This window comes from Crinia signifera, chromosome 4 (genome assembly GCF_055691185.1).
Source record: "Crinia signifera chromosome 4, ASM5569118v1, whole genome shotgun sequence".
Classification (NCBI taxonomy): domain Eukaryota; kingdom Metazoa; phylum Chordata; class Amphibia; order Anura; family Myobatrachidae; genus Crinia; species Crinia signifera.
Window position 1 is genome coordinate 284946998 of NC_139220.1, and position 121896 is coordinate 285068893.

Sequence of the window (121896 nt, forward strand, 5' to 3'; positions counted from 1 at the left end):
CTCCCACCTGCATCCTCCTCCTGTACTCCTCAGATGGATGAAGTGGGTGGGGCAATTTGCACTATATTTGTGCTTAGTTGTATCATCGTAGCCATGCCCCCCCCCACACACACACACACACACACTGTACATTACTGGTAATTCAGGGCCTTGTAGTGCAGGGGGTGGGGCTATGACGATGCAATCATGTCCCCACACCCCCAGACCACCTCCTTCACACCCCCTACTTAAGATAGCAGCCTTTAAATTGGCAAGTATGATATTGTATGATCTCTCCATAAAGGTGCGTACACACAGGGGACCATATTGCCCGCAATGGGAGTGTGCACCGGCGATATATCGCCGGGTGCACGCTCCCGTTTTTGCCCCTGTGGTGATCGCTGGTCGCAGGAACATGCTCCTGCGACCAGCTGATTACCACTGCCGGGCTCCACCCGGCAGTTTCTTTTTCATCAGCGACAATCTCTGGTCGCTTATGTAAAGTAGAAACTGAGCAATATATCTCCCCCGTGTGTACACAGCATTAGAGTTTATCCGTTTGTTTTATATTACCACCAGTGAATGCAATCTGATTTACACCATAAGAGTATTCTTGCACATCCCATGACCTAGCACACTTACCATTATGTGGACTCTGCACTTACCTATTTGCAGTCCTGTATAAATATCCATAGCTATGCACCTGCTTACATTCCCATACACTAACACACACATACACATATTCTTTCTTATACATACCAGACACAAATGTTAATTATTTGAGCTCTCTTCTTGTGAGGTTTGCTTCTGTTCCTATGGCAACTTGAATCTATTTACCTCACTTTTGCTGTGCGAGGCCAACCAATCATAAACCTGGATTCTGCGTCTGGTTCCTCATCCATGTAAACCATTTACCAAGCACAGACAATCTGTGAAAGTATGTGTTTGGTTATGTATTTTAAATTATTAGGTATTTATTTATTCGTATAGATAAACACCTCCGCATATGAAACTACAGCGGTCAGAAATCACGAGCATTGATTACAATCCTATTATGATCAATAATCACATTTGTGTGTAATGTCACAAATGAAGAAACTGAAGGTTAATTAACTAGTTGGCTTCCTGGGCAGTTTGGGGCTACTTTAGGGTCAGGCATTACTAGCCGCACTTGTGTGTGTCATTAGGTTGGACAGTGTCCAGGTCGACCTCTATGTCAACACATGAAAAAATATTACATGCATCACACTTTTACCTCTTTCACACCGGACAAATAACCCGGGTCTGACCCAGGCTTTGGCCAGGTCGACTCGGGATTCTGTGAAAGCACCATTTTGGAAAACCCGTGTCCAGCAACCTGGCATTCCAACGCTGGTTAAAAGAAGAGGTTTTAACCAGGTCGGAGCCGGGTTGCTGGGTATCCTGAACGGGTAACAAGGGGCACGTTTACAGCTATGGAGGAGGCAGCAGTGTCACTTCACCATGGACACTGAAACGTAGCACCGCGTCCCCTCGCATGGCGCACTGCATTCGCCATGCTTCAGGCACGGTGCCACGCTACAATTGGCACACTATTTTATTCTCCCACCACGCCCTAGTGGATGTTAGGGCAGGAAATACCGCCTGTTGGCACATGTCGGCTCAAAAAAAAACCCAGTGAAAAACCCCCATGTCGACCTTTTGACTGTTGACCTTGCCCATGTCGACCTAATGCTTGTGTCCACCTAATGAGCTGTCGACCTAGACCCATGTCGACCTAGCTGCATGACGACCTAATGGTGTTGACCCAATGCTTGTCGACCTAATGACCGTATCCCCATCAGGGGAAGCGCTATCCCCTGCCATAACACATAGGATAGCACATATTCCCCTGATCGCCAGTTAATAAATCTACCTCAAAGTACCTAGTACTTTATCACCGGCCAACCAGCAACGAGCATGAAACCCCTGGCTTTGACCATGAAACCCATAGCAATGAGCATGTCACCCCTGCCAACGGGCATGTAATACCTGGCATTAAGTTTATATTTATGCCACTGTGGTTTGGCTTCCACACCTCAAAGGTGGGCTGTCTTCCTTCAAAGTTTGCTAATACAAAATTGCTAGGCTCAGCAATGACACATTTTGTCCCCTTATTAATTAATTTATTTAGTTTTTTATATATAGCGCAGCATATTCCGTTGCACTTTACCTTACAGTGATAGCCACTGTTACCCCACCCCACTTTCTTTCCTGTATTCCACTGCAGGTCCCCCTGCCTACACATACCCAACATGCATTATTTTAGCATTGGCTGGTACTGTGCACCGGAGTACGATTCCGGTTGTGTACATGAAAGCACTTCCCATCTGTTTCGTACATTCTCCCGGCCAGTGCATTCACATGTTCTGTTAATGCCACAGACCTGCCGACTGTATGATGACATAAGCTAAGAAATGCTCAGCGGTGATTTTCTTGGGTAGCAAGTTGTGAAATCATCTGGCACATATTCACCCCTGATGCGTCTGTGAATAATCTCTGACATTTGGTTTGGTATTCAGTATTTACAATTTCCTGTCTTTTATTCTAACAGTAAAAGTGAGTAGTACAGTACGTCTGAGCATATTTAAAGAGCTCTGTTCACCCTGGATTAAAGGGCCTGCTATCTCCTATCTGTAATTACAGATTAGTTCTTGGAAAAGGCACACTACAAATGTCCCCAATTTTCAGTTTTATCCATCCTTATACTATAGTAGTTCATGTTATTGAAAATAAAACGTTAAAATTCAAATAGTGCACTATTATCACAGTATGTAGTAAACATGGCATGATGGGGATTGTAGTTCTCCAGGGTCACCTAATGAGGGGCAGGGTGGACATAAAGCTTGGGGGATATTTGGTTTATATACCATTCTCACGTGAATTGGAATTACCTGTATTGCAAAGTGGGGCTAATATATGTTTGTATGTAATGCAGATGTTCATGCACTGAGCAATTACTGTATATACAGACCGCAGATGTGCTCTAGTAACATAGGAGTGAGCCAGAGGAGAAGTGGCCCATGGCAACCATTCAGCTGCTCTGTATAATCTTATATTATGCAAATGATAGATGTTAGTTCAGTGCTGATTGGTTGCCATGAGCCACTTCTCTGCTGACTCACTTCTCCCGTATCACTGCTTCATACATCTACCCCATTGTAACATAGTAGTTTAGGTTGAAAGAAGACTTAACTCCATCAAATTCAACATTTTACAGGACCAGTTAAGAGGGTGTTATCTACTTCAATTCCACTTTGGGCTAAATTATGTTTATCGGTTGGACCCCTGGATGTTTTTATCCAATAAATGCTTGTCCAACCTTAATTTCAATGTATTATTGTGTCTGCCGACATCACTTCTTGAGTACTTTTACTGCCCTGACCGTAAAAAAAGCCTTTCCTTCAGAGGGTATGAAATCTTCTCTTCTCCATCCTGAGTGCAGGCCCGGGCGTTCTAGTCTCCTAACTCAAAGTAAATATTGTCCCCTGATATAGTTGTACATGTTAAGCATGTCTCCCTTTAAACGTCTCTTTTCCAGCATAAATATTCCTAATTCAGCTAATCTGTCCTCATAGTTTAATGACTCCAACCCTTTTATTAGCTTGCTTGTCCTTCTCTGGACTTTTTCCAGTTCAATGATGTCCTTTTTGTAGTGTAGTCGCACAGAACACGCATCTGATACCCTTGAGGTGCCGCTCGCAGTGAGAAACCTATGGGGGATGTGGGCCGGCTGCTGCAGGATGGAGGGATCACAGCAGGTATTAGAGTTGTTTGTGCAGTCCCTCCTACATAGATTTAGGTGACAGTAAATATTTGAAGTTACCCCTGGAAACGGTGTATTCAGGGAAGAAAGCACAAATATTTTTTTTTTTTATCAAGCGGTTTAATGCTAGGTACAATATGGGGTTTATGGGAGTGAGACATAAGACATATGGAAGAAGGAGTGGAGCATTTTCGTCACTTTGGGCCTGTGGCATGCAAAGCGGGCGTATCAGTGTTTTTTGTACTGCGCATGCGTCAGAGTGTCCCTGAGGAACTGGCAAGTATAATGGGCAGGGCCTGATTAAAGCAGGGGTAAAATGGGTCAGTACCCCTGAGCCCCCCTCTAGCTAGGGGCCCCCTGTATTTGGCATGTATTTTTTTTTTAGCTAAAGGTTTTGTGCATGCAGTGGGGTATTGCTGCAGCTTCACCTATCTACCAATGTGACAATGATTAATGGTGCTGAGCATGGGGTGCCAAGGCACACTGACTGCACAAGTGTGCAGTGCATTACTGGGAGTTGACTAAGTCCCATGACACTTTGCACAAGAGGGCAGAGGCTGAGAGGTTTGTGCTGAGCTCTCATTGGTGGAGCTCATTACATGCTTCTCTAGCCCATGGAGGACAGCAGCAGCCTAGTCATGGGAGGGTTTTTAGTCAGATGCAGCACTGGGACTGTGAGGTCTCCTGCAGTCCTACAGAGTAAGGTGCAGAGGGACAAATAAAGGCTTTTCATGTGGTATGTATGTGTGTGTGTGTGTATATATATATATATATATATATATCCCCTGCAGTTACCCATTGACCAAGTTTATACTGCCTTTACTCTGTGTTTTGACAGTGTAATATTCTCCCATGCATTTTGCGACCAGTAATGACAAGTGCAAGGGGGCCCCCTTGTCTAAAGTGCCCCGGGCCCCCCGAAGGCTTAATATGGCACTAAAAATGGGTGCAGTGTGCGCAGTGCACATGGGTGCCTGAGTCAAACCCTTTTCTTGAACACCGCACCGACAGCAGTATTGCTGTAGATATAATCAAGGAAATGGCGCTGCTGCCATTATGCCTGTGTCTTGTGCATGTGTAGTAGTAAAAGCTCATGGAAAATGTCCACCACACCATTTCCTTTTAGATCTGCAAATGTGCATTAAAGTCTGACCGTCAGCCTTAGGGGACCCGGACGGAGGAGGCTGCTCCTGGGCATCCTCCTCTACTAAAACGCCCCTGCTCTGAGGTTTAGGTCCACATCTCTGCTGCTCTTACAGATAAATGCTGTGAACTGGGCAGCAATGGGGTGAGGATGAGTGTGCCGTAAGCACGTAGACAGAGCTATGGGTTGTTTCGAGGTGAGTGTATGCAGAGAGTCATTATATACAGATGTTTTACACCAGAGATAGGGTGGGGTAAATGTGTGCTTATACTATTAGTGATGTCTGCTGCTGTCACCTGTTTGGAGGAGAGGGGCAGCTTTTGTGGCACCTGTGCTCTTGGAGCAGATACAGTGAGTGACGGGTGGGGCTTCAGCGTGCATGCATGATAATGAGATCCATAACTGTCATGTGACGTATGCTCTTTCCTCAGTGCCCACAGTGCACTGTGGTGCATGGAGGCTTGGAGGACATGCTTCCAATGCTTTATTAAAGGATACAAAATGTCAAACCGGTCCTCAAGATCTACCATGTTTTCCAAATCACCTAGCTGGTGCACAGCTGCAGTCATTACTAACTGTCACATGACCCAGATCACCTAGCTGGTGCACAGCTGTAGTCATTACTAACTGTCACATTTACAAACATGCTGCATTCATTCCTACTATATATCCACAGGTGGCCTGACAGACATGCACTGTTGGTCGTGGCCACCACTGATCTAGGTGTCATGTTTCATTGTCCCTGTATTCTCCTTTGACTTTTTAATCATGATATTAATAAACACACATAAATCTGTTAAAATCGAATCCTTCTGAAGGAAACATATCCATTTATTTCTATCGGATTACTGATCGTTTGGCCATCTACATGTTATTGTATTGGAGTTACTGTCACACACACGCCCGTTCGTTTAGAGTTTGAGTAAAACCCACCTGATTGAATAGTACAGTGTGTGTGTTTCACTTTAGATTATTTGTCTGATGGGAGTATTATGTTGTTTAGACTGTGGACCTTATTCTAGCAAGGCTGCAAATTCACAGCCTTTGCGAGTCCCGCAGACGCCACCCGTCGGTCCACCTGCCCCCCTCGCATGCCAGGCTCGGCCATACAGCTGCGAATGGATGTTTTGGCAAAACATCCATTCGCAGCCTATGGGGCAACACCTATATCATTCAATGGTCGCCGACCATCGAATGATGTGGAAGGTGCACGCATATGTAAGTGACTCTCAGGCAGCGGTGGCTCGTACCTTATTGGGGGAGGGGGGCTGCCTCTGGTCACAGCGGGGGTGCCGCGATTCAGGCACCCCCCTCCCCCTGTCGCCGCCGCTGCTGCTGCCTCCTCTTCTGACCCGGTCCCGGCGCCTTTGCTGCGATGAGTGACAGGCGCCGGGACTGGCGCATGCGCAATACACATGTGTACCGCGCATGCAGCCAACTTCTATGGGCTGCTTGGGCAACAGTCCATAGAAGCAATCTTGGTCCCGGCGCCTGTACAATCTGCCGTTTTTGCACGGCAGCCCACACAAAGGCGTCCCGGAGGGAGGTAACACCTCCCAATGGGACTGCCTTTGTGACTGGCAGGTCAGACTTCCAGTTGGAAGTCACTGCCAGTCACAGTGAAGCCAGAGCAGTCTCACAGACTGCATCTGGCTTCACAACAGTGGCGGATTTTACCTGTGGGGGCTGCAGCCCTGGGAACGCCCATGAAACGCTGGGTGTTCCCATGGGCGAATCCCCCGGCCCCACGCCCCCCTCCCACAATCTTGGGTGCGTGCGCCCAGTGAATACTCTTATCCTCTGTGTTTGCCTGGACTGTCCAGTGCTTTGCCCCTATGACACGCTGTCCTCATGCACACAACAGGCGCTGTCACCACTCACAGGCAATAAATGAGACGCACACACAGATGGAAATTTTACCAGTCCTGGATTGAAATGCTTTTATATATCAGCCTGATACGTCCACGTTACAGAGGGAGAGACAACGTGAGATCTGACAGACGTATCCACAGCACAGTATCTCTCTCTCTCTCAGGCAAAGGGTGCGCAGTGCAGCGCCCACTACCAGAGATTCGGCCAAGCCACGTGTTCCTGGAAATATAGATATATTTTCACCTTATTATAAGGTACATAGAAATCTCTCTGGGAATATAAACAGCCACAAAATATATATATATATATATATATAGGACATCTGCTTTCACTTTTATACAACTTTGTACAAAAAAATAAGCGTGTATTAAAACAACCGCCATTTTGGAAAAAATGTTCCCACAAAAGCAGCAGTTCCCCCTCCCATGGTCATCGACACTTAGTAAGCACATAAAGCAGTGCCAAGTATGACCTGCTGTACCTGGTAGTCCAATAGAAAGAATAGAGATACTCAGCGTTATTATACAGTGCAGCATGTTCATTATCATTGTATAGAGATACTTGACACAACTATAAAGTGCAACACATTGATTACCAGCCATATAAAGCGCCAGCATCATTACGATGCGCAGTGTCATGGAATATTAGGGCAGGAATGGGAGCGCGGAAACGCCCTCTACGGTACCATAATGGTTTGACCCTTCTGTGTAGATCGATACATGCGTACGTAGAAAAAGGACACTGTACATTAACCCGTTATCTGCCAGAACAGACATCCGCACAAGTGTTCTCCTGACTGTACAGCTGCAGTGTGTATGTAAGCAATATGTGTACATGGGCACACAGCCTGTAGCGTGCAGACACGTGGTGCTTAGATATTGAAGTGCCCACTAAGACGCAGAGTGCGAGCAGCGGGGGGGAACGTGCCTATGGAAAATGACTATCTGGATAATGGTCAAGATTATCCAGATAATTAGGATCATTAGGAATTTTGAAGGATATATGGGAGGGGGTGTTACAAAAAGCTCAGACCCGGGTAATTAGTATCCCCATCTGCACCTTGATTACATTCTATAAACTGTTAGGAAGAGCCTGATTAGTTGCTATGGGCAACGCCTTCACTTGTGCTCTTAAAAAGGGTTTGATACAACATCATCAAAAAGATAAAAGTTCTAGTTGTGACACAGGGAATGCGCACAGCCACAGTGTTCCGTTACATGTCCGGCTTGCTGCTGTCGTTTGGTGCAAATTTTGCACATAATGTCAGAGATTGTGGTAAGAGCCAGGTCCATTAACTAGCAGGGATTGTAGTGCTTTCTGCGTGCCAATATACACACAGTGTGCTTTAATACACGGGCAATGCAACTATGCATCTGGTTATCTCTGTTCTGTCAGTAAAGGGGTGTTTTCTTCTTTACAATAGTATATTATAACATACAGTAGCAGCAAATAGAGTCATTAGCAAAAAAAAAAAAGATTCCATTTTTTTTAAAGACCTGACTGTCATGCAGAGACATGCAAGAGAGAGGTGGGGTGGCTCACCCCCAAACCTGCCCCCACCAACTCGTCTCAAAGTGACAAACACATGTCACTGTATAGAAAAGAGGGCTGCAGCACAAGCAGGGATTTCAGAGGAGGAGGAGAATGACAGCCAGAGGAGAGAGTGGAAGTGACAAGGAAAATATATGGAGAGAAACCAGGAGAATGAATTGGAGACAAATAATAGAAGGAAAGTAAAAGTCACCAGGGAAGAGAATGCATAGAACTAGCACATACACCAGTCATTTGAAAGCTTCATAAGGAACACAGGATCTGGAGTACGCATTCAGCCAGAGAACCCATGGCCGTTCCATATGATCTGTTCTTGCCCTGTTTGTCCTGTGTTTTGGATCCATTCCCCCTAACATGTCATCAGTGAGGGGCCATATATAAAACCCAGTGCAAATAAAATGTCACATTGTATATCTAGGGTTGGGATTACATGGTCGACATTCATTAGGTCGGTCACTGAAGGTCGACATGTATTTAGGTCAACAGGGTCATTAGGTTGACACAAAGGTCAACATGGGGAAGGTCTACAGTCAAAAGGCCGACATGGGGTTTACCCACATTTTACCTGGATGTTGACACTGTCAACATGGACACCGTATCGGTGCCCCGCGTCCCCATGCTTCGGGCATGGTGCATCGCTATATTCTCGCCCTAGTTGATGGTAGTACATGAAAACCCGCCTGTCGGCACATGTCGACCAAAAAATAATAATATGAAAAGCCCATGCCGACCTTTTGACTGTCAACCTTCCCCATGTCGACCTAATGCTTGTGTCGGCCTAATGACACTGTCAAACTAAAGCAAGAAAGCCTTTTGAGGGTGTCGACCTTAGGACTGTCGACCTAATGAATGTCGCCCTTCCTGTGGAGGACCCAGTGACCATACACCGTATATCTATCCCCTGCTTGTAAACTTGCTGCAGCTGCTCTGTAAGTATTTGGAGCTTAGAAATTCAGATTAAAGGTACTCAATACACACATTCCTTTACATGAATTTTAAAACAGATGATCTAATTCCCCAATTATGTAATCATTGAACGGTTTGTACACACGGAGATTCATTTACTAAGATTGCTTTTATGTGCAAAATTTTCAGTAAACTGTTGTGGAACCACCCACTTGCTCTCATTGTCTAACGCGCATACGACAGATAAAAGCTAATTGCTATTTAGTTGCTGTGGCTCAGTGTGCATTTTGCACCTAAATATAGTTTTAGCAAATGAGCCCTCCATGACAAATTGTAACATGTGCAGGAAAATAGCTTATTAGTTCCCATTCGCTCTGCCCAAACAGCAAAACAATTGTTCATTGATGTTGGCCAATGACAGTGCACACACACACGGGGGCGGGGGGGGGGGGGTGATAACATGGACAAATGTGATAGCCTCTGTGTTCAGCGTGTGTGTGTGCGGGAGGCCGACCAAACTCAGAGGTTTTTATTTAAGGTATGGTTTTGCCTTGTAAATGATTGCCCCTTTTTTGGCATACCACACAGCTGTTACATTTGTCCAAAAGTACCAACCAATCAGCTAGTAACTGTCATTTTTCAAACACAGCCTGTAAAATGTAAAGCAGAAGCTGATTGGCTGGTAATCTTTCACAATGTTATCACTCGCTGAGCTTTGATATAACACCCTTAGGCTAATCAGATTTATGTATTTATATATTTATTTATTACCAGTTTCTTTTCGGAATGCCAGCACCTTAACGTCTGACCCTCTATGTAGTTATTTGAGTACCGACCTTGCACATCTAAAACGATGTTAAATAAAGACCTTTTTGCCTTGTACTGCTGGCATAAAAACTAATAGAAAATGATTAGATGCTCTTGGTTCCGGGCAGATTGAGGTCACTGCATACAAGGAACTAAGGACTCGGAGGTCATTCTGATTGACCCGCAAAGCTGTGAAACGCCCCCCCCCCCACCCGCACAAACGCATCCCCCACGCATACCGATTTCCCCGCACACATGCGAATGGATGTTTAACATAAACATACATTCACAGCATTGCATGTGGGGGTGAAATCATTCGATGGTCGTGACCATCAAATGATTTTACCAGCGCTCGCTGATCTTAGTCAGCCTCTGTTGACCTTATATCAGCAGCACCCTTGTACGAGAAGAGGGCGGGCTGATGTCAGCTATCCGCACCCGCATCACGGCTGCATTAGCATGGGAACGCCCACGTCGCTACCCCTCGCCGCTGCTCCACGCCCACCCGCACTGCCACGTGGAACGGGCCGGCGAATATTCAATTGCACATGCACATACATGCATTAGATGGACATGGAAAAAAGACGACATGAGTCTTTGTCCAAAAAAAGTGTTTTTCATACTTTACTATCCAAGTGGGCATAGAGTGAGAATATAATAGTGTGTTGACCTTTTCCATGTCGACATAATGCTTGTGTTGTCCTAATGACCATGTCGACCTAATGCATGTCAACCCATTTCATGTGTCGACCCAGTGTCTGTCGAACCTATGACCCATCCCCGAAATTGGGTGTTTTCATGGGAATTAGCCGCAAATATTCAGTAGTAAATGGGTCTGACAATCCGTGCAGCAGTTGGTTTCAGTACACATACCATAAGGAAAGAAGAGATGCGATAAAGTTGGCACAGAAAGCTGTGTTCGGGGAATCCACTGGATCCACAATTACACTTCACACTCAATATGAAGGACACAACCCCCCCCCCCCCATTCCCCCCCCCCATTCCCCCCCCCCCCACACACACACACACCTGGGTTGGAAGACTTATTCCCCTTTTACACCAAAACGCAGGGTCGCACCCGGCTTTTTTAGACCCAGGTTCAATCTGGGTGCGACACGGCGTTTAGTTCAATTTACACCGGGCCGACAGCCCGGCCCGCACCCGCCAACCCGGCGTTCCCATTTACACCGCCCTCTACCCAGGTCAGGACCTGGGTAGAAGTCCCGTGTAAAGGGACACGGCGTTAGGGATTTACACCACCGAAGATCCGGGTCTGACCCGCCGCTGACCCGGATTTTTCGGCGGTGTAAAAGGGGTATAATTTGGGTCTCAGTTTGGTAATAAAAAAAATCCTTATATATTTCCATTTCTCTGCAGCCTGCGCTGTGGACAACGAAACCCGGCCAACTGAATTACTGTATATGATATGTTACCATGCACAGGGCTGCCAAGAGAAATCCTGGGCCCCGGTACAACAGCGTCACGGGGCCCCCCTGGAGTGGCGAGCAACAGAAAAGAGGTGTGGCCATTAAAGGATATAGGGGTGTGTACCACACCATATACCCTTTATGCAACACAATAGTAGACCCCTTATACTTGCCCCTTACACATTATGCTACACAAAATTCAAATCGATTACTTGCCGCCCCGTTCGTCTGCAGCAGTGTGGACAAAAGCGTGGGGTGGTGGATATGGGTTGCGCCCATGGGAGTAAGGGGTCGTGGCCATGGATGGGCAGATAGCGGCAGGGTCCCTACGGAGGATGGGAACTAGGTAATAGCTCCCATCCTCCGCAAGGACCCCACTGCTGTCTGCCCATCCGTCACAGGGACCCTCTGCCCCCCTGCGCTGCCCAGACCCCTATGCCATACAGCAGGGGTGGCCAGCCCACGGCTCCTCTCTCCAAGATCTGTGACTGGCACGATCATCCCCATTTGAAGCGCCGCCTCTGGAGTATAAGGATCCCAAGCTCACACACGCAGCATGGAAAGCGGCAACAGTTCTGGCAAGAAGCAGCAGATGCCACTACTTGCAGTATCGCCAAGCTGAGCTGCCGGTATCTGCTGTGTCCCCCAAAGCTACAGATCCGGCGCCAAGAGCAGCTGCATTGTGATGGCCAGCGGTATGTGCACCTGGAGGGAGAGGGGGGATTGTGTCCATTAAACCTCTTTAATCTCATGTGATCCTGGGCAGCATGGTCCCACCCAGATCGCATTCCATATATGATCCGTCATAAATGGGCCCCATGTAGCCTGTTCCCTTCACACACATTGGAGGTCATTCTGATTGACCACAAAGCTGCAAAATTTGCAGCTTTGCGGGTCATCTAAATACCTCAGATTTCACGCATGCGAACGGATGTTTTACATCATCATCGATTTGCAGCTTGTGTGCAGGGCAGTGCGGTCGCCGACCATCAAATGATTTCTCAAGCGCTCGCAGATCTAAGTCAGTCTCTGCTGTCTTAGATCTGTGGCGCTCCTGTACGAGAAGAGGTGGGCAGCTGACATCCGGTGACATCAGCTGCCCTCCCCCGGCACCCACGTCATGGGAGTTCCCATGGGCGCAAACCATATCCACCACCCCACGCTTCCGTCCACACTGCTGCATGCGATCGGGGCGGCAAATAATCGGTTTGCTCGCTCACACAAAGTGGCTGCACATGCACAACATCGCTCCCCTGTGTGACCGTGCGGGGGAGCGAACCAACCTGAATGAGGGCCATAGCCTGTTACACACACACATAGCCTGTTCCTTCACACATACAGTACATAGCCTGTTACACACACACACACACACACATATACATACATAGCCTGTTACACACACACACACACACACATAGCCTGTTACACACACACACACACACACACACACATATATATACAAAGCCTGTTACACACACACACACATAGCCTGTTACACACACACACATATAGACATACATACATACATAGCCTGTTACACACACACACACACACACACATAGGGCGGGATGTACTAATGCTTGCCGCCGCGGAAGTTGTCTTTTATCTCCGCGTTCCTGCGTTCTCGAATGCACTAAAGTAGCGGTGGTTTTGTTCTGCTCTTCAGTAGCCCGTCGGGGAGTATCGCGGGACACCCGCGACGAGACTTCCTCCTCATAGACGGCTAAGTAGAATTGTCACGGCTCACATGCACTAACAGCTGCACTGTTTGCTAAAAGCGATTAAAGCAGTGGGCATTAACGCCACAATAAGCTGGCGAATTTCCTCATTATTTTCTTGTATTATTTGTCTACAGCATATTTATTTGTATATATTATATATATATATATATATATATATATATATATATATATATATATATATATATATGTAATATTGCCAGCACTGGTACTTGGTGGATGGATAGGAGTATGTAAGGATGTAATTAAGTATTCTTTCATATTGGGTTATACAGAACCCTTTGACATTTTGCAAATACCTTAAGGTACCGTGACCATTAACAAGTGCGCACTGCGCATGACGGCAAGGAAATAAACCTGCGCATGCGCAGTACAAAAAAAAACACACCATGACGGATGCACTGTCCGCAACTCCAGCAGGGAAGTCTGAAGTTTAGAGCATGAGGCGGACGAAGATGCACCAGGCAAACATAACGCAGCATACAACAAACGTTAGGTAGGCGAAAAAATAATAATAAATTGCGAAATTTAGTACATCCCGCCCTACACACACACATATACATACACAGCCTGTTACACACACACACACACATACATACAAAGCCTGTTACACACACACACACACACATAGCCTTTTACACACACACACACATACAGTATATATACATACATACAAAGCCTGTTACACACACACACACACACACACACACATACATATAGACATACATACATACATAGCCTGTTACACACACATATATACATACACATATATACATACATACACAGCCTGTTACACACACACACACACACACACACACACACACATATATACATATATACAAAGCCTGTTACACACACACACACACACACACACACACACAGCCTGTTACACACACACACACACAGCCTGTTACACACACATATATCCATACATACACAGCCTGTTACATACATACATACACACACAGAGGCGTAACTACTACCTTCTGGGCCCCATAGCAAAATTTTGAAATGGCCCCCCACCACAGGAGGAGAGGGTGACAGGTCTGTGTGTGTGTGTGGGGGGGGGGGGAGATAGAGAGAGATTATATGGAAGGGGCCGAGGTGTAAAGAGGAGGTTGTAGCAGAGGAGAGGGAGAAAAAGAGGAGAGTAAATAAGAGGAGATGGATGGAGAGAGAGAGACAGACATATAGAGAGACATACAGAGAGAGAGACATACAGAGAGAAAGACATACAGTACAGAGAGAGAGAGACATACAGAGAGAGAGAGACATACAGAGAGACAGAGACACACAGAGAGAGAGAGAGAGACATACAGAGAGAGAGAGAGAGATACAGAGAGAGAGAGATACAGAGAGAGAGAGACATACAGGTGGAGAGACACAGAGACAGACAGAGACAGACAGACAGAGTGAGAGACATACAGAGTGAGAGAGACAGAGAGACATACAGAGAGAGAGACATACATACAGACAAAGAAACAGACAGACAGAGACATACAGAGAGAGAGAGACATACAGAGAGAGAGACATACAGATAGAGACATATAGAGAGAGAGAGAGACACACACACACACACACACACACACACACACACAGAGAGACATACAGACAGTTAACTCCCCTCCGACCCAGAGTTAACCCTGTCCCCCCCTTACCAGTATAATTCATGCTCTTAGTGCAGCGTCTTCCTGCACTGACAGCTCCGTGTCTCCTGTTACCCAGGGCCAGGCAAGCAGCACAGCGTGTTTCACGCCGGGGCTGGTCACTAGATAGTGACGTCAGTCCCCGGCAGCATCAGAGAAGGGAGAGGGGGGAAGGCTGCAACAGCCGTAGTCGGACCACCACATTGCCCTTCATTATGTAGCGCATCGTCGCTAGCGGGGATGGGGGCAGAGGCACCACCGACACTGCCAAGGGAGCGAGCGGCACTAATAAGGAAAAAGGGTGCAGGGGATGCCTGCTGTGATATGGGGCCCCCCAAGGGCCCGGGCCCCATAGCAGCTGCATCCCCTGCACCCTCCATAGTTACGCCACTGTACACACACACACACACACGCTTTTTGTCTGTTCCCCCTGTCCATAGCCATGCATTGCGGGCGGCATTACCTTTTGGAACAGGAACTTGGAGCAGGAGCAGGACAGCCATCGCTGACCGGACTTAGGCAAATTCGGGGGCGTGGCCTAATCGCGGACCCGTGGCCACGCCCCCTTTTTTAAAAAAACTGATTTTTTTTTTTTTTTGTGTGTCGGGACCCGGGCCCCCCTGGCAGGCCCGGGCCCAGGTAAAATGTACCCGCCCCCCCTGCCTCTCGGCGGCCCTGACCATGCACACACACAGTTGCACACACACTGACTCAAGCTGTAGTTGTTTTTTTCCCTAATAAAACTGTGTGACAGACGTTGAAAAGAAATCAGGGGGGAGCATGTACGGGAGAGAGAGAGACAGAGCGGAGGGGGGATGGAGAGGCAAGAGAATGATAAGAAGAGAAAACCTCTGAAAGAAAAGGAAATGTGAAAACTGTCAGATGTGATACTAGGGATATAATGATTGCAGGGTGAAGATGAACATAAAGGACGAGGGGACATGACGCGGACAGCAGGCACATGAGGGTGTAACATTTGGACATAGCAGCAGAAGATTTTTGCCATAGCAGCAAATTTAGCGGCCCTGCCTCAAACTTTAAGGATTCAGCTTCCCCAAATCCCGTTTACCCTGAGACCCTTGTTCTCATCTTTCCAGCATGTAGAATAGGATTAGGAAAATGGAGTGAGGCTGTACAAATCAGAGTCATTGGGTGAAGCCTGGAGCAGAGATCATCTGCATGGGAGATGGAGAAATGGTCTGCAGGTAGAACTGTTATGGATTGGTGTCAATGTCTTCATCAGGAGTGTGACGGTCAAACGTTCCAAAAATGGAACATGAGAGAGTAGCAATGAAGTCATTTTTGCATTTGAGCTAGAAAGTTGAGTAGTGCTCTGCAGATCACTTCCAGTAATCAATTTAGGAGAGAAATGCTCTGCAGGTCTCTCATGATTGAGTTACAGCTTAATATTAGTCATAATAATCAGTATATAGGGTAATGGTCTGCAGAGCACCGTATCACCTCCATTGCCTCAGGGAAAAGTCAATTTGGGCTAGAACTCAAGCGCATGTGGTAACTGCTGGTGCCCCAGCGACAGAGGGCGAGCAGACTGCCTTATCCCCTCCTTTCTTGTCCTTCTGTTTGAGGTGGATCTTGGTGTGTCGCTTCCTCTCATCACTGCGTGCAAACTTGCGTCCACAGAAGTCACAGGCGAAGGGCTTCTCCCCTGTATGTGTGCGGATGTGAGTAGTCAGGTGGTCGGAACGGCTGAAGCTCCGCATGCAGATACGACATTGGAAAGGCTTATGTCCTGTGTGGATACGAAGATGGCGGGTCAGCTCATCAGAGCGTGAAAAGCGCCTATCACAACCCTCAGCAGGACAAGCATGAGGCCTCTCATGAAGGGGGGTCTTGCTCGGGCGGTTGGGGTACTTCCTTGGGCGAATTGGTTTAAGGGTAAGCGGGGGTTGATGGCTCATGCCCCCAAAGTTTGGCAAGACTTGCTTCTCCTTGAAAGCTTTGATGGTTTCCAGTGGGGTGATGGGTGGTGGATTGACCCGCATGGCCTCCATGTTTTGGAAAGGCTTTTGATCTACTGTGGGTATCTCTGTGTTGTGGTGAAACAGGTTGTAGTCTGGTATCATTGGAAACACATTAGAGTCTAGGCTTTGCTTGGCAGATGGGTACTCCTGGGATGAGTACGGGGGCATACCACCTCCTTGAAAGCCCACCTGATCATGGTACAGGTCCCCACAGCTAGAATAAGGTGGAAGGCTGTGGAACATAGACTCCACTTCACTTTGTGTTTGCCCCATGATGCCTCCGCTACCTCCACCACTTCCTCCCCCACCTGCACTAGGTGCTTGAGATGTTGGTACACCAAGGATGCCTGCGCTCATCAGGCTGATGATGTTTTCCTGGCACCAGTTGGATGGGGAATCAAATGAGAACTTGCCCAGGTATGTGACAGTCTTGTTGCCTGGCTGGAATGTACCTGCATAAGAGAGGTCCTGGGAACTCTTGTCATTGGTCAAACCTAAATCCATGACGTTATCTGAAGGGGGACAGAAAGAGAGAAAGCTTATTAGCACATACAATGCAATCAATGCAGAAACCGATAATTATCATCATCATGTGTGGTGCGTATCAGAAAACATTTATATCTATATTGTAGAAGCAGGGCCTCTGTAGCACTGCTCTATCTTCATATGACATGCCATTTTCTTCCCTATTATTCTGTTCTGAGTTACTCAAATATCACTTTAGGAAATAACACAATCATTGTCGCTTTATTCAATGCTTAACGTCTAATGTGAGATCTACAACAATGCCCCCAGCACCGAGGGAGTTACTAAGCTTTAATGTATCTCCATAGCACCAGATGTCAGAGAGAAGCTGCAGTTACGGGTAATTCAGTGATAGCACAAAGAATCAGCCGTACTACTCAGATAACTAAATTGTTGCAGTATGGTTCACTAATATATCATCTAGCCAACTGTAGATGCACGTGCCGGCATCACACAGGGCTCATATCGGTAGATGCTTGGACGAGGACACCAGCAGAAAGGTGCCTTTACTTACCCCAGGCTGGAAACTGCCCCATTTAATTATCAAGTGGACTGAACAAGAACCACAGGGGCAGATGTATTAAGCCTTAACAAGAGATAAATGCAAGGGTGATAAGCAGAGATAAACATCCAGCCAATCAGCTCCTTACTGACTTCTTTCAAACACAGCCTGTAACATGGCAGTTGGCAGTTGATTGGTTGGATGTTTATCTCTCCTTATCACACTTGCATTTATCTCTTGTTAAGGCTTAATACATCTGCCCCATTGTCACTTAGCTGGTTACACACCTGGCCGACCTACAGTACCTAACATTTGGCAAGCACATACACACTTACCAACATAGGGGCAGAATAGAAACATAGAATTTGAAGGCAGAGAAGAACCACTTGGCCCATCTAGTATGCCCCTGGGAATTTATAGTTGCCGTGGAAACATTTCCCAAAAGTGGCCCCCTTACACACCCACAACGCCACCCATAACCCCCTAACACACCCACACCACCAGCCTGCCACCCACTACATCTTAATACACCCACACCACCAACCTGTCACTCTCTACTCTCTCCCGGGCACAGATGGCCCCCTACTTAAACATCGGTTGAGCTGCAAGTCCAACACAATACTGTGAACAACATCATTCACAGGGCTGAACAACATCATTCACAGGGCCAGATGTATCAAGCTTCAAAAAGTGATCAAATGGAGAGTGATAAACAACCAGCCAATCAGCTCCTATCTGTCATTTTTCAAACCCAGCCTATAACATGACAGAGGCGCTGATTGGCTGGTTATTTATCACTCTCCATTTGATCACTTTTTGAATCTTGATACATCTGTCCCACAGACATATTGGGTGTACATACGTGCCAATGGGCTTAAAATATATTGTCCGTTCGCTCTAATGGCTGGTATATTTTCTGCCAGTGTGTACTGAACCGACATGAACCATTTCACCTACCACACATGGCTTGCAATTGTTTTGTTAATTAGTAAATTACTGTTCATGACCATCAAAGTAATCAAGGTTATTGTAGTAGAAAAAAAGGTGAAAAAGCAGCACAGAGCTTCAATGATTTTCTGAGCCAAGTGTTACAGGTCATGGTGGGGACGCATGTTGTGTACAGAGCACTGTTATGTCCGTATTTGCATGTTGCCTCTTTTTTTGTATTCCTGCGCTATTTTTATGGTTGTTGACTTTTTTTGTTTTGTGTTTTTTTCCTCAAATTTAGGTTAGCAGTAGGGAAGCCAATCCCGAGGCATTTTTTCAATCCCGGAATTCGGGATTGAAAAATGCCCAATCCCGGGATTCTCGGGATTGGCTTCCCTAATATAAAAAACATGCCTCGGCCGCCCCGCATATGTACTTACTGCGTGGTGCGGCCGGGAGCCGGGTGGGTGGGCGAGCAGAGGAGATGGAGCCAGGTAGGAGGACGAGCTGTGTTGATGATGGGGAGCGGGCTGGTCTGCTGCTGGGCGGGTGGGCGCCGGCGGTCTGGTCTGTGGCTGGGCGGGTGTTCGTGCCCGGGGTCAGTCACAGCTCACACACAACATGGAGAAATCCTATGCGGCCTGCGCAGCATGACCTCTGACGTCGGCACGCTGCGCAGAGCCGCGCTGCCCGGGACGGGAGAAGCCGGGCAGCTGCTGAGCACCCGCTCAGACGCTGCCCGTCATTAGACTGCGCATGCGCAATCTAATCCCGAAATCCCGGGATTGGAAACTCCAATCCCGGGATTGAAATCCCGGCGTTTTGGGGGCCAAATCCCGGGATCCCGCCGATCCCGGGATTGGCCACCCTAGTTAGCAGGAATTGCTAAAGATGTGAAATTAAAACAAGAACATGTAGAAAGTATTTCTACTAAGCACACTGGGCCTCATTTAGGACATACAACCAGAGGCAGATTTAGACCTCATTGTGGCCCTAGGCAAGATATCGGTTTTGGGCCCCCCTCCTCCCTTAAACAATACATGGCAATATATCTTTGCTGCGTACCTTGGCGTGTGCTCAGCTACAGGAACATCAGCACTGCGTACAAATCTGAATCAGGCGCTAGTTTTTTTGGAATACTTGTGTCACATTTTAAGTAAATTGACTACCTACATACCTATCAAAGAACATCAAAGGACTTGGAGATTTTGGGCAGGGCCATGTGATGTCATGATGTCATGTGATTGTCGCGTAATGCTCCTCTGGGAATGCTTTGGATGGACAGGATATCTTTATGGGGTCCCTTGGGACCTCCTGGGCCCTAGGCAGGCACATAGGTTGCCTTGTGGAAGATCTTCCTATGCATACACAGGATAAACACTGCGACTCTGATTCTGAGCTGGTCTAAACAGCACTTTTCAAGGGGAACATCTACTCTTGGCTCCAGGAGAGTCATCTGCAAACTACAAGTGTCCCAAGTGGAGGAATCTGAAGAGGTGCACGGTAAAATGGTGTAACTGAAACATGACATTTCTGACTTCTGTAGGCCCATCCAGCTCTCTCATGAAATAAAACATTTACATTTTCCTTCATGCTCGGTTCATCATCCACTATGGCTTCAATGGACTATCTGATTTATTGACATTCATTTCTATAGAAACAGTTTAATGCCCAGGGCTTTACAAGGGTGAGCAAACACAAAAATAAAATAAAATGTGTTCTAACATACAAGCAAAAAGGTAGAAGGTCCTTGCTTACCAGCTTACCAGTTGGTTCTATATATATGAAACAAAAGTGGAAGGCACAAGATGTGTCCATCTAAGAGATTAGGATGGCACTCCACCAGTTCAGACTCCAAAAATGTGCCTCATACTATACTATACTATATACTATACTATACTATTCCAGTAATCTAGCTTCACACAATGAAGGCTAAGGTTGTACTCAGCAAAACTAGGAGCACTCTAGTGCGCATCTTCCTCCACATCTAGCCCCACATCTTCCGCCTCACATCTAGTCCCATGTCTTCCTGCCCACATCTAGCCCCGCATCTCCCCCTGACACCTGGCCCCACATCTTCCACCTCACACCTGGCAACACATCTTCCTCCTCACACCTGGCACCACATCCTCCTCCTCACATCTAGCCTGAAATCTTCCTCCTCACATCTAGCACCACATCTTTCTGTCCACATCTAGCACTACATCGTCCTGCCCACATCTAGCACCACATCTTCCTGCCCACACCTAGCACTACATCTTCCTGCCCACATCTAGCCCCCACACCTTGCTCTTTACATCTAGTCCCACATCTTCCATTGTCCTCCACAAACTGTATAGCACCACATGTTCCTGTCCACACTTAGCTTCACATCCAGCTTTACAACTCCCTCCACATCCTACTCCACATGTTCCTTCATATCTAGCTTAATATCTTCCTCTAAATACAGTTGAACATCTTCCTCCCAACACCTAGCCCCACATTTTTATCCCAACATCTAGCTCCACATCTTCCTCATTTCTAGATCCACATTTTCCTTTTCACATTTAGCTCAACATTTCCTCCACATCTTGATTGTCTTCCTCCCCTCATTTATCTCCACATCTTAAGGTATGTATACACTAGATGATAAACGAAACGATATGCACAATAATTATATTTATTATTTTCATCCATATCTATTGTGTGCGCAGGTTGTTAGGGATGTCCTCTGTCACCTGTACATCATTACTTGCCAATATACTGGATGCCTCCGCCTAGTGGAGTTAGCCAGCTCAGCATGACGGAGGCAGTGGCTGAGGGTTAGCGATGCAGGTTACCTGTGATTACAGGCATTGTGGGACAGGGGATGGGACCATGATGACGTGATTCTCCACAAATCACATCATCTATACTCCCAGGCTGGTGGGCTTTTTTGCGTCAGGTGCGTGACAGGAGGGGAATTGTATTGAAGATGGGATGTTGACGAAGATAATATATATATATATATATAACCTGATTAGTTACTAAGGGCATCCCATCTTCAATAGAATCCCATTTTAATAAATTCACCCCATGGCCTCCAGAACTGCACACATTATTCTAGATGTGTCCGTACTAGTGACCTATACAGTGGCATTATTAGATAGATAGATAGATAGATAGATAGATAGATAGATAGATAGATAGATAGATTTGCATGAAGATGAACTGACCACTTGACTATGGGGGTAAATGTACTAAGATGGGAGTTCTATTAAAAAGGGAATGTTGCCCTTAGCAACCAATCAGATTCTATCTAATATCTTCTAGAACCTTGATGGCTAACCTTGACACTCTAGATGTTGATGAACTACACATCCCAACATGCTCTGCTACAGTTTTGCTATTTGGCCATGTTAAAACTGATGCAGGGCATGCTGGGATGTGAAGTTCAACATCTGGAGTGTCAAGGTTAGCCATCAAGGTTCTAGAAGGTGCTAAATAAATCAGAAGTAGATTGATTGGTTGCTTTATGGCAACATCCCATCTTCAACAAAATGCCCATCTCACTAAAGTTACCCCCACACGTTCTCTAACCCTTTGAGTGCTAACATCTCTGTGAGAGATGTTCAAAATATCTGCTAGAAATGCCAGCGTCTCTCACATTTGTTATGTCAATTCAAATAAAAAATGTGTTAATTTTTTTTATATTTCCTATATAAGGTAATAATTACAGGTCATGATGATAAATAAGATAAATAATAATGTTTGCTTGGCAATTTTTACACCAGTTTTGACAAATTCATTTGGCACTCAACGGGTCAATGTGCTACATAAGAGAATAGCAATAAATACAGATTTCAAATTGATAGTCACATTCAACAAGCAATATTCTTGTCATTGTTACAAATAATTAATGGTGCTCCAGCCAATCAGCTCCTGTCGGGTATCTGAAAAATGACAGTTAGGGGCTGATTGGCAGCAATAACAAGGATATCACTCATTGTTAAATATTCCCATATGTGTATCCACTGTTTATCAGCAATTAAAAATATCCACTATATTACTATAGAAATATAAACGTAAAAATAACCAAGACTGGATGTAATAGGGGACATTTACTAAGATGGAGAGTTCTATTTCACATGGGATGTTGCTATGAGCAATTGCTATTTATTTCTAATTTATTTAGCACCATCTAAACTATAATAGACATTTCCCCCAATAACTTTGTGAGAACAAATTAACTTTATAAGTTTAAAAGTTGGATGAAGACGTACAGGGCCTAATAACATGCTGAGATGGAATATGTAATGTAGGCCATAACATCAAATCATATTCTGTAATTGTTTCTTGAGAAAGTATGGTCCAGGGGCATATTTCCCAGAGGCAACAGAGTCACATGCCTCCAGGCTCCAAGCCCTAAGGGGGCACCTGCTGGTTCACAGTGGGCTGCAAGTGTGACCGCTGCTCTTCCAATGAAGCTTTGTGCTCCACCCCCTGCTTCTGCACAGTTATACCCCTTTCACACCAGAAAATGCAGGGACCCACTCGGGTATATGTCCCAGAGATCACGCCGGGCTATTCCCGGGTTGGCCCCTCTCTCACACCAGAAAAGTCCCTGCATTTTCTTGTGTGTGAAGGGGGCGGGAGGAGGCCGTCAGGAGGCGGGGAGGTACCCAGTGGCGTAACTACCTAAATTTCGCCCCTCCGCCACAGATTTTTCGGCGCCCACCTCCCCTCCCACCCCTCGGCGCCCTCCCTCCCCTCGGTGTACCTGACCGGCCGCATCTGCGGTCACGGTCCGGTCTCTCTCGGCGCCGGCTCCTGCTGCTATAATGAAAACGAACTCTTAGAAAATTGCTGCCCCATACTGCAGACAGAAATCTGTCTGCAGTATGGGGGCAGCCATTTTCTAAGTGTCCATTTTCATTATAGCTGCAGGAGCCGGCGCCGGGAGAGACAGGACCGTGACAGCAGGGCAGTAGCGGGTAAGTGCGGTAACTATAGCCCCACAGACCCCCGACGCCCACATGTTCTCTGCGCCTCCCCGCCACCGCGGGCGCTGCAGAGCTATAGCTACGCCACTGGAGGTACCATTCAGCCTGGGCTGCAGCAAGCAACAGTGAATCCACTTTTGCTGCTGGACTGCGAGATAGGACCCACCAATGAATACTGATTCACGCTGCAGACGACTGAATCTTGTGAGTGTGACCCTGACCCACCGGCCATTGTCACGCCTTTTTTAAAGGCATACCTCCCAACTGTCACGAATACAGCGGGACAGTCACGATTTTCGGTCCTGTCCCACTGTCCCACCCGCGGCAGGCATTGTCCCGCTGCGGGGGGTGGCAGTTGGGAGACCCCCCAATCTAATAGAATAGACGCTGTGCGCATGCGCACAGCGTCTATTCTCGTATGAAAATGAGGTCGCGGCTAATTAGCATAAGCCGCGCCCTAATTTGCATATGCCCCGCCCCCTTTTCAGACACAATATCAATTTATTTAGTTTCCACTGGCCAGAGGCTGCTCATTTTATTTAATATACAGACAACTGTTGTCCTTCATAATAAATAAAATCTTCTGTTATACAATATCACGTTATTGGTGATTTTACCTTTTTCTAGGTAAACGTGAAAAGCTATGACGTTTTGGGCAGGTCCAATTCAATATTCGGTGTGACCACCTTTTGCCTTCAAAGCAGCATCAATTCTTTTAGGTACCCAGTTTTGGAAGGGACTCAGCAGGGAGACTGCTTCAAACATCTTGGAGAACTAACCACAGATCTTCTGCTCAAATAGTAGTAGGCTTGCTCAAATCGTAATCCCAGAAAGACTCAATTATGTGAAGATTGGTGCGCTGGAGTGACATTGGCTGCATGTTTGGGGTTGTTGTCCTGGTGCAGAATAAATTTAGAGCCCTGATGATACTGCATGATGGATAAGTACCTGTCTGTTTTTTCAGCATTGATGACATCAGTAATCCTGACTAATTCCTTAAATCCATTTCCTAAACTGCAGCCCCAGACTTGCAAGGAACCATGCTTCACTGCTGCCTGTAGACCTCATTATTGTACCGATCTCCAACCCTTCATCGAACAAACTGCCTTCTGTTGCAGCTAAATATTTCACATTTTTTACTCATCAGTCCAGAGCACCTGATGCCATTTTGCTGCACCCCAGTTCCTATGTTTTCATCAGGGGTGTATCTCCCAGAGGCAACAGAGTCACCTTCCTAACAAAGCTCTGCAGCGCACCCGCTGCTGCTGTAGAGTTACTTGGCTTCATCTCAGGAGACATGCTAACACATGGAATAGGGAAAAGGACAGCTCCTGTCTGGTACCGGTCAGCCAGGGCTGTGTCAAGCAATGGTGCACCAGTCACTGTTGGTGGACTGGGAGATGGCAAAGGTATGGCTTTTTGCCTGCAATTCTTCCATGAAGACTTCTCTCGACAGAATATGGATGTACCTAGGTCCCAATGGTTTCTACCAGTTCTGAGATGATGGCACTGCTGGATATCTTCCAATTTTGAAGGAAAGTAAGCATGTCTTTCATTTGACGCACTGATTCCTTGGCCGACCACTGCATCTGTGGTCCTAAACATTGCCCTTTTTTTGTGCTTACTCAAATAAGCTTGAACAGCACATCTTGAAAGGACAGTTTGCTTTGATTTTTTTTTGCCCGGGAGAGACCTTGCTGATGCAGTATAACTACCTTGTGTCTTGTTGCTGTGCTCAGTCTTGCCATGGTGTTTGACCTGTGACATGAAATGGTCTTCCACAAACCTCACCTTTGTAGCAGAGTTCCTTGACCAGTTTCAAACCTCCTACACAAAATTGTTTGTTGTTGATGCTGTTTTGAAGGCAGTGGGTGGTCACACCAAATATTGATTTGATTTAGATTTCTCCTCTGTTCATTTACTTTGCATTCTCTTAATTGGTAAAATATAAAACTATTAACGCTTTTATTTCTGAAAGCATTCTCACTTCACAGCATTTTATATATATATATATATATATATATATATATATATATATATATATATATATATATATATATATATATATATATACACAAAAACACACATGCATAATCATGCACTTAGCCCCCAAAAATGCTTTAAATAGTGTTTTTGTGGTGATGCATACTGAAGAGAGGAGTGCCATGAGCCCCTCAGCAAGCTGGACGGAGTGATCACATCCTCCCTCTCCCAGCACAGGCAGAGACAGCTGCTGCTGTTGCTCAGTGGCAGTAGCCTCCTTGGAACCACTGCAGCCCAACCTTCGGCCTGTGTAATCAGTAACCCACCACCACCTTTTGACAGCCCTGGGTTTGCACAGTGGTACATAGCAAATTATCCAAAAGATTGCATTGGGGGTTAGATTTAGCGGGTAGAGGGAGAGGGTTGGGGCACTCACAGAGTCCATGTCAGAATCCTCCATATCGGGATGCCAGTGTTGATCTTTTAACCTTTTGCCATTCAATTTTTCTTTTGCAATTCAAACATTTGGTATAAATGTTTAAATTAGATTTTTGTTTTATTTAATTAAAAAAAAATGGTCCACATTGAATGCTGAACGATGTTAGTGCTTATTTTAAAGTTGCTCACCATTGGATATGCTACTAGCACTAGAGCCTGACTAGATGTTGGACCTGAAGGGGTTAACCACTAGCATTCCGACTGCCGAAATTGAGTATATATCCTGAACAGACAGATACACAGGATTTTCATGGGGCTGCTCCCACCCTATTGGAATGCCCTTCCACACACTATAAGACTCTCCACTAGCCTCCAAACTTTCAAGCGTTCCCTGAAAACTCACCTCTTCAGGCAAGCCTATCATATTCAAGTTCTACATGCGTAACCCTCTGAGGCACTTATGTATTATATAGCTTCCCTTCTGGACTTGCAACTTGGTGGGACTGCTAAGCTATTACTGATGCCTGTCCTTGTGTTTCCCTCCTATACCCCTATAGATTGTAAGCTTGCAGCAGGGCCCTCCTACCTCCAAGTTTGTCTGTTGTTAAGGGCCCCTTTACACTTGTGAGATTTTGTCAGATTTGACCCAATTCAGGTGGATTGAGTCAATTTTTCTGTCAAAATCTTATGTGCCTGATGTGTAGGACCCAATGCACAATCCCGTGCCATTGGGTATAACCAAGAGATTGCAAGAGTCAATCAGGTCCAACTTGTTGAACAATAAGTTGGACAAGTGTAGGGGGCCTTTACCCAATATGTTTTATCATTGTCTACTATTGTAAAGCGCAACAGAATCTGCTGCGCTATATAAGAAACTGTAAATAAATAAATAAATAGATAATAATACACTGTATCACTCTTTGTTGACATTACAATGCACCATATTGCTCCTTATTCAAATTACAATACTCAGTAGTGCCCTTTATACTCATCAAGCAATACAGTAATAGCACCATTTATACACATAATGCCACACATGAATGCATCTTACACATATGCCCAACATTAGTAATGCATTATGCATATGTCACACATACTGTATGTGCCACATTAGTAATGCCCTTATTTATATATATATATATATATATATATATATATATATATAGTATTTTTTTTTTTTTTTGCCAAATAAAATTTACTTTTGCTTGCTGGCTGGCTTGCTGGCAGTCAATGTGCCTGCCCCTGCAGTTCCCTAAATCTGTGACTGTGCTATGTGGGGTGGGGTTGGGAGGCTGGGCAGAGCCTTATGCTGGCCATACATCAGACCGACTTTCCTCCAACCATCCAACTAGTTGCTTGGATGGAATAAAAATATGGTATTGGATAGGAGCAAATGTAATATTTACTTATATTTATTTGATCCCAAAATCTGGAAAAGGACAAAAACTATCGCTCAGACACGGTACTGTAGTTGAACCTGTTTGATTTAAACAATTTGACTGAATGTTTTTGTCCATTTTCCTGGGTTTGTGTCTGTGAGCACATTCCTGATTGTCCTTTGCAGTACTATATTTTTATTCCAACCAAGCAACTAGTTGTATGGTTGGAGGAAAGTTGGTCTCCGCAAAGGCCCATCAAAAGAGGGGCTGCTACTGCTCCCATCCAATCAGCTCCTGCTGCTGCGGGCTCCTGGCTGAGCTGCCTGATCAGAGTTGAGAGCTCTGATAACAACAGGCAACCCAAAGTAGGACATGTGCTGGTCCCAGGAATGCCCCTTGGTACTCCAAATGCCCTATGCATTTACCTAGCTCGCCTATACCTAGGGCCAGCTCCTAAAAAAAATCCATTTTATTTTATATTTTTAATAGGTTTTTTTTGTTTTCTCTTCTCCACAAAATAAAGTGAATAATCCTGACAAAAATATTGTCCTGTCTCCTAGAAGAGGCAAGTCAATGTCATTGGGCGGCTTTCATGACTTGAAGCCCACTATGTATAGGAAATTCATGGTCTCTACCGTGATCACAACTTTATCTTAACTATCCTACATTCTGATAAGCTCCAGACAGATGGAATCTCACATTACCATAAGGTAGTGAATCTGGCTGTCATAGGTGCCCTCAACTACGGCCACTGCTTACCACCCAGCCACATCTGCAGAGAACTGCCATGAAAAGCTACATAGAGATGTTCTAATGCACAGGTTCTCAAAGTCAGTCCTCAAGACCCCACACAGCGCATGTTTTGCAGGTCTCCTCACAGAATCGCAAGTGAAATAATTAGCTCCACCTGTGTCAGTCAGTAATGAGTGCACCTGCCGGGTGACCTGGAAAACGTGAACGGTGAGGGGGTTCCTGAGCACCGAGTTTGAGAACCACTGTTCTAATGTAACATATTTTTTTAGCGTTTAGTGGTCCCTGTGATTTACCATAGGATTTGTCCTTAGACATTTGTACCCACTACTCCTGTCCTGAATGCTTCGATTTCTATTACTGTGTATTATGTATAGCTAAGGATTACCTGAAGGTAGTATTTGTAATGACTTAGGACCTGTTCCTGCCACAGACCATACAATGCACTTATCCTATTACCAGATAAGACAGAAATGTGGGAATGATTCTACACCTTATTGGACTTGTTCTGCTCCTGTAAAATGATGTAAATAAAGACAAGAAAACACCATTCACAGAGTAAAGTGGAGCTTTTTTTTTTTTTTTTTTTTTAATACTGAGCCCTTTTTCTTAGCAAAGTGCTGCCAGCAGGTTACACTGGGTTTGAGGGGTTAAACCTGGAAACCCCCCTCCCCACAGTACACCCACTCGCCCTCCATCCTGTGAGCTGTCACAAGCTGCCCCCACGTGTCACCTTCCAACTCAGTCGCCTGCTTCCCCCACACACCGGGCTGGGAGCTCCCCCACCTCCGCAACCATATTTAAAGACTTTCTGCCCCCACAATGTGACGTTTCTAAAGTCTGAGAAGGGAACCGAGCAGCTGTCATTGCGCTGAGAGGCACCCTGGAGGTGGGTTACCCTATGCTGATGGGACACTTGTAGCTGTCACTGATACAGGTGGTTCTGTTCCTGTTCTCTATGATATGCTGACAGCCAACCAGGCACCACGGCGGTGGGTTACCCTGAACTGCTGGGATACTTGTACAGTCACTGGCTATGGGTTCCTCTTTTGGCACCGTGATGTACTGACTGCGCAACCCAGGTGCTATCACCCTGGAACCGTCAGATTATTGATCATCGGTGCATTACTGTAGTCAGTAAAATCACATAGACTGATAAAGCACATGCAATATAATAACAGAGGATAGCACGGCACAGCTATGGGACATGCAGAACAGCCATGTCTCCGCCAGCATCTCCGCAGCTGCATCCAAGGCAGGGAAACTTCCAAGCGATACAATGTAGCACATCGCTCACATCGCCAGTGCCTGCCATAATACATTGTATACATCGCTCACATCGCCAGTGCCTGCCACAATATAATACACATATATTGTATGCATGTATGTATCTCCAATATTTATTATTACACGGTCACAGTACAGACCCACTAACCGATCTATCGACGAACGATCAATCGTAATATTATTTCATATATGAATATTTAATAATACTATAATACAGCCATAGCACATGTATCCATAATACTTAGTTACACAGGCATGTTATGTGTATCTGTTCCATTATCCTTACAGTCGTAGTACATGTGGCCATTTCTATATGTATACATACAGTATAAATACAAGACCATAATAGTATAGGCTTAGTACGTATATATACAGTATATACAGGACCATAATAGTATTACACAGGCTTAGTACATGTACATACATTATAATACATATACAGTATTATACTTATATACAATACCATAACAGTATTACACAGCCTTAGTGCATGTATATACAGTATAATACATATATAAAATACTATACTATAGTATTACAGTCTTTAGTACATGTATTCTGTATAATGCATATATCCAGGACCATAGTAACATTGCACAGTCCGTAGTACATATGTGTGTAGCTATGTTATTACACAGCATTAGCCCATGCCATTGTATCTATAGTATTGGTCCGAATGAATGTAAGCATCCAGTGGCTATCAGGCTCTCCTGGAACTACTATAGTCGCTGGGTAGCCATAGTTTGCCCTCTCCACCCCCACCCAGCTGTGGCACCCATCCCTTGCCCGTCCCATCACTCACCTGCAGACATGGTGGAGTAGTGCTGCTCGTTACCCCCTCCGGGGTAGATAGACAGATCTTGCCCCTCATCAGCGTAGAGTGTGTCAGGTAGAAGGGATGTCATGTTCACCTGTAGTTTCTCCAGCAGCTTCCCGGTCATAGCACCAGGTGACAGTGTGCCCAGCTGTTACCCCACCTCGCAGCGAAGGCTCTCAGATCCCCAGATCTGCCTCTGATACGTTCTTTGCCTCTCTGGTAAATCTACCCCCAGATGGGAATCAGAGGGGGCACTAACTGAGATCCATGGCGGAGGTGGGCTTCACATTTGCCCCCAGACGATCGATGAATGAGAGAGGGCTGGTGGGTGAGAGGCAGCAAAGTGCAGGTGGAAGAAATGAGAAGGGGGATACAGAACGCTACCCCATAAGATGGAGGGATGTGCAGTCTGGGCGCAGAGGGGTAAATAACGAGTAATAGATGTTGGCATCTACCTGGAGCCTGGAAAAGGTGATGTATAACAACAGGTGTTGGGGGCAGATAGCTGCCAGCTGTAGCCAGGGGGGTATTATTGGGGGCGGCTGGGTGTGGCTATTAGATGTGCCCCCTGGATGGTAATAGAAGTAGAAGGCAGAGTGCGTGATATCTCTCCCCCGGGAGGAGGCATGTATTATCCCTCCCGTCCTCCTTGCATCCAGATGCACTGTCCAGAACTCCGGCTGCTTTTATCTCCGCCCGGGGAAGCTCCAGTGACGTAACAGTCCATATATGGACACACAGTGCCGTGTCGTCACAATGGAACCTCCTCACAATGGAACGTTTTAGATACTGTAGAAAGCAGGAAGCGGCGGCAGCAGCAGACTGGGACCACCCGCCAGGTGTACATACCCTCTCTGTCAGGGGCAGACATATATAATCAGGCACATCATGTATCATAACTGCCTGTGTTTCACAGTCGGCCCCTCTTCCCCCTCCTTCATAACATAAACAGAGGCACAGGCGGCTGTGGCTGCTCACTGACAGATAGACAATGCCCCGAGGCTAGATACTCTGGCGGATATATAAGAGGCTAGGTGCAGCGGGGATTAAACTGTCAGGTAGGCACATTATACACAGGCACAGAGATGATACAGGTATATACAGATAGGTAGGTAGCTATTATATTACATACTCTACCGTCATTAGGTAGGTAGCCATATTACACAGACACTGTACAGATATGTGCCATGCAGCCATGTTACACGGACACTGTACAGATATGTGCCAGGTAGCCATGTCACACAGACGCTGTACAGATATGTGCCTGGTAGCCATGTCACACAGACCCTGTACAGATATGTGCCTGGTAGCCATGTCACACAGACACTGGGTACCTCCCAACAGTCCCGATTTTAGCGGGACAGTCCCGATTTTACTATGTGCAGGCTCTGATTTACTCTGATTTCAAAGCAGGATCTTATTGGCTATCAACTGTCAACAACTGTCATGTGATTTAGGATAGCCAATAAGATCCTGCCTTGAAATCAGAGTAAATCAGAACCTGCACATCTCTAGATTTTAGCGGGACAGTCCCGATTATCAGGGCCTGTCCCGCTGTCCCTCCTGCGGCCGGCAGTGTCCCGCGGTAAGGGGGGGCTGTTGGGAGTCCCCCCTGTCGGCTGCTAAACAGCGGGGAATAAACGCTGGGTCATGCCCCTATAGCGTCAAAATGGGGGCGTGGCCTCACAGGAGAGCCAAGAGTATAGGCCACTCCCCCTAATTAGGCCACACCCCCTAATTAGCCCGCCCCCCCCAATTAGGCCACACGGCCTGCGGCGCGCATCAACAGTGTCCCGCCTCCTCCTCCGGCAAAGTTGGGAGGTATGCTGTACAGATATGTGCCTGGTAGCCATGTTACACAGACACTGTACAGATATGTGCTAGGTTGGTAGCCATGTCACACAGACTCTGTACAGATATGTGCTAGGTTGGTAGCCATGTCACACAGACTCTATACAGATATGTGCTAGGTTGGTAGCCATGTCACACAGACTCTGTACAGATATATGCTAGGTTGGTAGCCATGTTATACAGACACTGTATAGATATGTCCTTCATGCAGAGCTGGATTAAGCCTTCGGGGGGCCCGGGGCACTTTAGAAATGGGGCCCCCTCCTATTTGTCATTACTGGCCGCAAACTGCACGGGAGAATATTACACTGTCAAAACACAGGGTAAAAGCAGTATAAACTTGGTCAATGGTCAACTGTAGGTATATATGTTGGGCGCCCACTACAGTTAGTACGCTCATACCCCCACTATCCATGTTGGCATGGAGTTGATTTTATATAGTGTGGCGAACGCAGCGAGCCACCGAGCCCGAAGCGTGGCGAGCATAGCGAGCCCCGCGAGGGGACGCGGAAAACGAATCAAATAGCTTAGTGGGCGCCCAACTAATATATATATATATATCGTGGTTTGCGGTCTGGCACTCTCCCTAAGTGACAACTGCCTTGGTGCCTTCAGGAATAATAGGTTATCTGGATATAGAAGCAAACAGAGGCACTCACAGGACTTGGTGAAAAATCAATCAGGCATTTATTGTCAAAATGCGGATGTCCAACCTTCGGGGTCCAACAGCGCCCCTTTTTCAAGGTGTAGGTGTACCTACACCTTGAAAAAGGGGCGCTGTTGGACCCCGAAGGACATATACCAATTTGCGCACAGTCTAATAAATAGAGATCTCTGTCCTGGGATATAATGCAGTGCAGCTCAACTTCAAGGAAGGCTTGCTCGAGCCCCAACAGTAGGAAGCATGTAGGAAAGAACAGAAGGAGCACACAAATGAGCGATAGTATTAAACTTTACTAAAAAATGTAATAAGCTCACATACATGGCAATAAAAGAATATCAGCATGGAGGTATTCACCGCATCAACTAGCCAACAATGTCCACGTGTAGCACACGGGCTGGAATGGACCCAGCGGGGTAGGGCAGCAACAGCGTACTCCTCAGAACGCCCCAACCCATTTCGTCACTACGGACTTCGTCAGGAGGAGGTACTTGCCTCCTGACGAAGTCCGTAGTGATGAAAGGCGTATGGGCGAGGTCTTCTGACGTGCTGTACGGCCCACCCGCTGTCCCGTCCTGTGGTCGATCTCGTGGACCGTGCCGTCGCTGCCTTCACACCAGCGGGTGTGTGTTCCTTCTGAGAAGTATGCTGTTGCTGCCCTACCCCACTGGGTCCATTCTAGCCCGTGTGCTACACGTGGACATTGTTGACTAGTTGATGCGGTGAAAGTTTAATGAATAAAAGTGACATATATCACTAGTACATTGTTCGTACCATAAAAGTCCTCAGTAGTGGACTTAAAACCACATGGTGTAACACAGCAATCCACACTGGCATGTACAGGAACCATTTTGCATAAACCGCGGGTCACTCACAGATACCACAGAGCGAGAGAGTCTCCCACTCGCGGCACTTCACAAATTTTCCTCCGGTGGACAGCATAGCGGCTGCTAGCAACTCACGTCTCCTGCTTCTGGAAAAGCGTCAGTCAGGACATGACCCTACGTTTCGTCATGGACTTCGTCCTGCTGATCCGCTCCGTCAGTTGGTTGCCTGTATATTACCGCATTCAATCTAAAATACTTCTACTTACATACAAAGCCATTACTTGCTCCCACACTTGCAGGATTTTTGTCGGGCAGCAACCACCTTATGGAATACCCTTCCACGGACATTAAAGGCCCATACACACTGGGTGACTTTGAGCTGAAAGTCGCTCAAAACAGCAGGTTTGAGCAGCTTTCAGCTCAAAGCCGCCCAGTGTGTATGGCCCGGTTATACCAGCAGATTAGCGGCTTTCAGGACAGCTTTGCATAGCACTCCGCAACGCCGTCCTCCCCCCCTCCGTCGGTGACGGGCAGGGGGAAAGCCGCTCAGTGTGTAATAGCAAAACAGTGTGTAATAGCAAAACGGTGTCAAGGCATGATGGGACTTGTAGTTTCACAACAGCTGGAGGGCCATAGTTTGCACATGCCTGGATTATAACCTTATGAGCAGGGCCCTCCTACCTCTATGTCGGTTTGTTTCTACCCAGTTTGTTTAATCACTGTTGTTTCCAATTGTAAAGTGCAACGGTATATGCTGCGCTATGTAAGAAACTGTAAATAAATAAATAATAAATAAATGTGTCGAACTATGGCCTGTCCACCAATAGTGGTTGACTTATTGATTGTCTCAGAATGGCGGTAACTGCGGGACCCCACATCCAGAATGATCCCATCCTCCCCGAGAGTCTAATTTAATAAAGGATACCTTTGTATGCGAGTAGAAGTGTTTTATATTGAATATGGTAACATACCTCCCAACTTGTGTCCGGATGAAATAGGGACACTCGCGCGGCGAAGCCGCGCGAGCGTCCGAAAAGGGGGCGGGGCGTATGCAAATGAGGGCGCGGCTTATGCTAATTAGCCGCAACCTCATTTTCATACGAGAATAGACGCTGTGCGCATGCGCACAGCGTCTATTCTACTAGATTGGGGGGTCTCCCAACTGCCACCCCCCGCAGCGGGACAATGCCTGCCGCGGGTGGGACGTCGGGACAGGACCCGAAAATCGGGACTGTCCCGACGGAATCGTGACAGTTGGGAGGTATGTGGTAAAATACAGGCAACCAATAGAGGGACTGGCAGAGCGGATCAGCAGACGATGAGCGTCTTGCCTGGAAGATCAGCCTCGCAGCAGCATTTAGAATGGATTGCAGTGGCGAGAGACTGTTCTTGGGAAGAGCAGTTAGGAGACTATTGCAATAGTTAATGTGGGATATAATGGTATACAGAGGTTTCATGAACAGGAAGTTATAATAGATGAACACGTGGTATACGGACACTTGATAGGTAGGTAGCCATATTGGACAGGAGCTTTACCAGCAGATTATTAGTTTGGATTATTAGGTAGACATTGTCTAGGTCGACCACTATTGATCCACAGGCAGAAGGTTGACACATAAAAAAGGTCAACATGGCCAAAAGGTCAACATGAAAAAGGTCAAGTTTTTTAAGTGTGTATGATGACAGAGATGGTATACAGATAGGTATTCAGTCATATTAGACAGGTGGTATACAGACACTTGATAGGTAGGTAGTCATGTTAGACAGGTGGTATACAGAGATTTGATAGGTAGGTAGTCATAATACCAGGTGACATACAGACACATGACAGGTAGGTAGTCTTAAGCGGAATACACATGGGGTGATGTTCACCCCATTTCTAAGTGATCTGACTAGATTGCTTAGAAATGGCGCACTAATCACCCCGTGTGTATGGCCCGGGCGAACGCCCGCAGGTAATTGCATTGCTTGCGCTGTCTTTCCTACTAGATCGCGGGGCTTTTCCTGTAAATAATAGGCAACGCCCCCTCTGCACAGATCGATCAGCACACATCGCGGTGTGCATCGTGGGTGTACCGCGATTTGTGCTGAGCAATCGTGTTTTAGCCTGTGACTCAGCACATGCTCCCCTGCCCCCCCATGTGTACAGGGCTTAACTAGACAGGTGGTATACAGAGATTTGTTATTACATATAACACCATTTCCTGTGCTGGGTGAGGATACAGTCAGATGCTGAGATCTGGCACGTCTTGGGGTGTAGGTGAGCATCGTAACCTTTCCACACACTGGAGAATGGGTACATAGTAGTAAAGGGATGCGGTCATTTGGTCTACAGCATTATGGTCGACAGTCATTTGGTCTACACCATTAGGTCGACATGGTGAAAGGTCGACATGGTGAAAGGTCAACTTGGTTCTAGGTTGAAAGGTCATTGGTTCCACAGGTCATTAGTTCGACATTGTCTAGGTCGACAGTCAAAAGGTCGACATGGGGTTTTTCACTGTTTTTTGAACCGACATGTGCCAACAGGTGGTATTTCATGCCCTACCATCCACTAGGGCATGGTGGGAGAATAAAATAGTGTGCCGAGCGTAGCGAGGTACCGTGCCCGACGCATTGCGAGCGCAGCGAGGGAATGCGGTGCATTTTTAACTGTGTCCATGTCGACTGTGTTGACATTCAGGTAAAAAAACTGTGAAAAAACCCATGTCGACCTTTTGACTGTCGACCTAGACAATGTCGAACTAATGACCTGTCAAACTAACGACCTGTCAAACTAATGACCTTTCGACCTAGAACCATGTCGACCTTTTCCCATGTCGTCCTAGACCCATGTTGACCGTTCCCATGTCAACCTAATGACTGTCGACCATAATGCTGAAGCCCAAATGATCCCATCTGGTTTGGACACCCCCGTCCTACATAATAATATCACAATGTGGTGGACCACTGTCCCTACTTGTTTGGACACCCAGTGCTGCAGTAACTGTAGCCCACATGATGTAAAAGTGGGTGTGACCTTGCGGTTTGGTGGCCTGATCTCACAGGTTGGACCCATGTTTTCATCACTGCAAGGGTCCAGGAGGTGAAGGCTGCGGGTGGTGGGAGGGTTAGGCACTGAAGGACTGTGTTTACGGTTAGGCACTAGGGGGTGGTTGGGCCACAGGAGGGGGGATGGGGTATGGTTGGGCATTACGGGTTAGCAGCTATGGTTGGGCAGCAGGAGGGGAGGCTGGGTAAAGGTATGTTACAGAGGCTGGGGGCAGACTAGCAACTTCCAGAGTGCTGGGCTTAAGGGGCGTGGCCTAATGGGACAGAGAACACATCCCAGGAGTCCAATCATCTCCAAGCCGCTACTGCACCAACCCAAGAATGTCCCGGGAAGGCTCTGCAGTGGAAAATCACAGGTCTGACCCAACGTGGAACTGTGTTTGAATACCCGGGTCAGACCCAGGACTGTAGTGGAAAATGGGTATTAGGTGTCGGGATCCTTAGCATTGGGATGCCACTGTCAGGCTTCTGTTTGCCGGCATCCTAAGTGAAGGGATCCCTTACCCAACCGTTAGGAAGGGTTAAAAGCCTTAGGTATACTACTAGGGGTGCCATGTGTTGGCACATACTATTTTAGATTACCACTGCCCTATTATCACTTGCAACTGCGTGGGTTTAACTGGTGAAAGCAGGGTATTAATGTTGGCTAGGGCATTTTGACAAAATAGCAGGCAATTCGGAGGTGAGCATATGGGGAAAACTCTTTCAGTCGCATCTCCTGCACCAAAATAGGACTAATGTTTAAAAACTATAACTATTACTACTTATTAATAAATGGACACTTATGTGCCATTTTTTCCCCTGGTTTCTCTGTTGATTGCTTTATAATGAATTATTTTTAGTTTTTGTAGTGGGAGGGGACAGCGTTCCAAGCTGTTTAGTCTACAAAAGCAGTTTTCTCAGTATGTGGATTCACTAGTACTGGATTGGTGGGTGCAGTGGTGCAGGCTGATGAGTATGTGGAGTCACTAGTACTGGATTGGTGGGTGCAGTGGTGCAGGCTGATGAGTATGTGGAGTCACTAGTACTGGATTGGTGGGTGCAGTGGTGCAGGCTGATGAGTATGTGGAGTCACTAGTACTGGATTGGTGGGTGCAGTGGTGCAGGGCGATGAGTATGTGGGGTCACTCACTAGTACTGGATTGCTGGGTGCAGTAGTGCAGGCTGAGGAGTATGTGGGGTCTCCAGTACTGGATTGCTGGGTGCAGTAGTGCAGGGTGATGAGTATGTGGGGTCTCTAGTACTGGATTGGTGGCTGCAGTAATGCAGGGTGATGAGTATGTGAGGTCACTAGTACTGGATTGCTGGGTGCAGTAGTGCAGGCTGATGAGTATGTGAGGTCACTAGTACTGGATTGCTGGGTGCAGTAGTGCAGGCTGATGAGTATGTGAGGTCACTAGTACTGGATTGCTGGGTGCAGTAGTGCAGGCTGATGAGTATGTGAGGTCACTAGTACTGGATTGCTGGGTGCAGTAGTGCAGGCTGATGAGTATGTGAGGTCACTAGTACTGGATTGCTGGGTGCAGTAATGCAGGGTGATGAGTATGTGGGGTCACTAGTACTGGTCATCTATCGCCCCCCTGGAGATGGAAAGACATTTCTACAAGAGTTTGCAGATATTGTTGCTGGGCTAGTTCTGGAGCACCAAAGATGGCTCATCCTCGGGGATTTCAATGCATGGGTCGATGATGAGCTCTCACGCCTTGGCCAAGATCTCATGTGCACAATGAATGCTCTCGGGCTCACTCAAGTCATCCCCTCTGCTACACATAAAAGTGGCCACACTCTTGATCTTGTCTTCCAGATTGGACTAGAAGTATCTGACCTAAAGATAAACCCAGTCACATGGTCAGACCACCACTCAATATGGTTCTCAGTCGCAACCCCTCAAAATAGATCTGTGCCCATGGAATTGACCAAATATCGCCCAAGGAGGGCTATGACTCCTCAGGCCATGGCAGCTAACTTGAACCTCTCAGCAGTGATGGGGACCTGTAAAGATCCATGTTCCCTAGTCCATTTTTATAACAGGGCTGTGACAGAGGCACTGGATACTATAGCCCCATTGCGTATTCGACCCTGCAAACCACACCATCAAGCTCCCTGGTTTGACAACAGTATTCGTGATCTCAAGAAAAGGGGTCGTATACTTGAAAGACGATGGAGGAAGACAAACCTGGCAGAGGATAAATTAAATCTAATCAAACACATTGGAATATACCAATCAACAATCACCCGCAAGAAAACAGTGTTCCTTTCAAATGAGATCATGACAGCAAATAATAGGCCCGCTCAGCTTTTCCGTACAGTGGAGATGCTTTGCAAACCAGCATGCCTGCAGCCTGATGTAACCCTCTCGCAGTCAAGATGCAATGAGTTTGCTAAATTCTTTGCAGATAAAGTATCTATCATCCGGGCTGGAATCCCCACAGTGACACCAAAGGAGTTCCAACAGACCAAGCCTACCAGTTTAAGACACTTGCCTTCATGGGACATCTTTGACCAAGTGGATGTACAACACATTGCTGGAATTTCCAGACTGTTGCGTCCCTCCTCCTGTGATCTGGACCCTGCCCCATCCAAGCTTCTTTTAGGGTGTATGGAAATAATCGGCCCTGCATTTGCAAAAATAGTTCAATGCTCTTTGCAGACAGGCGTTTTTCCCGAACCACTAAAGGAAGCAATAGTCAGACCACTTCTTAAAAAATCTAATTTAGACCCTGACTGCATGACCAACTACAGGCCAGTATCAAATCTTCCTTTTCTAGGAAAGGTTATTGAGAAAGTGGTTGCAACTCAACTAGAGACCCACCTGTTAACCCATGACATGTATGATCCATTCCAGTCAGGATTCAGGAGAAGACATAGCACAGAAACAGCTCTGGTATGTGTGCTCAATGATCTTCTAAATGCAAGGGATAGAGGAGACTGTTCAATCCTAATCCTTCTGGACCTCTCTGCAGCATTTGACACCATTGACCATGGGATTCTAATTGAGCGCCTGAAGAATTTCTGTGGCCTGGGTGGCACAGTCCTTAGCTGGTTCAAATCATTTCTCGCTGGCAGGTCACAGAGAGTTGCATCGGGAGTATACTCTTCACCACCAGTGCCGTTGTCTTGTGGTGTCCCACAGGGTTCTATACTATCTCCCATGCTTTTTGCAGTATACATGCTTCCACTTGGTGACATAATCAGACGTCACGGCCTGGTCTACCACTGCTATGCAGATGATACCCAACTGTACCTGTCCTTTGCTCCAGGCACCGATAACACAATAACAACCTTAAATGGCTGCCTAGCTGAGCTCCAGGAGTGGATGAGTGCCAGTTGGCTGAGACTGAACCCAGATAAAACAGAAGTCCTGATGATAAATCACAGGACAAGACGGCAGCATAGCCAACTGACAGGTCTTAAGCTGGGGGGCACAGCACTAAAAAACTCTGATCATGTGCGGAATCTTGGTGTTGTCCTGGATAGTGGCCTGACACTTAAACATCAGGTGTCAGCCACAATCAAATCCTCATTCTTTCATCTGAGAAACATAGCCAGAATCAAGCATTTAATTCCCTCAGAAGACCTTCCTAAAGTCATACATGCATTTATATCATCACGACTAGACTACTGCAATGCTCTCTACCTGGGTCTTCCAGCAAAAGAATTGCACCGCTTGCAGCTGGTACAAAATGCAGCCGCCAGACTATTAACTAACCAGCCCCGCTCCTGCCACATAACTCCCATTCTCTACGCCCTTCACTGGCTACCTGTAAAATGGCGAATCGTTTTCAAGATTGGCTTACTCACTTTCAAGGCCCTACATGACCAGGGCCCAAGGTACCTGCAACAGCTGCTGATCCCGTACTGTCCTACTCGATTACTACGATCCACTGAAGAAGGACTACTAACAGTACCCAGAATCTCCCTGAATTCATCTGGGGGTCGAGCTTTCAACTTTGCTGCTCCAACTCTGTGGAACTCTCTTCCTCGCACAGTGCGAGAAGCGCCCACTATAGAATCCTTTAAAAATAGACTAAAGACATACTTATTTACTCAAGCATTTCACTGACATCTACTGTTAAGCTTGTTTTGTATTTCGAGCTGTAAAGACAATGTGTGAAGCACTTTGAGTCCTATTGGGAGAAAAGTGCTATATAAATATCATTATTATTATTATTATTACTGGATTGCTGGGTGCAGTAATGCAGGGTGATGAGTATGTGGGGTCACTAGTACTGGATTGCTGGGTGCAGTGGTGCAGGGTGATGAGTATGTGGGGTCGCCAGTACTTGATTGCTGGTGGGAGTAGTAGTACAGACTGCAGAGTATGCATGTGTGGTTACTAATTCTTTCTGCATGGCTAGGTGCAGTAGTGTAGGATGATGAGTATGTTGGGTTGCTAGTGCTGGTGCAGTAGTGCATTGCAGGGTGATGAGTATGCAGGGCTATTAGTACTGCACTGCTGGGTGTAGTAGTGCAAGCTGGTGAGTATGTTGTGTCGCAAGTACTGGATTGCTGGGTGTAGTAGTGCCAGCTGGTATGTTGTGTTGCTAGGACTGGATTGCTGGTTGTAGTAGTGCAGGCTGATGAGTATGTCGTGTCATTAGTACTGGATTGCTAGGTACAGTAGTGCAGGGTGATGAGTTATGTTTAGATATTAGTACTGCAATGCTGGGTGTAGTAGTGCATGCTGATGTGAGGTTATTGGAGCACTATGGCCAGTGAAATTTGGGGTCAGTAATGCCTCAGAGTGTGTAAAAAGTACAAACTGATACTCGGTGCAAGTATCGGCGCCTTCTTTGCGTGGGATAGAGGTTTTGTCGGACTCTCCCCAAGGGTAACCCAACCCCGCAGCTTCCTTCCTTCCACCCGGCTTGTGGAGTTGGGTGATGGGCGCGGCATATGGGCTGTGGCGGTGACATCAGGCCTCACCCACTCCATATAAGGCATCGGGGTCCGGGTCATCTGCATAAAACAAGCGTGGCAGGGAGAATTCCCCAGCCCTCTGCACTAGTATACTATAACCGCGACGTCACCGGAACGTGGGAGGAGGGAGAGTTATCGCTGCTGAACCCCGGAGACCGGATCTTCTCGGCTCTGTCCGTTGGTGAGCTCGGGAGAGCTGGCATGGGGGCAACCAGGGACAGAGCCACCTCCGGGTGTTGTGTAGCTGCACCACCGAGTGTGCAGAGCTTGGCAGGTCACTGTATATACACTACACACTATAGTCATTGGACGCTCACTGTGGGGGTGATTCAGACCTGCTCGAATTTGCTCCCCTGGCCAATGTTTGGGGTTTGCACATGCGTAAACAACAGGAGCGAACACTTTTGGCGAGTTTCTTATCCCCTGAAGTGTTTGCTGCCATAGCCACATGCGGCTGGATGTGCAACCGTACGCATCCACTCGCATACTAGGGGGGGGGGGGGGTTTCACCTGCTCGCTAGGAAGCGTATATCCACTGCCTAGCGAGCAGGTCTGAATCAGGCCCTATATACACACTAGTGATTGGCAGCTCACTATATTCACACACTATAGTGATTGGCGGCTCACTATATATACACACACACTATAGTGATTGGCAGCAATAGGCCTAAAGTTTGTTATTGAAAAAGTCAGAAAAAAAATATTGTTACGTAAATTGTGTTAATCTCATCCTTAAGGTGCCCATACACTAGTCTAGGGGTTCTCAAACCCGGTCCTCAGGACCCCACACAGTTCACATTTTCCAGGTCACCCGGCAGGTGCATTACTGAAGCCATGTACACACGGCAGCGATTGGGGCTGATATCGCTGGGATTATGGTCGCTGGCAGACAGGGACGTGCAGTCAGGGGAGGCAGGGGAGGCAGTGCCTCCCCTGTCATTAATGATTAATATAATACTACAATTCAAAGAAAATACTTATGACACATATTATGTGTCATAAGTATATGCTTTGTATTATTATAATCATTTTTACAATTTTTTTTATTAGTTTGAGGCATCAAGAGCGGTGCCTCCCGCTGTCTATATTACAGCAAGAGACACAGGGGCGGGCAGTGGGCAGGTCTGAGCACCGGGCTGTAAAAGTTTAGTTAGAAAAGTTGTATAGGCGGCACCTATAGCAGTGCCTCTCTGACAGGGACGTGCTTTCTGCCTATATGACAGCACACCCCTGTCACTGAGACAGATGTGATTGGGCACAGTGGCGCTGTCTCAGTGACAGGGGCATGCTTTCATACAGGCAGAAAGCACGTCCCTGACCGTCACGTGGCTCTTCTATAGGCTGGGTGCCCGCCGTTTATACCACAGTGCCATTTTTATAAGTGAGCGGCTCGTCCGCTGACTTGTATTGCCGGGGGGAGCGGGCGGAGCTGGGCCGGGCTCCCAGCTCCTGCTGTTATGTGGGCACCGGTGCACGCTGCGCTCCCCTTCCCTTTCCAGTGTCGCTCTTGTTCCTCCCGCCGGCGCTCTCGTTTTGTCTCCGGGTGCCTGTCCCGGGACGCTCTGGATCTCTGCTGGAGGTCTGTCTGGCCTAGACCAAATGGTAATGTGTGTCCGGGGGCTGTGTTTTTTTAATGGCACAGGTGTTTGTGTGTGCTTGTGACAGATGTGGAGGTGTGTACTGTTTCTGTGTGTTTGTGTAAAATAAGTGTTTTTAAATGAAGTATACAGTATTTGCCTAATATACTAGCCTCAGAGGTTCTTTTAAAGAGTATTGGGCCAATATACTTCATTTAAAATCACACTTATTTTACACAATCACACAGAAACAGTACACACCTCTGTCATTTTACACAAATAACCAGATACACAACACTGTCACAGCACATACACAAACAAGTCTGCCCCTTAAGAGGCTATTACATTTGGCCGCATTTTTTTTTTTTATTGAAAAATGTATGTGGGCAGACGCCATGACGGCTTGGTGGAGCCAGCGATGGTGAGCGCTGGATCCAGGTTGCTTCTTTCAGTGCTGACAGGTAGGAGCTGTTCTTTCTGGTTACTGCTGCTTATGCAGGGGGCAGCTACCGCACCTGCCTGTCAGCGCATGAGCAACCTGGACCCAACACTCCCCACAGAGCCTGTCGGCGCTGGCTCCACCAAGCCAGTGCCTCACCAACCACAAACCTCACCGCACGTCCCTGCTGGCAGATGTAAAACGTTTAGAGAGATTTAGATTTGGGTGAGTTATTTTGTTTCTGTGCAGGGAAAATACTGACTGCTTTATTTTTACACTGCAATATAGATCTCACTTTGAAGTAAAACCCTACCCAAATCTAACTCTCTCTGCACAAGTTACGTCTGCCCCACCTGCAGTGCACATGGTTTTATCCATCTAAGAAGGAATTTGTCAGAAAGAGTGAACCAGAATAACCCCCTCTTTGAGGAGAGTTGCAAAACATGTCCTGAGGACCCAGTTTGAGAACCTGTGCACTAGTCCGATATAGGTGATTTCACCCAAACCCAACCTATCCTCCGATTGTTTTATCACTGTCTACAATTGTATGACAGACTAAAGCAAGGATTTTTAAGAGATGGTATCCAGCAATATTTAGACCTTCATAGTTTACTCAGTAATAACCAGCATGGGTTCGTGAAAAATCGTTCATGCCAAGCTAATCTACTTGGTTTCTATGAAGAGGTTAGCAAAAGCCTTGATAATGGAAACGCTGTAGATGTGATTTTCCTAGATTTTGCTAAAGCCTTCGACACCATACCACACAAGAGGTTGATAAATAAAATGGAGGACCTGGGATTAGGGGCAAATATCTGTAGATGGGTAGGGATCTGGCTGTGTAATAGAGAACAAAGAGTGGTCGTGAACCGTGCCATTTCAAATATGATACCAGTTCTAAGTGGAGTGCCACAGGGTTCCGTTCTGAGTAACCCCATCCCAATATTAACGATATTGGGATGGGGTTACTCAGCAATGTATCCATCTTTGCGGACGATACAAAACTGAGCAGAGTTATTAAATCGTCAGAAGATGTCACCACGCTTCAAAATGATCTTGACAATCTAGATGAGTGGGCAAAAAAGTGGAAGATGAGGTTCAATGTGGACAAATGCAAGGTCATGCACCTTGGGAGACATAACCACTGTGCTAGTTATAACCTAAGTGGGGATGAATTGGGTAATTCAGTACTCGAAAAGGATCTAGGAGTCCAAATAGACAACAAACTGGGGTGTAGTGCTCAATGTAATATAGCAACAAAAAAGGCCAACAGAATTCTAGCATGTATTAAAAGGGGCATGGAAACTAGGGACAAAGTAATTATGCCTCTGTACAAATCATTGGTTAGACCGCACCTCGAATACGGAGTACAATTCTGGGCCCCACACTATAAAAAGGACATCATAGAATTAGAAAAAATCCAAAGAAGAGCAACAAAGCTTATTAGGGGGATGGAGAATTTAAGCTACGAGGAAAGATTAAGCAATCTGGGACTATTTACACTAGAGTAGAGACGTTTAAGGGGTGGACATGCTCAATATGTATAAATACATTAGGGGCCAATATAAGGAACTGTCAAACACCCTTTTTTCTGCTAGAAAGGAATCTAGGACGCGAGGGCACGAGTTTAGATTAGAAGAAAAAAAGATTTTGTTCATCTAGAACAGCGGTGGCCAACCCGCGGCTCGCAGGAGCGCTCCTGAAGACACGAGAAGCCGCCGGAGGATGGTGCAGAAGACGGCGGCGGGGAGAAGAGTTCCGGCGCCGCTGAAGAGGCCAGAAGACGCCGGGATCAAGACAGAAGATCTCCGGCGCCTTCTGCAAGAAAAAAGAAGATGGCTCCCGGAGAGGCCAGCGGGGGTGGGAAGCAAAAGAGCTGACGAAGCTCCCCCCAGCGGCCTCTCCCAACACCAGGTAGGGGCCTTTGGCCTCCTACCCTCCATCCACCCTAGACCACCGGGTGTCGGGCACTAGGCCCGTGGGCAAATTCAGGCCCTTCTGGCCTGTGTGCGCATTAGTCGGGCCCTCTTGGCCTCTAGGTGGGCCCTTTAGTTAGGAAGCTGGGCCCTCCAGCATAGGTGTTGCACTGTGGGCAACACCTGTGCTGGAGGGCCCAGCTTCCTAACTGTGGGGGCATATGATGTTTGGCACTGTGGGGGGCATATGTTTGGCACTTTGAGGGGCATGTGATGTTTGGCACTGTGGGGGGCATATGATGTTTGGCACTGTGGGGGGCATATGATGTTTGGCACTGTGGGGGGCATATGATGTTTGGCACTGTGGGTGGCATATGATGTTTGGCACTGTGGGGGGCATATGATGTTTGGCACTGTGGGGGGCATATGATGTTTGGCACTGTGGGGGCATATGATGTTTGGCACTGTGGGGGGCATATGATGTTTGGCACTGTGGGGGGCATGTGATGTTTGGCACTGTGGGGGGCATGTGATGTTTGGCACTGTGGGGGGCATGTGATGTTTGGCACTGTGGGGGGCATATGATGTTTGGCACTGTGGGGGGCATATGATGTTTGGCACTGTGGTGGGCATATCTGGCACTGGGGGCATAAAGTTTTGTCATGTGGCCACTCTCCTTGTGTCATATGACCACGCCCCTGACCACTCCCCCGATCACGCCCCTTTTTGGCGCGCGCGCCTTCGGCGCGCGCATGATGTTGGCTCTTTGGCTTGACGACTGATATTTTTCGGCTCTTTACCTCTGACCGGTTGGCCACCCCTGATCTAGAAGAAAAAAATTCTTTACAGTCAGAACAGTTAAACTGTGGAACTCTCTTCCTGAAGAAGTGGTGTCGGCAGACACTATAAATACGTTTAAAATAAGGTTGGATAAACATTTATTGGTTAAAAACATCCACGGGTACGAATAAGTAACATAATGGGCGAGATTTATTGTGTTGACCGTTTTTCCGAAAATGCGATTTTTGCTCAAATCGCCCTGTATCGCCGTTTTTTAAAATCACATTTTTCCCCAGAAATCGCATATTTAATGAGGTGTGTATTCCAGCATGAAAAGTGCGAGAAAGTGCGATGTAGGGCGATTTTCGGGATGAAAAGTGCGATTTTTTTAGTCATGAAAAGGTGCGATTTTGTGATTTAAAAAAAAAAAAAAAAAAAAATTGGCGTGAGGTCCCCCCTCCTGTACATAACCAGCCCCGGGCTCATTGAGCCGGACCTGGTTACAAAAATACGGGGGACAAAAAGCGTAGGGGTCCCCCGTATTTCTGAAACCAGCCCCGGACTCTTGGACCGGTCCTGGTTCCAAAAATACGGGGGACAAAAAATCTGGGGTTCCCCCATATTTTGAAACCAGCACCGGGCTCCAACGGCCCGCAGTGTCATGCCACAGCACACAAGGTCCCCCGGCCGTACCATGAGCACCGTGGCTGGTCAGCCTTGGACGGGGTACCTGGAGGAGTGGGGACCCCCCCAATAAAGGGGTGTCCCCCCCACCCCCCAGGCTTCACCCGTCCAGGGCTGAAGCCCGGGGCTGTCACCGGCGTCCCTGGCCATTGGACGCCGGCCTGATAGGGTTAAATTCACATTCCTAACATTGCTTAATACAGGAGAAATACAAGTGCCAGCAGACCTCCCCCGCATGCTGGGACTTGGAGAACCACAAGACCCAGCATGTGGGGCATTAATGGGCCCGCTGGGACTTGTAGTCCACCTGTAAAAAGAATGTTAAAATAAAGCACACACACAGAAAAGTAAAACTTTATTACATACACACATCCACACACCTCACTTTTACACCGATATACATACCGATCCAGGATCCAGCGCTGGTCTCCCTTCTGCTGCAGAGCCGGTCAGCCCGCACTATCAGCGGGGACAACCGGCTGTCTCCGATGCAGCTAACAGCTTCTGTTGCGCTGTCCCAGCGCGACACAGGCTGAGAGCGTCTTCGGCTTATGCGTCTTCTTAGCTGGACAAAACCATGTGCACTGCAGGTGGGGCAGATGTTACATGTGCAGAGATAATTAGATTTGGGTGGGGGTTTTCTTCAAAGTGAGATCTATATTGCAGTGTAAAAATAAAGCAGTCAGTTTTTTCCCTGCACAGAAACAAAATAACTCACCAAATCTAATTCTATCTGCACATTTTACATCTGCCCCCCTGCAGTGCACATGGTTTTGTCCAGCTAAGAAGGAATTTGCCTCTAAGAGTGAACTAGAATAAGGCCCCAAAAGAGGGGGAGGGAGGGTGAGCAGGACCTTGAAACAAAGAATGAGTCTCTCTCATGTATTGCTTATCTAAATATGACGTATGGAAACTGTGTATGCATGTATATATCCCTGGACAAAATAAACGAGAAGCCAGACGTGTGTTGGAATCGCAACTTGTGTGTGCGCACTTCATTCGTCTCTCAATCGATTGATATAAGTCTTACAGATCTATGAAGGACCTTGATTAAAAGTGAAGTTTATCTCCAACATTACTTGGGGGCTGACGTCCGGGATAACTGATGCAAATCACCGCGAGTGAAGACAGCAGAGAACAGTTCATTGTAACCTCAAATACTGATGAAACCCGGGTGAGTACTGGATTGGTTGATTTCACCACCATTACTCTAATCAGTTATTTGTGTGTTTCTATTGTCTGCTAAACTGGTACTCTATTTCACTCCGGTATATGATATACGTTATCTATAGTAACCCATATGATCTGTCAAGACAAAATGCATTTTTGTGTATAATTGGTTTTAAACGACATTTTAAGTTGTAAGTGTTAAGACATGTCTAAGTCGCAAGTGTTCTGCATTATTCTGGTATGATAGAGATAAGAACATACATTGAGCTGAATTTTTAGCTGTATTAGATAAGCAGGAATTTATATTTGTGGGTGAACATAACAAATATTCTCTAATAGTTGGTTGTCAAATTGATGAGACTGTACTAAAACGTTGCTGGTTAGCCATGGCCCAAGTGTCTAGAAAATTTACCAGATAATTGTATTTCTCTTTCAATGGTCCTGGTGACACAGCTCAACATTGGGATGTAGGAGGGTCCGTAGGAGCCAGGCACCTATCCTAAAGCTTTAGAGGGTAGGCTCCTCCCCTTCTGCATCCCAGACTCTTCAGTTCGTGTTAGGTGCCCACTGGAGTGGGTGCTATTCTAAAGGGCTGCCGGAGCAGCCGAAGGATTAGAGTTAGTTAGGGTTTTTATTGTTTTATTAACTTTTACACTAGCTAGGTAGGCACAGTGTGAGGATTCTCCTTAGTGAATCCTCACACTGCTAGCGCAGCAGGAGCTGACAGAAAGCGTGCTGTGAGCTCGCTGTGCACAGGGGAGACGCTGTCTGGCCTCCCTGTGCAGCGCTTACAGCTTCTTTTAAGAAGCTGCCTGGGCTCCGGAGCGTTCTGAAACCGGCTTCATGCTAGGTGGGGATCATGGGGGACAGGCGCTCCGTGATGGCGGCGGCCATTTTCTGCGGAGCTTACACACTGAGCTCCTATATGAGAGGACAGCAGTGTGTTACAGGCATGTTCCGAGTGGTCCCCAGCTGAGGGGGAGATACTGGAACTAGGAAATCCTGCAATGGGAGCGGCTGTCTGGGGGTGGTTGGCGCCAAAAGCCACAGACCCCGCAGCAGCAGGGACTTGGTCTCTTCCCTCACTCTGTTTTGGCGCCATTCGGAACGCTTGCAGCGGAGCTGAGCTGGCTTACAGATCCTGACAGAGTGATTGGATTTTCTGGGCATCGCTTTCCCCATTCTGAAGACTACAGACAGCTAAGTGACTGAGTACACTGTATATAATGCCTTTATATTTAATGAGCTGTGACTGTGTTATTTGAGAACATCATGTCTGAGCAACAGTCTGTGGTTTTGGGGGAGGGAGCCTTAAATGCATTGAGCGCTTGCAGTGGTTGTACACTGAAATTTGTCCCTGAGCAGATGGCCAGGGGGGGCTTATGTATTTCTTGCGCTGCTGTGAAACCCATGGGGAATGAACCCCAGAGGGTAGTGCGATCGGAACCTGCGTGGGCCAAGTCCCTGGGCAGGTCTGTTAATGCTTTGGTGCATTGCTGGACAGGCAGAATGATGTGCTGGTAACTTCCCCTAGACCATTGCCATTATCTCAGCAGTCCTCTGGCTCCTTGCCTCTGATCCAGACAGATCCTGACTTATTACAGGTCATGCAGGATACTGCTAAGGGAATCAGCAGGTTTAATTACTTGTTGGACACGTTTGAGGGTGATTCTGTGGGGACCCCTAAAAGGTCTTATTCAGTGCCATGTTAGCTGCTGATGAGGAAGGAGAGTATTCAGACATTCCCTGGGAGCAGGGTGATGATTCTGAAGAGTCCTCAGCCTCAGGGGTGGAGGATTTGATTACTGCTGTTAAACAGGCATTGAATTTGTCTGTGGAGGATAAAACTCCTGCAAAGGGTGTTTTTTAAGAGACAGCGTAAAGAAACTGTTACTTTCCCTGCAGACGAGGGGTTACAAAAAACCCCTGATAAAAGGCTTCAGATGCCTAAAAGATTTTTAAGCCTGTACCACATGCCTGAGGTGCATGCTGACCTCTGGGAAAAAGTCCCAGTGGTAGATGCTTCTGTGGCACGTTTGTCAAAGGCCACTGTGCTACCAGTGCAAGGGGGAGCAGCGTTTAAGGACCCCGTAGACAAAAAGCTGGAGGGTAACCTCAAGGCAATATTTGAAGGGTTGCTTCAGCCTGGGTCTCTAAGGCCATGATTGTGTGGGCCAGTGATTTGTGCACTATTTTACACGCTGCCCATTGTGTGTTATTGCTTGCGGAGAAGCTTAAAAGCAGCTGCAGAGTATGTACTGGAGGCTGAGGAGGAAGCTCTCAAAATGGCTGCCAGAGTTTCCACAGTGTCTGTAAATGCCAGGAGAGTGCTCTGGCTTAAGGCTTGGGAGGCAGATAATGAGTCTAAGAAAGCCTTAGCGTCATTAGCTTTTAAAGGAAAGCTGTTATTTGGTTCTGAACTGGAAGAGATTATTAAGCAGGCCACAGGTGACAAAAGTACTTTCCTGCCAGCCCCTGCAGCCAAGCAGACATCAAGGTTTTCTGCTTTCAGGCCGTCCTTTCGGCCCTCCCCTAGAGGAGGTGTGTCCTTTCGAGGGCAGTCCTTTAGGGGAAAGTTTCAGTCCTCCAGGGGCAAGGCCCCAAAGTCTAAATTTGGTTCCTTTCATAAGAAACCAAACACAAAAGGAGAGGACAAACCCTCCGCATGACTGCCAAGGGTTTTGCCCGGCGGTGGTCAAGGTGGGGGGACGTCTGACACTGTTCAAAGACGCATGGGCATGGTTAGACCGGGATTCTTGGGTGTTAGAAATTATAACCCAGGGTTACAGAATTCCCTTCAAAGGTCTTCTTCCAAGAAGATTTATTCCCACACCAATACCAAAGGAGGCTCGGCTCCGTACAGCTCTCTTGGGAGCGGCTCACTCTCTTTTAGAGAAGGGTGTGGTGATCCCGGTCCCCAGAGCGGAGTGGAAAAAAGGCTTTTGTTCCACTCTGTTTCTGGTGCCCATACCAGACGGGTCTTTCAGACCGATTCTCAATTTAAAGTCATTAAATAGCCATTTGTGGGTAGACCATTTCAAAATGGAGTCTCTACGGTCAGTGCTGCTAAGCCTGGACCAGGGAGAATTTTTGGCGTCCATGGATGTCCAGGACGCGTACCTTCATGTTCCTATCCACCCAGAACATCAGGCTCTATTGAGGTTTGCGATAGGAGACCTGCACTTGCAATTCCAGGCGTTGCCCTTCGGCCTGGCCACAGCGCCAAGGGTATTCACCAAAATAATGTCTGTAATGGCGGCTGTGCTTTGACTGAGGGGAATCACGGTGATTCCATATTTGGACGACCTGCTGTTCAAAGCGGAGTCAGCAGACATGTTGAAGAGTCACTTGGCAGAAGCCATCGGGTTTTTGCAGGCTCACGGCTGATTTTTAAATTTACAAAAGTCTCAGTTGGTGCCGTCACAGAGACTCCAATTCCTGGGAGTGATTCTGGATACCCACCTACATCGGGTATTTTTACCAGAGGCAAAGGCCAGGGATCTGGCTGCCTTGGTCCAGGAGATTCTCGGCTCTCGGAGCACATCAGTATGGAGGTGCCTCAAGCTGCTGGGGAAGATGGTGGCGTCTTTCGAGACGTTGCAGTTCGCCAGGTTCCACTCTCGAGTGTTCCAGTGGAACATTTTGACGACTTGGTCAGGAAACACACAAACCATGAAGTCGGAACAGATAGTGTTGTCTTCAGAAACTCGATCCTCCCTGAAATGGTGGACAGAGGTGGATTCCCTTCAGTGGGGTCGGTCCCTGCAGTCCTGGAGCTGGCTGGTAGTCACTACCGACGCCAGTCTCAGAGGCTAGGGGGCAGTAGTCTTGGACCTGCGTCTGCAAGGCTTGTGGACCACAGAGGAGTCTGCCTTACCGATCAACATCTTGGAACTGAGAGCTGTGTGGAAGGTGATTTCTCTGGCGGGAGAAAGGTTACAGAGGCTCCCTTTAAGGATTCAGACCGACAACGCCACAGCTGTGGCATATCTGAATCACCAGGGAGGCACACGCAGCAAGCTGGATATGTGGGAGGTGTCCCGAATCTCCTTGTAGGCGGAACAGAATGTTCCAGCATTATCAGCTATATTCATACCAGGAGTGGAGAATATAGAGGCCGACTTCCTGAGCAGGGAGGAGCTGATGGAAGGGGAATGGAGCCTGAACCCACAAGTATTTCACCAGATTACAATGAGGTGGGGAACCCCGGATGTGGACCTGATGGCATCCAGGTTCAACCATCAGGTACCCAGGTTTTATGCCAGGACGAGGGATTCACTGGCAGAAGCAGTGGATGCCATGACTATCCCCTGGGAGGGGAATCTTCTTTATGTTTTTCCACCAGTTCCAATGCTGGCAAGAGTGTTAAAAAAGATACAGGCCCAGACAATTCCAGTAATTTTAGTGGCCCCAGATTGGCCAAGGAGGTCCTGGTACTCGAGGCTTCAGAGATTGTCTGTGGACTCGTGGCGTCTACCTCTGAGGTCAGACCTTCTAAGACAAGGACCGTTCAACCATCTGGATTCAGCTTGATTAATTTTGACGGCCTGGTTGTTGAAACCGCCATTTTTAGGAATAATGGATTCTCAGAGGCGGTGGTTAACACAATGATTAAAGCCAGAAAGTCAGTATCTTCTGCAAATTATTATAGGGTCTGGAAGACCTATATTTGATGGTGTGAAAGACAGAAGTCACACACATCACGCTTTAAATTGGCAAAATTGTTGGAGTTTTTTGCAGGATGGCTTTTCCTCCGGGTTAAGCCTTCAGTCACTCAAAGTACAGATCTCGGCCTTGTCTATTTACTTCCAAAGAAGGATTGCTTTATTACCGGAAGTACAGACCTTCCTGCAGGGGGTGTCCAGATTGAAACCTCCTTACAAACAACCAGTAGCACCATGGGATTTATCTCTGGTTTTGGAGTGTCTTCCGAAGGCACCTTTTGAACCATTAAGGTCGGCTGACCTTAAATTCCTTACATGGAAACTGGTATTTTTGTTGGCAGTGGCGTCAGCAAAAAGAGTATCGGAGTTGGGAGCATTGTCATGAAAGTCTCCCTTCCTTATATTTCATGATGATAGGGCTGTTCTTCGGACAGTACCCCAATTTTTACCAAAAGTAGTCTCTGCTTTTCATCTAAATCAGGAGATAGTTCTGCCTGTGTTTCAACCCCCAGAGGGTTCAAGGAAAAGGGACAAATTGAGGAATTTGGATGTTGTGCGCGCCTTGCGCGTTTATGTGGACAGAGTTAAGAGTGTCCGAAAGACTGACACCTTGTTAGTTTTGTATGACATACACAAAATTGGTTGGCCTGCTTCTAAGCAGACCATTGCTAGGTGGTTGCGCTCTGTTATAGCGTTTGCATATACTAAAGTTCGTAGGCCTGTACCGGCCAGGATTAATGCGCATACCACCAGGTCGGTTGCCACCTCTTGGGCGGTTCGACATGGGGCAACAGCTGAGCAGGTTTGCAGGGCTGCCACTTGGTCATCTGTTCATACCTTTGCCAAATTCTATAGGTTCCATGAGTTCGCGTCGGAGGACGCATCATTCGGGCGAGCAGTGATGAGAGCTGCAGACCTGAGCGTACCCACCCAAAGGACCGGCTCTGGAACGTCCCAGTGTTGAGCTGTGTCACCAGGACCATTGAAAGAGAAAAAGGGATTTTTGTAAGAACTTACCAGTCGAATCCCTTTCTCTGATATGGTCCTGGCTTTGAAAGATTGAACTGAAGAGTCTGGGATGCAGAAGGGGAGGAGCCTACCCTCTAAAGCTTTAGGATAGGTGCCTGGTTCCTGCGGACCCTCCTACATCCCAATGTTGAGCTGTGTCACCAGGACCATATCAGAGAAAGGGATTCAAACGGTAAGTTCTTACAAAAATCCCTTTTTCTTATCAAAAGGTACATCATTTGTCCATAAGCTTTGTCTATTTTAAGTTCAGATAGATATTATCTCCTGTAAGAAGGCTAGGACTCTCAGGGGAGTAAGAGGTTAATGTGCAGCTGGCACAGCGTGCTCAGCAAGAATAAAAACACTGACAAAATGTATTTAATGGTTTAAAGAGGCTGCCTGTGTGTAAACGGTTAAATACACCGTTGAGTCCCAGAGAGGATTTTGTCACAGGAGAGGCTAACCATCTCTCATAAAGGTTACTGAGACAAAGGTAGCAAGCCTAGGAACAGACCCCCCCCCCCCCTAGAAGTTGTCAGTGGTAGGTAGGGAAGGAAGTTGTGTCCTAAAATGAGCGGGTCTCCTTCAGGTTACACATTGAACCTTTTACAATGGGACAGGTTTTATGAGACAAATAAGGGTACTCTTTACTTAGAAGGGCGCCCATCTTGGCCATCTCGGGCATTGAATGCACTAAAAAATCGGGTGCGATGCGACCGACGAGATGCCCGAGATTTCCCATAGGGAACAATGTTAAATGTCTCAATTGACCCGATTTTCCTGTTCAATGCCTCAATTGACCCAATTTTTCCATAGGAAACAATGTTAAATGGGCCACAGAGGCCAAATATGCACCCTGAAGTGTATAATGGCCACCCGAATTGTTAACGCCACCCCACGATCAACGTCAACCCGAAGCGTGGCGAGCGCAGCGAGCCCGCGAGGGGCGGCGGTACGCGTCCTACGACCTTTTCATACCCCCACTATCCACGTCGGCGTGGAGTTGAGAATAGAAAGTGTGGCGAGCGTAGCGAGCCACCGAGCCCGAAGCGTGGCGAGCGGACGCGGATACCTTCACAGGTATCCGCGTCCCCTCGCGGGCTTCACAGCTGTCCGCGTCCCCTCGCGGGGCTCGCTGCGCTCGCCACGCTTCGGGCTCGGTGGCTCGCTGCGCTCGCCACACTTTCTATTCTCAACTTCACGCCGACGTGGATAGTGGGGGTATGAAAAGGTCGTAGGACGCGTACCGCCACCCCTCGCGGGCTCGCTGCGCTCGCCACGCTTCGGGTTGACGTTGATCGTGGGGTGGCGTTAACAATTCGGGTGGCCATTATACACTTCAGGGTGCCTATTTGGCCTCTGTGGCCCATTTAACATTGTTTCCTATGGAAAAATCGGGTCAATTGAGGCATTGAACAGGAAAATTGGGTCAATTGAGACATTTAACATTGTTCCCTATGGGAAATCGCGGGCATCTCGTCGGTCGCATCGCACCCGATTTTTTAGTGCATTCAATGCCCGAGATGCCCGAGATTTTTTACTAACGATGCCCACGATCAAAATCGTGGGCGCCGTTCTAAGTAAAGAGTACCCAAATAAGAATTGGATAATTAAGAATGGGCATCAAGACACTGAAAAGAAATGTGGCAGACTGAGGAGGAGGGGCAGATGGGGCTTACAGGCTCTGTACCGCCACCTCCATACCATGCACCAGTGATAGTACACCCACAGATAGAAGTCCAGAATCCACCAATACTTGTACCAAATGCAGCAGCACCCTTGTATCCTACTGCAGATCTTATGGCCATAGCAGGAAGGAGGGAACAAGGGCAGCCAGGCATAAAATGTGATGTTTGCTCAAAGTGGTAATTTTGTATATAATAGTGTTTGTATAAATGTGGTGATCAAACAAACCCATACTTCAGCAATTGTTATAAACAGTGGAGAAAGTGCTCAGAGGGTGCCTGCCTAGGTTATAAAAGTGATATCATATTATTGTCCTGATAGGTGGTTATGATTTTTTGGCTTAGATTGAAAACAGGGAACTGAAAGCCGCATCTATATTAAACTTCAGCCAATAGGGCACAGTTTTTTACCTTTCTGCACAATGTTACACACTGCTTTACGCACGTGGATAAAGGCCACACCCACAGGAAGTAATTAATCCAATGGGAGTAAACATTGTAAAGTTAATGGAGCGCTCCCCCCCAGAGGTTGTGGCAGAAAGGGAAGGTAAGAAATCGATCAAATCGATCGGTTCGATTTTAAGAAGGGCTAATTTTCCTAAGGATGGAACTTTAGATCCTGTCGCGTGGAAACGATTCCAAGTGACGAACGCTCATTGGCTACAGAAAAAAGGTTATATAGATACAGTTAATATATGGCTTACAGTGTCACAGGATGAGAAAAGAAAGATAAAAGAGTTGCCATTTGAAAGTCCACCACCATATCACTTACCAAGACCGAATGCACCACAAGCAGATAATTATTTTATTTATTTATTAACAGTTTCTTATATAGCGCATACAAATTCCGCAGCGCTTTACAGAGCATAGTTATGAGCAAACACAAAACAAATTACATTACAAGACAGTTTAGGACAAGTACATGGTTAATACAGATAGTTGCATCAGGGGACAGGACACTGAAGCAATTATCAGGGTGGCAGAGGTTTATATATTCTAAGAAAGGCACATGAGGAGAGAGGGCCCTGCCTGTGAGAGCTTACATTCTAAAGGGGAGGGTTAGACAGACAGGGGTAACACAGAAGGGGGATTGTAAGCTTGCGAGCCCTCCTACATTTTGACTGTCTGTAAATACCCTGTTTTGTTGTATCACTGTCTGCTATTGTAAAGCGCAACGGAATATGCTGCGCTATATAAGAAACTGTTAATAAATAAATAAGGGGGAAAGGTGAGCATAAACAGGTTAGGATGAGAGATGGTCAGGTTTTATGCAGGATAATCAGGTAGATAATGCACCATTTGTACAGCAACCACCGCAGGTAGTTGAGCAACCCCAGGCAGTTGGGGGACAGAACGTAGAAGAACTAGACTTGTTCGCAGCAGGGGGCACCACACCCACAACCACAATTACAACGGCAGGTAGAAATACTACTGGTATAGCCAGGTCAGGCATGGGGACTGAGGAATTGTATCCAACTTCAGATTTGCAAGCCCTTAAATTTGGAAATTATTATCCACAAAGGAAGTGTCCAATATGTGTGTTTTGTATACCAGAGGGAGAGACAAAATGTCCTAATTGTGGAAATTGGGTGGGATCAGAGGTTTTACCATGTGACCCAGAAGTAAGATCTGTAATAAGGTTAAAAGATTACAATCAAAGTCCACCCAGAGAAGGGTTATCTGAGGCTAGGACACGCAAACAAACAGAATGTATATTAATCGGGAGACTTATACCCCTTTTACACCGCCGAAAAATCCGGGTCAGCGGCGGGTCAGACCCGGATCTTCGGCGGTGTAAATCCCTAACGCCGTGTCCCTTTACACGGGACTTCTACCCAGGTCCTGACCTGGGTAGAACACGGCTAGGACCTGGGTAAAGGGCGGTGTAAATGGAATCGCCGGGTCGGATGACCCGGCTCCCATTTACATGAATGGGGAACGTCCAACCTGCGGACCGCAGCGTCCGCAGGTTGGACGGATCGTCAGTCTGACACTGACAGCCGGCGCTGATGTATGCTATACTCTGCAGACAGCAGCGGCGGCGGGGGAGGGAGGTGAACGGATGCCTGTGTGCGGCATCCATTCACCTCCTGTCCAATGGCGGGGGGGTGCGCGCGGGGACTGGGTGCAGCCTAGCAGCTTACCTTAGTGCTGGGCTGCCCCCAGCAGCGTTCCGGGTACGACGGCGTCGATTGGCGCTTGAAGATGACATCGCGCTGTCATCTTCAAGTGCCGGCGGGGGGGGGGGGGGGGGGGGGGTGCGGGCGTTTAAGCCCGTCCGGTGTAAATGCCCCTAAACGCCGGGTCGCATCCGGCTTCAACCAGGGTCCAAAAAGCCGGGTGCAACCCGGCGTTTTGGTCTAAAAGGGGTATTATGCACCATGGTATCAGTCAGAAATGTTTAGAGTTGTGAATGAATTGTCTAACATACAAAGAAGTCCATTAGTATATTACAGAAAGTTGGAGACTGTTAGTATTATTCACAGTTGTTGGTTAGATTATTAGATGTGGAATAGATGGTCAGAGCATCAGCAGGCTCAGAGGAATATAATCATATAGTTCAGATTAACCCAGTGAGAGCAGTGGGTGATTTACCAGCAATAGAGAATGTACCCCTTGTTGCAGACAGGCTCATTAGGGAAAGTGGAGAACAGTTTTTAGCCAGACTCAGACATAGATGTCAGGTTATCAGACAGAATGCACCCGCAGCAACAGACATTCTGCAGAAAGTTAGTACTGTCAGACAATATCATGAACAGTTAGTGACTGCACAAGAGGATGACAGGTACCCACTCAAGACTATGTTTTTGTATGGACTTAATCACCCATTGAAAGAAAAGTTATTTGCCTGCAGACCTGACGTAATGACAATATGATTGGACTTTTGCAAGTATTAGAAGGTATTGACGATGTAGAAAAAGAAGAAAAGACACGCAGAGTAAAAAAAAGGCACCTGTAGTGACTGTTCATAGTGTCCAGACACAGCAAGGGAAATGGACTGACAGACCCACTAATGCAGGGACAGTAAGGAGAAAGCAAGAAGACAGACTTCAGGAAACCAGAAAAAACACTGTAGGAAATATCTCAAATGGTAACAGGGACAGGCTGCAGCTGGAGTCATTGCAGATCGTGGCAGCCCAGATCAGTCAGCATGAAGGACCCCCAGTGTCAATCCTCCCCCCTCCATCTCCTGTGTGTACTTTAATGACTGAACATGATCAAAAGGAGGGGATGGTTACAGTGACATTACATACTGGACACAAGCTTCGCTGCTTGCCGGACACTGGGCTACACAGTGTTTATTGAAGAACAAGTCCCGCCCTGAATTGTTACTGACAACAGATGAAACTTAAGCTGCAGGACAGCCAGTGTCCTAATAAGCAAATGCAAACACGTTAATGATGAACTGACTCCTGTGGCGTTGATTTTTTTTCTCACTTCTTCTATGTGTCCTGTTAACCTACACGGAGCTGATGTGTTATCTCCTATGCAAGTCACAGTATACCGTGCAAGGAATCAAGTACAAAACAATTTACCAGACCAAGTGAAGGATAACACTGAGGCAGTGGCGTAACAATAGCACCGCAGCCCCCGCGGTCGCGGGGAGGCGCAGTGTAAGTGCGGGCGCCGGGTGGCTGCGGTGCTATTGTAATGCCTGCCTGCCTGCTCCCCCGCCTCCCCCATATGCACCACAGCTTTACCTGTCAGCGCTGCGGTGGTCCCGGCTCCCGTCCTGGCTTCATTCTGAGCCTATGGAGACGGACCACTATAAAATGTCCGCCCCCATACAGCGACAGTTCTCTGAAACTGTCTGCTGTATGGGGGCAGACATTTTGTTATGGTCCGTTCTTCATATCAGAATGAAGCCAGGACGGGAGCCGGGACCACCGCAGCGCTGACAGGCATCCCAGCTCCCACCCTCACCGATGACAGCCCGGCTCCCACCCGCTGCCCGCATCGCTGACAGCCGGACTCCTATGTATGTAAGTATGGCTGGTGGGCGGGCGGCCGGGGGGGGGGGGGGGGGCGCAAAGAAACTTTTGGCGGGGGGGCTCAAGATTTGAAGTTACGCCACTGCACTGAGGCTGCTATCCACGTCTACCTCACACAGACATCACAGCCAACCACAGATCTTCCAGCATGGCTATCAACAGTTCCAGAACAGCTATGGTTCTAAGGGAAGACAGATATTGCCCTTCTACAAGTGCAGCTAGTCCAGCTGCAAACCATTTACCCTCTTCTGTCATGGAGCGCATGGACATGCACTTGGGAGTTCTCACACAGCCACATGGAACCAAGCACAGGCCTGTGGCATATTACTCTGCCAAACTGGATACAATTATCCTAGGAGCACCAACATGCCTCAGAGCAGTGGCTGCAGCAGCCATCTTGAAGTACAAAAGCACAGACATCATCCTAAATCATGCATTCTGCATTCAAGTACCAAATGCAGAGGCTGAAATACTGCAACAAGTCAGAACTAAACACCCGTCAGCAGCAAGACTTACCAAATATGAAGTAGCTCTGCTGAGTGAAACAAATGTCACCATCAAAATATGTACCACCTGAATCCAGCCACTCTACTCCCAGCTATGATTGATGAATCAGAAGATTCAAAAGGAGGGAATGGTAGGAATGGAGTGCATCATCAGGATGAAGGTACAGAGACAGCGGAAGCAGCAGCTGATCAAGAAGAGACATTAGATGCACACTCAAATTTTTCTTTTCATCATGATTGTATGGCTCTTATGGAACAGGAAACCCAGCCTCTGCCCAAAGTCATTGATACGGCTCTGCCTAATGCCCAGCATGAACTCTATGTTGATGGGTTCAGATACTATGAAGATGGGGTTCCCTATATGGGATATGCGGTCACCACACAGACAGAAGTTGTGGAAGCAGAAGCCCTACCAGCAAACCTATCAGCACAGGCAGCTGAACTTGTGGCACTTACAAAAGCATTGATTTATGATGAAGGAATCACAGCCACCATATACACAGACTCCAGATATGTTAGAGCTTGGCTTGGGACTACAGCCATATTTGGAAAAATAAAGACTTTAAGACTGTAACAGGAAAATGAATTCAGCATGCCGACTTAATATGAAGTCTGTTTAGGGCCCCGGAAGGCCCAAACAAAGTGGCAATCATCAAGATTCAGGCCCACACCATGAACCAAACCTCAGAAACTAAAGGAAATGATTTGGCAAAGAAAGCGGCAAAAGAAGCAATAAAGACCATTGCATAAACAGCGCAAACTCAAGAGAAAGAAGAAGCAAAGATGCCAGATCTACAGACATGAAAGACATTTCAGGAACAAGCTAGAATGGAAGAGAAAGCCTCTTGGAAAAGGAAATGAGCAACACAAGACAGAGACCCAGGCCTATGGCAGGCTGAAGGGAAATTGTATTTACCAAGAAGCCTCTTTCTAGTTATGTGCCAGGTAACAAATGGACAGACATGCCAGAAAAGACCAGATGAGGAACCTAGTAGCAGAAAGATGGATTGCTCCAGGCATCTATGGACAAGCATGTTGGATATGTGGCATATCAAATCCAGGAAAAGGGACAATCCCAAGGAGCATCTTTCCTGTCCAGAGACTATAAATAGACTATGTACAGCTACCCAAACCAGGAGGCTATGAATACATCTTAGTCTGCACCAATATATATATTTAGCAGATGGGTAGAAATCATGACCAGACAGTTTACCGTTAGCTCTGTTTAGCATGAGAACCACCCCAAACAGAAAGACAGGGTTGTCTCCATATGAAGTATTATTTGGTAGCATGCCTAGATTAGGATGTAACTATCCACATCACTGATCACCAGACTAACACGTGTATCTTTTTAGCTCTCTTTTCCATCTCAGAATCACAAGCAGACCTCAATCCATATGGTCTTCAGCCAGGCGATTGAGTCTATGTGAAAAGACGTGAGAAAGGCGTTGGAACTAAGATATTACGGTCCATATCAAGTACTATTGATCATACCCACTTCAGTGAAGCTGCAAGGAAAAGAGTGCAAGCTTCCATAGCAAGTGGTTGAAAGTTAAGTTTGGACTATGAATCTAATTGGATCAAAATCAGACAGACCTCTTTAGGCCTTAATATTGTGTAGTTCAGCCCTGATAGTGTTAATAGTATATGTTATACACTTGTTGCAATAGAGACAAATTATACAGAAGGTAGAAGTAAAGTGTGTACACACTCAACTCCACTTTATGACAATTCCCCTTAACTGAATGGTCACAGAAGGACAATAGTGGCTATTATGTGCATCCATGTGATCGAAATAAACAGGGTAGAGCATACCCTTATGTGACACTACACCTAAAAATAGACCAAAGGTTTAATAACTTGAATAAATGTAATGCACACCCATAGGTATTATTACTAACTTATACCAAACCAGGAACCAGGCATTTAAAATTGTATACAGTATAGCGGTAGCCAGACCCTACCTGTTGCATGATGATGTTTATTTTATATGTGAGAGAAGAGCATTTAAGTGGATCCCTTCTGGAGGATATGGGGTCTGCACTATAGGCAAACGTATACCAGCCATTACATCTGCACCTGATATAGTGGATAGGGAAATAGAATGGTCCAATGGGACACATCATATAAATAAGAGAAGTATTGGGAAAGCTAGTCAACCCACTGAGCATAATACACCTGACACTCTAGGAGGTGATTGGGGCTGGCTATTCCTGGGAATTCTTATGTTCGGCCTAAAAATTATAGGATTATGCATACTTGTTTATGTTGCTTTCAAGATATTGATTTGTGTTTTCTCTGTCTCTCTGAAACAGTGTCAGTCTGCAATAAATACAACCAAGTTCAAGAAACTCATATCTGGAAGGACACAGAAAACAGAGGATCAGTCTATTCCGATGGATGTGCGCCAACGGCCAGTTGCCCTCTGACCTCAGGGAAGAAGCTACCCTGTCTCAGGGATATAACCCACTAGACCCATCTGATGTGACTAATCCTTTGTATGTTTAGGCAGTTTGTATTGTAAGATGTCTGACCACTATGAGTTTCCTACATTTATAATAATTTTTTTTTTTTTGTTTACTACTGTATGTAAAAAAATATTAACTCAATTGTAATGCCAGTACTTTTCTATTAAGTGTCAGATTATTTTAAAAAGGAGGGACTGAAAGAGACAACAATATAATAATCATGAGAGAAGCCATTTTGTCTCGTCTTTTAGGAGTTATAATAGATGCTGACACTCTGTATTCTAGTCCTGAACCAGTAAAGTTATAGACCCCCACCCCCCACTTTACTATCAAGATAACATGAAGAAAGTCTCAGAGCATAGGAAATGTCTTGGTACCAACAGACCCCAAAAGAGGGGGAGGGAGGGTGAGCAGGACCTTGAAACAAAGAATGAGTCTCTCTCATGTATTGCTTATCTAAATAAGACGTATGGAAACTGTGTATGCATGTATATATCCCTGGACAAAATAAACGAGAAGCCAGACGTGTGTTGGAATCGCAACTTGTGTGTGCGCACTTCATTCGTCTCTCAATCGATTGATATAAGTCTTACAGATCTATGAAGGACCTTGATTAAAAGTGAAGTTTATCTCCAACAATTTTAATCAATGTAACAGAGCAATGCGTACTAAAGGTAAATGCTCACTGCTGAGTAAAGCGTTCCTTTGTGTAATTTTGCTCTGACACCCGGCATGCTATGGAGAAGCTCATCTACATATAGGCCCTTATTCTGGTTCATTTGAGGTGGCCGCTCGTTCACACAGGGACCAATGTTTTGCATATGTGCATGTTTAGCAGCATTTATGTGCATGTGTATATGCTGGGTGTGTGCGAACTCGGCGAAAATGGGGGCCCAACACTGATACTATTGTTGGAAAAGTGCAGCAGAGGCTATTCTTCCTTAGTTTAACATCCCACAGAAGCTTCTGCTCCTCTTCTACTCCGCAATTGTGGAGTCTGTACTGTGCTCCTCAATACTGGTCTGGTACGGCTCCGCCAGTGAGAGAGACAAATGCAGACTCCAAAAGGTAGTCAGAACTGCGGAGAAGATAATCGGGACAGACCTTCCCTCTGTCCAGGACCTGTACCTGTCCAGAGCAAAAAAAGTGGGCAACGAAGATAGTCAAGGACCAACTACATCCTGGCCATGGCTTGTTTAACCTGCTGCCATCAGGCAGACGCTACAGGGCTATTCCCACCAGAAGCCTAAAACGTTTTTTTCCTGAAGCGGTTCACCTGTTGACACGTGAACTCATGAACACCTCACTGTCTAGTCGCGTCATAACCCTTTGCACATAATCTAATACGGTGTCCCCTCGGAATAACTTGCTATATGACTGTACATGTTCCCCCACCTGTTTATATTGTTTATACTGTATGCTGTTTACTTCTTCCCCACCTGGCTGCTGCACAGCAAACCGAAAACAAATTCCTAGTATACCTGGCCAATAAAGCTGATTCTGAAAAGTCTGTTTGCTGGGTGCATGCACCCAGCCTTGCGAGCGGGGGGTGGAGAGGGGCATGGGGTGCCGGGCTGGGCCATTAGCATATGTGAACGCCCAGAGTTTCATGGACCACCCTTACGTATGCATTCGCCTTCGCCATCATTCGATGAACGGCGACCGTCGAAAGATGGGGAGGTTCCCACTGGCATGCAAATGGAGGTTAATGTAAAACATGCAAGCCTTGCGAATGAATCCCGCTTGCGAATGGGTAACGCCGGCTAACCATTCGCAAGAGCGAGTCAACTAAAATAAGGCCCATACTGTATAACTACATACATAAATAACACGTGCACCATCTTGACGGAGCTCTGTAGTAAGGGACACACTCTGAAGACTCAGAAAGCAATAATAACATAATTTTAATCAATGTAACAGAGCAATGTGTACTAAAGGTAAATGCTCACTGCTGAGTAAAGCGTTCCTTTGTGTCATTTTTTCTCTGTCAATTTCCACTTATAACCTGTGGTAAGGCATGTTCCACAACACATGCAAATAACATTCTAATACAGGTGTGTATGCTCAAAGGTTGGTACGCTGGCACAATGAATGTACAAAGTGGTGAGTATATTACCCTATGGTCACATGTTTTCCACAAGGAGGAGGCAGGTATGGAGTTAGATAATCATTGAGTGTTCTGAGGAATAAGCCACGTGGAGCCACCAGTTCTGATAGGGAACCATGGAGGATCTGGTGGCCTCTTCTAATTTGAAAGAACCTTTTGTAGAGGATTCTGGGCCATGAACTGAGTGGTGACCACAGGGCCACCTAAGTTGTAGCGTGATGCAAATGCCTCAATATCCCAGTAACCTGTAACACAGAACATTAACCGAATATAATATCATTTATAGGTTCATTCTATCAGTATAATAACATTTTTTAAAGTATGTACATTATTAAATTGTCACCGACGTTTACAAACATATCTCATTTTATGAACAGTTTCGTAGTGTAGTGATGGCCAATGAAGGGTTCACCATCGTTGTGCATCAGTAATTCCCATCAATAGTAGGAAGCCATCAACAGAAAACTATTAATGGGTTGAACCACTGAGGCACTGATGGTTATTTCTTCTGTGGGACAAGTGTCTGCAGTGAGCCAGTTAGGAAAAGGGAAGGGCTGAACAGCATAATGGGAGGAGGGCACCCCGTCCCACTTGCCATTACTGGCCGCAAACTGCATGGTAGAATATTACACTGTCAAAAGTCACAGTAAATGCAGTATAAGCTTGGTCAATGGGTAACTGCAGGGTGTTGATATATATATATATATATATGTGTGTGTGTGTGTGTGTATATATATATATACGGTTAATCCGGCACTCGGTTCCTCTGCAAGGGTAAGGGTATTGCTCTGGTGCCCTCTTAGAATCTGTGATTCAATGTAGGTTTGTAGAATAAGCGGCACAGAACATGTAGGATGCAATAAAAAGTTTTTACCTGCTTCTACAAAGACTCAAGAGTGCTGCTTATTCTACAAATATATATATATATATATATATATATATATATATATATATACCACATGAAAAGCCTGTGTTTTTCCGTCTGTGCCTCTAACTCGCTAGGTGACCTCACAGGATTAGCGCTGCCTCTGATTAAAAACCCTCCCATGATGAGGCCGCTGCTTCTGTCCTCCATGGGCCTGAGAAGAGCTCCAACAATCAGAGCTCAGCCTCTGCCCTGTTGTGCAAAGTGTCAGTCAACTCCCAGTAATGCACTGCACACTTGTGCACTCAGTGTGCCTTGTCTCCTGATGCTCAGCACCATTAATCCTTCAGCAGATAGGTGAAGCTGCAGCACTACCCCACTGCCATGCACAAAACCTTTAGCTAAAAAACAAAACAAAAAAACAATGCTGCCCACAGTGGGACCCAGGGAGGTATTTATGTACTACATTGCATCGTGTCTAGTTCAAATCGCACTCTGTGTAGGGAATCGCATGCCATATATACCATATTGTAGCCTAGGCCAAATCTTATGCAGTTCATATAGCACAGTGTATAAAGATCAAGTCACATAGCAATGAAGTTCAAATTGCCTAGCACACATTGTATAGCTCACAATCATACCTAGCACACATCTCACAGCGTGTGGGCACCATCAGAGGTTTCAAAGATAGGGTTCAGTGCATACCTCCCAACAGTCCCGATTTTATCGGGACAGGCCCTGACAATCGGCTGTCCGACCCACGGGCGGCAGTGTCCCGCGGTGTGGGGGGGCTGTTGGGAGACCCCCGTGTCAGCTGCTAAGCAGCAGGGAATAAACGCTGTGCGCATGCGCACAGCGTCTATTCCCGCAGCCAGGGGGCTGGGGGCATGGCTAGAGGCTCACAGAGCCTCTGGGTCATGCCCCCATAGCGGGCTGTGGTTGTACTACCTGTATGTTTCCTGCGGGCTGTGGTTGTACTACCTGTAGGTTTCCTGCGGGCTGTGGTTGTACTACCTGTATGTTTCCTGCGGGCTGCGGTTGTACTACCTGTATGTTTCCAGCGGGCTGTGGTTGTACTACTTGTAGGTTTCCTGCGGGCTGTGGTTGTACTACTTGTATATTTCCTGTGGGATCTGGCTGTACCATAGCTGCATCTGTACTATGGGGCCGATTCAGACCCATTCCTTTGGGGCTGAACTCGTCCCCTACCTGATTTGCGATTATGCTCATATGCAAACCCCGGGTACGAAAGGCCTTGGGGAGTTTCACACCGTTTGCTCTGGGAAGGGAGGGCAGGGGGCGCCTCCCCACCACCGCGGGGTCTGCGGCTCTATTGTTACACTACTGGGCATGGCGATGCCTGCTCGGGATAGTGGCCAGAATTAAAGTCAGTCTGGACTAACTTTTATTACCCTTCTGCCACATGTGAGGGGATGTGTTAGCAAACATACCCACTTGCATGTTAGAGAGGGGATTCGCGTGGTGGGGGTGGGGCGGCGTTTACCTGTTCGTTTACGCAGTCTAGCAAACAGGTCTGAATCAGACCCTACATTTACTGTAGGCTGCAGCTGTACTATGGGGGTTATTCAGACCTTATAGCTGCTCAGTAAAATTGCAGAGCCCTGCAATCAGATAGCCGCCGTCCCGTCAGAGTGAAAACCCTCCCTGTGCAAGGCTGTGAATGGCTTGTGAAAATCACGATGAGCGACGGCTAGCAGCAAATCCCCACTCAGCTCAATCCCCATGGAATGATTTTCCCCGTCTGTGCAGAATGTGTGTAACCCAGAACCTACGCTGCTTGTGTGATAGAAACACCCTGGTAAAAGCTGGAGCTGACGTCATACACCCTCCCTGATATCGGCCCGTTACCACCCACAAATGGCGGCTTCCTGTCAGTCCCGCTTGCGATTGAAAAAAAATCATAGCTTTTTGTCACTGTTTGGCGTTGCACATGAGTACTGTAATCCGTACGCATGCGCAGTCATTCGATAATCGGTCACCGTGCGAATGTTCACAACAGCAATCAGGTCTGAATAACCCCCTAAGTGAGCAGCTTTTTTCTGACCACTTGAATATAGTTTGTGTTAATATGTGAGCGGCACCAAACACAGCCATAAAAATAAAATAATAGTCAGGGCGGCGCTCACTCGCTCGCTAGGCAGGGAATATATACTGCCCAATGAGTCTGAATCTACACTGCCCAATGAGTCTGAATCTACACTGCCCAATGAGTCTGAATCTACACTGCCCAATGAGTCTGAATCTACACTGCCCAATGAGTCTGAATCTACACTGCCCAATGAGTCTGAATCTACACTGCCCAATGAGTCTGAATCTACACTGCCCAATGAGTCTGAATCTACACTGCCCAATGAGTCTGACTCAGGCCCTTTATTTTCTGTACTAATATTTCCTATGGGTTGTGGCCAGGGCTTAAAGTGGTCACGGAGAGGTGGTAGAACTCTCCTTCCCTGCGACCTACCCACCCCAGCAGGCAGAGCCAGGGTTGGTACTAGGGATTCGGTATGAAATCCCGAATGGGTCATAATACCGACAAGGAAAAAATCCCAACATTTAAAATCCCGACAAAGACAAAATCCCGACATTTAAAATCCCGACAGGGTCAAAATACCGACATATAGAATGTACAGGTGAAACAGTAAACATGACTTTCCGTTGCGAGGTCGACATGGGTGGTACTTGTTTCCTAGCACGGCCACACCCATTTGCATCGGGGTGGTCGTGTCGGAAAAATTGCGTCGGTCGCATCGCATTCGACCAAATCGCATGCGATGCGACCGTCGCGATCGACCCTGGGACCCTATTTTACATTGGCGGTGCGCGTCCTCCGACCTTTTCATACCCCTACTATCCACGTCGGCGTGGAGTTGAGAATATAAGGTGTGGTGAGCGCAGCGAGCCACCGAGCCCGAAGCGTGGCGAGCGCACGCGTATAACTTCACAGGTATACGCGTCCCCTGTGCTGCGCTCGCCATGCTTCGGGCTCGGTGGCTCGCTACTCTCGCCACACTTTATATTCTCAACTCCACGCCGACGTGGATAGTAGGGGTATGAAAAGGTCGGAGGACGCGCACCGCTGCCGCTCGCCACGCTTCGGGTTGGCGTCAATCGTGGGGTGACGACGGGGCCATATACAATGTGAAATGGGTCATATTGGCCCATTTCACATTGTTTCCTATGTGAGATGGACTTAATCATGTCCATCTCATCTTGTGCCATTATAATGGCACAAGACCGACGCGATGCTCCCGATTTCAATGTTAAAAAATATTTTAACATTGAAGCCTATGGCAAAATTGCGGGCATCGCGTCGGGGGCAATGTTAATGGCCGCGACCGACGCGATGCCCCCGATTTTGCCTTTGACGGTAAAATGGACCTGAAATCGGGTCCATCGCGGGCATCGTGTACCTTAACTTTAAGGTACACGATGCCCGCGATTGTGGCCGTTCTAGGAAACAAGTACCACGTGGGTTTTTTCACTGTTTTTTGACCCGAATGTCGACACAGTCGACATGGACACAGTTGGAAGTGAACCGCAGCCCCTCGCATTGCTCGCTTCGCTCGCAATGCTTCGGGCACGGTGCCTCACTGCGCCCGGCACACTATTTTATTCTCCCACCACGCCCTAGTGGATGGTAGAGCATGAAATACCGCCTGTCGGCACATGTCGGGTCAAAAAACAGTGAATAAACCCATGTCGACCTTGCGACCTGTCGACGGAAAGTCATGTTGACTGTTTCACCTGTACATTCTATATGTCGGTATTTTGACCCTGTCAGGATTTTTAATGTCGGGATTTTTAATGTCAGGATTTTTAATGTCGGGATTTTGTCCTTGTCGGAATTTTGAACCTGTCGGGATTTTGACTGCAGCGTGTTCGGTGCACCTTCCAAATTCTAAATTTTGTTACCTACTGTCCAAACAATATCAAGAAATAGTGCACTTCAAAAATTGGAATGTGGTATAAAAAAATTAGCATGACCCCTTGCTTTGCTAATGGACAAAACCATGTGCACTGCAGGAGGGGCAGACGTAACATGTGCAGAGAGAGTTAGATTTGGGCGGGGGATGTACTCCATACTGATATCTATATTGCAGTGTAAAAAAAAGAAGTCAGTATTTACCCTGCACAGAAACAAAATAACTCACCCAAATCTAACTCTCTCTCTCTGCACTGTACATCTGCCCCACCTGCAGTGCACATGGTTTTGGCCATTAGCAAACTAAATGTGCTTTGCAAATCAACTTGAATCACCCCCCCCTCCAAATGTGCTTTGCGAATTAACCTGAATCACCCCCTATGTTTTCTGCCGCTGCACTATATACAGAATTTATATATAGTTTGAAGGTGTTGCTTATAGCACTGTAACATATTGATTAGAATTAGATTTTTCTTTCATGTTTCAAATTTGCTAGTCTTGGGCTGTGCATTGTGAACAATAGCTATAGATACACTTGTATAAGACAGATATGAAGTTGAAAAAATATAAGCAAATGATCGACTGGATACACAGATGTATGAGAGAAGTATTATATAAAGGAAGAAGCATGTGGAGGAGAAGGGGTTAATAATGTCACCTTCCTGAGGGAGGCGGGAGCTGGGGACAAAACACTTTCTGCCATTCCTGCATTTCTCAGCAAGTTCAATTAATATCATGGCAGGACCAGGGGAGATTAATGGGGCTGCACAGGGGTGGGTGGTAGATATTAAAGATGGAATTGTTGTGTCCCCACAAGACCCTCCAGTAATTCCTAACATAACTGCTCCATCACCTCTTTATTATGTGACCATTGCGCTACAACTTTCTGGGACTCATAAATAATCAAAGGAGATGCCCACCCAAGTGAGTGGCACGTTATTGCCCACAGGGTTGTGTGTTGTGCCCTAGTGATGCATGTGTCCTTCCACAGTAAGTGGGCTCAGTCAGACCTGTGACTGCAGGAAGCATACACCGGGCAACTTTTTAGGTATTTAGACACAAATGTATCAAAATATTGCAGATTTCTGTGAACATTGGCATTGCTTCCAAAACAGAATCAGCCCCATACTGTGCCATAGCTTCTCAGTCCACCACTCCTTTACCCATCTCCTCATTCATGTACCCTTCTATAGTGTATTATACCTCCTCACTCCTGTACCATAGTTGCCTACCCTCCTGCATTCTGCAGGAGACTACCTGAAATAGCAGCAATCTCCCTCTCTCCCTCATTAGTCTAGCAATCTCCCTCATTTCACCTAGCCCACATTACACTGTTACATTTTCTGGGGGGAAAAATGAGAGATTAGATACATTTACATTGAATCATCAGCACCAATTCCCAGCACTTTAGCAAGTATAGTATCTCTTACTAACTGCTTTACGGCTCATCTACATTTGGATATGTCATGTTAAAAGATTCCTCTCAGATGTAGCAGTACACACCCACGCTTCTAGGTGCCACGCTCAGTCTTTTTTCACAATCTCTCCATATATGGAGCTAGACACACCCTTTGGGTATTATACCACCTCACTCCTGTACCTACCTATACTGTATTATACCTCTTCACTCCTGTAGCTTACCCATCTATACTGTAGTATACCTCCTCACTCCTGTACCCATCTATACTGTATTATACCTCCTCTCTCCTGTACCCATCTATACTGTATTATACCTCCTCTCTCCTGTACCCATCTATACTGTATTATACCTCCTCACTCCTGTACCAACTGTAGTGTATTATACCTCCTCACTCCTGTACCCATCTAAACTGTATTATACCTCCTCACTCCTGTACCCATTTATACTGTATTATACCTCCTCACTCCTGTACCCATCTATACTGTATTATACCTCCTCTCTCCTGTACCCATCTATACTGTATTATACCTCCTCACTCCTGTACCAACTGTAGTGTATTATACCTCCTCACTCCTGTACCCATTTATACTGTATTATACCTCCTCACTCCTGTACCCATTTATAGTGTATTATACCTCCTCACTCCTGTACCCATTTATACTGTATTATACCTCCTCACTCCTGTACCCATTTATAGTGTATTATACCTCCTCACTCCTGTACCAACTGTAGTGTATTATACCACCTCACTCCTGTACCTACCTATACTGTATTATACCTCTTCACTCCTGTAGCTTACCCATCTATACTGTAGTATACCTCCTCACTCCTGTACCCATCTATACTGTATTATACCTCCTCTCTCCTGTACCCATCTATACTGTATTATACCTCCTCTCTCCTGTACCCATCTATACTGTATTATACCTCCTCACTCCTGTACCAACTGTAGTGTATTATACCTCCTCACTCCTGTACCCATCTAAACTGTATTATACCTCCTCACTCCTGTACCCATTTATACTGTATTATACCTCCTCACTCCTGTACCCATCTATACTGTATTATACCTCCTCTCTCCTGTACCCATCTATACTGTATTATACCTCCTCACTCCTGTACCAACTGTAGTGTATTATACCTCCTCACTCCTGTACCCATCTAAACTGTATTATACCTCCTCACTCCTGTACCCATTTATACTGTATTATACCTCCTCACTCCTGTACCCATTTATACTGTATTATACCTCCTCACTCCTGTACCCATTTATACTGTATTATACCTCCTCACTCCTGTACCAACTGTAGTGTATTATACCTCCTCACTCCTGTACCCATTTATACTGTATTATACCTCCTCACTCCTGTACCCATTTATAGTGTATTATACCTCCTCACTCCTGTACCCATTTATACTGTATTATACCTCCTCACTCCTGTACCCATTTATAGTGTATTATACCTCCTCACTCCTGTACCCATTTATACTGTATTATACCTCCTCACTCCTGTACCCATTTATACTGTATTATACCTCCTCACTCCTGTACCCATTTATAGTGTATTATACCTCCTCACTCCTGTACCCATTTATACTGTATTATACCTCCTCACTCCTGTACCCATTTATACTGTATTATACCTCCTCACTCCTGTACCCATTTATACTGTATTATACCTCCTCACTCCTGTACCCATTTATAGTGTATTTGGACACACCAACGGTTTTATGCTTCTTCAGTCAGTTCTTTTGCTTTTTATGCAGTAGTGATGATGATAAGATAAACGTACCCAGAGAATTTTCAGATGGGAGGAGAGAGGGACTAGATTCTGGAGGTTGCAGGTAGAGCAGAATCTGGTATCTGTGACTCCCAGTATTTGCAGGGGGTGATGGAGCGCTGTAAGCTGAGGAGAACAGAATTAGGTAAGTGATCTCAACTCCAGTTTTTAGTACCCAAGTCCTCAGTGTTGTAAACAATATGACATAACCGTTCTCTGCCTCAGGATCCCAGGGGCCGCGTGGTGCCGGCCGGACGATGTAATCATAGTTTAGCTTTCTTTTTTACCTGATAAAACTCTTCCTCCTAGACTTTTTCCAGTCGTGAGATCCTTACCCTACATAGAAATAGAGATTGTGAGGAGAAGAGGAACAAGTGATCACTGGCAATATCTAGATTATAAACCTTAATGAGAACAATGCCATCATTCATTTTGACCAGTATGTTAAGGTTGGCTTTTCTAGTAGCAAGATATACTTTTGATAAACCATACTATTTAAAAAAAAAAAGTAGGCCCTGTGGCCCTGATATAGAAGATGTGGTGGGGTGTCCTGGCTTTCAACTTTTTGAAACAGCTGAAAATGTTTCAATAATCTGATTTTGATGGAACCGTAGAAACTACCATGTGTGGTGGAGAGGTGGTCTGAAAAAGACACTTGACATTTGAGAAGCCTTGTGGCAGAGGGGTCTGGGATAAAAGAAGGTCTTTCCAAAGACAACACTTCTGTACACCCTGGTCACTGACAACAACACAACATCAGACCCATATAGCTTCCAGAAGGATTCGGCATGAAAAGCCGCCGGTCGGGATCCCGGCGTTCAAAATCCCGACAAGGGGGGGACGTGGATCGCCCCCCTTGCGAGCCACGCAGCGGGCCCGGTGCCTCGCTACGCTCGGCACACTAATTTATTCTCCCTCCGAGGGTGTCGTGGACACCCACGGGGGGAGAAAGTGTCGGGATTTCAGTGTTCGGGATTCCGGCGTCGGGATTTTGAACGCCGGGATCCCGACCGCCGGGATTTAAACTGCATCCCCTTCCAGACACCTCAGTGGTTCAAGTCAAATTAGTAATGGTGGCAGGAGGATGAATGTAAGTCCTCCAGCAGTGTTTCCTTTACACCAGTGGTTCCCAAACTCAGTACTCAAGGCACCCTAACAGCCCATCCATGCTTGAGTACAGGTGACTTAATTATTGCTCCATTCAGTTTGATATAACCATCTGTGCTCAGATATCATGAAAACCTGTACAGATATGGTGCCTTCAGGGCCAGGTTTGGGAAGCACTGTTTTGCACTGGGAATAGGTTGCATTCACAATCTGCTTGGCCTTTCCTTGCAAATAGGTCATTGGGCTGACACATATTAGATTGACATGCATTGGAGCGACCACTGATGGTCGAAATTGCCCTAGGTCGACACATGAAATAGGTCGGCAATCAAAAGGTCACCGTGCGGTTTCACTTTTTTTATCCTGAATGTTGACCTGAACACCGTCAAAGTATACGTGTCCCCACGCATGGCTCTCTGCGCTCCCCATGCTTCCGGCATGGTGCTTTACTATTCTTGTGAAAGTGAAAAACTCATGTCGACCTTTTGCAGAGTAGACTTTCACACCATAATGACCATATCTCTCAGCTTAGAACAGGGATGGGGAACCTTCGGCTCTCCAGCTGTTGTTGAACTACGCATCCCAGCATGCCTTGCAACAGTTTTAGCATGGCCAAAAAGCAATGGTTCAACAACAGCTGGAAGACCAAAGGTTCCCCATCCCTGGCTTGAAAGGGCCAATGCTCCCCTCACCGAGGCCTGTATTTAGTATTCGTATCAGCAGTGGCCTGTAGGTGAACGCTGTTGTTACCCTGTTGGAAGCTGGAATAAAGTAGCTACAGACAGAGCTGGTGCATGGTTTCTCAGCACCCTAGGCAAAACTTGTGCCTGCTGCCATTACCCCCACCCAATACCCACTTTCCATTCCCTTATGGGAAGGTAGGTGATGCTGGACCCCCATGCAAGCTGATCTAAAGCTGCTGAATGGAAGAGCCGGCCCTGGCTAGAGACAGCTGCTGGAAGCTCGGGGTCATATTTATTTTTACTATTATCTTTCATTGAAAATGATACATTGTGGGGACAGCTCATCTGTGAAGACGGTGCCGAACAGGTGCCCAAATACGTGACAAAGGGAAGGTCGACAGGGTTTTCAAGTTTCTTTGTCCTGAATGATGACACAGTCGACATTGACACCGTCTAAGTGTACCGCGTCCCCTCTCACGGCTCGCTACGCTCGGCACACTAAATTATTCTCCCACCACGCTGTATTGGATGGTAGGGCATGAAATACCATCTGTCGGCTCAAAAAATAGGAAAAACTCATGTCACCTTTTGACTGTCGACCTTACCATTGTCGACCCAATGCTTGAGTCGACCTTCCGACTCTGCCGACCTACTCAGGTGTCAAGCTAAGGCCTGTCGACATTCAATGGTGCATGTCAACACTAATAGGGTCGACCTAATGACCGTACCCCCCTCTGTGTGAATGAGTGTTTGGACTATGGCCCTTATTCAGGTTCATTCACTCCATGTGCGTGTTCGCGCAGTGGAGCGATGTCTTGCGACTACGCATGCTCATCCTCAGTTATGCACATGTGCAGTGGCAGTGTGCGAACGGCCATGGCGAATCGGTTATTCGTGAGCGTTGGCACACATCAGTGCGGGCAGGGGGATTCGCCCATGGGAACACCCAGCGTATCATGGGCATTCCCATGATAATGCCTGGGCGTTCTCATGGTAATTCCCAGATGATCCGATGATGCGGGCATACCTCCCAACTTTCTTGTGTGTGTGGGGGGCCCTAATTTAGGGGGCGTGGCCTATACTCGCGGCTCCCCCACAAGGCCACGCCCCCATTTTGCCGCTATGGGGGCATGATCCAGAGGCTCTGTGAGCCTCTAGCCATGCCCCCAGCCCCCTGGCTGCGGGAATAGACGCTGTGCGCATGCACACAGCGTTTATTCCCCGCTGCTTAGCAGCTGACAGGGGGGACTCCCAACAGCCCCCCCTCACCGCGGGACACTGCCGACCGCGGGAGGGACAGCGGGACAGGCCCTAATAATCGGGACTGTCCCGCTAAAATAGGGACTGTTGGGAGGTATGGATGCGGGTGCAAGCGACGGGCATCTGACATCAGCGGATATGTCCGGTGCCTGCCCGCTTCCCGTAAGGCACTTGCGCCAAAGAGGTGTCTTACATTTGTGAGCGCTTGAAAAATCATTCGATGGTCCGCGACCATCAAATGATTTTGTGTCCAAACGCAAGGCTGCTAATGGATGTGTATGCAAATCATCCATTTGCATGTCTGCAGGTAATAGCGCCGTGCAATGGGGGTGGGGCGGGCGGCTGTGTGTGCGGCGACTGGTGGACTTGCAAGCCTGCGAAATTCGCAGACTTGTGAGTCAACCTGAATAAGGGCCTATATGTATGCATTTATGTGTTCGCATGTATATAAGTGTGTGTGTGACAGGTATTATGTATATACTGCAGATTGTTTTATTCATTGGTATTATATTGTTTGGCGACACTGTTTGTGCACATTTCCTTTCCTATGGGCAGTGGTCACATGACAGACAGGAAGACTGTGATAGAATGAGCCGTGGGAGGTGACGGGAGGATGTCACCGAGTCATTTGTGCAGAAAGAAGAAGCCACAGCCTGATGCGAGGATGAGGGGGCAGAGATGGTTGCATCATGTATGCAGGGGATCCCTGACACTGGCTGCGTGGGTGCTATGTAGGAAAGCCCCAGTGTAGTGGCCACAGGCCACAGATCAGTAACAATCTGACAATTAGAGGCCAATGCAAAGTACAGTATAGATTTATCTGAGTCTATGCACATAACCAGTTATGGTGAATTAATAGTTTGCTTTATAATGCAGAATGAATATGTATAGTTGTATCTGCTTCTTCCAGCAAGCCACAGTCCTGGTAGGAGCCTGTATGTAGAGTATATAGGCCGTATAACCATGCATATCACTATGGCAAACACTAGCCACACTCACAACAGCTTTATATCTGCCAGACAATACGTACATCATGATGTGTCCAGGGGCGTAACTATAGCACCGCAGCGGGGGAGGGGGGTTAGCATGGGCGGCGGGGGGGTGCTTGACGGGGCGGCGGCGGGGGGTGGGTATGGGCGCCCCCCCCCTTAACGGCGGGAGGGGCGCCCAAAACGTAGCTGCGCCACTGGATGTGTCTGTATTGTGATAGAGTAATGCAGTATGAGTGTTACAGTGAAGGTAAATCCTTATATCAGTGGTTCCCAAACTGTGTGCCGTGGCACCCTGGGGTGCCTCAGAGCACTTGCAGGGGTGCCCTGGGATGGTGGTCTAGGTCTAATTCATTTTATTTATGGTCAATGTAAAAGGGAAAATCATGCTGCTTTCAGACCGCAAAACTGGCTTTGACCCTGTATTTGGAAACGTTTCCAAAAACGGGTCTGCCAGGTAAAACCCCTTTCACACCGTTTAAGTGCGGTTTTTTTGACACTGGCAGACCCGTTTTTGGAAACTTTCCAAAAACAGGGTCAAAGCCAGTCTTCAGCGCGCGCCGCCCCCGCCCCCTCTCCCCCGGGGGTTAACACCCCCAAATCCCCCCCACCCCAGGGCTAACAAACCCCCCCCCCCCCTGTGCAGCCGGCACCTCCGTTGCGTGATCCGGCACTGCAGTTGGTCGGGGAAGCACTTATGAAAAAAAGCGTCTTTCAGAAAATGGCTGCCCCATAGGAAAATCAGTTTTAAAAAACGGTCTTTCGTATGGGGGCAGCCATTTTCCGAAAGTCACTTTTCTTAGTGACTTTCGCGGGGGGTCGACACGCGCGCGGGGCGGCTCCAGTGCTGTGAATATTTAATGAGCGCTCATTAAATATTCACTGCGCTGAATTTAGGACCCAGCTCATTGGCTGGGTCCTAAATACCGTTTCAGACCCGATTTTGATCCCAAAATACCGGGTCTGAAACGGGTAGGACCCTGCATTTTAACCGGTTTGAAAAAACGGTATTTTCAAACCGGTTAATTGGATCTGCACCTTTCAGACCGCACAGATTACCGTTTTAAAACGGTAAAAAAACGGCAATATACCGTTTACAAAGTGCGGTCTGAAAGGGGCATCAGTGCTTGTGGCTTCCAATCATAAAATATGTGAACAACCCAGAGTGAATACTGTCCCTCACAACATAACTGGACTTAAGGATCACATATAAACACAATTTATATATATTTTTTAAGTAATCAATAAGAAACTTTTGGCCTAGGGGTGCCACGAAAATAATTCTGATACTCCAGGGTGCCGTGATTTCAAAAAGTTTGGGAACCCCTGCCTTATATATATATATATATATACATAAAACAGGCTTTTATTCATACTGGTTCACTTGTGGAAAAAATGGTCACTGCTGCTGTGTATGTTACCAGTTATGGTGCCAGTAGCACCTTATGTAAATGAGAAGTGGTCTAGACTCGAGTGCCACAAAGAGGAAAAGTTCATGTTTCATTTTTTAGAACCCACTGATGTTTCCATAAGACGGGCACACTCTAACGCCTCCTTCTGTACAGCTGCACATGGCATAACATTTGTGTCTCTTGTAACAATGTAGAAAGGAAGAAGAAAATATCCCATCACCTGATTTATGGAAGCACCATTCCAAAGTTTCACAGGTTGGATCATAACATTTATACAGCATTTCTATATATTGTTATCTACAGTGGAATTCTGAAAGCTGTATAAGCTGCTGGATGCAGGACAGCGTCTCTCTGTTACTATAACATTAGCCGAGTTGCCTAGGGTGATATACCAGGTGGGGTTACCTTCAGCTTGCACCATTGGATCCAGGTGTCTTACTAGAAGATAATAGCGGGGTTATTAAAGTGTAAGCTGTATGGGGCAGAGTGTAATACAGATGAGCTGGCTCTCGGGGAAGCTCTAGCAAGCTCCCACTCCTCAGCCAGCCACGTGTGAGAAGGAATCTCCCACTCAGACACGTAAGAGAATAACAGGAGAAAGACCAGGCGTGGGAGACAGAGAAAGGGGAAGCAGAACACAGGAGAGAGAAAGGAGAGGCAGGGGGAGGACACCAGCGACAAGGGAGACACAGGATGCGCGATGAAGAGGAATAATGAACTGGGGACATAAAGGAGGAAGAAAAAAGTTCTGCAAATCAGACTGCTGCTAAATCAAATACCCCTCTGTTATAATGTCAGTCACCACCTGTGCCCCTAAACTCCTCTGACTACTCCCAGCCCCCCATTACCCTCTCAGGCAACCCCCCCCCCCCCCACCTTCTACATATCACTAATCCTGATGGTTCCCTTGGTAACTGCAGAGTTAGGGATGAGTCAGTGGTGCTGCGATATGTGCTTCTGCTGATGGGACAGGGCAATTCTGAAACACCCTCCCTGTAAGCATCACCCCACAGCTTTGACCCAATACAGAGCCACATATGCCCAGAAACTGACCTGGGGACATTGCACTGGATACGGGCCAACAGTATTGTCGAGTCATCAACTAGAGCTATTAATAGTCAGAACATACACACGCACATATACTGTATATGTATATATTATGGGTGATAATAAATAGGAAGATGGTCTGAATTGTTAGACTTTTATTGAACTATTTTCTAAAGTTCAGACGGCGCAGGAGCCTCCATATAGGAGCAGGCGGATATGATTGTCAGTGACCAATAGGACTGATGTTTTATGTGTGCCTCAGGTAACGCTCTGATAGACATTTAAAGGAAAACATCATAGAAACTTGTTTTTTTTATTTTTACTATGCACAGCATAATTTATTTTTTGGAATATAAGACTTGAAAGCCAAGTCCTATAATATCTCATTAACCTGTGATGAGGTAAGCAGCGTTTGTGCTAATTTCTCCAGGAACAATATACGGATGTAGTCCTGCTTGCTGCATCTATGCTACAAATCTATTCTACTTCAGTGTCTCACCTGTATACCTGTGACCAACCAGTGTATCACCTGTATACCTGTGACCAACCAGTGTCTCACCTGTAACCAACCAGTGTCTCGTCTGTATACCTCTGACCAACCAATCAGTGTTTTACCTGTATATCTTTGACCAACCAGTGTGTATATCTGTGACCAACCAGTGTCTCGCCTGCATACCTGTGACCAACCGGTGTCTCGTCTGCATACCTGTGACCAACCAGTGTCTCGCCTGCATACCTGTGACCAACCAGTGTCTCGCCTGTATACCTGTGACCAGCCAGTGTCTCACCTGTATACCTGTGACCAACCAGTGTCTCGCCTGCATACCTGTGACCAACCAGTGTCTCACCTGCATACCTGTGACCAACCAGTGTATCACCTGTATACCTGTGACCAACCAGTGTCTCACCTGTAACCAACCAGTGTCTCACCTGCATACCTGTGACCAACCAGTGTATCACCTGTATACCTGTGACCAACCAGTGTCTCACCTGTAACCAACCAGTGTCTCACCTGCATACCTGTGACCAACCAGTGTCTCACCTGTGACCAACCAGTGTCTCGCCTGAATACCTGTGACCAACCAGTGTCTCGCCTGCATACCTGTGACCAACCAGTGTCTCACCTGTATACCTGTGACCAACCAGTGTCTCACCTGTATACCGGTGACCAACCAGTGTCTCACCTGCATACCTGTGACCAACCAGTGTCTCACCTGTGACCAACCAGTGTCTCGCCTGTATACCTGTGACCAACCAGTGTCTCGCCTGTATACCTGTGACCAACCAGTGTCTCGCCTGTATACCTAAGACCAACCAGTGTCTCACCTGCATACCTGTGACCAACCAGTGTCTCACCTGCATACCTGTGACCAACCAGTGTCTCGCCTGCATACCTGTGACCAACCAGTGTCTCACCTGTATACCTGTGACCAACCAGTGTCTCACCTGTATACCTGTGACCAACCAGTGTCTCACCTGTATACCTGTGACCAACCGGTGTCTCACCTGTATACCTGTGACCAACCGGTATCTCACCTGTAACCAACCGGTGTCTCACCTGTATACCTCTGACCAACCGGTGTCTCACCTGCATACCTGTGACCAGCCGGTGTCTCACCTGCATACCTGTGACCAACCGGTGTCTTACCTGCGACCAACCGGTGTCTGTCCAACCGGTGTCTCACCTGTATACCTGTGACCAACCGGTGTCTCACCTGTATACCTGTGACCAACCGGTGTCTCGCCTGTATACCTATAAATAAACGTACTACTACTACTACCAACCGGTGTCTCACCTGTATACCTGTGGCCAACTGGTGTCTCACCTGTATACCTGTGACCAACCAGTGTTTTACCTGTATATCTTTGACCAACCAGTGTGTATATCTGTGACCAACCAGTGTCTCGCCTGCATACCTGTGACCAACCGGTGTCTCCTCTGCATACCTGTGACCAACCAGTGTCTCGCCTGCATACCTGTGACCAACCAGTGTCTCGCCTGTATACCTGTGACCAACCAGTGTCTCACCTGTATACCTGTGACCAACCAGTGTCTCGCCTGTATACCTGTGACCAATCAGTGTTTTACCTGTATATCTTTGACCAACCAGTGTCTCACCTGTATACCTGTGACCAACCAGTGTGTATATCTGTGACCAACCAGTGTCTCACCTGTATACCTGCGACCTACCAGTGTGTATATCTGTGACCAACCAGTGTCTCACCTGTATATCTGTGATCAACCAGTGTCTCGCCTGCATACCTGTGACCAACCAGTGTCTCGTCTGTATACCTCTGACCAACCAATCAGTGTTTTACCTGTATATCTTTGACCAACCAGTGTGTATATCTGTGACCAACCAGTGTCTCGCCTGCATACCTGTGACCAACCGGTGTCTCGTCTGCATACCTGTGACCAACCAGTGTCTCGCCTGCATACCTGTGACCAACCAGTGTCTCGCCTGTATACCTGTGACCAACCAGTGTCTCACCTGTATACCTGTGACCAACCAGTGTCTCGCCTGCATACCTGTGACCAACCAGTGTCTCACTTGTATACCTGTGACCAACCAGTGTCTCACTTGTATACCTGTGACCAACCAGTGTCTCACCTGTATACCTGTGACCAACCGGTGTCTCACCTGTATACCTGTGACCAACCGGTATCTCACCTGTATACCTGTGACCAACCAGTGTCTCGCCTGTATACCTGTGACCAATCAGTGTTTTACCTGTATATCTTTGACCAACCAGTGTCTCACCTGTATACCTGCGACCTACCAGTGTGTATATCTGTGACCAACCAGTGTCTCACCTGTATATCTGTGATCAACCAGTGTCTCGCCTGCATACCTGTGACCAACCAGTGTCTCGTCTGTATACCTCTGACCAACCAATCAGTGTTTTACCTGTATATCTTTGACCAACCAGTGTGTATATCTGTGACCAACCAGTGTCTCGCCTGCATACCTGTGACCAACCGGTGTCTCGTCTGCATACCTGTGACCAACCAGTGTCTCGCCTGCATACCTGTGACCAACCAGTGTCTCGCCTGTATACCTGTGACCAGCCAGTGTCTCACCTGTATATCTGTGACCAACCAGTGTCTCGCCTGCATACCTGTGACCAACCAGTGTCTCACTTGTATACCTGTGACCAACCAGTGTCTCACTTGTATACCTGTGACCAACCAGTGTCTCACCTGTATATCTTTGACCAACCAATGTCTCCAATGCCTGTGTATTGGATTGGCTCTGCTGGGGGCATCTGGATCCACCATCATCAGAAGATAAGTTTTATCCTGGAACGATATACCACAGAGGTAAAAGTGTAATGCAGCAGAAGAGCTGACCGTCTCACATGTGACCGATGCAGGTAGAGTGGACCAAATACCAACATCAGACACACTCATTCTTGCAGTTGGCCCAAAACAGTTAAAATACAATTATGTTTGAACATGACAATGGGCAGTATTCAATGAGAATTTTGACGATGTGCAGCGAATCCTGTTTAGGATTCGCTGCACATTCGCCATTGCCCGCCGCGTTCCGGAGCCTCGCCAGCTCCAGTATTCAACAAGTCAGGGGCTCACTGCCCCTGACCGGCGAATTTTAACTCCTGCGCCGATCCGCAGGGAGCCTGAGGATGGCGGCAGGCAGGGAGATGGAAGTCTCCCTGCCTGCCCCAGAACGTTTGTGGGGGGGAGGTGGGCTCCCCGGGAGCCAGGCAGCACAGGCTGCCCCCCGGTATAGCCAACAGGGGACCGGGTATTCACTACACCCGATCGTGCATATGTAATGATCGGGTGCAGTGAATATATGAATATCTAATGAGCGGCTCGGCTCCCGGCCCCCTGCACCAATTGCTCTTTCGATTTAATGACCCTGGTGATTCACAAATCAGCCAGAGAAATGAGTGTGATACAGAAGCAAATTGAAGAGTACCAATCACTGCATTTACAGACCTTATTAAACGATTCTGGCAACAATTGGATGAATAAATTGTCGACACAATTGGACACTTTCAAAAAAGAGCTGATTGCTTTAAAAAAACAACAAATTCAATCGCGTTAACAGGGACTATACAGAACAGAGTGTCTATCGATGGCTTGCAGGACCCTACAGACCCCAGAACAAAGAAAGGAGAGGTCAACGCAGAGGCCCACGTAACGACACAGAAGCGGGAACTACGACAGACTCTAACTCCAAATCAAGTGATACTGGTAGAAATTCTACGGTCTCAAAAAACTCCAAGCGCCCTCCTGCAGGGGTCAGGACAAGGGCGGTAAGAGAAAGAGACAACGACCCCCCAGAAGAGGTGGACAAGGTCGTCGAGGCACAAACGCGCGGTCGCAAAGCGAGGACCTGACCTTCAATATCTCCAATCGCGTTCTGTCATCAGCTGAGATCAATGTCCTCAATAAAGGCTTGTCGTATGTACCAACTAATAAATTCAACCCGTTCAACTGGAAAGTTGAAATGACACGTCTTAATAGAAACTTACGCCTCTAGGACTTTTTCAGCAAAGAAGGCACATCCAGCCCTGTATCTATATCCCCCACTTACGCAAGCTTTAAAAAGAAGTCCAAATTCGATCCACCTTCACACAATGTCGCCATCCAAAGCTATTGGAATCCCAAGTAGTGATATCCCAATCACAGAACCAACCATGCAATACATTTTCCAATCTCACCAGAGAAGAATGGAAAGCCATTAAGGACCTCAGTACATATGATGATGTCATGATCCTCCCCGCTGACAAAGGGGGAGGTATCGTGATCTGGGATATCGAAGACTACAAAACTGAGGTATACTCACAACTGTCAGATACCAATACTTATACCTTACTGCCGGATGACCCTACTGGTCCCTACAAGAGAGAACTAGATACTATTCTGGCTGAAGCAGTGTCGTCCAATGCAATACCCAGATCGGTGAAGGACTACCTCACCATCGACATGCCCAAAGTGCCTCTCCTATACTGCCTGCCCAAGATACATAAGTGCCTGCAGAAACCCCCGGGTAGGCCGATAATTTCAGCCACCAACTCCCTTTACAGTAATGTTTCAAGTTTCCTCGACCATTTTTTGCAACCTGCAGTCCAGAAGACGAAATCATACCTTCAGGACACTACAGCCCTCCTCAACAAACTGCAGTCATTGGGACAGATTCAAAGTGGTACCTGGCTGGTGACGCTAGACATCTGCAGTTTGTACACCAGCATACCCCACCGTGAGGGGATTCAAGCCACCCGTGACCTGCTGTTGGCAGATACTACCTACCAAGGACCACCCATTGAGCTGTTCGTCACCCTCCTTACTTTAACATTACAACAGAACTTTTTTCTATTCAACAAACAATTCTTTCTTCAAGGCTCCGGGTGTGCAATGGGTTCCCCGGTCGCTCCATCATTTGCGAACGCCTATATGGCCGCCCTCGAACAAGTTCTCTTCTTCGACTCTGACCTGGGCCCCAGGATTACCTTCTATACACGCTACATCGATGATGTACTCTTATTCTGGACTGGTACCCAAGAGGACTTCATCCTAGCCATCAATGAGATCAATTCGCAAGATTCTCCCATTAAATTCACGTACTCGATGAGCTTGGTGTCAGTGAACTATCTAGATGTCTGCCTCTCTATCCATGAATGGATCCTTAACATGTCTATATACACAACAGCCACAGATCGCAACACTCTCTTATTAGCCCAGAGCCATCACCCTCCAGCTCTCATTCGTGGCCTGCCTTATTCCCAGCTACTACGCGTGAAGAGAATAACCAGTACAGAAGAGACCCTTAAAGATGATCTAGATAAAATGCAGAACAAATTTAGGCTTCGCGGCTATCCTTCCGCCATATTAGACGCAGCCAGAGACAGAGTTGACAGAATTGAACGCTCCGACACCCTACGTAAAACTCATCGGGACCAGAACAAAGATGTTATGGGCTGGGTACGTTCCTATAATTCCGCTGATCCAGTCATAAGCACATTGTCGAAATCATTATGGCCTGTGATCCAAAATGACAAAGACCTCCGGACCCTGAAAAATACCCACCTGATGTCCTGTTACACACAAGGCCGCAATATCAGAGACTGGGTAGTGAGAACTGATATATCCCCACGCTCTCCACTTGGCACACAAGTTAAAGCAGGTGGATGCTATCGCTGTACAGGGTGTACTACCTGTAGCACTATGACGGCCACCAGAACCTTTTCACACCCTCATTCGGGGAAACAATTCCCCATCAAACATGCCCTTTCATGTACCAGCTCATACATTGTATATCTGATTACTTGTCCGTGCGGCCTTGGATACGTCGGCAAGACTATCAGACCTTTTAAGGAACGCATTGCGAATCATCGCACTGCGATTAGAGCAGCCATCAACAACAGACCCAACGATCAACCGGTGGCCAATCACTTCGCTATAACTAAACATAACCTGGCCAATCTGAAATATGTCATCATTGACCACATACCATTTGATCTGCGTGGAGGCGATCGTGGCCTCAAATTATTACGCTTAGAGACACAGTGGATCTTCAGGCTGGATACTGTGAACCCTAAGGGACTTAATGAACATTTATCTTTTAATATGTTCATTTGATTCACTGCGTCTTCCTCTCCCCCTGATCTCCAGATCCGTTACTGCTTTCTTTTTATGTTGATACGTTCTAAAGTGCCATGACTCTTCTGCTGTGCTCATCTGTATATCTATACATATTCTCTTCTGTGCTCATTAAGGTTCTTTTGTTCCATGCCTAGTTTGACTATTCATGTTACATGCCCGTGCTTACATCACGCTATTTTATTTTTGTCTCACTTATGGTGTCTTTTTCTTACAGGTTATATTACCAGCATCGCCGGCTGGCTACAGTGATCCCCGCCGCTGTGGTTGCTTGGCAACGCACAACGCTGGGGGAATCCCGGATGTGGTCACCCCGCATCACCACTCCAGAGAGGACGCCCATCAGGAAGTGCAACGCTGAGCTACACGAGCGGCAGGAGTAGTCTGACGGACACCAGCCCCGGCTATCTGGTATATATGTGAGTATGTCTGCATTTGTTTCCCTTGTTCTTGACTTGAAAACGGAATAAAACCCCGAAACGTTCTTTACCAAATCCGTGTGTGTGCCACTACCTACCCACTGCCACCTGTTTTCTGAGTGCAGCACCCCGGTACCTGATTACATTTATTGGAGTGCCCTCACCCTGTCTCCATATATATATATATATATATATATATATATATATATATATATATATATATTCTCATTTTGAATGCAGAGCGAGGAGGTTACTGCAGAGAGAGCGTCCTGATATTGTTCTTAGTAAGATCCTACACTAGACTCTCAACTCAGAAACTTCCATTAAATTGAGCCCCATCAAGAAGGACTTGGTGATATTTATTTTATTTGCATCAGCTGTGAACAGCAGAAACTTCAAATAGGACCAGCCACACAAAATCCACTCACCCATTGGTTCTTACCCCTGATGAAGTCTTAGAGACGAACCGCGTCGGGTTTCTTCACCAATAAAAGAACTATTTACCCAGAGATGGACTGAGCTTATTCATTGGGAACATCCTCAAATACAAGAACACTATTTCAGAAATGTGTATTCTGTTTTGAAATTGTAATGTTATATTGGGAGGTACAGTTTCTATACTAGGTAGCGCACCCCAATCACCCCCCACTTTCCTGATTACTACACCGTTCCTCACTAACAGGAGGAATTTTGGTGGTGCTGCACACACAACCCAGCGCAACTCAGAGTCAGAAACCCTTTCTTATATATATATATATATATATATATATATATATATATATATATATACACATATACATTTTTTTTTATTAAATATATATTCATGTGCTTACAGCACATGAATAAAAATAGCATGCCCCTCCTCAGAATAAAATTCCTGATTTTTTTACACCAAATGTAAAAAACAAAACACTTTATTTTAAAAGTTCACAATGCACTTCACCATAAAAAGATAGCGATTGCTACTCGGTGAATCATGGCGATAAAAACCTTAAAATGTATTCACCATCTGGTCATTGAATAGGGTGATTCACCGTTTTTGTAAAAAAAAAAAAGCACGAAAATAGCACAAAATCGCCATAAAACATGGCGAATCAGCCTCATTGAATACTGCCCTATGAAAGGCCCTGATCTGTTTCAGCTCCACCCTTTTGCCCTTATTATTCAGATCTGATCGCAGTACAAATTTGCTCTCAAAATGGGCAAAACCATGTGCACTGCAGGTGGGGCAGATGTAACATTTATTTTGTTTCTGTGCAGGGTAAATACTGGCTGCATTACTTTGACACTACAATTTAGATTTCAGTTTCAACACACCCCACCCAAATTTAACTCTCTCTGCACGTTACATCTGCCCCACCTGCAGTGCATATGGTTTTGCCCATTTTGAGAACAAATTTGTACTGCGATCAGATCTGAATAAGGGTCTTTGTGTGAGTGTGTAGGGTCCTCTAACGGAGTTGTCACTGGCAAGGACCAAGCCGCAAGAGACAGCCACCGGCAAAGGGATAACGAGTCATGCAAAATGTGGAAAGAGTGAATGGTTGCCCATAAAAATCAAAAGCATTTCATTTACACAGTGCTGATTGACAGTTATTTGTAAAAGAAATTTGCAGCAGCTGAGGCACTATAGTTCCACAGCCAGCCCCCATCTTGCTATAGTAAGGCCCTTGTTCTGGGCTAGCAGAGATGGTCGTATCTCACATGTCGCCGAGAATAAGTGCAGCAATACAATTGTATTTTGTAATACGATGTTACAGATAAAGCCATATGGCTAGTAGGGGACAGCACAGAACATTGCTTTCTAACAGTAAGTAAAATGCCCTCTTCCTATGTACTACAAGGGGCAGATAGATACATCTGTGAAATACACAGTATGAGACTAGTAAGAGCACAGAAATGGTTAATCAGTCATACTGGAATACATGGACCCAGGAACTGGCAGCTGGTCCCTGCAATAACTGAATAACAGAAACAAAGATATCACAGTTAAGGAGGAGAGTAAACGTTAGGAGAATCAGTCTCTACCTCTCTTTCCTTGTTCTACAGTAATTGCATTATTTAAAGCCCTGTTTCTGTGACAACTGCTCAAGCTGACACATGCAGAGTGTGCGGCTCACAGGCAGTGCATGGCAACACTGCAAGGGATTCTGGGAGACGCTGGAGAATGGCATCCTTACTCTCACCCACTTTCTTGCTTTCTACCGTATAATTGTATTAACCGTTTCTCTGCTGGTCACCAAGAAATAAATAATTCCTTTTAGGTAGTCTGCAATCTTATACAGTTATACTAGTTATCTCTAATGAACCCTCCATTAATACTTTACCATCAGATGTTTATCATATACACGAATGATACAAAAATGAATTATCTAACGTACTGCATGTCCAAAAGCCTGACTGTAGACCTAATTGGCTGCAAATGTATTGATCAACGTCTGACCTGGACCTATCAGATGTCAGCAAGAAAGTGCAGAGAATGCAGTAGAACAGTGGCCACGGGGGAAAATGCAGTACAGTATATCATGCAGGTGTAATGCCTCCGACGCCATCTCTTTATCGAGGCGAAGCAGGAAGCCACATTGACAGGACGTAGTAACATTATCGCTGCTGGTTCAGCTGAATGAAACCCCCCCCCTTTACACATCACCTCCAATGTGGCCGCACGAGTGAGAAATCATCAAATCATCATTGCTCACCATCAAATGATTTTCCGCCCATTTGCAAATAGAAGTCAGTCTAGACTTTTATGAATTCTCTCTTGTGTACTATCACGGCACCCAAGTTTCTTACGTACGGCACCGTAGGAAAATCGCAGCGCATCGCATGGGCCATTATAACGGCCGTGCGATGCGATTTTCCTATGTAATTTATTCACTGCTCTCTTAGCCCCGGGGAATCGCATCGCACCTGTACAATGCCATTAGGTATACAATAATGACATACAATGAGGTTTTAGGCACCCCCTCACTATCCACGCCACCCCGAAGCATGGCGAGTGCAGCGAGCCCCTCCAACCTTTTCATACCCCTACTATCCACGTCGGCGTGGAGTTGATTTTATATAGTGTGGCAGGGGACGCGGATTACTTTACATGTATTCCGCGTCCACTCGCCACACTATATAAAATCAACTCCACGCCGACGTGGATAGTAGGGGTATGAAAAGGTCGGAGGACGCGGTCCGCCGCTGCTCGCCACGCTTCGGGGTGGCGTGGATAGTGGGGGGGTGCCTAAAACCTCATTGTATGTCATTATTGTATATCTAATGGCATTGTACACCCTATACAATATAAATAAAAGAGCACTGAATAAACTGCATAGGAAAATCGCATCGGCACTTACAATGGCACATGAGATGCGATTTTCCTACGCAGAATAGCCCACTAAGCAAATAGCTTAGTGGGCGCCGTGATAATACACAAGTACCATTCTCTCCCCTACGTCCGCATGAGAGGGTGTTCTAATACACATCTCCACACATGCTAGTAAGGGGATGCAGGCGGGGATGCTGACCTATTCCTAAGTCCAGGGTTTCTTTAACTTCCCCCAACACTCAGTGTCTACCATATTTTATCCCTTGTTCCCACCTCTATCCCCCATCCAGTCTCCTACCTCTCCTTGCTTCTTCTTCTCTCCTGTTACCCCACTGTCATTAACCTCTGCCCCACCATTGTCCTTCCACATCTCCACTCCTTGTCACCTCACCTCCCTCCTCCCCATACTGAACTCTTTCAATAGCCACTATCTACAGTTTTCCTTCCCTAACACCACTTCTCACACTGCTCCCTCTACTGGTGCCTCACATGTACATGCCACCCCTGGCCCAGTGCTTGACATTTTGGTGGTGTTGATGGTCCTTCTATCCTCCGGTTACTCCTACCAACTCATATCACCAGAACCATCCCTGACATTTTGTACATTTGAGGTGCTATATGCCTGCTCCAACCTGTTTATCTTTGAGTAACTGTCATTTACCATCCCCCTGGCATTCACACCAAAATCCCAGATCACTTTGCTTCCTGCCTCACTCACTCCTCCATTATTTTCGGTGATTTCAACATCACAATTGATATTCCCAAAGAATCCTCTTCCTCTAAACTTCTTATCCTGTTATCATCAATTGGTCTCTCCCAGTGGACCTTCTCACTCACTCACCTATTTGAGGAGAGATCTGGTCTTCACTAATGGTTCTGATATATGTGACTTCTATAACTCCCCATGACATTTAGGCCATCAACACAGCTTCCTTATACTCCCTGTTCAGTGGCGTAGCTATACTGCAGCAGCCCCCACGGTGGCTTGGAGGAGCCAGCACCAGCGGGGTCTGTGGAAGGCGCAGAGAATATCAGGAAGTGCGGCTCCCAGTCCCTGCTCTGTACTCCGTTGCTGCCGCTGCGCTTGTCACACAGCCGGCAGCCTGAAGACCCTCAGCTGATGTCCTGCTCCCCCCAGCAGCAACGGCCAGCTTCTCCCCTGCCTCTGCTCAGCGGCCTGCTTCTTTACACGTCCCGTGTAAAGCTTCTCTTGACCCACCACCCAGCAGCAGCGGCATTTAGCTTTTAAACCCCAAGTTCAGCCAGCAGCTTGCCTTATTATCCTCAACCGACACCACTCGGCTGCCGTGTCTGTGGCCAGCTTCTCCTCCCCCCACAGCTTCTCCTCCAACCTGACCCCAGCCAACTTCTTCCCACATGCGCAGTGGCAGAATGTTGCCCCCATATTATAGAGGGGCACCAATTTGTGGGGCAGAGAAGCAGCATCAACAGAGTGTGTGCAGACTGCAGAGAACAGGCGACTGCGGCGGCAGGCGGACTCGCAGGGCAGTCTGCTGCTGCTGGGGAGACTTTCAAAAGTCCCAGACTCTCCTTCATAGCTGATTGGCAGCACTGAGACTATAGAGCTGCTAGCCCAGCGCTACAGAGCTTTTATGGACAGCTCAGCGACAGCTCAGCTGTCCAATGATATATGAAGATGCATCCTGCTGCCCTGTTATTGGCTGTAGAAGGAAGAAAGGAGGTGGGGCCACTGGCATGCTGAAGTGTGTGTATAGACTATGGACTGAAGGAGGCTGAACAGTGAACACTGTGCTGGGTGGACTGCGGAGGAGGAGAGAACCTGGAAGCTCTCATCATGTACAACACAGTAAAAGTAAGCAATGCGGTGTTGTACTTTTTTTGTTTAATGTTCACACATATATATATATATATATATATATATATATATATATATATATATATATATATATATATATATATATACCGCTCAATAAAGGACTTTTACTTTACCAGAGAGACTGTGTGAGTGCCGCCTTCATCCTGTTGATTTAAATATATATATATCTCTTATATATTTAGCCAGATCTGTCACTCAACCCCTGTGGAGAACGTTCCTGTGTAGAACAGTTTCACTTTCATGTGTATGACGTTCCACCCCCTTGACATCACCTCTCCCCGCCCAGCCAGGGCTACAGTACACGCCCACCATCCACCATTACTCCACAGCCACCATCCACCATTACTCCTGCACATCCCTACCCTCTGCCAGGACTCCCGCGATTCGCGGGACCCCCCGCGCCCCCCCCCCTCCCGTGATTCGCGGGACCCCCGCGACCCCCCCTCCCGCGATTCGCGGGACCCCCGCGACCCCCCCTCCCGCGATTCGCGGGACCCCCGCGACCCCCCCTCCCGCCATTTGCGGGACACCCGCAACCCCCCCTCCCGCCATTCGCAGGACCCCGCACCCCCCCTCCCGCCATTCGCGGGACCCCCGCTTTCCACCCTCCCGCAAGTCGCGGGACCCCCGCGACCCCCCCTCCCGTGATTCGCGGGACCCCCGCGAACCCCCCCTCCCGCGATTCGCGGGACCCCCGCGACCCCCCTCCCGCGATTCGCGGGACCCCCGCGACCACCCCGGTATCCGGACTATTGTTAGACAGCACTTACATCGACACCATTAGTTTGACAGCTCAATAGGTCGACATGGTTTTAGGTCGACATACCATTAGGTCAACATGTCATTATGTCGACAGCTCATTAGGTCGACAGCTCATTAGGTCGACAGCTCATTAGGTCGACACTGCCATTAGGTCGACAGTGTCTATGTCGACAGTCAAAAGGTCGACATGGGTTTTTTCACTGTTTATTGAGCCGACCCCCTCGGCACTTCTCGCGATTTGCGACCGCCCCCTAATTCACACATTCGGGGACCCCACCTCCCGCGATTCATGCCCCCCTCACGCAATTCACGGCACCCCCCTTCCTGCGATTCGCAACCCCCCACGACCCCCCCTCCCGCGATTCACGAAAACCCCCGTAGCGCCCCCCTCCCGCGATTTGCGGGCCCCCTCGGCACCTCTCGCGATTTGCAACCGCCCCGTAATTCACACATTCGGGGACCCCCCCTCCCGCGATTCATGCCCCCCTCACGCAATTCACGGCACACCCCATACCCCCCTTCCTGCGATTCGGAACCCCCCACGACCCCCCCTCCCGCGATTCATGCCCCCTCCCGCGATTCACGGACCCCCGCACCACCCCCCTGCGCCCACCCTCCCTTGATTCACGCCCCCCTCATGCAATTCACGGCAACCCCGCACACCCCCCCTCCTGCGATTCACAGCCCCCCCACGACCCCCCCCTCCTGCGATTCATGACCCCTCCCGTGATTCACGGACCCCCGCACCACCCCCCCTTGACTCACGGCACCCCACGCGCCCCTCCCACAATTCACGGACCTCCGCAACCCCCCCTCCCGCAATTCACTAACCCCGACAACCCCCCTCCCGCAATTTGCGGACCCCCCTTCCCACGATTCAAGCCCCCCCCGCCCCTGCCCACGATTTGCGGACCCCCGCCCCCTCCCGCTAACCGCGGATCCCCACACACCACCCCCCCTCCCGCAATTTACAGACCCCCCAGACCCCCTTCCGGCAATTTCACCCCCCAGCGGACCACCGCGGCCCCCGCTCCCGCATTTCACGTACCCACGTGACAATGGGGGATCCTGTACCACCACAAGCAGGTACCGCCCCTAGGTGGGAAATCCGGCCCTGGCTGCCGCACTGCAGGTTTCCCCACTGCCCTCTGCACCAGCGCCACAACTTTTATCAATGTCTTGCCCACATACCACTATTATACAGCCTCCTGCTCTCATGCACGCTCACTCCCTCCCAGTGGGAGGAGACGCTCACCCACTGCCGGAAGCTGCATACTGTCCCCCACCCTCCTCCAGTTCTAGGGATGCCCATCAATGATTTTCAAATAATCGATGGTTTATGGCCGATGTTGAATACTTTTGCCATCAATGTGGGAGGACACTGCCCTGCCTCCTGTTCTCCTGCCCCGTAACTTCCGCCAGTGGAGACCCGCTCACCCTGTGTTGCCCACATTCCCCTATCATGCTTTACCGCCCAGCCTCCTGCTCTCATGCACCCTAACTCCCACCCAGTCGGAGGAGACACTGACTCCTGTATTTCTGTGCTGCCACGCTGGACCCTCACCCACTGGCAGAAGCTGCACAGTGTCCACCACCCTCTTTAGTCCCCCGTATGCCCACACACCCCTATCACTACCCAGCTTCCTGCTCTCCTGAACCGTAACTTCCACCACTGGGTAATCGCTGACGCTGTGTTGCCCACATACCCCTATCATGCCTCATATCCCAGCCTCCTGCTCTCATGCACCCTAACTCCCACCCAGTAGGAGGAGACACTGACTCAGGGCCACCGTCCGGTACTCCTGTGCTGCCACGCTGGACCCTCACCCACTGCCAGAAGCTGCAATACAGGGCATCTTTCATACAATTCTAACCATATTTCTCACAATACAAATGTTAACAAATTAAGGGGCGTAGCCCCTTACGCCGGTGTGAAGAGCGCCCGTAGGGCGCGATGAATCACCTAGTATATATATATTTACATACAGTATATACACACACACACATATAATGTATAGATATTAATGTGTGTGTGTATATATATATATATAGATATCTAGAGAGAGAGAGAGAGAGAGAGAGAGAGAGAGAGAGAGAGAGAGAGAGAGAGAGAGAGAGAGAGAGAGAGAGAGAGAGAGAGAGAGAGAGAGAGTGAGAGTGTTTGATAGTTTGTAGAAAACCAACTCCCCCACCCAACGATTCCCGCTAGTACACTGCCCTTAGCCTTCTCCCTCCCTATGCCTTTGAAAGGATCCGCTGAGTGCAGCTGCTTGATTACTTCATTGCACACATGTGTGTAATTTAGGTGTGTGTGTGTGTGTGTGTATATATATATATATATATATATATATATACACATACATACACACATACACGCAAGGGGGGGGGGGCACAAACATTATGGCAGGGGGGAGCAAAATTTATAGTTACGCCACTGTCCCTGTTTGACTCACTTCTCTCTGCTATTCCCTCTCTCGCCTATCCCGAACAAGACACTTCCCTATACAATACCTCCCTTATTTCTGCTCTTGACTCCAGTGACCACTAATAATCCCTGCAGATTAACACCTCAACCCTGGCATTCCAAATTCACCAGATATCTGCAAAAATGTTCATTTACAGTGGAGGAAATCACGCTCATTTTTAATTTATGTTCTCATCCTACAGTGATGCCCATTCTGTTTCTAAACAGTCATACTCTAAGAACCTCACGTCTTCCTAATCTTTGGACTGCCAGCATCTTTTTGCCACTGTCAACTCCCTCTTCTGCCCACCCCCAATTCGACTCCCTCATTCTCTGCTCTTGACTTTGCCACATACTTCACATCCAATCTTGACTCCATAGGTCAGCCACATCCCAACAGACCTTCAACATCCTCTCCCCTCCTTTCTCTGACCACCCCCACCAAGCATCTCATCAACTCTGGCTTCTTTCCCCCTTTATCTGCAGATGAAGTAATGGCCCTTATCTGATCCCCCTCCAAACACCTCCCCACAAGACCCTATCCCCTCCTGCCCCTTCCACTAATTATTTTCATCTGCCTGTTTCCATATTGCCCACCTCCTCAATATCTCTCCCTCATCAGACATAGACCCATCAGCCTTAAGACTGTACTCCACTGAAACTGCCTTCATGAAAATGCAATGACTTCTCTATGGGGGAGATAATGGGGGAGATTCTCTAAGTGAAAAATGCGGTAAAACCACCGTTATCGGGGTTTTTACCGCATTTTGGGATGCTGTAAGCATCCCCCGCCGGGTTACCGCGGCGGGGGGCATCGCCAGATTAGAGGCCAATGGGCTTCTACCGCAACCCTCCGCCGCCCCGCACCGACCCCCCGCCGCCCCGCATCGCCCCCTCCCCCCTCACCTGTGTCTGGGCAGCACAGAGCTGTGCTGCCCGGACCTGTGACCTCCTCCCTGCACTGATCCTCTTCCGGGTGCAGAAAGGAGGAGAGGCCGGTGCAGCAGCGCCGGGTGTGTGAGGGAGGGGGGAGCCGCCGGGACCTGCTGGGACCCGGCGACTCTCACCGCAAAGGACAGCTCTTAACGCAAGAACATATGCGATAATTATAATTGCGAAGGGGGGCGGAGATTCTTAGAGAATCTCCCCCTATGTCACCAAATCCAAGGAACACTACTCTCAAATTATTCTCCTTGACCCTATGCGCTTGAGACTGTGGACCACCCTCTCCCCCTGCAAATCCTTCACTCCCTTGGTATTTATGATACCGCTCTCTCCTGGCTATCCTTCTATCTCTGTGACTGCTCCTTCTCTATCGTCTCTGCCACTAACAGTAGGTGTCCCCCAAGGCTGTGCTATTGGGCCTCTGCTTTTCTCTTATTTGACTTCCAATATCATCTCTATGCTGATGATACTCAAATCTACCTTTCCTACCCTGACCTCTTTTCCTCTTCTCACTCATATATACAACTATCTCTATGCTAACTCTGCTTGAATATCCTAGCGCTATCCTAAATTTATCATGTCTAAATGTACATACACAATCTGCGATTTTGCCCAGCATGTATGCTTACCGATGGTGGTGAAAATCGATGGGCTAAAAAAATGCTCAGTGCATACACACTGGGCGTTTTTCACCCGATTTAGCAATTGAAAACACTGGGTGAAAACACTGGCTGCAGCAGGGAACACATAGCTTATTATATGGGGCAGAATGTGAGGAGCATAGACCCCCCCCTTACCCCCATCACACTGGCTGCAGCAGGTAACACATAGCTTATTATATGGGGGCAGAATGTGAGGAGCATAGACCCCCACCCACCCCCATCACACTGGTTGCAGCAGGGAACACATAGCTTATTAGATGGGGGCAGAATGTGAGGTGCAAAGACCCCTTCTGCCCCCATCACACTGGCTGCAGCAGGTGACACATAGATTATTATATGGGGGCAGAATGTGAGGTGCAGAGACCCCCCTGCCCCCATCACACTGGCTGCAGCAGGTGACACATAGATTATTATATGGGGGCAGAATGTGAGGTGCAGAGACCCCCTGCCCCTATCACACTGGCTGCAGCAGGGAGCACATAGATTATTATATGGGGGTAGAATGTGAGGTGCAGAGACTCCTCCTGTCCCCATCACACTGTCTGCAGCAGGTAACACATAGATTATTATATGGGGGCAGAATGTGAGGTGCAGAGACCCCCCTGCCCCCATCACACTGGCTGCCGCAGGGAGCACATAGATTATTATATGGGGGCAGAATGTGAGGTGCAGAGACCCCCCCCCCTTGCCCCCATCACACTGGCTGCAGCAGGGAACACATAGCTTATTATATGGGGGCAGAATGTGAGGTGCAGAGACCCCTCCTGCCCCCATCACACTGGCTGCAGCAGGTAACACATAGATTATTATATGGGGGCAGAATGTGAGGTGCAGAGACCCCTCCTGCCCCCATCACACTGGCTGCAGCAGGGAACACATAGATTATTATATGGGGCAGAATGTGAGGTGCAGAGACCCCTCCTGCCCCCATCACACTGGCTGCAGCAGGGAGCACATAGCTTATTATATGGGGGCAGAATGTGAGGTGCAATCACCCCCCCTGCCCCCATCACACTGGCTGCAGCAGGGAACACATAGATTATTATATGGGGGCAGAATGTGAGGTGCAGAGACCCCCCTGCCCCCATCACACTGGCTGCCGCAGGAAGCACATAGATTATTAAATGGATGCAGAATGTGAGGTGCAGAGACCCCCCCCCTTGCCCCCATCACACTGGCTGCAGCAGGGAACACATAGCTTATTATATGGGGGCAGAATGTGAGGTGCAGAGACCCCTCCTGCCCCCATCACACTGGCTGCAGCAGGGAGCACATAGCTTATTATATGGGGGCAGAATGTGAGGTGCAGAGACCCCTCCTGCCCCCATCACACTGGCTGCAGCAGGGAGCACATAGCTTATTATATGGGGGCAGAATGTGAGGTGCAGACACCCCCCCCCCCTGCCCCCATCACACTGGCTGCAGCAGGGAGCACATAGCTTATTATATGGGGGCAGAATGTGAGGTGCAGAGACCCCTCCTGCCCCCATCACACTGGCTGCAGCAGGGAGCACATAGCTTATTATATGGGGGCAGAATGTGAGGTGCAGAGACCCCTCCTGCCCCCATCACACTGGCTGCAGCAGGGAGCACATAGCTTATTATATGGGGGCAGAATGTGAGGTGCAGACACCCCCCCCCCCTGCCCCCATCACACTGGCTGCAGCAGGGAGCACATAGCTTATTATATGGGGGCAGAATGTGAGGTGCAGAGACCCCTCCTGCCCCCATCACACTGGCTGCCGCAGGGAGCACATAGATTATTATATGGGGGCAGAATGTGAGGTGCAGAGACCCCCCCCCCCCCCTTGCCCCCATCACACTGGCTGCAGCAGGGAACACATAGCTTATTATATGGGGGCAGAATGTGAGGTGCAGAGACCCCTCCTGCCCCCATCACACTGGCTGCAGCAGGTAACACATAGATTATTATATGGGGGCAGAATGTGAGGTGCAGACACCCCCCTGCCCCCATCACACTGGCTGCAGCAGGGAACACATAGATTATTATATGGGGCAGAATGTGAGGTGCAGAGACCCCTCCTGCCCCCATCACACTGGCTGCAGCAGGGAGCACATAGCTTATTATATGGGGGCAGAATGTGAGGTGCAATCACCCCCCCTGCCCCCATCACACTGGCTGCAGCAGGGAACACATAGATTATTATATGGGGGCAGAATGTGAGGTGCAGAGACCCCCCTGCCCCCATCACACTGGCTGCCGCAGGAAGCACATAGATTATTATATGGGGGCAGAATGTGAGGTGCAGAGACCCCCCCCCTTGCCCCCATCACACTGGCTGCAGCAGGGAACACATAGCTTATTATATGGGGGCAGAATGTGAGGTGCAGAGACCCCTCCTGCCCCCATCACACTGGCTGCAGCAGGGAGCACATAGCTTATTATATGGGGGCAGAATGTGAGGTGCAGAGACCCCTCCTGCCCCCATCACACTGGCTGCAGCAGGGAGCACATAGCTTATTATATGGGGGCAGAATGTGAGGTGCAGACACCCCCCCCCCTGCCCCCATCACACTGGCTGCAGCAGGGAGCACATAGCTTATTATATGGGGGCAGAATGTGAGGTGCAGAGACCCCTCCTGCCCCCATCACACTGGCTGCAGCAGGGAGCACATAGCTTATTATATGGGGGCAGAATGTGAGGTGCAGACACCCCCCCCCCCTGCCCCCATCACACTGGCTGCAGCAGGGAGCACATAGATTATTATATGGGGTCAGAATGTGAGGTGCAGACACCCCCCCCCCCCTGCCCCCATCACACTGGCTGCAGCAGGTGACACATAGATTATTATATGGGGTCAGAATGTGAGGTGCAGACACCCCCCCCCCCCCTGCCCCCATCACACTGGCTGCAGCAGGGAGCACATAGATTATTATATGGGGGCAGAATGTGAGGTGCAGACACCCCCCCCCCCCCTGCCCCCATCACACTGGCTGCAGCAGGGAGCACATAGATTATTATATGGGGGCAGAATGTGAGGTGCAGACACCCCCCCCCCCCCTGCCCCCATCACACTGGCTGCAGCAGGGAGCACATAGATTATTATATGGGGGCAGAATGTGAGGTGAAGAGACCCCCCCCCCCCCCTGCCCCCATCACACCACACTGGCTGCAGCAGGGAGCACATAGATTATTATATGGGGGCAGAATGTGAGGTGCAGACACCCCCCCCCCCCCCTGCCCCCATCACACTGGCTGCAGCAGGGAGCACATAGATTATTAACGTTCTTCTGAATCTTCCTTCTTTTTGCAGGTATGTTGTCATAGTGGAGGCGGAGGGGTCCTGAATCCTCCCACTGCCCCCTCCCTGCAATCTGCTGCTCTTCATCCTCCCCCGCTGTGGAGAAAACCATTTGGGCTTCCCCAGCCTGCGGGGGCTGTAGGGAAGATACCAGAGAAGCATGGCTGGAAAGGGGAAGTTTAGGCAAATAAATGTATTCCTATTTAGTGCACGATTTCCATAATTAAAAAGCTCTCTGTGACACAGAGAATGGAACGATGATACGCTGTCACTATTGTGATGTCCCCAGCAGCCAATGACAGTGACACAGGAATGCATCTATACCCAGCTCAGACAGCCTGTGATGTCACAAGTCAGGTCAAAGGTCAGCTGTCGGTGGAATCCAGCTCGGGAAAGAGTGCAGCATTATGTAGATAACAGGATTCTATGATCCCATCATTTTGTGCCAACTACATTGGGGACAATAACAAGTAAGTGTGCCATAGCTCAGTAGCTCACAGACATTGTCGAAGTTGACAGTCAATGTCAACACCAAAAGGTCAACACAAGCAAAAGGTCAACACATGAAAAAGCCAATGTGAGTTTTTCACATTTTTTTTTGGTGACAATGTTGACATCTGAGCAGGGTGACCCTCAACTAGTGTACTACGTCCCTCGTCATGCGTCAGGCTACTTTACTGGTCCCAACAGTGGCAAAGTGTGAAAAAAGCCCCCAAAAATTAAGAAAAACCCTTAACTTATGTCGACTTTTCAATGTGTCAATCATTGCCATGTCGACCTCACTGTAGATACACTCTCATGAGCAGGGCTTTTAACTCCCTCACTTATATCTTCCCTTGGTTTCTACCCCCAAGCTGATGCAGCAATGTCTATATATACCATGTCCAGCTCCCACAATGCTCTGCACTGTAAGTCACTGTCATTCTGTTTCTGTACTTTGCCAGGTGCTGCGGACCCCCTATGGTGCCATATAATAGTAATGATCAGAATAATCCTTGGTGATGTGCCGATGGGGATCACCACAATCACATACTAATGCGATATTAATGTTTGCATATTTCCCTATGGGTGTGAGGAAGAATGAGTTATGATACTGGGTGCAGAGTGCAACTGAATAACCAAATAGGTCATTGAACACTTTACACACCCTCAGGTATCTACCTCATTTCGCAGCTCCTCAGATAGAGCAATACTGACGGGGTAATAGGGATGGCCATCATTGCCATTGCCATCGATGGTTGCCATCGATGGCAATTCGGCAACTGGCCATCGATAGTGCTTAACTATGCAATGGATGACCATCAATATTTTTACATATCGATGGAAATCCATTGTGTTTGATTGATTGGCCTGTGGGCGGCGGGGCTTCGTGGGTGTCGGGGGCGGAGCTATGCTCAGTGTCCCAGCACTTTGGAAAAAAAAAAAACCAGCAAAACATCGTTTTGCTATTCCATCGATGGAGGGAAACCATCTGGTACTCCCCCATCGATGGTAAAAGTATTCAACATCGGCCATGAACCATCGATGATTTCGAATCATCGATGGTTGATGGCCATCCCTACGGGGTAATGGTTAGCAATACTGACTCAATGGGGTAAATCTATTAAAAACATACCATCTTCTTCTATTGAAGATGGTATGGTATGTTTCTTATGGCAACCATTCTAGATTGCTCTTGAAGGTTCTAAATAAATAATAGAATTTATTAGTAGAATCTGATTGGTTGCTACGGGCAACATCTCATCTGCAATAGAACTCTTATCTTAGTAAATTTACCCCATCTTCAGATGAGATTAGCTATAGGGACCACGGTCAGAAAAGCTATGAGGGGGTTCTGCTGCTGACAGGAATAGCGGGGTCGCAGTAAATATCTTCCATATCTGATGTGGCCCCTCAGTAAATAAGGGAATAAGCTGCATATATTCAATGATAAACGGGCCCCTAAATGTTACACAGCAGAAATAATGGCTTTACAGATCCCGCAGGAAGTCAGAGCGTGGTCAGCAAATAAGAATGACATCATCATAGCAAGTGGTAGCAGGACACAAATACCGAGCAAAGGAGGCATATATACAGTATATGTATAGAGAGAGAGATAGAACACATATTTCAGAACTCCGAAGTGATATAAATGGCTTTCAATTAATGGATTCAAAATTGCAGGGGAGGAGAGGTGCCCCCTTGAGAGCAGGAGCCCGGCGGCAGATGACTCCATTGCCTCCCAGAGTTCTGCCTCTGGTTCAAAGGTATTTTCCGCGTCCTGCTGATTTGTTTACATTAAAATCATCTCTTCCCTTCTCCACAAAAGCATCACCCCACATATTACTCCCTGTCACTAATAAACGGTATGAATGAGCACCTCTGGGTGATTCCATTGAAGAACGGAACAACAAGTTACCAGTGACCATGTGTTAAGTGTTTGTTGTTTTGTATCATTACTCGGCAATAGCACATGAATTGTGGAATAAAGTAAGATCAGCAGCAGTGTTAATGTGATCCATACATCAGGGAGCGGACGCCGGGAATAGCAGCCATTTATCAGCGCGGAGCGGTGAATGCTGAGCTTGGCAAGGCCGACAGGGTGAACTCATCAGTGTAACACTATGTATTCCGCATTACAAATCTACTGAAGGGTGCAAAACATGGACTGACCCAACAGACTAACTTTGTTTTTTCTGAAATATAATGTATATAGCTATGTATATAATGTATATAGCTATGTATTCCTGGCTTGGAACAGTTTTTTGGAAAACAATCTGTGAAGGTGGTTATTCTTCTAGGGCAGTGGTTCCCAAACTGTGTGCCATGGCGGTGCCTTTAGGAGCCTTGCAGGGGTGCCCTGGATTGGATCAAGTTTGGGAACCACTGTTCTAGGGATATTCCTCCCACGCACTAATAATGCAGCAGTAAGAAATGCCCCCGTTTATCTCCATAATATACAGTTTGTACAGGGCATGCCCACACTGATACCCCACTGCCATGCCAGATGGCTCACATATCTTTAGTAAGGAAGAATTCACCTCCTTGTTTATTATTACATATTCCGTATGCTATAACCGGTATAATAGCCCTCTGCCTACATCCCTGTGCTTTATATATATATATATATATATATATATATATATATATATATATATATATATATATATATATATATATATATATATATATATATATATATATATATATACACACACACACATACAGGAGTCACAACTCCTCTGTCACATTTTCTTTCCTCACCATTTAGACTCAATAAAGACTCAGCCGTACATTATGCCATACAGTAGCTACTCTATAAATTATATGTGCAAATGATCCAACCTAGCAGACAAAAATAACAATGCTGCCATCTAGTGGACTTAACTAAGTACTTCCAATAGCTGATTTAGTCTCTTAGCGCTGTATAATGGGATTGTGAGTATGCAATGCTTTATTTCTTCTGAATAAACGGTCTGACATAATGGTTCGAGAAACGCATGAGGGCATTTCCTTTCCGGCCCCCTGGGAACCAACAGCACAGCTACTCCTTTTACTCCGCTGTATAGCACGCAGCAGTCAATCATTCATGGTATCGCAGGATTACTAAGCTGCAGCTGTGAGCCACTGATAGCTGCTGAGCCTCTAACCTTTACAGCAGGGATGGGGAACCTACAGCCCTCCAGCTGTTGTGGAACTACATATCCCAGCATGCCTTGTTACAGTTTTGCTATGTGGCCATGCTATAACTGTTGCAGGGCATGCTGGGATGTGTAGTTCAAGTGTAGTTCCTTATAAGTGGCAATAAGGACCGCTTCTCTAAAACTGGTATGCACAAGTATTTATGAACATAGAGACTGATTCACACCTGTTTGCTAGGCTGCGTATACTCGCAGCTAGGGTGGCCAATCCCGGGATTGGGATCGGCGGGATACCGGGATTTGGCCTCCAAAATGCCGGGATTTCAATCCCGGGATTGGAGATTCCAATCCCGGGATTTTGGGATTAGACTGCACATGTGCAGTGTAATGCCGGGCAGCGTCTGAGCACCCACTCAGACGCTGCCCGGCTTCTCCCATACCCGGCATGCGGCCTGCGCAGCGTGATGAGGTCAGCTGTCACGCTGCGCAGGCCACACAGCGGAGCCGCCCACACACCCAGCAACCCGGCTTATCAGCACACAGCACACGCCCGCCCACCCGCCAAGCTACGCGACCACCCGAACAGCTACCCAGCCGCCCAGCTGAAGCTGCCCGCCCGCTCAGCTGAAGCTGCCCACCCGAAGCTGCCCACCCGCCCAGCTGAAGCTGCCCACCCGCCCGCCCGCCCAGCTGAAGCTGCCCACCCGCCCAGCGGACATACCTGCAGCCCACCCGGCTCCCAGCAATATCTCTACGCTCGACCACCCACCCAGCACCCGCAAATGTAAGTTCTGTGAATGTGCAGGGTGGCCGGGGCGTTTTTTTTTTTTAAATTAGGGAAGCCAATCCCGGGAATCCCGGGATTGAAAAAATGCCCCGGGATTGGCTTCCCTACTTGCAGCCTAGCAAACAGGTCGGCGCCACTGAACGCCCACCCCCCAGATCCCCTCTCCTGCAAAGGGATGTGTACGAAAAGCTCGCAGGAGCCGTTCACTCCTGGGGTTTGCACATGTGCACAAATGTGCATGCGCAAACCCCAAACATTGGGGAATGGGCCAAATTCAGGTTGTGAATTAGTCTATTGCATTGGAAACAACTCCATACCACTTACAGTTTATACTAATGTATACTCACCTAATTTAGATTTCTCCCCTCTGGGAGAAGCAATCTGCAGTAAACTTCGGGGGGTGAGATCAGACCTCTGACATCATCAAGAGCCACCCCCACTTTGACAAAATGCCGCAATTTGCATCATTTTAGCCCCACCCTCTCCGACGGGCCTGCTAATGCCTCTGATGATCTCTCACTCCTGCCTGACTCACTAGGGTGCAGGTAGGATGCAGGAGATAAGCAAAACAATGGGGAGCTTCCCGCAACTTCCAGGAGAGTACGCAAGTATGCTATTGGAAAGTCTTACAGCACTCCCAGAGACATTTTATTCATTATCCATTATACATATTTTGTGAAAGCCGCCCAGCGCAAGACAGCTCTTGACTATTGGGGGGACTGTGGGGTACCTGTCTGGGGCGAGTGAGTCTCTGAGGGGAGATTCTGTGAAGTTCTATTTTACTTCTAGGAGTATATCTACTAAGGAAGCACATGTAGGGGTACATTTACTAGAGGTTCTAAAAGTGAAAAGGGGGGGCATGTTGACCTTTGCATCCAATTAGATTTTGTCTATCATTTTCTAAGATGCAATAGAGAAATAATAGCTAAAATCTGATAGGTTGCTATAGGCAACATCCCCACATTTCACTTTTAGAACCTTTGGTATATTCACCCACTAAGCTCCATGGAATGTTGCTACTGCTACAACTACTGACTTACCTACTGTACCTACCCATTCATTTATATGAGACACACATGAAGCCTATGAGATACAGATGAAACTATGCTCATTGTGGCTGTGATGTGGTCGCTAGTGCCAGTTTGGCACAGGAAGTCTCACCACGCTGTACCGGTGTTGCAAGGTCTCACCACGCTGTGCCGTTGCTGCCGGGTCTCACCGCGCTGTGCCGGTGCTGCCGGGTCTCACCGCGCTGTGCCGGTGCTGCCGGGTCACCGCTCTGTGCCGGTGAATGTATTTTCAGGTGAATGTTCAGTGCATTCTTCCATTCTATTTAGGATAAGAATAACCTACCATAGGTGCCAGGCGGCATCTACGTTGCTCATGCAACCACCGAAGAACGACAGTAAGAGTCTGTCGAGCGCCTAACGCTTCATATAACAAGGTGAGCTTGTATGTATTTTAGGGCCGATTCAGAACCATTGGTATGGGTCCGAATTCAGCCCCGTTTTTGAAGGTGGGGGTCTGCGCATGCGCAGACCACCTGTGCAAACACCTTCTGTGAGTATCGCACTTACCATGGCGTTCACTTGGGAAGAGGGCTGGTGCAGGTGTTTTATGGGAGTCCCATTGAAAACGCTGAGCATTCCCCTGGGAAGCAGGTGGGTTGATATCTGCTTGTGGCAGGGGGGCTGACATCACATGATGTCGGAGGGCAGGCGGCTGAAGTCACATGACGTCAGCCGCCTGCTCTGTCTTTGTCTCAGTCTCCGCTGACTTATATTTGCGAGCCCATCTAATGGTTTCTCCTGCTGCAGCTGCATGCGAGGGGATGTGTTCTCATAACCCCATTTTTTCGGCGGGGAGGGCACTCTGAGACTCTGTAAGCTGCGATCTTTGCAGCTTACCAAGTTAATCAGGCCCTAGTGTTACTTCATAACATTTACTTTTATGCAGAAAAAAAACTAAAATCTTTATCATGCCTCAATAATTCCACGCAACATTTCCTCAACCCACTCCAAACACCTTGAGCATAAATGCTAGGAAGTTACCTACCTGCTGGGCCTTGGAGTACTTGATCACCGGAGGACCCCAGGACTCTGACAGACTCTGAGTATAGTCAAGACATAGGGGAATGTGCAGGCAGGAGACATTGCCTATTTCTGGGTATACAACTTGAAGGTCATCACTAGAAGATATAAAATGGTTTTACTATGGACCCATAAAAAATAACTGAGCCAGTCAACATGTTCATGTTAAAATGTAGGGTGTTGTAGCATTTCCTATTTTGTGTTTTCATGTGGCTTGGGTGGTTGTTGTGATTGGCAACATCTCCAAGCACTGGCACTGGTAATGCCTGGGTTTGACCCAGAGTGGAATCCCAGGTCAGACCGGTCATTTTCATGGGAAAGTGGTATATGTAGCACCCCCCCCCCCCTAACCAGCCCCGGGCTCAAAGAGCTGGTCCTGGGTTTAAAAAAACAGGGACCAAACCGTGTAGCGGTTCCCTGTAAAACCAGCACCAGGCTCAAGGGCCGGTCCTGGCACCCAAAATACAGGGGACAAAATAACTAGGGGCCCCCTGTATTTCAAGAACCAGCACCAGGCCCAACCAGCCAGCAGGGAAATGCCACAGCCAGGGGACACTTTTATATAAGTCCCCCCGGACCAAATCATTACCCCCTAACCGGTCAGCACGGGCAGGGGCCCGGGGCTGTCCCCCCTACTGCACTGATCTTTGTGTAAAAAAAATAGAATAAACCATTGGGTTCTGCTGTGGAACTATAAGTCCCAGCAAGCCTCCCCTGCATACTGGGACTTGGAGAACCACAAGTGCCAGCATGGGGGGCATAAATGGCCATGCTGGGACTTGTAGTTCCACAGCAGAACCATTAGTGAAATAAATACACACACACCAGAAAAATAAAAGTTTTTTACATATGAGCCCACTCAGATACTTACCTATCACATACTTTGCACAAAAAAAAATGCTCACCCGTACCATTGCTACACTGAGAAGCGATGAATGCTCATATTCAGCACTTCTCGCTTCAAATGGCGCTATTGGTTGCCTAGCGGCCAATCAGGAGCGGAGTTTCGGAAAGTCATACTGTTAGTTGAAAGTGCTCCTGTTGGTTGAGCAACTTGGAAAGTCAGCTACTTACTTGAGTGAGGATGCTTTTGATGCAGGCCTGGTCTTTTATAAAGCCTTTGCTTCAGTTATCGGGCCTCCTGGATGTGGGACTGGCAAGCAGAAGCAAAACCCAAGCAGTCTTTGTAGGCTCTACCTCTACCTGGAGGTCCTTCATTTTCATGACACATCAGACTCTTATCTCATAGTTGATTGTGAATTCCAAATAATCATGGGTGAAATGTAATAGGGTGAGAGAATCAGAAAGTGAGAGATTTGGTAAGAAATCTGCAGTTTTTTTTAAAGCGGCAATCATTTACATGGCAAAACCAGTTTGAGTTTGCCATGTAAATGATTGCGGCTTTAAAAAAACCTGCAGATTTCTTACCAAATCTCTCACTTTCTGATTCTCTCACTCTATTACATTTCACCCCATGTTTGAATGCTGCTTTTCCTCTGCATGTTGCTTAACACTTCTGCTAGACAAGACCTTTTTCCATCCAGTTGTCGCAGCACACCTGAGCTTACTTATGAGGCCCACGTGCCTATTGGTAGTCGTAATAGTACTGTGCCCAATCAGATATTTACCATGGTCTATGGATTCACAGCCTTGCGAGTCCACCAGATGCCGCCCTGCGAATGCCGATATGCACACCTCCCCCTCGCACGCCACGTTCGTACCCACGGGCTGCGAATGAACGTTTAACATAAACATCCATTCCCAGCCTGTGGGGGAACATGGAATGATGTGGAAGGCACACGCACATCTAAGGTTACTCTGAGGTAACCTTAGACGTGCGTGGGCATTCAAAAGGTGATGTCAGCTGTCCGCCCCCGGAGCCCACGCCATCTGGAGAAGGCCCAGCGTTTTCACGAGAACACCCATGAAACGCTGGGTGTTTCCATGGGCGCCACTATCCGCCGCCGCCTCACACCCCCCGGCTGCATCCTTGGGTGAGTGCACCCAGCGAATTGTCTGTTCACCGTGGCCGCACGCACCCAGCGTATGCACATGCGCAGAAATGCGGATGTGCCTACACAAAACATCGGTCCCCGTGCGAACGTACGGTCCTGGCGAATGGACCAGTATTACCCCCCTATATTTATTACTGATCTACTCTACTTCTGAGTTGGAGATTTCTGCCATCATGTATCAGGTGAGTTTGGAAAGACAGCCACCCCGACCGCCGCAATGCCAGCACTTTGTCCCTCTATGGGTGTCCACGACACCCATAGAGGGAGAATCAAATAGTGTGCCGAGGGTAGCGAGGCACCAGGCCCGCTGCGTGGCAGGCGCAGCGAGACCGCAAGGGGGGGGGAGGGGCGATCCACAGCGCCCCTTGTCGGCATTCTGGCGGTCGGGATTCCGGCATCAGTATTTCGACCGCCGGGATTTCATACTGATCCCCTCTGAGCGCCTCCTTCCCCTTTGTTAATGGTGCAGCTCTGTTACCCCCTTCAGGTCACAAGGCAGCTGATCTAGGTAAATGTTTTATTCTTTCAATCAGGAGGCAGAAAAAAAAAAAAGAACCAAATATTTGCAGTTCTATTATTGCATTCACTAGAATAGATCACATTACATAGGCTAGTAACCTTTACAGGTAACCAATGATCACCAGCCTTCTATTGTGTGTGCTTCAATGTAACATAAAAAGACATTGAGGAAGAAGGTGAAAAGAGATAACAGCTGCAGTCCCAATATTATAATAATAAGAAACGTTAGACTACACCAAATATAAGGTAGCTCTCCTGTCCTTAATAATGAATTGGTACTTGTTTCCTAGCACGGCCACAACGATTTAGATCGTTGTGGTCGTAAGATAAAAAATCGGATCGATCGCATCGCATGCGATTTGGTCGCATACGATGCGACCGATCCGACCGACCGATTTTTCACCCGATTTTTTTTTTTTTTCACCAGATTTGTTTCAATTGCCCCCCCAAATGTTACTAAGTGGGCTAGACCCCACGATAGACGTCAACCCGAAGCGTGGCGAGCGCAGCGAGCCCGCGAGGGGCGGCGGTGCGCGTCCTCCGACCTTTTCATTCCCCTACTATCCACTAGGGCGTGGAGTGAGAATAGAATAGTGTGGCGAGCGCAGCGAGCCACCGAGCCCGAAGCGTGGCGAGCGCAGCGAGCCCCGCGAGGGGACGCGTCTAACTTCACAGGGATACGCTGCGCTCGCCACGCTTCGGGCTCGGTGGCTCGCTGCGCTCGCCACACTATTCTATTCTCACTCCACGCCCTAGTGGATAGTAGGGGAATGAAAAGGTCGGAGGACGCGCACCGCCGCCGCTCGCCACGCTTCGGGTTGACGTCTATCGTGGGGTCATGGCGGGCACATAAAAAATGTGAAATGGGTCATATTGGGCCATTTCACCTTTTTTATCATTTTACCCTATGTGAGATGGACTTAATCAAGTCCATCTCATCTTGTGCCATTATAATGGCACAAGACCGACGCGATCCTCCCGATTTCAATGTTAAAAGTTTTTTTAACATTGAAGTCTATGGAAAAATCGGGTCGGTCGCATCGCGGCCGATTTTAATTGGTCGCGACCGACCGATTGACCCGATTTCTGTCAATCAAAGTGAAAAAATTGTAAAAAATCGGCCACATCGTGAGGATCGTGTCCCTTAATTAAGAGCCACGATCACTCACGATTGTGGCCGTTCTAGGAAACAAGTACCAATGAATTTAACACATTATTGATACAACGCCATTAATATTTATTTAAACATAAGTTCTTTTTGGTATGTCACTTTGATCAGTCTGCGACAGACAACATAAATCTTTCATCCTGCTAACCTGCAGAATTTGGCGTCATCGCCAGTGATGGGCTGTAAGGTGCATGAATCTCGGCGTGCAGAGAAACCGGGCACCAATGAGAGCAGGCATGTGCAGAGACACCACAGTCTGAACATTGCAGCCTGTTGAAAGTAATCAGATATTTAATGCAGAGAGGTCTTACTAGAAATAGCCAAGTAATGTTTTTATGTGCCTGCTTACACATCAGTAATTTGAAACATTGTGTACACACATATATATATATATATATATATATATATATATATATATAATTTTATAGTAGCTCACTGCATCTCATTGTATTTTGACTGTCATAAGCAGAGTCATACCACTTTCAGAAGGCGAATGTCCATCCCAGGGGCAACCTGGCATTTGCAGTCTGAAAGCTCCATGTCCAACCCGGCTTATTGCCAAGACGGTGATGTCACATGGGCAGTGGCGGATTCAGGGGGGGGGGGGGGGGGGGGGGGGCACCCGGGCACGTGCCCCCTCTGTCATTCCATTTGTAGCTGAGGACCAGGGCTTTCCAACGAGTCCCATGTCTCTAGCCCCCCCGGGAACAGGAGATATCGCCTGGCAAAGCTGTAACTTTTTTTCCCCGTAGGATAATATGGGACCCGTCAATTCCGACCCCCATCCAGTTCCGACGGCTGCCAGTTCACCCCCTGGCATCACAGAAGCTTTTGGTTAATCTCATTCAATTCCAAATCGCTTCAATATGATATCAGGCTGGTCCATATCGGTCAATTGGTTCCAGAGATATTGCATGTAAACCGATTTTTTATTTTTGAAATGTAATTTCATGGCTGTTCATGTTCTTTGAGGGCAGATTACTTTGGAACCAAACGTTCCAGTTTCACTGGACCAAAATCATTCAAAGCCCAGTCAAAAGTTCTTCAATATGATATTTGTCTCATGTAAATGGGTCAGTTGGTTCCGAAGCTATAGCCGGTTAAATGAGATAATTGGTTAAAGGGGGAGGGGTGGCTTTCTCTTGCCCTCACACCAGAAAATGCAGGAACTAGGCTGGTGTAAAAGGGGCCAACCTGGGAATGCATTTTCTGGTGTGAAAGGGGTATTATTTCAAATAGCCGGGACCTGCAGTGCTCTGAATACAGCCAGGCTCTGCCACTATCAGTGGCTATCACTTCTGCCTGGCGGCGGCGGTCCCCCATTTACCGCAAGCATGTATTCCCCCTTGGCAATGGAGCATGTAATCCCACATGGCAACGAGCATGGAACCTCTGGCAATGAGCATGTAGATAAGCAGCACTTCTGTAGCATCATTTTTAATAGGCATTATGGTGTTTGGCATAATACATTATGGACATAATGGTTTGTAACTTAACGTGTAATGGACATTATGGTGTAAATGTTTAATGCGCGCCTTTGGTGGACAATGTCCCTGTTTATGAAGCGTATTGTGAATTTTGGCTTAATCTAAGTGGCATTATGTGAATTCTGGCTCAATCCATGTGGCATTATGTGAATTTTGGCTCAATCCATGTGGCATTATGTGAATTCTGGCTCAAACCGTGTGGCATTATGTGAATTTTGGCTCAATCCATGTGGCTTTATGTGAATTTTAGCTCAATCTGTGTGGCATTATGTGAATTTTGGCTCAATCCATGTGGCATTATGTGATTTTTGGCTCAATCCATGTGGCATTATGTGAATTCTGGCTCAAACCGTGTGGCATTATGTGAATTTTGGCTCAATCCATGTGGCATTATGTGAATTTTACCTCAATCTGTGTGGCATTATGTGAATTTTGGCTCAATCCATGTGGCATTATGTGATTTTTGGCTCAATCCGTATGGCATTTTATGAATTTGGCTCAATCCATGTGGCATTATGTGAATTTTGACTCAATCCATTTGGCATTATGTGAATTTTGGCTCAATCCATGTGTTATTATGTAAATTTTGGCTCAATCCGTGAGGCATTATGTGAATTTTGACACAATCCATGTGGCATTATTTGAATTTTGGCTCAATCCATGTGGCATTATGTGAATTTTGGCCCATTCCATTTGGCATCATGTGTAAGGGGCAAGTATAATGGGGTCTAGTATTTTGTGCATAATGTGTAGAAGTTGTATATGGTGTTGTACACTACACTCAAGGACACGCCCCCTGTTGAGTCGCCACACCCCCTTCTCCGGAGCGCACAACTACATCCTTCACTTTTGTCGCCATGGTGGGCCTGCGTACTTTAAATGCCAGGGCCTATTTTTAATCCTATTCCTACCCTCTCTCTGTCGCTCATTTAGCATGAACACAGGCACCACTAACACTGCCCCTCCCCCACCTAAGCCCTCTTTTATCATGGTGCCCCCCCTGTCATTTTATCCTGGATCCGCTTATGCACATGGGGCAGGGCTCAGCTGCGGCACGTTATCAGGAGGCAGGGTATCTGGGAGCTGACAGCGCTGCCTCATCCATACTGTGAATGGGACCCAGGGTGGCCTTTCACATTGCACCTCGACCTGGGTTCGTGACGTAATGACCCGGCGATAACCCGGGATGAGAGTGCGGTCTGAAAAAGGTATAACAGGGAGCACTGGAAGAAAGAACAATGATAGGAATGAACATAAAAATAAGACCCTGCCCATAAGATGCTACATGAGAGCAGGGTTAAAGTGGGCAGGAAAGTGTGTATGGGGGTGGGGGGGGGGGTGGGTGGTGGTGATGTGGAATAGTTTAACCTCCACCTTGGCCCTGCAAAGTGACTCATTATAGTTTGCCTAAAATCCTACCACTAGCCCTGGCACTGCCTAATGGGGATGCAAGGGTGGTAATTAGGTGGCATATGGAAATTAATTCCCCCACCTCTCCAGAACCTCTTTAAGCCCTGCATAAGAGAATGGATGAAGAGATGGACAGTGAACAGGGATGAAGAGATGGTCGAGGACAGGGTAACAGTAGACAAAATCAAATAAAAAATTTTTTATGTATACAAATTTGTTAGGACCTCAGTAAATAGCCATCAATGTCCTTCGAAATACAGTTTACCAGTAATTTTGAGGATGGTTTATTATTATTAGCATTTATTTATATGGCACCACAAGGGTTCCGCAGCGCCTGACAATACATAGATGAGCAAAGAACAAAACAAGAAAATTGACAGTACAAATGCAAATTAGGACAAGTACATGGTAAATAAAAGACAGCTGCAGCAGCGGACACTGATGCAATTACAGTATAAAAGTGGCATAACAGATATATTCTGATGGAATAAAAAGCATGGTCCAAATATTGGCCCTTATTCTGATCTAAGCGGTAACGGCCGCTTGCGGCCGTTCCGCCGATGTTTTCGCTCTGCGCATGTGCAAAGGGCACTCTGCGCATGTGCAGGCGAAATCGCCGCACAATTTTTTTTACCGCCGCAAAGGGGGTGGATAGGGGCGTGAGGGGCTACTTAGCCTCATTTCCCTATGCATACGCCCCGCGTTTCATGGGCGTTCCCATGCAAACGCGGGGCGTACGCATGGTAATGAGGCTGTGACGCATGTGTTGGGGGCGGGCAGCTGACATCGCCGGATGTCAGCTGCCCGCCCCCATACATGCTTTCACACAGACAAGTGTCCGTGAGGTCTATGGTTGCGGGAGCTGGTGGAGCGTGCGGCCCTGCCTTCGATGGTCGGCGACCATCGAATGCAGGGGGCTGCTCCAAGATGGTGGAGGCGTATCCCCCGCCATTTTCATGCGGACCGCCACATGTCCGCGTACGGACGGCCGTGGCGATCCGTATGGAAGGCGGGGATTCGCCTGCACGGTCGGAGCCGCATATGCGGCTCCGGCCGCACCAAGCAGAATAAGGGCCATTGTCCAAAGATGAGGAAGTTATTGCCTGTGGTAGAGTGGAAAGCTTTTGATAGAAAGGTGACATTTGAAGCTAGGGAGATTGGGTAGAAGGTCTGACTTGGTAAGGAAATGAGTTGTGGAGGTGGAGTTGAGCATGAGAGATCAGAGGGGCAATAGATGCGGTAACTATTGTACAGTAAAAGCAGCAATTATTACAAGAAATCAGGTGGGGGACATAGTGATTAAGTACTTTGTGAGTATCTGGATTTTGAACTGGATTCTATGGGGGATAGGAGGACAATTGAGCTGGGGGGCAGTGGAGGCAAACAAACACAGAATGGTTAATAAGGAAAGTAGGGAAAGGCAGTAAGTAGAGGCCAAAGTATAGTAGATTACAGCAATCCAGGTGGGAGATGATGAGTATAGAGAACAGTATTTTAGCTGGAATCAGGGGTGACAAAGGGCTTCATTGTGGAGAGGAATACTAGAATGAGAGATATTTTGAACATATGGCTGTGGAGGACAGGGAGGAATCCAGCATGGCGCCCAGGAGGTGGACTTGGGGGATGTTCAGAAGAGTGTTGATATCGATAGAAAAAGAGAAAGGCCCTAGAATGTGGAAGTGGATTAGTTCAGTTTTGGCCATGCTAATTTGAGTGAAGCAAAAAGCAACTCGATAAAGGTTTGAGGAAGACCGGTTATGTGATGATAGGTAAATCAACAGCGTACATGTTATATCGGAGCCCAATGAGTTTTTTTCAAGAGAGGTGGTATAAAGGGAGAAAAGGAGAAGACCAAGTACAGATTTTTGGGAGACACCAACAAGCTGAAGAAAATGGAGGAGGTGAAAAAAAGTTATGGTTACAGAGGTAAGAGGTGAACCATGCAAATACTAATTGAAGTAGACCAATGGAACAGAGAAACTGTGGAAGAACCTGGTGGTTGACACTATTAATGTTAGGTATCGGGTGTGACCCCGCAGCCGGGACTGCTGTTCAGGACAGCCACGGCAAAACCCTATACTGACTCTGTTGTATCCCCCAGGCTGGGTGACTGACTCCTGCAGGTGTTCTAGGCTTCGCCTGTAGCCGTCACATTTGGAAGGGCGAGTTAAGCCCGCCCTAACTCCGGTACAGCCAGGTGTTAGGTACGGACAAGGAGCCGGGGAACCCCCCAGGGTACGGTCAACAGGAAAAACTAACTAAGGGACCTAACTGAAATTTAACCAAACGGCGACTTGCCGGACACCATAAAACAATACAACGAAAGCAACACACAATAAAGGGGAACCAAGGTAGGGGATGCCCCGTGGGAACGGGAGGCAGCAAGGAAGTGCCTGCTAGGCCCCAGAATGAAAAGAGACTAGCCTGACCGGCTGTAAATGAAATAACAAGGCAGGAATAAATAAACAAGGGAAATATAGAGGAACAAAAATGAACCCCTGCTGGTGCAACTCACGGAACCAGGAGAACCGACGGTACAGTGTTCCACTGGGAAGAATCACAGGGAGCACAGACAGGAACGAGCTGAGGCAGGTAGATAGAATCAGCAGGACCTATCACCGGCGGGGACTGCTGGGCTGGCTCCCTTAAATGATCCTCAGGGACCAATAAGGATGGGGAGTCCTGCCCCACCTACATTAATTGCCCCCTCCAGACACCTGTGGTCCGTCTGTTATTTGGCCGAATAGAGGCCACCCTATCACTCTGCCCGGCGGCGTCATCCGTTGCTAAGCTACTTTTTAGGGCCAAATCCCAGGATCCCACCCTAGGTCCTGTATGGTTCCTGTTTTTACCCATAACCAGGATTTTATGGCCTTTATTATAATGGATTACTTTGTTAACTTTAGCATTGCCCTGGCTGGCACTCTGTAATCAGAGCGATTGTGTATATAATCATGATTGTGTAGGCTTCGCCACAAAAACACCACATGCTTTCATAGCTGTATGGAGAGACAATCAAGAGTCTCAGGATGGTCAATACTACATGTTCTGTTTAATGTAGTTGTAGAATTATAAATTTCAGCACATTGGGGTTTATTTTGGTTCACTCTTTCTGACAAGTTCCTTCGTGCACTGCAGGGGGACAGATGTAAAATGTGCAGAGAGAATTAGATTTGGGTGGGGTTTTTCTTCAAAGTAAGATCTATATTGCAGTGTAAAAATAAAGCAGTCAGTATTTTCCTTGCACCTTGCACAGAAACAAAATAATGCCCCTTTCAGACCGCACTTTTTACCCTTTATTTTGCCGTTTTTTTACCGTTTTAAAATGGTAATTTGTGAAGTCTGAAAGGTGTAGAGTGAATTTACAGGTTCTATTGAACTGGTATTTCTAAACGGTAATAAAGCAGGGGGGTGTGGTATAGGGGTATAGGGGTCCGACAGTCGGGATCCCGACAGTCATTATCCCGATGGCTGGACCCAGATAGCATGGTGAGCGCAACTAAGCCCCTTGCGGGCTCGCTGCGCTCGCCACACTGCCACGCGAGCCACCTATTCTATTCTCCCTCTTGGGTGTCGTGGACGCCCACGAGGGAAAATAGCAGGTAGCCGTCGGGAAACCGGCTGTCTGTGTTTTGACAGTCGGGATCCCGACGTCGGGTGAATTCCTGTCGGGATCCCGACTGTCGGGACCCCATCCGGCACCTACCTGTTTCAGACCCATTTTTTTTTCATCCACTGTTTTCTATGGGTTAAAACGGGTTCAGAGTTGTGAAGGAACAAAAACTGCACTGAAATACCGTTTAAAGACATGCGGTGTGAAAGGAGTTTTAGCTGGCAGACCCTTTTTTAGAAACGTTTTAAAATACCTGGTCAAAGCCAGTGTTGCGGTCTGAAAGCGGCATAACTCACCCAAATCAAATTCTCTCTGCACATTTTACATCTGCACCCCTGCAGTGCACATGGTTTTGTCCAGAAGGAGTTTGGCAGAAAGAGTGAACCAAAATAACCCCCATTGTAAGAAGGCCGGTCCAATACATGAAAAATATACATCATATAAACGTTTTCCACTGATTTATGCTAATTTCATCTAATTTCTATTGTATATCACCTGTGTAGGTATTAGACTGTCACTAGCTAGAGTACCTCTCTCTGTGTAGATATGGATGGCGGATGACTGCCTGACAGTTGGATACCGACGGTCAGTATACCGACATCGGAATCCTGACTTTTCAACTGTCCGACAGTCAGGATCCTGACTGACAGGGGATATTCTTCCCCCCAGGGGTCCATGATCCCCACAGAGGCAGAATAGAACCTTTGACAAGGGGCTTTTTTGTGCTCGCCTCCATGACTGCTTACTGGCGGTCTGGATTCCAGTGTCGGTATACTGACCGTCGGAATCCTGACCAATGGAGACTCATACCGCACCCGTAGATATGATGAGGTATTAGATTGTCTTGTTATATCTCGTTTTGTGTAGATGTGACCAGGTGTCAGAAAGTCTCTGGTTTTATCTCTCTGTGTAGAGACCAGGGGCGAAATGTAATAGGATGCAATTTTTTCAGACAGCTAACAAGAAAACAGAATGTAGGCTATGGAGACGCCTACAACCAATCAGGGCTGACTTCCTCCAGAGCATAGCCCTGATTGCTTTAGATGAGACCCAGTGATGGACATATTTGGGATTCCTGTGACACATGCCACTTTGATTTCCTTAGGGGTCGGGAGAGGAGCTAGTTATGCGTCTCCTTTTGTCTGGGGGTAAGGCACACAAATGTGTTTGTTTTTTTTAACCCTGGACCCTCTACAGGAGAAGTGGACTGATCCAGCATGGGAACCAGGCATAGCGAGTATAGTGTGAGTGAGTGTGTGCATCTATGGGAATAAAGTTGTACTTTTCATGGTGTTGTCATAGGGGGCTCGCATACTGTCTATTCCCTGCTATACAGCCCCCCCCCCCCCCACACACACACACACACCTCTGCTTATCATTATTATTATTATTTTATTTGTAAGGCGCTACAAGTGCTTCGCAGCGCCGAACAAGGAACAGTACAGGGAGACAAAGCTTGGCATAGCATAAATAACAAAAATAGATTACAAATAAAGAGCGCCACATATCAATACACATTACAGCTTAAATAGAAGTAGTGAGGACTCAATTAACATACAAATGGAGCCGCTGCCGTCCATGCAGGGGCTGGCGATTCTATTGCCAACCCCTGCCAGCGGCTGGCTCTCGCCAGGGGCGCGCACACACGAGAGGCTTGCGCGCACCCCATGGCTACGGTGCTTTCACCATCGCCCGCCGCCTCCCCTATACCTGCCCGTCTCCCTGAAGTGGAGATGGGTAGGGACCTGCAGCGGCGTGGTCCAGAAACTGGGACACGCGTGCGTGCGAGACGCACACGCGTCCCAGTCAGATGGAGCGCTTCTGTGCCAGCGATCGCCAGCGCAGGCATGCTGGCGATCCCCGGGCAAGGACCAGGGGTGCTCCATCTGTACAACTAAAGGCTTGAGGCCAATGATGGAGATGAGTATGCGGACGAAGATGGTCACTGAATGTTTGAGTACAGGAGAGCTGTGAGTGAAATGTGAAGAGAAGTGGGCTTTGACAACAGGAGGGAAGAGGGCCCTGCTCGGAGGAGCTTACAATCTAGTAGGAAGGGGAAACAAATAGATTACAAGAGGTGCAAGTTAGTGGGTGGAGGCTAGATAGCAGGATGTAAACAGGCAAGGGGTCGGAGAACTAGTTTATGCAGTGGAAGGGTATGCTTTGATGAATAGGTGAGTTTTCAGTGCCCGTTTGAAGCTTTGCAAGGTCAGGGAGAGTCTAATGGAGCGAGAGAGTGTGTTCCACTGAAGGGGTGCATCACGGGCAAAGTCCTATACTCTAGCGTGGGAAGCAGTGATCAGGATGGAGGAGAGACGACAGTCGTCAGCCGACCGTAGAGGGCGGGAGGGTGTATGAATGAAGATGAGGTTAGAGATATATGGAGCAATGGAATTAGAGATGGCCCTGTATGTGAGTGTGAGGTGTTTGTAGAGGAGTCTGTAGGGGAATAGGAGCCAGTGCAGATTTTTTGAATGGGAGTGGCAGAATTAGAGCGGCGGGAGAGCCTGGTTGCAGAGTTGCAAAAGCCTGGCTACAGAGTTGAGGAGAGATTGGAGAGGAGCCAGTTGGGATCAAGCAAGGCCGGTGAGGAGAGCATTGCAGTAGTCGAGCCATGAGATGACCAGTGAGTGGATGATAAGCTTAGTTGCACTCTGTGAGAGAAAAGGCCTGATGCGAGCAATGTTGCGTAACTGGAACTGGCAAGAATGGACTAGGGCAGTGGTTCCCAAACTTTGTGCCTAGGCTCCCTGGGGTGCCTCGGGACACTTGCAGGGGTGCCTCGGGCTGGTCGTCCAGGACCAATTCAAATTATTTATGACCAATTATTTCTGGACAAAACCAGTGCTGGTGGCTGCCAATCATAAAATGTGTACAATCAGAACCAAATCCTGCCCTTTACCACATAACTGAACCTAAGAAGCACATATAAACACAATCTACTTAATTTGATATATATATATATTTTTGGGGGCCTAGGGGTGCCGTGGAAAAATTCTGATACTCTAGGGTGCTGTGATTAGAAAAAGACTGGGAACCCCTGGGCTAGGGTTTGGATGGGGGGGGTGCAAAGAGTCGAGAGTGAGACCCAGGCAGCGGAGATGGGGAACGGGGGTGATGATGGTGTTGTTAAAAGTGATAGAGATATTAGTAGGGGGCATAGCTCTGGGTGGGGGAAAGATAATAAGTTTGGTTTTGTCCATATTCAGCTTCAGAAATCGCTCAGACATTCAGGAGGAGATGGCAGAGAGGCAGTTGGAAACCTGAGAGAGAACAGTGGGGGACAGTTCAGAAGAGGAGAGGTAGATTTGGGTGTCATCAGCATAGAGGAAGCCAAAGGATGACAGATAGAGGGTGTCATCAGCATTGGAAGCCAAAGGAGTTAATGAGTGCACTCAGAGAAGAGGTGTACAGGGAGAACAGAAGGGGGCCAAGGACGGAACCCTGAGGGACCCCGTCAGGAAGTATGGAAGGTGGTGAGGTGGAGCCAGAGGCAGAGACTGAGAAGGAACTGTTGGAGAGGTAAGAGGAAAACCAGTTGAAGATCGTGCCAGAGAGGCCAATGTTTTGGAGTGTGTGGAGGAGGAGATGGTGATCCACAGTGTCAAAGGCAGCAGAGAGGTCCAAAAGGATAAGCAGGGAGAAGTGACCCCTGGATTTGGCTTACAGCAGGTCATAGGTGACTTTCACTAGGGCAGTCTCAGTGGAGTGAAGTGGGCAAAAGACAGATTGAAGGGGATCAAGGATGGAGTGGTCGCTGGTGAGACACCTGTAAACCAGCTGTTCAAGTATTTTAGAGGCAAATGGGAGAAGAGAGGGCGGTAACTTGTGGGAGATAAAGGTTCCAGGTTTGTTTTTTTAAGAATAGGTGAGACCAGAGCATGTTTGAAGGGTGAGGGAAAGATGCCAGTAGAAAGGGATAGGTGAAAGAGGTGAGCAAGGTGGGAGCAGCCAGTGGGGGAGAGGGAACTGAGGAGACGGGAGTGGAGAGGGTCCAAGGGACAGGTAGAGGGGGGAGAGGATGAGATGGGGGGGGGGGGGGATTGGGGTGGGTGAGCAGCAGAGGGGGTGTGGGAGGAGATATCATGTCGGATTATCTCATTCAGGCAGGTGCTGGCAGTAGATTCGCCAGCCCCCACCAGCCGCCGGAAGGGGATGCGCGCGCATGTGGCGCACACGCCCATCCCCTTCAACCGGAGCTCCCCCCAGGTCCCCGCTGCCGTCCCCCATCTCTCGGCCCTTCCCCCCTAACCCTGCCCGTCTCCCTGAAGCGGGCCTTTAGGGTGTAGTGCAGTGGTTCTCAACTTCGGTCCTCAAGTACCCCTAAAATGCACATTTTCCAGGTCTCCACATAGAATCACAAGTGAAATAATTAGCTCCACCTGTGGATCTTTTAAAATGTGTCAGTGTTTTGTGCACCTGTCGTGACCTGAAAAATGTGCACTGTTGAGGGTACTTGGGGACCGAGGTTGAGAACCACTGGCATAGTGTACTAAAGGAAAAGTGTTTAGAAAATGGTTTTGCCCATACTTTTTGTATATACTAATCCCCTCAATCCGGGGCTTCAATATGTGGTAGGAAATACCTGTTGCTTCTTTCCTCATTCTTCCCTACATCCCAGTGGGTCTCCCAATGCTGAAACATAGAAGTGCATTGATGCCAATGGACAGATCTTACCGGGACAGCTGTCCTTTGCTTTATATTTGCATATGTAAGTACATATGTGACTAGTATAGATGTGGTTAGTCACAGGATGTATACCAATGCAGAAACGATGCTTAGTACATCCCACCCTGATGGAGATGTGTCAAAACATGGCAAAAGATAAACAACTGCACCAACCAATCAGATGTAATTTTACAGACACAGGGCCAGATGCACTAAGATTCAAAAAGTGACACAATGGAGAGTGATAAACAACCAACCAATCAGCTCCTACCTGACATTTTTCACACAGCCTGTGACATGAAAGTTAGGATATGATTGGCTGGTTGTTTATCACTCACCATTTGATCACTTTTGAAGCTTAGTGCATTTGGCCCTCTATATGAAAAAATGATGCTGACAGGTTGCTACTTTACAGACTGCCTGCAGTAAAACGTACTTGTGGCTAGATGTGGCCCGGTGTCATGCTGTCTATGGTTATATTTTCCTGCCAGTGCCATCCATAAAAGCAGTGTACTATTGTATACCTCTGTGCAGAAAGTAGTCCCGAATCCCCAGCCAGGCTGCTCTGTCCTGTCTCTGCTTCCACAGTTGTGTGTCTTCTTGCGTGGCGCAGAGGTAATTGGCTCTTAGGATCCTCTCACTGATTGGCTGTTGCTCCTGCTAATCAGGAAAGGGGCGGGCTCTCATCATGCATCCCATCATGTGTGCAGTCTCCTGTTGCAGTCAGTCAGTTTAGTTAAGACAGCAGTGCACACTGTAAGGTAAATTAATAATTGTGTATACAGGATGTGCTGCAGGCAGCTGCTGCACACAGGGAGGGACTGATACTTTTATGCATTTTATTTGTAATTCACATGTTTTTTGTAACTTTCAGGTATATATACAATGCTCTATGTGCAGGAAAACGTGAGTATTTATCTAAATGAAGTAGTAAGAGGAGCAATATGGTCTTTTGTATTCCTGAAACAATGTGTCACCAATG

The 121896-nt window shown here is 47.5% G+C and overlaps 2 protein-coding genes across 4 annotated transcripts; both read right to left on the bottom strand.

The window, feature by feature from the left end:
• Positions 1–15230: 15230 nt before the first annotated feature.
• Positions 15231–31146, bottom strand: EGR3 (early growth response 3). 2 transcript variants are annotated; one of them, XM_083184843.1, is made up of 3 exons: positions 30862–31146; positions 30392–30727; positions 15231–17349 (listed from the first exon to the last, which is right to left on the bottom strand). In XM_083184843.1, the coding sequence occupies exons 2-3, from the start codon at positions 30528–30530 to the stop codon at positions 16355–16357; spliced, it is 1134 nt and encodes a 377-aa protein (XP_083040969.1). In that variant the 5' UTR covers positions 30531–30727; positions 30862–31146; the 3' UTR covers positions 15231–16354. The 2 variants fall into 2 exon arrangements, with proteins under 2 accessions (XP_083040969.1, XP_083040968.1); XM_083184842.1 differs by having other exon boundaries at positions 30392–31144.
• A 33341-nt stretch (positions 31147–64487) lies between these two features.
• PEBP4 (phosphatidylethanolamine binding protein 4) lies at positions 64488–121549 on the bottom strand. Of its 2 annotated transcripts, none has more exons than XM_083184844.1 (7): positions 121439–121549; positions 109885–110006; positions 106000–106132; positions 82419–82517; positions 73006–73054; positions 72731–72844; positions 64488–64954 (listed from the first exon to the last, which is right to left on the bottom strand). In XM_083184844.1, the coding sequence occupies exons 2-7, from the start codon at positions 109998–110000 to the stop codon at positions 64848–64850; spliced, it is 618 nt and encodes a 205-aa protein (XP_083040970.1). In that variant the 5' UTR covers positions 110001–110006; positions 121439–121549; the 3' UTR covers positions 64488–64847. The 2 variants fall into 2 exon arrangements, with proteins under 2 accessions (XP_083040970.1, XP_083040971.1); XM_083184845.1 differs by having other exon boundaries at positions 121351–121487.
• Positions 121550–121896: the final 347 nt, after the last annotated feature.

Coding starts and splice junctions, on each gene's coding strand:
- EGR3 (XM_083184843.1), bottom strand. CDS start 30,530: ATGACCGGGAAGCTGCTGGAGAAACTACAGGTGAACATGACATCCCTT. Junction 17,350..30,391: donor CTACTCCACCATGTCTGCAG/GTGAGTGATGGG, acceptor GTCCCCCTTCAG/ATAACGTCATGGATTTAGGT.
- PEBP4 (XM_083184844.1), bottom strand. CDS start 110,000: ATGTTCAGACTGTGGTGTCTCTGCACATGCCTGCTCTCATTGGTGCCC. Junction 106,133..109,884: donor GATGACGCCAAATTCTGCAG/GTTAGCAGGATG, acceptor TATATCTTCTAG/TGATGACCTTCAAGTTGTAT. Junction 64,955..72,730: donor CCCATCTGAAAATTCTCTGG/GTACGTTTATCT, acceptor TCTGTGTTACAG/GTTACTGGGATATTGAGGCA.